Source organism: Tachysurus vachellii, chromosome 17 (assembly GCF_030014155.1).
Source record: "Tachysurus vachellii isolate PV-2020 chromosome 17, HZAU_Pvac_v1, whole genome shotgun sequence".
NCBI lineage: Eukaryota > Metazoa > Chordata > Actinopteri > Siluriformes > Bagridae > Tachysurus > Tachysurus vachellii.
In genome coordinates this window covers 9,638,203-9,782,381 of record NC_083476.1, presented here as the reverse complement: position 1 = coordinate 9,782,381, position 144,179 = coordinate 9,638,203, and the positions used below count along the sequence as shown (strand labels likewise).

Sequence of the window (144,179 nt, the reverse complement as noted above, 5' to 3'; positions counted from 1 at the left end):
TATTCTAAAAGGTAACTTTCACTTCTACCAAAGTCTTTTTCTAGTACGATACTTGTACTTTTACTCAAGTATTGCTTTCTAGTACTTTATACAACACTGTCTGCTTGTCTTCAGCAAACTGTTTGATGCAGTGTGCAATGTATGGTCACACCACTGACAGGTTGACCCCCCCACCTCTTCAACCTCTACAGCACTGCTGGCAGCATTCATACGTCTATTTCACAAACAGAATATATGATGCTGACCACATGCACACAACTTCTTTGGTCGATTAGGGCGAGGCCTGTCCTGAGTTGAACCTGTCCTGTTAAACCACTGTATGGTCTTGGTCACTGTGCTGCAGCTCAGTTTCAGGGTCTTGGCAAACATCTTATGCCATCTTTATGTAGAGTGACAATTGTTTTTTTCAGATCCTCAGGAAGTTTTTTCAATGAGATGCTATGTTGAACTTCCAGTGACCAGTATGAGAGAGTGAGAGCGATAACACCAAATTTAACTCACCTGCTCCCCATTCACACCTGAGACCTTGTGACACTAACGAGTCACATGACACCAGGGAGAGAAAATGGCTAAATGGGTCAAATTTGGACATTTTAATTTATACTCACTTTTGTAGCCAGCGGTTTAGACATTAATGGCTGTGTGTTGAGATATTTTGAGGGGACAGCAATTTTACACTTTTATATAAGCTGTACACTCACTACTTTAAATTGAAGCAAAGTGTCATTTCTTTTGTTTTGTCACCTCACTTCTTTGAGATACTGTGTGAGTGTATGTGTGTGTATATATATTATATATTATATATTATATATATATATATATATATATATATATATATATATATATATACATATATGTGTGTGTGTGTGTGTGTGTGTGTGTGTGTGTATATATAAAGTATATATACTTTATTTAAGAAATGTTTTTGATGCTTCAATTATATAATTTTGATGCTTCCATTATATAATGCCATTTCCCAATTACAGTGTAGAGGTTTCCCCTGTTCCAGTTGTCTATCACATCTCATAGATAATGAACTTTTTACAGGTTTACATGTCCTTTGTTTGTAAAAGCAATGCAAATGTGTAAGAAAAACAAAAGAAGACGAGATATTGAGAATAAATGTATTTACCATGAGACACAATTGCTCACTGAAGTGTTACATTAAAGCAAGTGAAATCACATATTGCATGATTACATGATTCCCATCTTTATTAATTATATCATTGATTTTACTCTACAGCATTAATATAGGTGCATTAAATTATACCCTAAATGATACTATATAATTAATATATTTATAAAGGGTTTGAATATCTACAGTCTCCTTCTTATCTCTGTTAATTTCTTGTGGTGTAGTTGTTTTTAAACTTTGCCAGAGGTTTCTCACCTGTACTGCCATTTAAAATACTAATTTTTCATTAAAAAAATTGTGATATCCGAACTTTAGTGTTTTAGTTCAGTTTTTTTATTTTTTATTTTAGTATCCAAACGAGTTCCTCAGTGTAGAAGAAACTATTAAGAATCTTGCCAAGCCATCATCTTCTGGGACCTTGCCATGCTACACAATGCAGTTAATTCTGCATTAATACATGTGTCTAAATATGGATAATCAAATCCAAATAATTAGAGAATAAAGAACAAATAATGTGCATTAGGAGTGTTTTGCATTTTTATGGTTTAATTGACTTACGAAATCTTTTTTCTCCCCTTGCCAGTGTTAACCAGTGTACTTGTATTTTAGTAACTTGCTGCATACAAATACATTATCTATCTATCTATCTGTCTATCTATCTATCTATCTATCTATCTATCTATACACACGCACATACACACACACACACACACACACACACACACACACACACACATATTATATATAAATATGTATGTATGAATCTGTACCAGTTACAGCATATATAGATAGGGGAGTATGAACAGTCCAATGCCCGGAAGCCGTGTGAGTATACTTGCTTCTTGCAGTCTGAATCCCAAATCGCTTCCTACTCCCTATATTTGCGCACTACATATATTATGAAACTCATGACTTCGAGTACGAATTTGGGACTGAGCCGCAGCGGCTACCATTATCGTTCAGCGTTGTATGGCTGCTGATGCTGAACGGCAATGCAGGGATAAAATTGTAAGACGAAACCTAATATGTAACGCTTCGTTCGTAGTCGAGATTTGTATTTGGTACGTACTTTACGATCTATTTACTGTTGTTTTAAATTAATATGTATTGTCAGTTTTTATTCGTTGTATAATTTAATTGGCTTGTGGCAGGAACACGGTTAGATGGAGGCTCGCAGGCTAACGGTGGTCGCTGCCATTACTGATGTAGGATACGGTTTTCAATTTGTATTTGTTGTCGCAGTATGATATGACACATTGCTTTAAGTTTTTATTTTTAAGGCTAATCGGTTACAAAAGCAAACAGTTTATCGATGCTCATCAAAGCCAACACACGTGATGGTCGTTAAAAAGCCTTTATTGTTAAGGCTAAACAGCCCAAGCCGCAGGATGCTGTAAATTTTGCCTTATGTCTAAATGAGAAAACACCTCAAGCTGTAAAATATGATCTCACGGTGTTCTGTAAATAGCAACATATTCCATTGTAGCACGCCTATGCGGACGTAGGCATTTATTTTGTAGTGTAATTGACGTAATCGATAACCATATTGTTATTATATCACTGGTGCGATATATATTACGATATATGTGTTTTTTTGTCTTAACCTTATAATTATATGTGCGCTTCGGCAAACCACAGACTTGGAAACCTCATATTTATAAACGTAGCTTTAATTAAGTAAAGATGGTATACAATGGAGGTTTTTTTCTGGATTTTGGACTCTGATTTGAATCAGCTTTATTTAAAATCAAACCTGCATACATTATATGGCCAAAAGTATGTGGAAACCGGGCCTACATGCAGAATAACATTAAAACCACGTCTAGGTGACGTGAATACATTGATTATCCCTTATAATGGCACTTGCTAAGGGGTGGGATATACTGTAGCACCCAAAGTGTACAATATTAATATTAATGAAAGGTCTCATTAAAGCATAAAAAAGAAAATACTAAACTTGGTTAAGGTATTTAATTGACAACCTTATTTGACAGAAAAGTTGCCAAAGTAGTTGATATGCAAAAATGTAATTTCTTACTTCAGATTTTCCCAAATGTTTTCAATAGGATTAAGGTAAGGTGCTTATGAAGGCCACATGAGGACTTCAAATCATTGGGCAGCAAGGAACACTTTCATAGTGCACACACTGTTTTTCACTTGTTTCTGTGTTGGAAAATACATGTTTGTTCTCCAGATACTCCATACACAGCAACACTGTCCTGCAAAATGTCTGTATTGGTCTAATTTAAGTGTCAGCAATTTTGTAGAGCCTTCAAATAACCATCTGTTGTCATGCATCCAGATATATTGCTATAAAATATCTAAAAACAGGATTTAAGACATTAAATCTTTAATGTGTTTAAATTAAGTATATAAGCTAAAAAAAGACAATTTGACTAGCTTATGGCAAGACAACTGGGTCAGGGGAGCCTTAAAAATGCAGATCTTGTGGGGTGTTCCTGGTATTCAGTGGTTACCAAAAGTGGCCCAAGGAAGGATAACCACTGATCTTGCAACTTCAACATGAAATACATACTTTATGAAGATTGTACTTGTGGATATTTCCCCCAGAATTGGTTCGAGTTGTGTGTACTTGTAAATTTCAAATATTTCAGCAGTTTCAAATATTTAGGAAGACTTATTGATAATCATCTCAGTTATGTTGATAATATAGATTATTTTTTAAAACAATGCAATGCAGATATTACACCTTATTCAGATATTACATTTTGCTACATGTGAACATATTTTAGAAATGGTTTACAGGAATTTTCTGGAGAGTATTATGTCTTTCAAGATGACTGGGAAATGCAAATATGAGTGTTATAAGAAGTGATTATGGTGCAAGTGTAATTTTAGGTAAGACACAGCGGCAGCTAAATGATATTTACACATTCAAAGCAAGACAAAAATCTTTGGTTATCACTGAGGATTCTTCCAATCCTCTACCTTCTCGTTAGGCTATTAACTTCATGAATTTGGGCCTAGTGTGTTTAAATTTGGGCCTAGTGTGTTTAAATGAATTTGGGCCTAGGTGTTTAAATATATATATATATTTGTGTACTTTGATATAGAATGTATATATTGGTTTATATTTAGATTATTATTTTTTGTTGTTATTTTAGGGTTGTTGTGGTGATATCATTTATTTGCTGCTAAGATTTTGTCTTGTGGATTCCATGTCTCAATGGGCCAAAGCAGGTTTTGTCACACAAGGGGGCCTACACATTTATTTACATGTATATAATAGTAATAAAATAATAAAGACAAAAGCTTTTATTGTCATTTTATCCATATATCACTGACAGTACAGTGAAGTAAATCAACTTTTCAACAGGACCATGGTGCTACATAAAATTATATAAAGCTACATAAAACAACACAGTGCTAAGAACCTAAGTCCTAGCCAAATAAAGTGTAGCCTAATGCAACAGTGTGAGACAAAAGATAATACAAAACACCACAGCACAAAATAGCTCTGACTAGTGTGCATACTGTATATTATAAAGTACATCGTTCAACTAGAGCAATTGTAAACTTACACAAACTTAAGTAGTAGCAGCAGTTTGATGAGGTATTGAAATGTGGTATGCAAAACAGTAATGTGAGACTTGTGAGGGATTTGTGAGTGATTTGCACAGTACATTGTACAGTAGTTCACACAGTTTTGTGTGTGTGTGTTAGTTCAGTTCTGTTTATTGTGGAGTCTGATGGCTTGAGGGGAAAAGAAATATTGCACAACCTGGTTGTGAGGGCCCAAAGGTGTGTGGGGTCATCCACAATGCCATTGGTTTTGTGGATACAGCGCTTGTTATGATTGATTGCGATGGAGGGCAGAAAGATGCCAATGGTGATCTCAGCTGACCTCGCTATTAGGGGTGGGCGATATGGCCTCAAAATTATATTGTGATATTTCAAGAATATTTGCGATAATATTATTTATGACAGTATAGACATCATTTTATTGCAAATTGCAGCTGACAGGCAGCAGCATTTATTTCTGCAAGCAAAATGACGGGAATTTTCCATCCAATGAGCTGTCATTGATGACAAACTACCTAATTTGAAATGTAAATCTACTTTCATAAAGTGGCAGCAGCATTATAATGCAATAGTAGTGGCAGTCACTCAGAATGAGTCAAATGTAAACACAGTACAAACGTATCCTTGGTACAAGTTGGTAGTGTTTTCCCTATATAACATAACTCCCTAACACTTTAGTTTAACTGTAACTAAAGTAATTTAACCCTGTAACTTATCAGGAACCTGCACAATATTGTCACCTAATAAAAGTTACCTAATATTTTAAGTACAAATGTAAACAAACAGCAAACCTTCATAATGTAAAACACTTACTTTCTATAAATATAAAATAAAAATGTCTACTGGTGGCAGGGATGCATAAGTATTTCTTGGCTAAACGGCTGATCCCCTCATGCGTCTTCCACCACACTCGCTGTCTGCTGGTGGGCAGGTCAAGTAGCTGTCTAATTCAGCTGTGATTTTCTCTATGTCAGACACGGCTGTCTTCTCAGTTGCTGCATCTGTGGTTGAGGCAAAAAAATCCATTGAGGATAGAGTAGCGGCTAATTTGTCGCTGCATACTTCATACATCACAGGCAGGGATGTCTGAAAAATATTTTCTACCTGGGATGTTGTACCTTGGGTTGAGCTTTTTACCAGTTGCCTAAATCCACCATTTGGATTGGCAACATATTCTTGGCCAAACAATATGTAACTGCATCAGTCATTTCCATCCTCCATTTACTCTTCCTGTCATATGGAGTGCAACTAGCAAGTGCTCCAGCGATGCTCGGTTGAGTCATTTGTTTACTTTTGGGCCACACACCACCAGTGCTAGTATCTCCTCCTCGCATACCTTCATAGCCTGGTTGTACTCGACGGTGTGTTTTTGCTTCAAGTGGTGAAAGAAGTTTGTTGTGTTTCCACCTTTAGCGGTAACAGTGTTCTTGCAATTTTTGCAAAATTTTTTGTAATTCTTGTAACAAACCACCTCCATACTATTGAAGTATCTCCCTTTTTCGGTACTTTCTGTGCGTGCAAGGGAACTTAAATGTGCCATACGTCATCACATCGCAGCCGTCGCTATATCATCGATATCGCGAGTATCAAGATGACACTTTTTTTATCATGTAAAAAATTACACCAGTGTTGTCATGGACGGAATGACTCTCGGTAGTCTCTCTATAAAACTGGTCAGTGTGGGGGAGTGGATGTGCTTTCTTCAGCCTTCTTAGAACGTAGAGGCTCTGCTGGGTTTTCTTACTGATGGAACTGCTGTTGAGTGACCTGGTGAGGTTCTCCTGGAGATGAACTCGAAGGAATTTGGTGCTCTTGGCGATCTCCACAGATGCTCAGTGATCCCCCAGTGCGATCCCCAATGCTCAGTGTGGTGGTGCTGGAAATGCTATTCCCAATCCAAACTGACTGAGGTTTCCCAATAAGGAAGTCCAGGCATGTAGGAACAAAGGCATTGCTCAGGGAAATATTGAGGATGTTAGTGAAGACATCTGCTAGCTGTTCTGAACATTCCCTGTGCACTTTACCAGGAATCTTGTCTTGTCCATCAGACTTCTGTGGGTTAACTCTAGTTCTCCTCACATAGGCCTTAGTTTCTAGACTTCAGCAGCACACACACCTTTGCAATCATCCACAGCTACTGGTTGGAGTGCCTAGTGATGGTCTTGGAGTCATGTTTTCAGTGCACTTGATGATGTTGCTGGTCACTGATGCCGTGTACTCCTCCAAGTTGATGGATTGCCATTGGTCACAACCTTTCTAAACATGTTACAGTCAGTGCACTTAAAACAGTCCTAAAGAGCAGAGACGGCTCCTGCTGGCCAGGTTTTCACCTGCTTCAGAACTGGTTTAGATTGTCTGACATGTGTTCTGTATGCTGGAATTAGCATAACAGTGATGTGGTCTGAGAGCCGAGGTGGGGGCGGGGTTCTGAACTGTTTGGCGGGGATGTTTGTGTAAACAAGCTTCAACATGTTTTCCCCTCTCATTGCAAATTCCACATGCTGATGGAAATTAGGGAGCACTGATTTGAGATTTGCATGATTGAAATCTCCAGCAGCAAGATAATAAATAGTCTGTCGGGGTGAGCATTCTGCAGACACCAGGCGATACTGAGGACTGGAAGCCTGATCTCCATAGCAAGCCGAAGTCGCAAAGTTTTTCAAGAACATCATGATGCAGGTTTACATGATTACTATGTTTTAACAGCGTTGTATATATGAACGCCACTGGTTTTGGTGTCCGTGTATTCTGAAAAGTATCGCTAAACAAAAAAAATCACCATTTTGGACATCGAGCAGTGGTATCTCAAGTGGTTAAGGTTCTGGGTTGTTGATCGGATGATCAGGATTCAAGCCCCAGCACTGCCAAACTGCCACTGTTTGACTCTAGTCCAAGGCTCTTAACCCTCCCTTCTAAAGGGGCACTGTATTATAGCTGCCCCTTCACTCCAACCCCAACCTCCAATGTATATGTGGAGATAATAAAGTCTTCCATGCCCCAATTCATTCATTTATTTTTATCCGTAGTGCTGCTGTGTGCTACTGCTGTACCACCATCTTGGAATCATTCTTTGAATATTGACATAGGAATCAAATGTTTATTTAACTTTGGGCCATGGTGCCTGGTAAAACTGGAAGTACTCTGACAAGTCACACTTGTGATTTCTTTCAACAACCAATGTAGCAGATGGTCCCCAAGGGAGAGAACTACATGTCAGAAAGAACCTACGATAGGCTTTTACACCTTACACAGGATTTACATTTACAGCATTTTGCAGACACCCTTATGCAAGGCGACTTACATTTATATACATCTGACTAATTCAGGGTTAAGGGTCTTACTTAAGGGGCATCGTGGTCAGGCTGTGAGACTCTGTGTGTCTGTGTGTGTGTTTGCACGCGTGTCTGCACATGTGTGTGAAAGGGTGAGACTGAACATGAATGACACTTAGGCTTTCACAAATCTTGGCTAATTTGCAGACATCATCTATAACTATCCATTATATTGATTTTTGGTCTTAAATAGTCACTACATATAGCCACAATCAACATACATTTTTACGGGCCTTCATTTTAACTAGAAATCATAATGATTTAGGCTAAATGCAATTGCTAAGGTTACCTTGTGTCGACTCCACTCATAGTGGTACGCCAGTTCAATCTTCTAGAAAACACACTGTATGGAGTTTTCTTTCTATTATTGTTTGAAATGATCACAAACTTTGGAAATCTTCTGTTGTTTCCTATCGCCTGAATCTTCTCCTGGCCCCTTGCCCTCCGTTTTTCATTTTGCAGCGTCTGTGTTTACATCACATGTCCAGAGTTTAGCATTTTGTTCATCAGTAATAATAGTGCACGGGGAAATGTAAAGTTCTGTGTGTAGTTACAGTTAATCGAATAAATGAGCCTCTGATTTTTTTTGTATTTGATTTATTCAAGTTATGATTCCTTGTTTACTACAGTGGAAGACCTCATTGTATCTGCCCACAAACTATACCATGCAATATCAAAAGCAATAAAACATACTACACCCATTTATATTCTTTAAGCAAACACTACAATTTACTATAAAGAATTCACAGTAGAATTCACAGTAACAACCATACAAACACCACATGCATAACCACATATGTTGCACTAACATTGCCATATTATTCATTCATTCATTTTCTACCGCTTATCCGAACTACTCGGGTCACGGGGAGCCTCTCAGGTGTCATCGGGCATCAAGGCAGGATACACCCTGGACCAAGTGCCAACCCATCGCAGGGCACACACACACACTCTCATTCACTCACACACTACGGGCAATTTTTCCAGAGATGCCAATCAATCTACCATGCATGTCTTTGGACCGGGGGAGGAAACCGGAGTTGCCGGAGGAATTACTCATATTCTCATGGCTACTTCCAGATAATTTTCCATGTCAAACTAGTATCATTAATGTCTGTGAGTTCAGTGTTCTTCAGTGGCCTTTCCAGTTATCTGATTTGAATTAAAAAACACCTGAAAAATCTCCAGGAATTATATCATGCTATTCTGTTAACATGGACCAGAATTTCAAAGGGATTTTTCCGTGATTTAGCAACCATGAGGCTGTTTCAAGAACAATGATACGTTCTTAGACGTCCGCTTAATGTGCCAAATGTTATAAATTTTGCGGGGTGGTCAGGGAGTGCCCTACTGAATATATACTGAAAAGTTGGAAGATACAGCTCTTTTAATTCATTTGTGAAATGGTCTAAATTACCATAAACTACATGAGATATTTTGCCACAAGGATAATATGCAAAGATGAGAGAGATCAAAGAGAGAAAAATTTAATTCATGGCTGTGCTCAATTTCATTTGTTTAAAAGAAAAGAAGTTTTTAGCTTAGAAAAACTAAAAAAGCTTAGAAACAAAATAATGTATATTATCCTTCACAGACTTACTTGGAGTTGTTTCAGTTTGTTGGGATCCATTGAATCAGGCTAGATCTTTTTAAGCAACTGTGTAAATCACTTCTGATGTGGAAGGCCTTCTGAAGTCATTGCATAGTGTTCACTGCTGATGATTGGCAGTGCAACATGTTTTTGTAGCTCAATTTTCCCTGGCTTGCTTCTGACTGATAGACAGCTTTCCTATCTAAATGTTAAATTAGGGATGTTTGATTTTGTTCCAATCAAGTGCACAGATTTAGTTTATATAATATATACAATGTCTAGTGTGTATAAAATGTCTTATAATGTCTAGTTACCTGCTACAAGTTTGAAAATGTCATATGTTAATCTTGGAGAGGTTATTCTCCACTTAAAAGATTACTTTAATCCTAGTTATGGAAAATACGTAACAGCTAATACTGTGATTCTTTATAAACCCCTGAACCATATAGGTAACTAACAACAGTAACAAAAAGAAAATTACAAAACAGTGGTTGGAAGAAATAATGTGAACATCCACAATGGTTAATATTATTTGTGTAGGCTACTGTGAAAAATGAAATGTGATAATCATTTATTTATTTTTTATTGCTATATATTGTCTAGGTTGCATGCCAGTATAAAACAAGTTGTGCTCAGCTGTGGTTAGTTTAAGACAATGTTGAAGTGGGTGACATGTCAGACCTATAAAGGCGACAGATCTTGGGAGCCCATTTAGCAGGAGCATCTGTAAGCTTTACAACCCAACTCTCTGGTGTTTTAAGTGCAACATTCTCCATCAATATGACTGCATATATAAAACATGGCAGGACTTTAACGAACTCATTGAAGCGGAGAAGAATAATGGATGAAAATCAAAACTTAATGATGAGCCTAGTGTTCAGTAGTCTCATCATTAAGTTCTGAATTAGTACCTGGCACTTTATAATTATAATTTCTTTAAGCTACAAAGATACAGTAAATGCATTTTTCATCTCTTGAATTCTAAATTGCTTAGAATTTCCAAATACTTCTTGGCAGTAACATGACCATGTTAGGCTAATGATAGGGCCAGCAAAATAGCAAGATATGGCCACCAAAATCCAAACCAGGTTTGAATCTGAGAGGATTTGGGTGGCCATATCTTGCATCTTTGAATATCTTGCATCTTTGCAACTTTTTGCATCTGTCCGGTATTCAAACTTAAGGAATGCAATTTGGGATAAAAAAATATAACCAAAAGGAGGTAGATAAATAAAAAAAGTATAAACTATATAAAAAGAAACTATATAAAATATGAAAATATGAAAATATAAGTGTCCAACATAGATGTGACTCCAACATAGTGTCCAACATAGATGGGTCCATTTACAGACGAGAGGTACAACTGTGTGAAGAAGCATAATCTATGTAATCTTTAAAAAAAAAAAACACACAAGCCAATGAAAAATTAATTCATTCATGCTTTTTAAAAGGCTTTTTTGTGTGTACAGTAGCACTTTCTGGTCTTCTCAGAACAAGTTTTTTAAACCTCCCGGAGTATATTTTGATAACACAAAAGTGTAAATACCCCATTGATAGGAAGCCTCTAAAATAGAATTCACCTAATTATGTGAATATTTCTTTGTATGCATTCCAGAGGTCTAGTGCAATTCAGTTATTTGTATACAGTTATACAGTGCAATACAGTTATATAATCAATTCATTAAAAAACCTTATCCGTAGTAAATGGCATTAAAGGCATTTCTATTTCGCAAAGTAAAAACTGCATGCAGGTCTGAAGTAACCAAGACTAGGAAAGTGGAAAAGAATTAGCTGGGCTGGTTTTTTATATTTCCTTGAACATAAATAATTAAATCATTACTCTCCCACAGGTATTCTGTCTGCCAGAATAATGAGGAAGAGGCGGCATTGGAAACCTCAGTTTCGTTTATTTAAGCAATGGAAAATTGAGAGCTGAGTTTGAGCACGTGTAGTAAGATCTGACCCAATGGCGAAAAAAGGACGCTCAAAAGGTGAAAAACCTGAAGCCATCATTTCTGCCTTACAAGCAGCCAATGAAGATCTCAGGTCCAAACTAACTGACATTCAAATTGAACTTCACCAAGAAAAATGCAAGGTGGGTGAATTTTCAAATTCTCTCTCTCTCTCTCTCTCTCTCTCTCACTCTCTCTCTCTCTTTTTGTCTGTCTGTCACTCTATTAAATCGTCGCTGTCGGGTGGAATCCTCGTATCTCCAAAACCATTATAATTTCAGGAAATGAAAAAAACGCCGTATTTTTTTGAGTTATTAAACATTGTATCGTTAAAGTTGTTATTATACCAATAGCATCGATATGTGAAAAAATATGAAATTGGCCAAATTTGGACATACAAGGTTTCCACCCGACAGCGATGATATAATACATATGTTGGGAATACTGTACAGTATATGGTATAAAGGCACATATGGGCTGACCATGCTGAGGAAGGACTCGGGAATGAGTCATTGACTGGAAGAATTATGTTTTATCGGACTTGTCCTAAGATACAAGAGTATGATTATGTAAAGCTGGTAAGTACAATAATATGAGGAATAATTGCATGTAAGTTAGTAAGTCAATAGCTAAAATAAAACTGGAAGAATTAAATATAAACCAGACATGGTCTTCCACCCAAATAGTTCTCTTACCCCAACAGGCCAGCAAGTTGGAACGTGATAAAACACAGGAGGCCAAGCGCATCCGTGAGCAGGAGCAGCACAGGCACACTGCAGCTCTTACTGAACAGCGGGCACGCTGGCATGAGGAGAAGCTGAAGGAACTGGCAGCACTGCGTGAATCACTGACACGACAGCATGAACAGGAGCTAGGAAGAACTGCCAAGATCAAGGACGGTGAAATCCAGAGGCTACGGTCTGCATTGGCTGCATTGCGTGATGGAACTGGCGAGAAGGTTCGCACAGTGCTGACGCTGGAGGCACGTGATGAGGCACGGCGTTTCTTTGAACAGGAACGTGCAAAGTTGTTAAATGAGATCACCGAACTGAAGGTTGCAAAGCGTCAAACAGATGAGGCGCTCAGTGCTGCTATACAGGCTGATAAGACTAAGGCGGTTGATCTGCGCTCTGAGCACCAGGCACATCAGGAACAAATCACCAAGATCAAGTGGGACTGTGAGCGTGACATTCGGCGTCTGGTGAGTGTCCGTTTTATTTGTTATATTTGTTTTTTTTAAAACTTGACAAAGGGCACAACAAAATGAAGGTTTTGTAATAGGCATGCAGACTGTTTCAGACTGATTCTACAAACATTTGTGAAAGAATGGGTAGCTTTCATGAGCTGTGATAAGTCCATTCGTGAAATTCTAAATATTTCACGGTCACTGTTAGTTGTATTATAAGTGGAAGCAATTGTGGACAACAGCAACTCAGCCATGTAAAATCACAAAGTGGGGTCAGTGCATGCTGAGGCTCACAGTTTGCAGAAGTCTGCAACTTTCTGCAGTGACAATAGCTATAGACCTCCAAACTTTGTGTGGCCCTCAGATTGAAGAACAGTGCATATGGAGAGTCATGGAATAAGGTTGCATGGCCAAGCTGCTGCATCCAAGCCTTACATCAGCAAGTGCAACGCAAAGCGGCAGATGCAGTGGCGTAAAGCGTCCCGCAACTGGACTATAGATTCGTAGTGATCTGTTCTCTGGAGTGACAAATTACGCTTCTCTGTCTAGCAATTCACCTTATAAAATTATAAAAGGCTCCAAATAATTTAAATGAACACATTATCAGAGATGGATTTTGTTTAAAACAATTCTGACTTTATGCTTAAACAAGCACTTTTGTGTTTGTGTCTCTGTGAGTACCTTGAAGATGAAGGAAAAACGGACCACCTAGAAATTAAAGTTTGACAAGCTTTAAGCTCATGATTTAAAGTAGTAGAGTATCTATTGTGACCTTTTCTATGTAGGCATTTATATTATTTGCACTAGGATGAGCACATAACAGTCACTCCTAGAGTAGCACATACAGTATTATGCATTGTAGATCTCAGCAACTGTATTTCTAGCATTCATTTTTGTCAAAATAAGTCTGTTATTCCACCACATTTTCTTGCACTTTGCTAATTCTATTCTATAATCTCGCCCTTTTCTGCCCTCTTTTTGCTGTTTATATTGATGAGGAGGTCTAAGAAGACTCTCTTGTCTAAAACACCAAAGCATGTGGTCTAAAAGACTTAACAAATGTTTGGTTCAAAATAATATAGTTTGGGTTGTTTTGACCGAGGCTGCACATCTTATTTGTAGTGATAATTATTTTGCGGGATTGCAACACTGCAATGTGTAGGTAATGTATTTCAAGCTGTGTATGAAGCCTTTGAAATGACCATATCAGTGTTTTCTGCATTTTCTTGTGAATTTATTACATTACTGCAGAGAGTGTGCCAATGATTCATATTATGTTATCTTCCTATGTTTAAACTATATATAGACAAAACATAGAAAGCGTATTTAGTATAGAAAACGTTTTAATTTTTGATGAGTAATACAAAACATCTTAATTTAATTTCTGTTGAATTTCTGTTCTGTTTTGCACACTCTTGCATTTTCTTCTGTAAAGTAAAGGTTATGTAAATAAAAAGGTTAATACAAGCCTTGTTTCTCCAAATAAATCCATAAATTTGCTGAAAACAATTTCTTTCTTAGGCAGTTCAAAAAGCTTACTTGCGTGCACCTCATTTAACTTAGAACACAGCTGAAATCAGCCTATGCTGCAGCAAGATTCAGTGTTATCATTAAATTTATTGTACCGCCAAACAATCAGTATCCCGTTAGTCATTTTCCTGGTTTTTCCTATTAGTGACTCAGGCATTGAGCTGTGGGTAAAAGGGCTTAAGACAACTCATGTCTGGTCAGAATACATATGCATTTGAGTATTTAACAAAATTAAAATTTTATTTGTCTGGTTTTACTCAAATTTTTGTTTGGTTGCTCAATTTGCTTTCAGTCTAAAATGAAAAGATACTAACTTTAATCTTCCCACACCTAACTAGATCATCTTTGATCATCATTTAGATGTTTGCTCTAACTGCAGCATAATGCCAGTAGTGATGCATGTATATAGCCATGAATGATGGTAAATGCACATGCTGGGCATGAGAGAAAACTTCAAAGAATATGCTAGAGGGCATCTTTACAATGTATATAAATATATTGTACATGTTGCTTAATATATCCCACCACTTGACAGGTGCCAATGATGTATATGTATATATTTATATGTACAGCTAATATAATCATCAAATTTACACGCCTGCAGTCATAACTATTTATAATTATCATGCCCCACAATATAGATTTATAATTATCATGCCCCACGATATATCTATATCGTGGGGCATGATCATTATAAATAGGTATGACTGCAGGCATGTAAATTTGATGATTATATTCCTATTTGTGTACATACATATGTAAGAAAATGTGTTTCAAAACTCTTATCATAGACGTTATTAGCTATGTAGCCAGTGAATTTGGCATTTTGAAAAATTTTGTGGGCTATGCAAATACCAAATGTAAATAATTTGTGCCATTCATGCACCCTGTAATGAACACCTTTTATCAATATAAAAGTACAAATACAAAGAAAATATTTGTAGATCCATCATACACGTTTTGTTCAGTTTGGTATACATATAAACATTTACATATAACTTTACTTTGATGATGATTGAAGTAATTTAGATGAAAAAAAAGAATGAAAATGGATGAAATAAGTTTGCAATGCTCAGCCTTCTGCCTACAAGAACTAGAATACATTATCAAGAAACTGGTGGTTTCTTTTGAAATTGTACAATTGGACTTGTAATACATTGTACTTGGTGGAGTATTGTACCTGGCTGGTGATTGTCTAGCCAGTTGCAGCCTCTCTGCTTCTTAAATGTAAAGGTATTCACTAGCAGGCTTAGAGACATGTTAGATCATTTGCGCAGATCTTTCAGTGCTGCATATTTCTCATTTTCTTCAATTATGTCTTTCTGTGGGCTTCTTGGACTTGCAGGTATTGATAAAGAAATTCAGTGCTTGATTTTCTCTTGATGAAGGTTTCCAGAATGATTAACTGAGATTACATTCAGAGAAGTTGAAAAACATTTTTTAGTCAAAAGGCCAATGATAAAAAAAAAAAACACTTTCTGTCAATATTTGCATTGAATTAATTTAGGATGGACCTTGTAAGGTAAATAAATCAACTTAATGCCTTGTTGCATCTCTGGGAATGGTGACTATTTTGTGGTCAAAATGGGATGGTTCTTCTTGATATGCAGTCTTTATTTTTAGTATTTTCCATACATAGGAAAATGTCAGAAATAAGTTGGTTGATTAAAAACGCAGCAGTTAAATGTTTAAATTACTTCAGTGAACAAGATAATTCAGTGTAAATTGTCTGCAAACTTTCAGGTAGATGAAATCAAAGCGAAAGACAGGACAATTTTCTCTTTGGAGAAAGAGTTGGAGACCACTACAGGTTTCCTGCAGAAGTTACAGCTTCAGAAAGATGCACTGGATGAGCAGCTTTTCCTTGTGAAGGAAGCAGAATGTAGCCTTGGAAGTCCAAAAAGAGAGATCCCTGGAAGGGCTGGTGATGGAGCAGAGCACTGTGGGAGCCCGGTAAGGTTTTGGTAAGGGTGTAGCTCACCCTCTTTTAATTTAAGATTTTTTTTAAATTAGTCGGATTCCATAATGCACACACTGGTAGGGAAAGAGAACAAATAGTCAAATTAAAATCTGTTTACACAATGATCCATTGGAGGCACCTGCACTTAAGGTCTGAAAAGTTTTTCCCTCGTGCATTTGTATTGAGGTAAAACAAAGAAAATGAGAGTCTGAACACATTTTCAGTGAGCTGTTGGTGGACAGGTTTATTTATGGACAATTTGTAGTCACTTAATTAATTGACATTTTTTAGGGCTGTGCTGCTTTTGCCAAGTGTAAAGACTATCATAGTTTTTATCTATACATTTTGATGATTTCATTATTACATTTATGTATCTTTGATTGAATTATACTGATTTATAGTCAGCATGACATCTCTATAGAGTAATATCTCTATCATAATGATGAAAGTTATTTTAGTTTTTATTCAGTTTTCATTATTGGTTTTAAATTTCAGTATGTGTATTTGTTTGTGAATATTTAATCTTAAACCTAATATAAACTCAATTTACATTTGGGGGATGCCCTTATCCAGAGTGAATTATTAACACCTCAAATTCCATTACATAATTTGTTTGCCTAAAGATAGAACTATGCCATATCGTATGCCATGCCATATCAGACAAGTGGCAATGGACTAGGGTTCAGTACTAAAAAAGCATTGCAGACAAGAAGATTCTATGAATAGTCACATTAGATCTCATTTTTGGCCAATCACCTGATATGTATAGTTAATTAAATTTTAATTTAAATAATCTTTATTAATGTAATTAACTTATATTTACTGTTTCATATGATAGGAAATGAGGAGGAATCAAAGACGTGTTGCTGAACTGAACTCCACTATCCGGAAGCTGGAGGACCGTAACACACTTCTAGTGGATGAAAGAAATGAGCTAGTATGTTAAATTCCCCATATTTTGTGATCATGGAAGCAAGACAATAACTGAAAAAAATGAGTAAATAATTTCTCAAGTTTCAAGCTGTTTAGCTGTACTTTGTTTTTTCTCCCTCTCTTTCAGCTAAAGCGAGTTAGGGAGACAGAAAAACAGTGTAAGCCGCTGCTGGAAAAGAACAAGCTATTGAGTAAGAAGAACGATGAGCTGACTCAGTCTCTCCAACGGACGGAAGAGAAGATTAAGTCCTTGACCAAAGAAAATCTGGAGATGGTAAGTTTCTTCACGCACTCTCAGTCTGAATACATACAGATGAACTCCTTCCCCATTCCATATTTGTGATGTGTGGAAGTAAATAATTTCAAGACCACAAGTCACTGAGTTGTCTGACTGACTAATCCAAGTTGTCTAATAGAAACTCTATAATGAGCATTTTAATTACTCTTGTCTAATGGTGCTGACAAACAAACAGGACAAAGCCCACTTCAATTCTGTATAGAGCACTGTATAGGGAGACATTGCATAAGGAGGGATATGGTAGCCTAGTGGTTAAGGTGTTGGGCTACCAATCGGAAGGTTGTGAGTTCGATTCCTACGTCCACCAAGCTGCCACTGCTGGGCCCCTGAGCAAGGCTCTTATTGCTCAGTTGTATAAATATGAGATAAAATGTAAGTCGCTCTGGATAAGGGAGTCTGCTAAATGCTGTAAATGTACATGAGATATCAGTCTGAAGACAGTTCATGTGTCTTAATATAGTGCACTGTTTACTCATTAAAATTTATCCACTGATTTCAGACGATGTTACAAAATGTCTCCAACCCAAAGAGAAACGGCAGCCATCTTCTGTTTTATGTTTGTTTGCAACCTCATCTTTAATTCAAAACAATTAGAAAGTTTATTCAGACAGCAATTTTGTATAGTTATGTCAGATACTGTGACATTTTTGTAATAGTTTATTTATTACTCTGGACATGTATTAAATGATCATGAATTAAATTCAATGTTCAAATGACAATGACACACTTTATTTTATCTTTTTATTCAGAAAGAGAAAATTACTTTGCACCCGCCATTAAAGAAACTGAAATCTATGAATGACTTGGACCAGGCTCAAGATGAACAAGAAATTGAGTTCCTCAAGTTGCAGGTTCTTGAGCAGCAAAGCATGATCGATGACCTAACAAGAGTGAGTGAAAAACTTTAGAGTCTATATCAGGTTATTGGTAATTTTATTTTACATGCATGTTAGTATGTGTGATGTTTGGTGAAAAATGCAAAGATCTCTCTTAAAAGATCTACCTTTATGTAGTTAAGAATACTGCAGCTCTTTTATATATACTTTTTTATACATCACAGTTTGTTAGTCCTTATTCAGCTTAAAATATTTTTTATTCTGTAGAAGATGGTAATGTGTAACAGTGTTTTTTAAATGCTTGCAAAAGTATATATAAACATACAAAGGTCTTTTCAATGGATGATACATTTCAGGTTTTGGAGTAATTTAATCATTGAATCACACAAAATCCAACACCTGACATTTTTACACTTGGGCCAGGCATGTAGCAGCCATAGCCACTATGACACTCGTCACCTTTGTTACATGTTTTTATGTGTTTGCTTAGTTTGCCACATGTATTTTGTTTCAGTTCATGTCTTGTCTCCATTTGTATTGTCACAGATTGTTGCCCTAATATGTCACAATTTGTCTCAGAGTGAAATTTAGTTAAAGCTAAGGCTAAAGCTCCGGACTGCTCTCAAATGTTGTAAATGCTGTTGGCAAGCATTACATTACAATTAATGTAAATGATAATGTCATCTAAAGTAGGTTTAGATACATTTTGCAGGTGATTATTCTGTCTAAGAGCCATTGAAACATAGCTGGGGTTCCAACAAACCAAAGTGAAGGGTGAAAATATTGGTGGAAAAGGAAAAGGCCATTTTTTTCTTGGAATACTGGAGTCAACAGAATCTGCTAATACACTTTTGGTTAAATATGGTTTTTGACCCCAAAACTACTGGACTGCTCCAGTCATGGCAGATCTGATTCAAGATGGCAGCACGGCTGCAGCCACTCTGGATTCTGCTGGAGAAGATACGCTTGGCTTGCTGTAAAGACCAGGCCTTCAGTACTCAACATTGTCTGTTTCCAGTAGCCGGGGGAGAGGTGTTGAAAGTGGTGCGTAATAAAATGGAAGCTTGGTAAGCAGGAGTCCTTGCAAGAGTCAAAGCAAACCCTAGCTTATAATGTTTCTTCCTGGACACTAAATTGGAATACTTTCAACTCTAGCCGACAAGGCAGCATGAGTTTAGAGACCACTGTGTCTTTGTTTTTTATTTAGATGGGCTCAACTCATTTGGTGCTGACAGAAATGCAGCTCTGTAAACTAAGGCTCGTGGTGGTGGCTTGTGTGTTTACATAAACACAGAATGGTGCAAGAACTTTCAAATTACTTCTCATTGCTGATGGAGTTTGTGACTGTTAATTGCGGACCTTTTTATTGTTTATTTTTTGCCTGTGGACATAATCACTGTGTTTATATTCTGAATGTACACTCCTCCAGCACTAATTCTAAGGAGGATTTTTGTAAACTCTAATGAATTATTAGCAAATTCAGAATGTTCATGCTGTTTATTATTACCAGAAATTTCAACCATCTTCTCCCTAAATTCCATCATTGTGTAAACTTTGCAAAAAGAAGGGTGAATGTGCTGGACCCTGATTACACAAATATCCCTGGTGCTTTCTCTGTAGAGCCCCACCCCCACCTCGGCTACTCAGACCACATCTCTGTTATGATGGCAACCGAAAAAAACCTGGCAACCTACGTTCCACTGGCAAGTGCCAGTGTCTCCACAGGGGGCCAGGGTGATTTGGGCAACACTGTTAGATTTATCTACAGTCCCAGCAACTGCCTCTGTTGGACTTATCATTGTCAGATTTCAATCTTTTGAAATGTCAAATCAAGAAGGTGCAGGAGTTTAAGTATTTGATACTCAATTTGATAATTCAAATACTTAAACTCCTGCAACTTTTTGACCACAGCCCTCTGTATCCTCACTGTTCTACTTCCCTATACTAGAATATTCAGTATGTACTCTGGTCGGCACTGCTTTTTTTTAAGCTAACCTCATCCTCTGAATGCTGTCCTGTACTTCCTTATTCCACCACCATGTTTCCTTATCTTTTTTCTCCTTCCAGATGACACACTTAGCACCTTCCTACCTGTCTCACTGATCATTTCTACTGTAGTTTCCCAGTCATCTGGAAGCTCTTAGTGACCACCCAAAGCCTGTCTCAGTTTCTGTCTGAATTCCTCACAACATTCTTCCTTTTTCAACTTCCACCACTTGTCTTTGTTACTATCTTTCCTCTCCTCTTCTTCGTGAGCACCGAATACATCTTACACATAACCATCCGAAGCTGTCTGGCTATACTCTCTCTGGCTATACTCTCTCTGGTAATTCTGGTAATAAGTGATAACTACAGCCATTTCTGTCTGCTTAGCAAAGTCCATCACCATCTGTCCTTCTGGGTTCCTTTCCTTAACACCAAACCTACCCATCACTAATATAACTCACTCCAGAATCTCTCCTTCTCTTATTCTCCATGGCATAACCACTGATGACATTCAACATCACCCCTTTAATTTCTAACTTCAAACTGATACCCGATACCCTGTCTGACACTCTTTTCACCTCTAAAACATTCATCACAAACTCACCTTTCAGGATCACTCCTACCCCGTTTCTCTTCCTATCCACACCATAATAAAACCATTTGTAACCCCCTCCAATACTATGTACTTTGCTTGCCTTCTATCTGGTCTCCTGCGCACACAGTACAGTATATCTACCTTAATTCTCTTCATCATGTCTGTCAGCTCTCTACGTTTCCCTGTCATTGTACCAACGTTAAGAGTCCCTATTCTCAGACCTATACACCTGCCTTTTCTATTCTCTCTCTGTCTACAAACCTTTTCCCCTCCTCTCCTTCCTTTTCCCAACTGTAGTCCAATTTCCTCTGGCACCCAGTAGGTCAAAAGTGCTGGTGGCGCTCGTTGTTAACCCAGTATGAAATTCCCACTGACAATTCACATTTTAAGTTTGGTACGTTTTACGCGGTATGCCTTTCCTGACGCAAACCTCTCTATTTATCTGTGTTTGGGACCATCACAGAAGTCACTGGCTTGCAACGCCTGTGGTTAGATTGTAGATATGCTAACTATTGTTATCATAAATAAAGATTATTTAGAGAGAAATATTATTAAAGATAGGATATTTAAAAGAATGGATATTTAAAAATATATGATAAAATAATGCAATATAGGATGTAGATGGGGCTATTACTATTTTCTAACTGTCTATTTTCCAAACATCTCTGCAAATGTTGTACAACATGGTGACTGCACATCATTGTCTGCTGGGATTCATTTGATTGAGGAATTCATAGACTTAAAGTGAAGGGTTAAAATCTTGAGTCACTCACTTCCTGAATACAAGCAGTGGAAGCCTCATGGCAGGATGTGGGCAAATGTTGATGTTTGTCTGGTGAAAAGGTAGCTCAAGTGGTTAAGGCCACTGAGCAAGGCCCTAAATCTTCTCTGCTCCAGGGTATCATTTCATCCACCTTTCTTCTTATCCTAAAATGCCCATTACTTTGGAACAGAGTACACCTGGACTTATCAGATCACATGACCTTTTATCATGGCTCCAGGGTCTATTATTTATGCTATTCCTTTTTATTAGCAAATTGAAGCCTTTGTTTCCTGATTAGCCTCACTTAACACTCTACACAGCTGTTTAGTCCCAAACCCCTGAGTTCTCTTCGCATTGTACATATGCTCTTACTGTCACTCTTAAACATAGCCTTCAGTTACAGGTTTTTTTTTTGGATTTCACCAAATATTTAAGTAATCTTCAATCATGATTATTCAAGATTTATTTCTGTTGATTTCCTCCTCAAAGATGATGGTAATAATGCATTGGACAATTCTTAACCCAATTATAGTAGTTTCAGCAATCTCCTTAGTTTGACCCTTTTGAAACAGAGTAATATATTTTCCCTAAGCACAGAACAATGTTGAGTAAAAGCTAGCCACACCTAACGGCTCAAGCAGTTTATCAACGTGGGGCATTTGGTATGCATGAAATTTTGAAGCACGTTTTCTTTCTAAAGTCAGAAGCACTTGGTGATGGGTTTAATGGAGGCTGGCAAGAGAATTTATGATGTCACGGAGTTGAGTCCCCCTTGATCTCTTGAGCACCATTAAAACTCAATCATAAAATGTAAACCTAAATATATGGAGTTAAATAATATATAATAGCTTTTCTGTTTATTTATTTATATATTTATTTATTTACTTATGTTTTTTGTTTGAATAACATCTCATCTAACACCGAGTTCTCTGGATTTAGATGTCAGCTCCGGCATCTCGCAGGAGAGCACGGCAGCCCAGGGCAGTCAGGTGTATGACATGACATGCAGTACTACGGTTTTAGAGTGCTAGTGTGGAGGAGTGTACCTGGCCTCTGGAGAGGTGATGGTGGCAAAAATGATCTCTATCAGGAGTAAGTCTGACCTGGTGAAGCATGTGGTGTAGTTTAGAAAGTTCATGTACATATGATCCTGAACAGTAACATCATCGAGCTGGAGCGCATGTTAATGTTCAAAATAGACTGTTTCGATTATGTGATTTTTGTGTCGAATGACTCCATGAAGTGCTGCGTTAGAACTGGACACCTAGTGTGCGCATATCCCCAGGCAGCAGGAAGACAGTACATTGGGCACAGGGCAGGGCTGGACCGGAAGAGAATCCTCAGGTATAAGGTGAGGCCGGGGCCTCCCGCCTCAGAAGGAGTGGAATAAGCTAGCGCGACGGCTACTCTAACTAACATAGAGCAAACTGTGAGAAACCACCTGAAGTGTTAAGCACTGAAACCGACCCAGTACTGAATGAGAGGGTGAGTAGCACTGGCTGTACTGAGATTACTTTACAGGCTGAGCACAGTTTACAGTAGAGTAATGCAGAGCTTAACACTGATGAAGTTGTTAATAACACACAGGAAAGCACTAGTGGTTATATTACATTGTTGGAAGAAAACTTAGACATGTGATGATGGAAACTGAAGAGGTGGTCTTTAAAACACCATCAAAAAGAAAAAAGAATTAAAAAAATGCAGCAATGAAACATACAAAAATATCAGACAGAGAATTTGTACAAATTGAAACGATACAGAAAGTAATGTCTGATACCAGTGTTCTGATCCCTGCTGTAAATAACTGTCAGTGCAAATGAAATTAAACACTTGCTAAAAGCAGTGTTGTAATGTAACGGAGTACAAATACTTCGTTACTGTACTTACAGTAAGTAGAAATTTCACGTATCTGTACTTTACTTCGCTATTTAAATTTATGTCAACTTTCACTTTTACTCCACTACATTTCCTAGATAAAATGTATACTTTTACTCCACTATATTTCCATCTTTGTTACTCATTACTACAAAATAAAATCAGAATAAATGTGTGCGACTGCAGTAAGGGAGGTTTGGCGAATCACTGCTCCTAGATTGCATTACGCTTTGCACGCTCTATTTAAGCGTAATGTTGCCAAAAGGAGGAGGAAGCACAACTGAAACCACCATGGAAGCACCTGCTGGAGGACCTCCCGTTATCGTAGACCAGGGTGGCCAACCAGTCAGAGACCAAGAGCCACATTTTTTACTGTGTTTCCGCAAAGAGCCACATTATACACATGGGCACACATGATCATCACCTTTTTTTCCCCTGCCATTTTGAGAGCGAACTTGACACAAATTGTTCACTCAAATGATCTTGCTCCTACTGGGAAACTTTGAGGTATTTTCATCCCACTCACATGGGCGTTTGACAAAAATACCGTATTGAACTCAAGCGAAGCGAACACGCACAATAAAAAGACACAAATACAAACTTCGATATGAACGTAAGAGCCGCATGAAACCGGGCAAAGAGCCGCATGCGGCTCAGGAGCCGCGGGTTGGCCACCCCTGTCATAGATGACCACCCCGACGATAGTGGTGAACAGGTTGAAGAAGATAGTGGCCGTGGCCGTATTTGCAATGTTGTCCAGTTAACAACATTCTAACTGGCACTATCATTCTCCTGAAGAAAGATAGTGCCAGTTAGAATGTTGTTAACTGGACACAGGAATGGGTCGACCTCTCCTGCCTGAGACACAACACCTCGACTAGTGGAGTGGTAGCAATTTAATTTTCAAAGATTTTCATGCTAGCCTCTTTTAATATAGAGGAGGTAGTGAAAGGCAGACTGTTAAAAACAACAAACTAATTGTCAAACTGGTCTCAAACTGGAATCTTGTTTATGCTCCAACCTCACCAATAGAAAGACTTGTTTTTTTAGATCAATTATGCAAAGGCATAGAGGTCTGTAACGGTGAAGAACTTTCATTTGTTGGTGGAGATTTTAATTGTACAACAGTGACTGTAACCATATAAAAACCCACATATCTTCTCATCAGTAGAAATTCCCTTCACACCTCTCATAAACAGTACACATGGGCTCATGTACGTACCAATTTTATGTCTCTATTTTATGAGGTTGGAAAGGATTTTATGTTTTCAAACATTATTTACACACAATTAAGGGTGTGTAATTGTTTTTAACAATTAAAATTTTTTTATCTCTCGACACCACAAGGATCAATAAAAAAGGTTGAACCTATAATCACAGAACTCCAATCCCTTATACAGTCAATAAATAAACAAGAGCACATTCAGACCCTCACAGTATCTGAAACTGATTTTTATCTATTTTATCTGAGCCTACTGAAAGCTGTCAGATTTTATAAAAAGCTGTATTCCTGTGAGCATAAAGACCAAACCACAGATCATCTTAAGAGGACTGCCAAAAGTCCCATAATATCTAGACACAGCACTCAGTGAGGTAAAATCTTAAGAAGAGCTTCAGAAAACTCTAGAGGTTATGGAGTGGAAAGGTACCTGGTATAGATGGACTTCCAGCAGAGTTATACAAGTCATTCTGGGCCATGGTGGGGGAGGACTTGCTGATGGTCCTAAATGATAGTTTAAGAGAGGGTTTCTGCCAGTAAGTTGCAGAAGGGCAGTCTTCACATTGCTATCAAAAAGGGAGTTTTAAATGACATCATGTCAGGCGGAAGAACGTGCCGGAAACCGAAGTGCAATTCACGGTGTTTTAATGAAGAAACAAAAGGGCAAATGCAGAAAACGGCAAACCAGAGCAAAGCTCCAGGTGTAGCATAACCTGGTGAATGCTATGACCGGAATAAAGTTAAGAGAACTAAACAGAGTCCTGTAAACTATGAAAACAATACTATGACATGTAGTGTACGCCGTGCCTTGCCGTGTTCCTTACACCCCCTACCTTGCTGTGTTCCTTGCTCCCCCACGTGGCTCGCCATGTTCCACGATGCACTCTCCATCCTTGAGCATTACTGTGGCCTTTGCTCATCCTTTGGACATTGCTGTGCTCCTCCAGGATCTTGCCGGGATCAATGTCCCCCTGGACTTTCGTGCATGGTCCTGGATTGCTTAAACAATTTCCTGCTAAAACATTAGGGGGCATTCCAGCAGTGTATCTTGTACCATGTGCTTTTGTTTATGTTTTGTGTTCCTTGTTGTCTGAATCCTTGTTGTTGTGTTGTCTTTGTATTCATGGTCTCTGTTCGGTTTCTTAGGTTTGTGTATTTCGGTTTGTAGTTTTTTGAGTTTTGGTTTGTTTTTTCACCAGTATTTTGTGTGTGTTCTCGCTCGCTCATTTTCCACCCGCTTATCCGAACTACCTCGGGTCACGGGGAGCCTGTGCCTATCTCAGGCGTCATCGGGCATCAAGGGCAGGATACACCCTGGACAGAGTTTTGTGTGTGTTATTTATGTAAATAAATTGTGTTTGCTACCACTGTGTTTGGGTCTGGTTTTATCTGTAAATCCTGTTTTCTGACAATATTTACTTTGAAACTTTGTAAAAATGGCACAAATTTGTACACATTGATTATAAATCCAAACATTTGGTTACAGCTAAATATCAGTTACTTAATAATTATCAGTTAATTTTTCACCTAAATATTAATTAATTTTTATTATTTAGCTATGTTGGTGCCTTTGCTTACATAAAAAAAATTGTGTGATTGTTCTTACCCTAACTGTTATTTTAGGATAGAGAAAAACTTCTTAGGAAGAAGCGGCATAAACGAAGCAGGCCTATTAAGGTATGATGTGTTTTTGGAACTGTTTTTCTGGTTGTGTCAATGATTTGAAGTGGCTTTTTTTTAAATAGGGCTAATAATAGTCAATTGTCAAAAAACCTAATGTCTGGCTTCATTTCTCTAATGAATATCAGAACTAATTTTAATGCCATTATATTCTGAAATCTATTTTCCATATGACAGGAACAAAATTAAAGTGTATAAAATGATGCATCTTTATAGATAGAACATTGATATATTCCCTTTCTAATTTACACCAAGGCATAGACCTACAGTCATGAGGATGTACAAGCATGGGAATTGTTGAAAGTGTTGTCTGTTTCCATATGTATAATATGCATAAATCAATGTTTACAAAAATCTGTGTCATGGTTTCAGAGGCATATTGTTGTGGACACATTCTATGGATACGATGAAGAGTCAGTGGACTCTGAGAGCTCCTCTGTGGCTTCTTTACGTATGGATCGTACTCCAGCCACACCAGATGAAGAAATGGATGAGGTGAGAAAAAAACTATGTATGCTTTAACATATGTTAGATAAGTAACAGTATGCTATCAGATGTTCCATACACATGCTCTCTCATAGACTCATCCAGGTTATTTTGAAATTTTGTGTAAGCCAAATTGATTGTAGGTGTAATAGATATCACCACTCATCTGCATTTGGTTTGAGGTTTTGAAGTTTGAGGGTCAGCCTGTGTGGCTAACTGTTTTAACCAGTCAGATAGATGGTAAAATGTCTTAGAGACCACAATTACCATTGTAGTTGCACTGACATGGTTCTACTATACATTTCCTATGTACATTGTACTACATTTTCTTTCTTCTCATTGCGCCTTATGACAACCTTTCAATTCTTAATATAATAGTAAACTTATCAGTTTCTTTTTCACTGTATTTGCTCTTATACTTTATATATATTTCTCATTGTTCATGTATGTTTTGTGTTATGCCTTTATTTTTTTCTTTCAAATGACACCATTCATTCTTCCTTTACACAAACCCCCAAGTGTCTTGCAGTGAATTAGTGTTTTTTGCAGTGTCTGGCCACTGAGGAGTCTGAACTGCGCTTCAGGCAGCTGACACGGGAGTACCAGGCCCTTCAGAGAGCTTACGCCCTGCTGCAGGAGCAGAAAGGTGGCATTTTTGATGCTGAGATGGAAACCAAGGTAATCTGTATCTTAGATTAATTGACATTTGGTCCCAAATTGTCTTTTTGGTAAAACCTCACTAACAGGCTCTTACAGATTGACATACAGTATCCACATTGGTGTAGACTTGGGGCAGAGCAGAGTGACCGTAAATAGGGTGAACATGGTACAATTGTACATAAACCTTGCAATTAATTTTTTGTTATTATATTTATTAAGCTGCACAACTAATGACTGACTAGTACTACGGGAGAAGTGAGTAAACTTTGTATTGTATAAATGGTAATGGTTAGTATTCCCCTATTATACTCTATAAAGCAGAAACATCGCTCACTGTAACCCACTGTACCTTTAATAGCAGAGTTGGGAGGGAAACACTGATAAGTAGACTGGCAGTAAATAAGAGAGGAGAGAATCATCACGTTACTTGCTGGTTCAACCTGCCTCTCCGTCAGCAGCTGACACTTGACTGATATGTATGTCCACCAAATAACTTCAGCTAGGGTGCTAAAACAGCTTACTCCCTAGTTCCATATCCCTAGCAAGAGAGATTATTTGCCACCAGGTTCCAAATTCGAGGCCTGTGGACTGCATTTGAATGGCTGAAGTGCCAACAACTGATCTGTGCTTTGGCATACTTTCTGCGGTGGAGCCATTGGAGCAGGCTGTGATTATATAAAAGGGTAAGGGCAGCAGAGTAGTTAGTATACGAGGGTGATTATGTCTACTGTATTTGGCAGACACTCGTTTAAAGACTTGCTACTGTATACTTGCTAAGAGCTTGCAGCTGATGCCCTCATTTTTGTTACTATGTCTTGGGAAGGCTGCAGTTATTGTTGTCATATTTATTTGGGGATGAACCTGCCCAAATGAAAGCCCACATACCGTAATTCCAAATGCAGCTACCAGTCATTATTGTAAATAATTGTGATCTAAATAAGCAGTGGCATATGCATTGTGTGGGCAGAGTATTTAGTCCATCAGAGGTTGAGATGCCACTGGTGCTCCAAACAAACCAACCATGACGGGTGACAAGATGATGTGTAGAAACCTGGAGGCTCCTTGTGAAGGGTGTCAGTGATTGTTTTCTGGACAACTGTCAGATCAGAAGTCTTCCCCGCTTGTTGGCAAAGCGATTGTGGGGAAGGCCAGGTTTTTGCAACACATAGTCCAGGTTTTCTGTCAGGCACAGTTGGCAACCCTAATGCAAACATCTGAAAATTCCCCCTGCATCCTGTGCGCTTTGGAATGGTTAGAGGTGATCTCAATAAGAGAGAAAGTCAATTAGGCCACACTCCCAATACATTTTTATGTGCCCTTTATATGATTTTTACTTTACATTTTATCTGTGTTTCCTGTCTGCACTTTGTTTTAGTCACCATAGTTAGCAATTACTCTAAGATGTTTACATTCAAAACCATTCTATGAGCATGGGTTGGCTGGCACTTTTAAAATATGTTCAAATATCTTTAATGAAGAATAATCTATGTATTTTTACAGGTTCATGAGCAGCTCCAAGCTGATGTGCAGAGGTATAAAGCAAAAATTGAAGACCTAGAGAAAGAGCTTGTGTCCAAAGGACAGGTGAGTAACGTTTAGACTATTGTTAACGTTAATAGTAAACATACATGGGCACACATGCTGCACAAATGTGGACACACAAACATTAAAAACTTTCATCTGGTTTTGGATAACTGGAGTACAAAATGTTTCTGTACATTTGCAGTGTACTTATACACAGTATTCATTGAAAGGTTAAATCGGTGATAAACAAATTACTGTGTTAAGTATTAATGGTTTTTTAAGTTGGCAAAAAATCCCGAAGTTAAATGATTTTATCATGTAAATTGTTTTGAAAATGTACCTTTTTTTTCTAATTCTTTTGTGAACTGAACTGTGGGTCAGTCTTAATTTTTTTACTCAAACATAACAAGCAAAATTGTTTACCTACAACAGAAAAAAAACCTGCAGTTCTGTCATCGAAGATCTTGCATAGCTAAGTGCATTTGGAAGTGCTTCTGACCGTTTTACGCTTGTTCACTGAATATCTTATTCAGATAATATAAAAAAGTAGATAGAAAAACTGATTTATGCACAATGGAATTACAGTCCTATTGAATCACATCAAGTCTCTCTTTCAGCTAGATCTTTAAAAGTCACACTATGGTGGAGTTACCATAGTTTGGTGACTATGGTAAAAATCACACAGGAAGTGTGTAGTGTCCGTTCTAGCTTTGGCAAGGAAAACTTAAAAGGCAATTCAATAATCATTCAACCAGATTAGTTTTCATATATCGATGTAAGATGACTTTGTCTGCTCAAGTGAGAAAAACCCTCACTTTAATATTTGACTGTATTGTTGTACTACACATTAAAAAACATTCAACTTGATCATATAAAAATAGCATAAAACAATCATACAGCAGTGAGTCATCACCAGAATAAGAAGAGATATGCAGGATTGCAGGAGAGGAAGTTTCACCTCATATCAAAATTGTCTCCGTCCAGACATATACTGTGTCTCTGTGCACTCCATATGTATTATACAATGTAAAGGGTAACCTCACAAAATCTCAGACAGATTTTAATATCTTTAATATCTTAAATGTAAGACAACAGCAATCACAGAGACAAGAGGACATACCCTGCATGGTGATTCTACAATTCAGAGAGTTGTAAATGATGTTTTTTCATGTGAGTGACATGGTTTTGTGCGAGCACCCCTGTGGCATAGGTTTAGTATTCATATATATATATGTGGCTGCTGCTTTCTGGACCAAGACTACAGCTTATAGAGGTTGAGTTTGGGTTTTTTAATTAGGATTTTGATAACTGCTAGTTTAAAGAATTTAGGTACTTTGTCATTGCTAAAGGAAAAATTTATTATTTTTATAAGGGTTTTGGTAGCTACCCTTAAATCATATTACCTCTTTAAAGGAACTTCACCCTATCGAAGGAGAGTAAGCTCTGATCAGGAGCAGTAATAATATTATCTGGAGACTGGTGTAGGTGAAAGCTACTTTTTTTTTGGTGCTTTTTTACACCACTCGGGGACTTTTCTCCCATTGCAGTTTACTACAGTCAGTTCATGTTAAGTTCATGGTTCAGTTTAAAGTCAAGCTAGTTTGCAGTAAATTAAAGTCTAGCACATTAATGGAATGGAGGTTTTTGTGTTGTTTTTTTTTAATGTCAGTATTCCCTTATTTCATGCTGTACACCTCTTGGGTCAACTACTTGGCTTGACCTCCTTGACTTTTAGCACTCTTATAAAATGGCAATGCTAGACCCGAACAATACAGAATTTATGCGCTCTCATCTAGATAGAACCAGTGTAACTCTGTTGTTAATTCTAATCTATATTTGTAAGTCTTGCTCAGACATGCTGTTTCAAGTCTAGTCAACAAATTTTCTGTGGGATTCAGGTGATGGCTTTCTAATGAACAATTCTCCTTAAAATATGGACTATTTGCGCAATACTCTGCCCTGGTATATGTACATATTTAATACATGATGCCACCAAATTCATCTATTTCTTTGTTGCTACAGTATACTAGAGTCCAATTTGACCCTTTTATTCGTACATTTGACTTGTAGAGGTTTATATTTTTTTTGATTTTGCATAATATCAAATGCACAGAAATGCACTGCCTCTGAGAGTAGGAATCTGAGGGTAGTATTGATTAATGCACTGACTCTGAGGGTAGTATTGATTATTTTAAAATGACCTCTGAAATGAGTAGATGCTTGAACATATCTAGCCTAGGTGTACTTAAACTTTTGCCTTATTTGTATGTAACGTGTTTTAGTCTGTTTTTATGTGAGGTTAGACAGTGGCCAATTAAAATGTTTGTTTTCAAACAAATCTCATTCTTTTATACAGAAATTGTATTTGCTTTCATAAATCAGTTATAATATTTGGTTGAGAAGCTTGACGAATGTGTTACAGCATCTAATTCATGCATTCATTGCTTTTAGGATTCCAAATGGGTAGATGAGAAACAGTTGTTCCTCAGGCGCAACCAAGAGATCCTGGAGAAGGTTTGACATGGACATTTTTTTCTAAGTGCTAGAGAGCCAGTTATATTGTATTATTTTAATTCTTGCTAGTATTCTAAATACACAAATGAATCAAACCATTATGACCACTCAGAATAAGCAAGTAACATTATTAGCTAATATTTATATACAGTATGTCGATGTTTGGGATATTTTAGATGGTATCACATGTTGGATGCAGTAGAAATGGACTGAAGACCTAAGGAACTTTGATATGGGCTAAATCTATCAGAAAATGACTGGTTCTCTGAAATGCCAAGAATTATTGTCTGAGTACTTCAGCAGCTTAGTTTCAGTGAATCTATGGCCAAGATAGCCTTGTATTCTTGTTTTTGGCTGACTGGGAAGGAACATGATCTAGTCTACTGCGAATGTATGCCATACACCTCAAGGTTTCATTTGTTGTACACTATATTGCCCAAAGTTAATTAAATGTAAGTGTTTCAATCACTTTCATGGCCACATGCCAGCACCTAGGAATGCATACTGATTCAACAAACATTTGTGAAAGAATGTGTCACTCACAGGAGCTCCGGTAATTAAAGCGTGGTACCGTGACAGGTTGCCACTTGTTCAATAAGTCTATTTGCTAAATTTCTTCACTATTAAATACTCCATGGTAAACTATTATAAGTGGTATTATGAATGTGAATGCTGAGGTGCACAGTGTGCATAATTCGGCAACTGTCAGCAGAGTTAATAGGTACAGCACGTCCCAAAACTTTTGCCAATTTAAGTGTGTATTCCGAGACTCTTTGCTACTGAACATTAAGTTAAATTACATTTTAATTGTATATAACTTTTAACATTGTCTCAAAGCAGCTTTACAGAAATATAAAAAGAAAAGCCATTAATTAATTAATGTCCTTTTAACAACTGAATATAGTCAAGGGAAGTTGTGTAACCAGGGGCTTTCGAGCAAAATAAAAGTATGATTGATAGCGTGATTTTTAAATTCATTATAGCTTTAACATTATTTATTACCTGCCAAACCCATGAAATGTTCAATGACACAAGTGTAATCACAACCTCGGCTGGAGCAATTCAGTGCCACCACCAAGTGGCATTATCTACAGCAGTCCCAAATGTCTCCAGGTAGTCTGTGTGAGCACCACTTAGCGATGAGACCCCAACTAGCAGTAGGGCATTAGGATGGATCAGGCAGGTCTGTAGAGAAGAAGCATTCAGGAGTCAACCAGAACAAGCAGTAATCATGCACCTGGGATTAATTGCTCAATTGCTCTCACTTGCAGTGAACTAGGGCATAGGTAAAAAGTGAAAGCAAAAAGCGGAGCAAAAGAGACAGAGAAAAATATGCTGCTGATATGCTGTTTGCATCCCACGTCCTCAATAACGTCCCTCAACCACTCAGGGAGTTTTCACCACTGGCTGAGGTCTTGAAATCCCTTGCCAGTCTCTATGCTACACAACACCAAGTGCTGTGCGTGTGGACCAGGAGAAGTGCTTTCAGGCTGTGTTGCAGATACAACTACTGGGTACTCCGGCAGCCATCTCTCTCTCACCCGGCCCAAACACTACCATTTGAGGATATCAGCTAGTACTTTCACCTTCGTGAAGCAGCCTGATGCCTGTCGGAAGTTGCTGTTGGAGGAACAACATGATGCGAGGGAGCCCCTCAACTTGGTGGTCCTTGAATAATTCATCACCCAGCTTTCAAACAAGGGGGGGGATTGTCTCTCACAATGGGCCGCCTTGCCCATCCACTAATCCTGAGCACTTATTGAGGTCCTGCTAATCGGGATTGTGATATTGATACCTTATTATTGAAATAATCTTATCATAATTTAAACAGAAAAATGTCAAATAAACAAACAAAACAGTTCCTGAAGTTAGTGCTACTGAACATTAGATGCCTTACACCCAAAACGCTTATTATAAATGAAATGATAATGGAAAATAGCCTTAATGCCCTCTGCCTTTCTGAAACTTGGCTTAAAATGAATTATTACATGGGTCTAAATGTGTCTACCCCATCAGGATATATCTATAAGCATGATGTCACAGTTCTCATGCGGAACATCACAGCCAGACCCAAACACAGGAAACAAATTTATTCACAAAAGACATAAAACTAACATAACAAAACTAAGCACATAAGCTTGACAAGAACATGTCATAAACAATGATGAACAAAGACAGACACACAAGCAGGGGTATAAATAAGTCAACACAATGCTTCTAAACATTGGAATAGCCTATCTGACCATGTTCGGGGCTCAGACACACTTCCCCAGTTTAAATGTAGATTAAAGACATATCTCTTTAGCCAGACATACACATAATACATCCTACAACCGTGTGACTCATGTGACGCATGTGACACCTGAGGGCTGTCCTGAGTTTGTTGCAACATGGGATTCATGGCAATTCCCAAGAAGTACACAATTAAATGGGTGAAAGTATGGTATTGGTATGGTATCTGGGCTTCCTCATGGCTCTTGGGCAGTTACAGCCCCAAATTGTTAACCTCAGCTATTGCAGCCTGCCTGAGACCTAAGAACAAAAATGGGGGTGAGACATTTCCTGGGGCTGATTGTCTATTATTGCTGGTTCATACCTAGCTATTTGGATGTCACTAACCTGCTGACTGATCTTACTAATGACCCACTTGGCCCAGTTCAGTGGACAAAGCAATGTCAACAAACTTTCACTAAGGTAGAGGCTGTACTTTGTGGTGGACTGCTTTTGCATTTTAGCTTGTCTACCCCGTCCTCATTTCCTTCCCTCACCACTCAGGCATTTTACAGAGGTCTTCTAGAGTTCATTTCTTTTTGAATCTTAGCTGTTTTGGTAGCATATGGAAGGCCAAAACATTTTAGGCAGGAGTGATGCATTGGCTCATTGGTTTAAATTAATTCACATCAGAGTGATGCTTATGATGATGATTTAAATATTTTAGTTCATTTTTTACCATTTAATGTTGCTCTTTTTTCAGATAGAAAAGATGGAAAATGAAAATGCCCGACTGCAGCAAGAGCTCCAGGACTCTAAAGACCAGAATGAGCTGCTTGAGTTTCGGATACTTGAACTAGAGGTTGTGTCCATTTGCACCTCCCTTTTTTAAAAAAATGTTGCTCTCTCTTAAACAGATTCTATGATTGTATTGAACACAAGTATAACAAGTTGTGGAGATGCTTATATTAATTTTCTTGTAAGACTATTCACATCACAGAAATCTACGGTGGCCGAGAAGTGCAAAACAAATTAACAAATCCCAAAACACATTAACAAATCTGAAAACAAATTAACAAATCCCAAAACACATTAACAAATCCCAAAACAAATTAACAAATCCCAAAACACATTAACAAATCCAAAAACAAATTAACAAATCCCAAAACAAATTAACAAATCCCAAAACACATTAACAAAACCGAAAACAAATTAACAAATCCGAAAACAAATTAACAAATCCGAAAACACATTAACAAATCCGAAAACACATTAACAAGTCAGACAACCCGAAAGAGGTTGGTATAGTTTGTGAATGGAAACTTACCATCATCGGACGAGACACCTTTTATTCACCTGTATATCTTTAATGACAGGTGTCTTGTCCAATGATCGGTAAGTTTCCATTCACAAACTATACCTACCTCTTCCGGGTTGTCTGAATCGGTGCACAAAACACATTAACAAATCAGAAAACACAACGACATTTCAGACAACCCGGAAGAGGTTGGTATAGTTTGTGATTGGACAAGACACCTGTCACTCAAGGTATACATGAAGTTCAACAGTCTGCCGCAGGGAAAAGTCGGAATGGATGGATGGAATGGATTACTGTGGATTAATTCTGTTATTTTCTTATATTTAAACGGAGAACTTTACACATTACACATAAGATTCCATACCTGTATATCTTGAGTGACAGGTGTCTTGTCCAATGATCGGTAAGTTTCCATTCAAAAACGAAAAAAGTAAATCCACCGTTTTTATAGTTCTGGTTCAACAACTACTGCTAGTATTTGTAATATAAAATGAGTTGATAAGGTATCTAGTACACAATTTAATCATTTTATAGAGTACACTAGTTTGATAATAGATCCAACTATTTCCCCTTCAGAATTATCCAATTACAGTGAAAGATTCTAATCACTCTCCGGTTATGTTGTTTTCGGTACATGTGGGTATCAAATTGTCAGATGTAAGTTTTATTTTTAATTTTTAAAGATTAGATTATAACATGCAGTTGCTGTGGTGATTGTACACTTACCATAGTTAAGTTATGATTAAGGAAGTGAGATAGTGTGGTAAGTCTGCAAATGTCCTGGTGAGCTTTAAATACTAATAAGTGTAAATGAAAGAGTAGACTTATTTTTTCAGCCATGATTGTCATTAGGTAAAACGTACTTGAGTAAAGTTAAAGATGAGTTAAATTCATATTTTGATTTATCTGTAGTACATGCACCTCATCCTTATGCATTTGGGGTTATCTATTTTTATAAGCAAAAATGTTTTTAAAAAAGCCACTGTTTTTAAAGGTGGTATGAATTATAACCCTAATGCCCTAAGCTTTACACTTATACAATGTAGAATTGTAAATATCACATAAATAAAATCTTTTGGTTGGTGTTATTGCTTTTCTCATTTAATAGGAGAGAGAGAGAAGATCCCCACCCTTCACTCTTTCAATTCACCCCTTCTCAGAGGGAGTAAGTGCCCTTCAGATCTACTGTATAAAGGAAGGAGTAAAGGTAAGTAGAATGACCAAAATATGGGATGTGGATTACTTGAATGCTTATGCATGGAAGTACTTTTAATTTCTCTCCCATAGGATGTGTGTATACCTGATCTCATCAAATTGCTAGATATTCTAGGAGATAATGGGGTGAGTTCGACTACCTATTTGCCCTCCTTTATTTGTGATAGTGTCTGAATGTGGAACATATTTAATCCAGTTGCGTTCCACACCTCCAACAGAATTTAAGGAATGAGGAACAAGTGGCTATTATCCAAGCAAGTACTGTCCTGTCTCTGGCTGAGAAGGTAAATAGAAACAGTATTGAATATATATCAATATTTTTACTTAGGGACAAACTACAGCCCAATCTTAAGGGTGCTTAAACCAGAATTATTAATCAAATTTAGACTGATTGTTTAAAAACTGAGATTAGGCTTTGTGTGTGTGCACTCCTTAGTGGATCCAACAGATAGAGGGGACGGAGGCAGCACTCCATCAGAAGATGATGGACTTAGAGCTGGAGATGGTATGGCCAACCTGACAATAAGTCTATAAAGAATGAATTTTATTTTTAGGTCTAAAAGTAGAAATTATGTTCAGATTACTTTTTGGGGTTTGTGCATACTTGTAAATCATTTGAGAAGGTTGTATTCTGTACTTTCATTTTTTAAAACCATTTTGTGTATAAAGCTGTAGATTGAAAGTGCTGTCATTTAATAGGATATGTTCTGCAAGCAAAAGGGCTATCTGGAGGAGGAGCTTGACTACAGAAAGCAGGCCCTTGATCAGGCTTATATGGTAGGTTATAAGAATCATTATTATTATCCTCTTTATCATTATCTTAATCATGATCCTCAAGCACTGAAATAGTAGACAGTGGTTCTTGCCAACATACAAAGAACAATAAGGAGACCACTTATTATTTTAATTATGGTTAAAAAAGACTGTTGGTTCCTGAGAAACAATTAAACTCAAACTCATTACCCTTTAAATGACCCACCTCCAATTTTGCAGTTGGCTTCATAACCTTGTCCCTAATGGCGTTCTCAGTATCTTCAGTATCTTCCTGAGATGTTACTTCTTGTACTGATTTTATGCGAAGCACTTACTGCAAAATGGCCATCACTTGTTGATTTCCATGTGTTCAGCAGTACATCTTGTGCATTTCTTTGTCAATCAGTTCATTTTATTATTTTGTCATTTTTGTTGTCTGTCAGGATCTGCCACATTTTCCTTGAGAGAATCAAGCCTGGGGTTTGTTGGGGCTAGATTATTTAAGCATGCTTAACTGACACATCCCTAACATGTCACTATTAGCAATTCAAGTAGCATATGTGATATAGAATGGCATGTGATATAAAACTAAAGTATTTTTTTTAAATCAAAATACCTTACACGTAAAAAGCTAAAGCATATGACAAATTGCACAAAATATATTTTCTAAACAAAAGAGCAGTCCAACATCAAGTGCATCTATTTTCATATTGTTCAGAAGAGAGATAAAGCATGACTTAAAGCAAGTATTTAAGATAAAATTTATATTAAATAAAGACAAATATTTAATATTTAAAATACTTAAGCTGTTATTACTGCTACTGACTAAAGGTATCTAGTCATTTTACCAAGAAATTGGTATAAAAATTATAGCTTTTACATTTTATGTCCCCTTATACAGAGGGACTTTTTATACAACTGAGCAATTAAGGGTTAAGGGCCTTGCTTAGGAGCCCAGCAGTGGTAGCCTGGTGGATAAGGATACATACTCACAACCTGCCAATTGGTAGTCCAGAACCTTAACCACTATGCTACCACATGCCCCACATAGCTCATATCCAGATTTTTTTTTTCTTAAATTCTGTTACAATTGCAAAAATGATAATCAATAACACAATCCAATATTAAGATGATGTAAAACCCAATATTAAAAAAATTGTGAGTGGCAAAAATATAAAAACCTCTAGGATTAGTTTATTTGAAGGTGAAATTAGTCATGTGTTTTCAAACAATAAGATGACAATCAGTATTGAGTGAGCATCCTGTTTTATTTAAAGAACAGGGATCTATCAATGCCTGATCTTCACAGTACGTTCTTGGAAGTGTGGCATGGCACAAACAAATAAGTTTTCTTTAAAAAATAAATTGTATATTGTTTAGTACAGAGATAATCAACTAAAATTTAAAGAGGTCCAATAAGAGAAAATTTCTTGAAGCAAAGGTCCGGAAGATCATAATGTCTAACTAGTTAGTGTAATATATATTTAAGTAGCCTAGTAGTTGTATGAACATCTGCAAGCAATCAATACCTGACTGTCAAATCAAATAAATTCAATACAATTCAAAAACTTTTTGACAATATTTATTGTCACGTAACATAGAACTGAACATATGTATGATTGTAGATATGTATAACGTTCTCTCATTAAATAAATAAAAGTAGGGCTACATTTCAAAATAATAGAAAATAAATAAAATGTGAAAATTGTGTATGTTTAAATAAAGTGCTTAACTTTCTCTTTTATATCTCAGTGAGAGAACTGATCTCTAGCTTGGCTTGGCAGGATGTTAAACCTGGGCTTGAATGGAGTCAGGGAATGGAGTCTCATACACATGTGGAGGTGCTCATTAGTGACCCTGGAACCATATTTAGTTTTGATTATGTTCATTGTAGAGAAAGCTGCCTTGCAGTTGTATGTAGAGCCAAACATGGTCAGGATGTATAGGGCTACTTTCTTCAGACCTGGGAAAGCTGTCTCAGGGACGCTGTCTTCAGATTTGAGTGGATATGTTCAAAACCTTTATGTTTGTCTCATAATGGCGTTTCACATTGCCACTTTTAACAGACTTGAATATGTAGGTGTGTGCTGTCTTATTCCGCTGTCCTTATTCTGTTGTCACAATTCTGTTGCTGCTTATTACACAAAATACAACTGCATGTTACAAATGAATGAAAAAAATATCTCATATACTGGTAATTTATCAATACTGTTATTTAAAGATATTAATAGATTACGCTTTTGCATAATGTGCCATGCTGAGATTTGACCAGTGGATGTCGTTAGCGTGTCACACCCTTCTGCTTCTGATTTACGCATGCGTAGAAGTTTCTCATTATTATAAGAAAATGTGTTACGAGAAACAAAGTCGTTATTACGAGAAACTTTTTTCGCAAGGCTGCCAACTTTTGAGTTCGGCTTAGTGATATTTTGGTGGTGGGGCTTTGGTTATGGGGAGGGGCTTATGGAGGGGCGTGGCTTGGTGTGGGAAAAAATACAAACACAAAATCCTTGCATTAGCAGAAGTGTATTAAGTATATATTGATTGTCAAAGTATTTGGTATATGTACAGAATTTCTTGGGAGATTTACATTACATTTAAATTTCACAAACATTTTACAGAAATAGGATTAACACATTGATACAAGCGTTCTTTTCTTGCCTGTCCCTGACAATTTAGATAACATCCTATAAAAGAAAATTCAAATTTATCCATACTGACACCACCACCAGTCAAATATCTGGTCATGATTGATGAGTTGTGATTGATATAAATAAAATCATTTTAATATGGGATGTCGTTGACTTGACGTTCTGTTCTTAGAAAACAATAATTAACATTAACTACTAGGCATGTCCAGATATTTGTCATCTGGAAATACTATTGTACTGTTTTTTATGATAAAGTTATGTAAAATAACTACTCAGTGCTGCAAAACAAACAATTCTGCTAATGCTAACTTAATTCTATATAAACTATAACAGCATAGGCCTATTAGTTACTAGTCTAAACTGGACGGAGACACGGAGCGCCCTGTAACTAACTGACCTGCCTGTGTTAACAATTCACACGGTGCAGATGGGAGGGAGAACGGCTGACTACACAGTTTATGGGAATAAATTGTGTATTTCCCTCACAATTGTCACAAAAATCTCACTACACTGTCTGTCTGGTCTCTCAGGGCATTGCTTTGCGAGATCATGCGGCGCTATTTTTTTTTCCTCACTGCTGCACGAGTCTGCGTGAGAATATGGGGGTGTGGCGTGAGAGCGTGAGAATTGGGTCAATTGCGTGAGTCTCACGCTGAATGCGTGAGAGTTGGCAGCCTTGTTTTTCGTTATTATGAGAAAATAGTACTGGTAATATGATCCACCCATGAGCGCTAATTAAATAAATGGGAAATCAGAATAATGTCCTTTTTGATTACATTTTGTTCAAAAATCAAGATTCAGACGCAACAAACCAAACTTGCAGAATCGAAAATTAACCTGATTGGCAATTATCTGTTTGTGAATTATTCTAAAAAATGAAATAATTAAAGTTTGAAGCCAAATTTTCATTTGGTTCATTTTGATGGTGGGAAAAGAACTGCATAGCGTTACACGGACCAAGGTGGGAACAGCTTCGTCTGAATTTGCCCTTATCTTAATGCAAACGTGCCAATGCGCTGCATGGTCATATACCTCTGAAATAAAAAGTTAACCACTAAAACATTCATTCGATGGAGGCACGCTGCTTTTAGGCCGACAATCGCGTGCACACTCGTTCCTCCTTTCATACAATAACTTACTTGTACAAACTGGACTTTCATAAGTATTCAAGTAACACGTTTCTAATTGTTGAAGCTAAATTCGTAGCAATTCAGAAATTCAATTTAAAAAAGTTTCTTTCTTGACCACAAACGCATTAACACAAATAAATGAATGTACGCTAAAACGACAAATCTTACCTCTTTTCAGCGTCTTCATCTCTTTGCATTTCAGAAAATATCTTCACCTAACACTACAAAAAAGTGTTTGTAGTCAAAACCTCAAAATCTAATATTTTGCTTAGTTTATAGAAAGTTAAGCTTACCTCTTTCCACCGTCTTCACATGTGCGTCACAAAATGGATCCAATTTTTTTCTGGAAATGATATTTTGGAAGTGATCTCCAACCTTGTGCTCATCAACACACTCACCTGTGTTAATGAGAGAATCACAGAAATTATGTCATCCTGTCCTTTTGTTACAGGGCTGAAATGCTGTGGAAATGTTTTTTGTTTTTTGTTTTAAGTTTATTTTTATGGCAAAGTGGGAGTCTGATCACTTTTTATAACATTCTGTAATATATGCAAAGTGTCATCATAAACACAGAGGCAGCAGACTCTGTGAAAATTAATATTTGTGTCATTCTCAAATTTTTGGCCACAGCTGTACTATCCTTTAGTGGCGGTAATCTGGTAGTAGTGGTGGGGTAGCTCCATGGGTAAGGCATTGTACTACTGATTAGAAGGTTGTGAGTTCAAATCCCAGGTCAAGCTGCCACTGCTGGGCCCTTGAGCAAGTCCCATAATTCTCAATTGCTCAGTTGTATATAAAAAAATGAATTCAAATGTATGTTGTGTCATAAATAGAACTGTCCTTTTGTCAGACCACAGCTGCCTTTGATGTAACATGAATGATGACTCCTGTCTGTTTTTCTGTGTGTCTGCTTTACATGAATAGGTTTATGACAAAGAGCATTTCTTAAAAAGCCTACATATAGCTTCATAATAGTAACGGCAAATTAATAATAATAACATTTTTAGCAAATCACAACTAGCTCTCACTGGACTCCATGCAAAGTTGGTGGTATGAACATGTGTGGGCTTTTCTTATCAGCAAATCCAGGAGCTGGAGGCAACCCTGTATAATGCACTGCAACAAGATAAGGTGATCAGATACGGTGAGCCACTGAGTGAACTGCAGAGGGATGAGCTGCGCATGGCTGTGGAGAAACTGCGACGCCAGATGCTGAGAAAGAGCCGCGAGTATGACTGCCAGGTGCTGCAGGAGAGAATGGAGCTTCTCCATCAAGCCCACCAGGTAATCTGACACTATATTAAAGAATTAAACTCCAGTAAATTTCATGAAAATGCAAATTTGGATTGAAAAATGAAAAAAAAAAAAAAAACAAGGGCTGGCCTTGTTACTGAAAAGTGCTTCTAAAGTAGAGTTTTTAGGTCAGGTGGTGAAGGAGACCAATGTATCAGCAGGCTATAAATGACAACAAATAAAACAACACACTTGATTTACATTTTATGTTAATTAAGAACAAAACAAATGCAATTTTCATTAAGTAAATATCCTTACATTTTTTAAATACTATTTCTTGTCTGCATTCACTGGCATAAAGATTCTATACTGACTATATGATGTAGGCTGACTTAACATACATTTCATGTTTTTATTTATTTATTTATTTATTTATTTATTTATTTATTTTTGAGGTATTTTGAATAATTGAATTAATAAAATAATTTAAAAGTTTTGGTTAACTTGATGTACTCTCCAGCAAAGAAAACATGTGTAGAATAAGCTGACCAAAATTAATTTATGGTTCACTTTAATTTAATTCATAATTTTCTTTTTCATACAAATGTATCCATCTTGTGGATAGGTTTACAGTCCTCTTTCCAGAAATGCTTTCATGGATTTAATGGGTTAATAATAATTATCACTATAATATAACAATTAGTAGTGTCATATTCATGACATACCTTTTATTTATATTTGTCATATTTTATACTGTTCTTTTCTTGAGAATATTATTGGGCAGGAAAAATGGCCTTAAGTCAAAAGAACAGTGGGCTTAAGCTCAAAAGTACACTTAACCAAGACAAAATCTGCCCCACATGTAGCTCTCCTATATCTGAAAGCACTTAAACTGTACTTAGATGTGTATACCACGTCACTACATTAAAATCTCAATATACACATTGTTGGTAGAAGTTTGTCATTATTGGTTTGGACCCTGTTTAAACACAAGTGTATCTTATTTTCAGCGTTCAGATAAGCAACAGAAAATAAACACACAAACACACACATGAGATTATTGTAATTTTATAAACATCATATTTGCAGATTAAATTGGTAAAATACGGACTAAAATCCGTAATGTACTCCTTGTCATTGACTAAAAGATAGTATAGTTGAACAGACAGAGCTTTTGCGAAATCTTAATTGGATGAATAATTGTATGAATTTATCTACATTGTTTAAAATCTGTATTTAAAAATGTTTTTATTAAATTACCATTACATAATAAATTAAATCTAACCACTGTCTGGTTGTTAAACACTTTTAAAAAACACAATTAAAAAAGTTGTTTTTAAGCTTGCAGAAGAAACACTGACATTAATCAGTCTTATTATATTCTTCTGATTAGATAAGGTTGGTAAGCAATATGTTTCTGGTTCTGTAGTTTCTGAATTGTTTCTCTCTAGTTGGAAAAAAGTGGGTGGGGGTGAAGGCGATACATTTGCTGAGATCACTTGGTGGATTGAGCAGCTGGCTGCCTCTGCACTCACTTTTTATTCACTCTTTATTTAAAATTCTTCTTCTAGTCAAGGTTGGTTGGTGAACCAAGTAGCTCTTTTTCTCTCCCTGATTGCCCCCGGTTTGTTTTTTCTTGTCTTTTAGAGCATTAAGTGCATTGTCTACCCAAGAGGATCCTTGCAGTCGAGCACTCTCCCTCATACATTTATTTTGTGTACTTTCTTTTCTCTTGGACTTTCCAGCATTACAGCCATGCTGTCTGCCAATGTCACTGTGCATGCCATGCATGCTTAGTGTTTTAGACCAGTTGACATTTTAACTCTAAGAACTGGGTTCAATCCTTCACTAAGCACAACTTTCATTCATTGATTTTTACTAGCCAAACTCCAACCATTCTGTGGGGACCATTCTGTGGCTGCTCTGCTCATTCTGATTATAGGCGTCAACCCAACAACCCATATAGTGTTACACATATTTTGCATATTTTAAAGTATGAAGCACCACAGACACCAAAATGCAAGTACGGACCTTTATTTTGTATTAATTTAAGAAATCTATTTCGTCTACTAGTAAAATGTGTTTTATTTCAATTTTTCCCTCATTACAGAGAATACGTGACTTGGAGGATAAGACAGATATACAGAGAAGGCAAATTAAGGATCTAGAGGAAAAGGTGAGATGACAAAGGTTCCAGGTGTCCATTACCACTAATTAAAGAATACTTCTAGCGGTTTTAACATGAAATCTAGAAGTTTTCTGTTATGTTTATGCTGGTGAAATCATATTATCATACATTGTTAACCATGGTGGTACTATTATAATCAAGCATTTCTTTTATCACTTTTGTATATTTGGGAACTATATATGTATACATACATAAATATATATATATATATATATATATATATATATATATATATATATATATATATATATATATATATATATATACACACACACACACACACACACACACACACACACACACACACACACACACATATATATATATATTGCTCAAAAAAAAAGGGAACACTTAAACAACACAATGTAACTCCGTCAATCACACTTCTGTGAAATCAAACTGCCCACTTAGGAAGCAACACTGATTGACAATCAATTTCACATGCTGTTGTGCAAATGGAATAGACAACAGGAAGTTATAGGCAATTAGCAAGACACCCCCAATAAAGGAGTGGTTCTGCAGGTGGTGACCACAGACCACTTCTCAGTTCCTATGCTTTCTGGCTGAAGTTCTGGTCACTTTTGAATGCTCACGGTGCTTTCACTCTAGTGGTAGCATGAGACGGAGTCTACAACCCACACACGAGGCTTAGGTAGTGCAGCTCATCCAGGATGGCACATCAATGTGAGCTGTGGCAAGAAGGTTTGCTGTGTCTGTCAGCGTAGTGTCCAGAGCATGGAGGCGCTACCAAGAGACAGGCCAGTACATCAGGAGATGTGGAGGAGGCCGTAGGAGGGCAACAACCCAGCAGTAGGACCGCTACCTCCGCCTTTGTGCAAGCACTGACAGAGCCCTGCAAAATTACCTCCAGCAGGCCACAAATGTGCATGTGTCTGCTCAACCGGTCAGAAACAGACTCCATGAGGGTGGTATGAGGGCCCGACGTCCACAGGTGGGGGTTGTGCTTAAAGCCCAACACCAGGCAAGACGTTTGGCATTTGCCAGAAAACACTAAGATTGGCAAATTCGCCACTGGTGCCCTGTGCTCTTCACAGATGAACGCAGGTTCACACTGAGCACGTGTGACAGACATGACCGAGTCTGGAGACGACGTGGAAAACGTTCTGCTGCCTGCAACATCCTCCAGCATGACCGGTTTGGCAGTGGGTCAGTAATGGTGTAGGGTGGCATTTCTTTGGAGGGCCACATAGCCCTTCACGTGCTTGCCAGAGGTAGTCTGACTGCCATTAGGTACAGAGATGAGGTCCTCAGACCCCTTGTGAGACCATATGCCGGTGCGGTTGGCCCTGGGTTCCTCCTAATGTGTGTTTTTCCACTTCAATTTTGAGTGTGACTCCTAAAAATCCTTTCTTTGTATTGGTCTTAAGTAATATTCAAATTTTCTGAGATACTGAATTTGGGATTTTCCTTAGTTGTCAGTTATAATCATCAACATTAAAAGACAAACATTTGAAATATATCAGTCTGTGTGTAATGAATGAATATAATATACAAGTTTCACTTTTTGAATGGAATTAGTGAAATAAATAAATTTTTGATGATATTCTAATTATTTGACCAGCACCTGTATATATGTGTAACATCTTGTACAGTGGTGTAAAAAGTGTTTGCCCCCATGTCAAAACAATTTAACAAAATTTTAATATTAGTCAAAGATAAGTAAACAACATGCACTTTTTAAATGAAGGTTTTTATTATTAAGGGAAAACAAAATCCAAACCCACATGGCCCTATGTGAAAAAGTGTTTGCCCTCTAAACCTAATAACTGGTTGCGCCACCCTTAGCAGCAAGTACTGCAATTAAGCATTTGCGATAACTTGCAATGAGTCTGTTACAGCGCTGTGGAGGAATTTTGGTCCACTCATCTTTGCAAAATTGTTGTAATTCAGCCACATTGGAGGGTTTTTGAGCATGAACCGCCTTTTTAAGGTCATGCCACAGCATCACAATAGGATTCAGGTCAGGACTTTGACTAGGCCACTCCAAAGTCTTCATTTTGTTTTCCTTCAGCCATTCAGAGGTGGACATGCTGGTGTGTTTTGGATCATCGTCCAGGTCACGAACAGATGGCCGCACATTGTCCTTCAGGATTTTTTGGTAGACAGCAGAATTCATGATTCCATTTATCACAGCAAGTCTTCCAGGTCCTGAAGCAGTAAAACAGCCCCAGACCATCACACTACCACCACCATATTTTACTGTTAGTATGATGTTCTTTTTCTGAAATGCGGTGTTACTTTTACACCAGATGTAATAGGACACACACCTTCCAAAAAGTTCAACTTTTGTCTCGTCAGTCCACAGAGTATTTTCCCAAAAGTCAGGATTGGGGATCATCAAGATGTTTTCTGGCGAAACCGAGACAAGCCTTTATGTTCTTTTTGCTCTGCATAGGTTTTCGTCTCAGAACTCTGCCATGCAGGCCATTTGTGCCCTTATGTAAGTGATTTATTGATTGCGAACAGGTGTGGCAGTAATCAGGCGTGATAAACCACAGTTATGTTTTAACAAGGGGGGCAAACATTTTTTCACACAGGGCCCTGTGGCTTTGGATTTTGTTTTCCCTTAATAATAAAAACCTTCATTTAAAAACTGCATGTCGTGTTTACTTACTTTGACTAATATTTAAATTTGTTTGCTGATCTGATACATTAAAGTGTGAAAAACGTGCAAAAAAAAATAAAAAATCAGGAAGGGGCCAACACTTTTTCACACCACTGTATGCATATTTAACATATTTAACAATTATTTAATAAGTTCATAAGAACAAGACCCAGTAATACTGTAATATATATACGTGTGTTATATTTTTATTTTAAACTGTAAGTAGAAGCCAATTTAGCAATTTGAAGTATGAATAGTATGGACTAATTTACAGGAATAGAGGAGTGAAAAACTTAAAAGTAGTGTGGCTGTGTGTGACCAGGCTTACATGTGTTTTCATGCAAACTATAATATAACAATACCAGTAGCAAAGGAGCTAGTGCTATATATATATATATATATATATATATATATATATATATATATACAGTTGAGGCCAAAATTATTAGCCCCCTTATGAAATTAGACAAAACTCTTGATTTCTCCATGGAAATGACCATTAACAACAAGTGTTTTATAGTGTATTTGTTTCCAAAATAACAAAGACAAAATCTCCACTAAGTTTGATTAGGATATTTAATTGAAATAGTGAGTTGAAACAAGAAAGGGCAAAAATGAAATGTCCAAAATTATTAGCCCCCGGTCATTAATAGTCAATAGTGAACCCTTTCTGAGCCACAACTGACAACAACCTCTTAGAGTAGTTCTTTACTAGGTTGGCACAGGTTTCCTGAGGGATTTTAGCCCATTCTTCCATTGCAAATTGCTCCAGCTGGTCCAAATTACATGGCTTCCGAGCATGGACATTGACTTTGAGCACTCACCACAAATTCTCAATAGGATTGAGGTCTGGGCTCTGTGCGGGCCACTCCAGGACCTTGGTTTTGGTATCCTTCAGGAACTGTTGGACCAATTTCGATGTATGCTTTGGGTCATTGTCTTGTTGGAAGACCCAGCGTTGACCTAAGGCTAGACTACGAGCAGATTTCTGCATATTATCCCTCAAAATGTCAACATAATTTTCTTTTTTCATGATGCCATGCACCCGAACAAGGCTCCCTGTGCCTGAAGCTGCAAAACAGCCCCACAGCATGATGCTGCCACCACCATGTTTAACAGTGGGAACTGTGTTCTTAGAGTTGAAGGCCTCACCCTTTCTTCACCAAACATAAGCAACATCCATGTGCCCAAACAGTTCCAGTTTAGTCTCATCAGACCAAAGCACAGACTCCCAAAACTCATCTTTACCTTTCAAATGTTCACGGGCAAACCTCAGTCTAGCTGTGATGTGCCGCTGTTTGAGTAAAGGGGTTCTTCTGGGACGATGGCCCTGAAGCCCACCACGATGAAGAGCCCTCACAACTGTGTTCCTTGAAACATCAACTCCAGAAGAGGCCAGGTCAGCAACAATCATCTTGGCAGATGTCCGGGGCATCTTGCTGATATCTCTGACTATTTTCCTCTCCAGGGTTCTTGAAATCTTGCGCTTACGACCACGCCCAGGTTTGTTTCTTACAGAATTTGTCTCCTTGTACTTGGCAATGATGCAACGTACGGCGGTTCTAGACACTGTGAAACGCTTGGAAATGGCAGTATAACCTTCCCCCTTATCATGAGCCTCCACTATCTTCTTTCTGAGCTCAAGACTGATTTCCTTTGTCTTTGGCATGGTGAGTAAAAATAGTCTCTCCCAATAATGTGTTCAAGTGCCCTGTTCCTTGGAGTCCTTTAATGCTGATTGAATGCCCAGGTATTGTTAGGAAGCCAATTGACTGCACAGGTGTGGTTTGAAAACTGATTGATTAATTTGGTGTGTTTTGAAAGCTGATTGATTAATTGGGTGTGTTTTGAAAGCAAATATTCACAAGGGGCTAATATTTTTGACCACCCCATTTTCACTATATTTGATTATAAAGCAAGCCTATAAATGTATTTTATATTTCAAAATGTACCAAAAGCTACTAAATAGCACTGGTGAATGTTTGGTTATATCAAGTTTTATCAATGCTACAAAAATTGGAAAGATCTTTAGGAAAATGTTCCAAAATTCCTGGGGGGCTAATAATTTTGGCCTCAACTGTATATATATATATATATATATATATATATATATATATATATATATATATATATATATATATATAACGCAAATATATTAAGCAAATAACTTGTTTTTTCTGAGTAAATAAAATTTTTCACCAGACAACTTGTGTTGGTCACTAGCCTAAGAGTATCATAGCAGTATTGTGGAAGAGGTTGATAAGGATTATTTGAGGTCTTAATACTTTCTACTGTCTAAAAGGAATGATCCTAGAAACCTTCTATAATTTGATTTCACACCTACTCTTTGAATTCAGTTTACTGCTTAGCTTTCCAATTGCTGCATTTGCTAAAAGTTTCAACCAGTGTGTCTAAGAATGTAGGATTTAAACCAGTGTGGTACTGTTTTGGATATTTATTAAAAACTGGACAGGTGAATGTCAGGTTTAATTGTTTGTACTTGGTAATGAAAAGAAAACTGAAATACAAATATTTAAAGAAAATATTGTAATTATTTAGAGAAAGAAAAACAAATTATGTTTTCCAGTAAGTGGGTTTAATTTTATGATTGTCATGTATTGGTTCTGAATTAATTGTTCCAATAAAGTTTATAGTTTAAGTAAAACCCATGAGATGAGAACTGTGGAAAGAACCACTATATTATATCCTATAAAATAAGTATTATTTTATATAAGCAAAATAAAAATAAGTATCTTCTATAGCATACATTTTCTTAATAACAGTTTGTTTGTAAGCCTGCAGTTATACCTTGCATGGATACTCAAATGTTGACTAACAGTATTGTTGTCTCTCTTGTTTCTCTCCCTGTTCCATTCTGTTCATCCTCTGCAGTTTTTATTTTTGTTTCTTTTTTTTTCTCTTGCATTTATTCTTTGGCCGTAATGACTATGACATCTGCTGAAGAGGTGAGTTAAAGCATACAACTTTACTTCTAAGGTCTTCACAGCATATGGTGCTCTTATGCAATTATTACACAGACTTTCTTAGTTCTTTTCAGCATTCTGGTGAAATTATGTTAACATTTGAAAGGATACTGTAGTTGTGTACAGTATGTACTGTGAAAGCATAAAAATGTAAAGTATATAATAGAATTTCATTTACTTGGTACATTAGTACACTACAGTACATATTATACAATCAACAGACGATCATCCGTTTAATGGTTTTGTCTCAGCTGTCATTTTAACATACAGATGCATTGTTGGTACACACCTCTTCATATGCTACAGCAATAAATTAAAGATTTTTACTACAAATATGCAGATAGTCTCAGTTTCCTTACTTTATTTTTGTTTTTGCAGGTGCTGCAGCAACCATGAAATCTTGTGAGCAGTTTACGACTTGTGAAGACTAGAACTGTACTACTGGCCATTTTCTCTTTACTGTTCTTGTGGGTGGGTTGGTTGTGTGGGTATTGGAAATGTAGTGCTTGTTTATATTAGCTGCAGTGGACATGCCCTCCAAATAAGGAAGCTTTGGGTTACCTGGCAAAATAACAAAACACTGTGTCAACAAATTGCAGGAAAACCAATATGAGGAGGGTTATACTGTTTATCTCTGCCATGCAGGGGATTTGCCATTCCACCTGCTTGTTGCATCTTTCACTCCAGAAACTTCATCATATTCTCAGTTATAATATGTCAGCCCACTCAAACTTCATTTTCTTCCCACCCACATATTTAACACAGCATTGGACACTGTTATTCACACTCATGAATGTCTAGGATGCCTGACTCAGGTCTTTGTCGTCTGGACTCCTAAAAACAGATGTGTCTCACACTGCCTGAAAAGGGAATGGCAAAAAAAGAGATCAAAAGTCTGTATTCACTGCAAGTATATTACTCAATCCAATCAGTTTGGTGCTTCAAAAATCATTTCACTTCAAAATATTGGTGAAACTGAGTAAAAATTCTAAGTTATTGTGCCCATGACCTCATATATACCACGATTTCCCTGTCAATAAAAAAAAAATATTAAAATTAATCATTATACTGTATATCACTTGGTATAATTTGTTGATATGTACATTTGTTAGAATAGCTCTCCTCCCTTCCACTGTAAATACACCTTTTTCTCTACAGCTTGAGCAGTAGCATCTCTCAGCAATTTATAATTTATTGATTTATTGTTGTAGTGACAGCTTTTCCTAGATGTGCTGCCTCAGTAGAGTTTTTTTCCTCCCCACAAGTAATGGGAAACCCATCTTTTTTTACTCTTTTAGACAGAAATAACAGTATGCTACAGGCAAAAGCTTCTCATCTAATTTGTATGGAATATACTGTTGCAGCTCCCCTTGAAGTTTGTTTTAATCTGCTTTAATATGTATATATTTTTGACCATTCAAAAATGTACTGGGATTAATTAAAGTCTTAATATCTCTTCAGCAGTGATGCAGCATCTCTTTTTCTTTTTCACTTCCCCTTTTAATTTAGTTGTACTTTTTCCCCCTTGACTTTTGCCTATCTGGGGATGCAAGTGTATTTTGTGTTTTTATTTTCAAATATAATATTTTACACTTTCTACAAAAGATGGGCTTACTTACCTTTTCAAGCATCAATCATGATAGATACGAATGTCAACATGTTTAATCAACGCAAAAAGCCAAATAAAATTGTAAAATGTTTGGCACCAAGTAATAATTTTTAAGTTCTTTTAATTTATTTTTTTTAACTAAATGTTTTATTAAAAATGAGTTATATTGCTGAAAGTTCAATCAACACTTAAGTCTGAACATCTTGGCAGATGCAGTCAGGTTTGTGCTAAAATATCTACACACTTTATGGAATACAGTGCATATCAAGTACTTTTTGCAGTCATATGTTTGCCAAAAATCCTGTTCTATTACTTTAAAATATGGTTGTTATGCAGGTGGCAAGCCTCATCATCATCAATAAAAATAATTAACAATACAAAAATCATGTATGATTAATACATTTTTAAATAAATAAATTATAACCTGTAAACATTTCATACTCTTGCAATATGACAGAGACCATAATTAAAACTGCAGGCAAGGTAACTTCACTACACTCTTCTGTCATACAACACTCCTGACACTTTTCCAATCCTACCTGCCTGTACTCGCCTCGTCACCTCTATTATACACTCCCACTCACACCTTCTTGACCTCATCCCCCTGTACCCTCACTGTTCTACTTCCTTCCCTCTCGTTCAAACACATGTATTCTGTCTTACTATGGCTGACTTTCATTTATTTTCTTTCTAAAGCAGATCGCCATGTTTCCAGGTGATCCTCCACCTGCTCCCTACTCTCACTACAGATCACAAAGTTATCCAAAACCACCATTGTCTATGGTGATTCCAGTCTGATTTCATCTGTCAACTTGTCGATCAACATAGCAAGAAAGAAGGGACTCAAAACCAAACCTTGATGTAGCCCCACCTTCACCTTGAACTCCTCTGTCTGAACTACAGTACATCTCACTGCTGTCATACTCCACTCATACATATCCTGAACTACTCTGCCACTCCTGACATCCTCATACAGTACTGTCTACCTTGTTCAGTCCTTTCTACATCCCACTTCTTTTTAGCTAGCCTCTTCCTCTGAATTCTGTCCTGTACCTGTCCTGCTTCCTCGTTCCATTACCATGTTTCCTTATCTGTTTTCTCCTTCCAGATGACACTAGCACCCTCTTTCTTGTCTTCCTGATAACTTCTGCTGTAGTTTCCCAGTCATCTGGAAGCTTTTCCTGCTATCCCCCCACCCCCACCCCAAAGCCTGTCTCAGTTTCTGTTTGAATTCTTCACGTTATTCTTCCTTTTTGAACTTCCACCACTTGGTCTTCTTTCCTCTCCTCTTCTTCCTGACCACCAGAGACATCCTACACATGACCATATAATGCTATTTGGCTACACTCTCTCCCATACCACCACTTTACAGTCACTAATAGTCTCTTTCAGATTGCCTCATCTTCATAGAATAAAGTTTACCTGCATACTCCTACCTCCACTATTACTTTCCACTCCTACCTCCACTCTTAAATCTGTTTCTCTCTTTTCTGGATATAAGTGTTAGCTACAGCCATTCACATCCGCTTAGCAAAGTCCACCACCATCTGTCCTTCTAGGTTCCTTTCCAGAACACCAAATCACCTCCTTTTCTCTACCTCCTCACTTGTTTCCCTCACCAACATGCCCGTTGAAGTCTGCTCCAATCACTACTCTCTCCCATCTGGGGATACTCTCCATCACCCCATATACCGCATTCCAGAATCTATTCTCACAGCCTTGTGGAGAATAACCACTGATGACATTCAACATAACCTCTAAAATTTTTATCTGATTACCCTGTCTGACACTCTTTTCACCTCTAAAACATTCCTCACAAACTCATCCTACCCCATTTCTCTTCCTATCCACACCATAATAAAACCATTTGTATCCCCTTCCAACTATATACTTTGCTCCCCTTCCACCTGGTCTCCTGCACACACACTATGTCTACCTTCCTTCTATCACTGGCTTGCAACCCCTGTGACTAAATTAGATTTATTTATTTGTATATATATATATATTTATATACAGTGAGGAAAATAAGTATTTGAACACCCTGCTATTTTGCAAGTTCTCCCACTTAGAAATCATGGAGGGGTCTGAAATTGTCATCATAGGTGCATGTCCACTGTGAGAGACATAATCTAAAAAAAAAATCCAGAAATCACAATGTATGATTTTTTAACTATTTATTTGTATGATACAGCTGCAAATAAGTATTTGAACAACTGAGAAAATCAATGTTAATATTTGGTACAGTAGCCTTTGTTTGCAATTACAGAGGTCAAACGTTTCCTGTAGTTTTTCACCAGGTTTGCACACACTGCAGGAGGGATTTTGGCCCACTCCTCCACACAGATCTTCTCTAGATCAGTCAGATTTCTGGCCTGTCGCTGAGAAACACGGAGTTTGAGCTCCCTCCAAAGATTCTCTATTGGGTTTAGGTCTGGAGACTGGCTAGGCCACGCCAGAACCTTGATATGCTTCTTACAGAGCCACTCCTTGGTTATCCTGGCTGTGTGCTTCGGGTCATTGTCATGTTGGAAGACCCAGCCTCGACCCATCTTCAATGCTCTAACAGTGAAGGAGGTTGTTCCCCAAAATCTCGCAATACATGGCCCCGGTCATCCTCTCCTTAATACAGTGCAGTCGCCCTGTCCCATGTGCAGAAAAACACCCCCAAAGCATGATGCTACCACCCCCATGCTTCACAGTAGGATGGTGTTCTTGGGATGGTACTCATCATTCTTCATCCTCCAAACATGTTTAGTGGAATTATGACCAAAAAGTTCTATTTTGGTCTCATCTGACCACATGACTTTCTCCCATGACTCCTCTGGATCATCCAAATGGTCATTGGCAAACTTAAGACGGGCCTGGACATGTGCTGGTTTAAGCAGGGGAACCTTCCGTGCCATGCATGATTTCAAACCATGACGTCTTAGTGTATTACCAACAGTAACCTTGGAAACGGTGGTCCCAGCTCTTTTCAGGTCATTGATCCGCTCCTCCCGTGTAGTTCTGGGCTGATTTCTCACCTTTCTTAGGATCATTGAGACCCCACAAGGTGAGATCTTGCATGGAGCCCCAGTCCGAGGGAGATTGACAGTCATGTTTAGCTTCTTCCATTTTCTAATGATTGCTCCAACAGTGGACCTTTTTTCACCAAGCTGCTTGGCAATTTCCCCGTAGCCCTTTCCAGCCTTGTGGAGGTGTACAATTTTGTCTCTAGTGTCTTTGGACAACTCTTTGGTCTTGGCCATGTTAGTAGTTGGATTCTTACTGATTGTATGGGGTGGACAGGTGTCTTTATGCAGCTAACGACCTCAATCAGGTGCATCTAATTTAGGATAATAAATGGAGCGGAGGTGGACATTTTAAAGGCAGAGTAACAGGTCTTTGAGGGTCAGAATTCTAGCTGATAGACAGGTGTTCAAATACTTATTTGCAGCTGTATCATACAAATAAATAGTTAAAAAATCATATATTGTGATTTCTGGATTTTTTTTTTTCTCTCACACTGGACATGCACCTACGATGACAATTTCAGACCCCTCCATGATTTCCAATATATATATATATATATATATATATATATATATATATATATATATATATATATATATATATATATATATATAAAATATATGCACATGTATAATGTCACAGGCGGGACTCTATCCAAGGATATTATGCTCCTATATAATGCTATATAATTATGATATATAATACACAAAGCAATACTGTCACACAATGTGAACTCGGAGGAAAAATGCGAGGAAATGCACAGATGCGGGTTGGGAAACCGCTCTGGCAGACTCTGGCTTTATAATCCAGCAAGGGAAACCACTCGCTAAATCTGTGAGTATTTTGGGTTAGAGGATTGAAGTCGAGAATCCCAAGACCTTGACCTGGACTTCAATAAAACTTCTCTAAGCCATAATGTTCAAGAATATTACCATACTCCAAATCATACTATTTAAAACAGCATTTGGTACAGTAGCTAGATGTTAGAAAATGAACTATTCTTAATATTATACATTTAAAAGTTTCAAATTGTTATAGTATATTTATTGGACAACAATGTCTCATTGCTTTGTATAAAATTGTAACATTCTATAACATTTCAAATTATTAATCCAAAAAGCTTAATTGCATAATTCTTGGCAGACAAAGCAAGTCCAAAAACTGCTGAGACATCAATGTTGGGTCCTTGAGCAAGGTCCTCAACCTCACCTGCTCCAGGGGCGCCATCCTATGGCTTGACCCTGTGTGCTGACCCCATAACCTGGGATATGCAAAAACGGCTTTCAAGATGGCGCCGCAGATGGCTGCCTCGGCACGACTCTCTCTAGTACTTTCTTTATTTTTGTTTACTTTCTGTGTGTTTGCTTACCCTACTGTAATAACTTACACTAGAGAAGAACTGCTTAACAGCGGGCAGTTCACTCCAGACAACTTTTCACCAGTTTTCAAGAACACGGATAGTTAAATCTTAGTTGGAGAAGCAGCTGCGCTCTATGGTGCGTGGAGACGCCGGCGAGGGAAGCGCGCCGGTGCGCTAGTGAAGCTGCAACAGAGGGGATTTAGAACTGCCCTCCCATCGATTCACCTGGCAAACCTCCGCTCGCTGCCGAACAGAATGGACAAACTGTTTCTTCTCAACGGAACAAACAAGGACTTTTCAGAGACAGAAGACAAGGAAAGCCCCCGGCCCAGACGGGGTCTCCCCCTCCTGTCTCAAAGCATGTGCTGATCAACTACCTCCTATTTTCACCCATATCTTCAACAGATCTCTGGAGCTGTGTGAAGTCCCCTCCTGCTTTAAACTCTCCACAATCGTCCCGGTCCCCAAGAAACCCTCCATCACTGGACTGAATGACTACAGGCCTGTCGCTCTGACATCTGTTGTCATGAAGACCTTTGAACAGCTGGTATTGGCCCACCTAAAGTCTGTCACAGAACAGATGCTGGATCCCCTACAGTTTGCCTACCGTGCAAACAGATCAGTGGACGACGCAGTCAACATTGGACTGCACTACATTCTGCAACACCTTTTTTATTTCAATCTTTTTATTGAGGAAATATCACAAACAGTCATGTACAAACAGTTTACAGGTATTCCTCTTAAATATTTGTTATTTTAAAACACAATAAAACAGTAAGTAAAGAAAGAAAGAAACAAAAAAGGTATATACAGGAGACAGAAAACAGAAAAAAAAACAGAATATATATATATATATATATATATATATATATATATATATATATATATATATATATATATATATATATATATATATATTGTACTTATATATATATAAGTACAAGGGGGGGAAAGAACCCCATTTATGGTAAAATTTTTCAGTGTTACCCCTGGATGTGAAAACTTTATCTTTTCCAGTTTAAGCAATGACATCACATTCTGGAGCCACACAGAAACTGAAGGTGTTTTAGAGGCTTTCCAGAGAAGTAAAATGCACCGTCTAGCCACAAGTGATGTAAATGCCAATATATCAGCCTGAGCAGGGTCAGTTAACACAGAGTTAACCGGGAGCCCAAATACAGATAAGAAAGGATCCATATGAACCTGAATTCTAAGAACTTTAGAGAGAATCATGGAATACTGGCTCCAGAAGTTGTGAAGTCTCGGGCAGGAGAAAAACATGTGACCAAGATTACACGGAGTACCGTGACACCGCTCACACTGATCGGTTATCTGTGGATAAATTTTGGATAAACGAGACCGTGAATAATGAACCCTGTATAATACCTTAAACTGAATTAGTTGCAACCTTGCACAGGATGTCCTGGAGCGAACACATGATATTACCTTTTCCCATCGCTGATCTGAAAAAGTTATTCCTAGCTCTTGTTCCCAAGACATCTGAATTTTAGCTGTTGAATAGGTATATAAATCCATTAACTCTTTATATATTATTGATATAATAGATTTCCTGTTGGGCTTAAGAGACAGCAGCTCTTCCCAAAGTTGAGTATTAGGAAGTGAAGGATGGGAAGGGAAGAGAGACGAAGCACAGTGCCGAACCTGAAAGTAGCGAAATAAATGAGCAGCCGGGAGATTCATTTCAGAGGACAGAGTGGAAAAGCTTGAGAAAAGGCGATCTTTATATAGGTCTTTAAAACTTTTAATGCCACAGTTTTCCCACTGTATATAGACAGCATCAGTCAGGCCAGAGGGAAATAAGTGATTTTTCATTATAGGCATTGTGGTTGAGGCTGAAACAAACTTGTAATTATTCCTGAATTGCGACCAGATTTTAATACTGGACTGAACCACACGATTCTTTGTGAAAAAAGATGGATTAATTGGGAGTGAAGATGTCAGTAAAGCATTTAATGAAGAGGAGATACAGGACGGGGGGGCACGGTGGCTTAGTGGTTAGCACGTTCGCCTCACACCTCCAGGGTCGGGGTTCGATTCCCGCCTCCACCTTGTGTGTGTGGAGTTTGCATGTTCTCCCCGTGCCTCGGGGGTTTCCTCCAGGTACTCCGGTTTCCTCCCCCGGTCCAAAGACATGCATGGTAGGTTGATTGGCATCTCTGGAAAATTGTCCGTAGTGTGTGATTGCGTGAGTGAATGAGAGTGAGTGTGTGTGCCCTGTGATGGGTTGGCACTCCGTCCAGGGTGTATCCTGCCTTGATGCCTGATGACGCCTGAGATAGGCACAGGCTCCCCGTGACCCGAGGTTGTTCGGATAAGCGGTAGAAGATGAATGAATGAATGAATGAATGAGATACAGGACTGGTCCTCAAGCCTACACCATAGCAGTTCTTGTGACTGAAGCCAGTAAGTCAGTTTGTGAATGTGAGCCGACCAATAATACAACAAAGAATTAGGTAAAGCCAGACCGCCACTAAACGTAAATCTCTGCAAAAGTGATTTCCTCACCCTGGGATTTTTACCTCCCCATAAAAAAGAGGTAATAAGTTGGTCCAGTGTTCTGAAAAAATTTTTGGGCAAAAATACAGGAATACACTGAAACAAAAAAGTAGCCGAGGCAAAATGTTCATTTTAATGGCGTTAATACGACCAATTAGAGACAAAGGGAGGGAACCCCACCTTTGAAAATCCGACTTGATCTGGCTAAGCAATGGGGAGAATTTAGCCGAATATAAGGAAGGCAGAGTCCGGGTCACGTTGACTCCTAAATATTTGAAACCTGAAGGACTGAACTTGAAAGGAATATCAGACTGTTTCAGTGTAAGAGCCAGAGAATTTATAGGATAGCATTCACTTTTAAGTAAGTTCACTTTATAACCTGAAAAAGAGCCAAATCTCTCCAACAAAGATAAAATTGGTGGAACACTTGCCAAAGGATCAGAAACATATAGAAGGAGATCATCTGCATACAGTGACAATTTCAGACCAATATTATAGCGGGATACTCCGTGAAATGTAGTGAGTGATTGCAAAGCTAACAACAAGGGTTCAATGGCCAAAGCAAAAAGTAAGGGAGAGAGGGGGCAGCCCTGTCTAGTGCCACGTGACAAAGTAAAATAGTCGGAAGAAATCTTATTTGTGTGGACACTAGCCTGAGGGGAATTGTATAACAATCGTATCCATGAAATAAATCGGTCCCCAAAGCCAAACTTATTTAGGACGTCAAAAAGATAGACCCATTCCACCCGATCGAAAGCTTTCTTGGCATCAAGCGAGATGACTACTTCTGGACTAGTTAAAGAGTGATTAGACAGAATGACATACAAAAGTGTGCGAATGTTAAAAAATAACTGCCGTCCTTTAATGAAGCCATTCTGTTCCTCTGAAATAATAGAAGGAAGGATTTTTTCAAGGCGTCTTGCTAATACCTTGGCCAAGATTTTTACATGTACATCCACGTTGAGAAGGGATATAGGTCTATATGAGGCACAAGATGTAGGATCCTTATCCTTCTTTAAGAGAAGCGTGATGACTGTGATGAAAAAGTGGGAGGCAAAGAGCCACGTTCTAAAGATTCATTGTATACTAAAAGAAGAAGTAGAGCTAAACAGTCTATAAATTTCTTGAAAAATTCAACAGGGAACCCGTCTGGGCCTGGTGCCTTACCATTATGCATAGCTTTAATAGCATGCCTAACCTCTTCCAATGTTAGGGGCGCATCTAATTGTTCAGCCATGGTGGGGTCAACGGTAGGCACTGCCAAAACTTTGAGAAAAGAAGCCAAATCAGATGTATCAGCTACAGATTCAGACTTATACAGAGATGAATAATAAGTTTTAAATACATTATTTATTTCCTTTGGCTCAGAAACCATTTTGCCAGCCTTGTCTTTAATTTGAGGTATCAAACGGGAAGCAGCCTGGTGCTTCAACTGGTGGGCCAAGAGCCTACTAGATTTATCACCATGCTCATAATAAATTGCACGGGAACGCAATAGGAGACGTTCTGCTTCAGTTGTTGAAAACAAGTCAAATTCAGTCTGTAGCTCAAGTCGTTTCTTTTGAATGCTGGCAGTTGGATTGGCAGCCATTTGTTTGTCTAAATCATAAATGTTTGTAGTCGGATCCTGAAGCTTAGCTTTGCGGTTTTTATTGGAATGGACAGAATACGAAATAATTTGACCGTGCATATACGCTTTAAGAGACTCCCACAGCAATGAAGATGAGACAGCATCACTCCTATTAAATACTATATATTCATCTATTGCAGACAAGGTAAAAACGTTAAATGCCTCGTCTGACAATAACAAAGAATTGAACCTCCAGGGTGCGGCTGGCCCCCAAATTTGATATTAACACTAAGTGGTGCATGGTCAGAAATAACAATTGCGTGATAGTCAGACTCTGTGACTTTAGGGATTAGGGAATTGTCAATAAAAAAATAATCAATACGTGAAAAAGACTGGTGCACCTGAGAGTAAAAGGAATATGTCCTGGCACTAGGGTTGTAAAATCTCCAAGGGTCTACAAACCCATTTTTACTCATAAAATCCGATGGGTCTCCTGCAGAAATATTACATCACTCTTCAGGCCCTTTAAGTGTGAAAAAATTTTGGACTGCTTAATGGGGCTATTCTAGCCTTTCACATTCCAACTCAAAAATCGAATACCAGTCGAATCACCACACTTTTGACCTTGAGTGCTGGCCATAGCTAACAGACTTTAGTTTGGAAGTAGGCTACACATTTAAACAAGTCATTCCTCCCACCCCCATGCGCTGACACACAGACAAAGTGAAACAGACATAAATGTGAACAAACATGAAAAGTGAAATGAACTTCACAAAACATTGGACCGCGTTCACTTCCCACCCTCCCCCCACCCGAACCGCAGATTTCCCCATCCCCAAACGACAGAGACAGCAGTGCAAGCTCCTGAGTGGAGCAAGAAAAAAAGAAACGCTTACGACTGTATAGCTAACCATAACCTATAAAGAAAGCTCCTACCGAGCCACTTCAAAATAAAAAAGAAAATTGTAAGACAGGGGTGTAATTTTAAGGTACGTATACAAAATGAAATAACCCCCGACACTCACTGGTAGCGCGGTAAAAACTGAGTTAAATAAAACAGAAAGTTATAATCACACTCACCAACAGAGTCCTGTTGAGCCAACCAAATTTGTAAATAAACAATATGCAACCCTCATATAATCAGTCTATTTTGTAATTTTGCTAATAAACGCCTTAGCTTCAGCTGGTGAAGTGAAATTGCACTGCACTCCCTCGTATGTGATGCGTAACTTGGCTGGATGGAGGATCCCGAACCAGACCTCTTCGATAGCCCGTAGCTGGCGTCGAACCTTATTAAAAGCTGCGCAGGCTCGTGCTGTTTTAGCGGTGTAATCAGGGAAGACGGAGATGGTCATGTTGTGTAGTTCAATCCACTGTAGCTCCTGGGCTTTCTTGAGGATATTCGCACAGTCTGTATAATAGTGGAGCCTTGCTACTATCGCGTGCGGACGTTCGCCCGGCTTGGGTTTGGGGGCCAGGGTCCGGTGAGCACGATCCACAAGTGGTTCCTTTTCAAGCGCAAATGGATCCATCAAGAGTTTTGACACATACTCTGTGGATAAATTATTTGGAGTATCCTCCGGTACCCCAACAATACGAATATTGTTACAGCATGACCTAGATTCCAAATCATCACATTTGCTCTCCAATTTAACCAGTTCTCCAGACATGTACTCCACTTTAGCACGGAGCGTGGCTATGTCATCAGTGCAAATGGAGAGGGACTGCTCCATCTCTGACACGGTGTCTTTGAGTCCGGTATAACTTTGCTGCATAGCGGAAATATTGGAGGAAAGATCTGTTTTCAGTGCCAGTAGCTCAGATTTAATCGAGGAGAGGTTGTCACCTAACGCTGCTTGAAGTTCAGCTTTAAATATTGCTGGAATTTCTTCACGAAGGGTGCAGAGAAGTTCGGTCCTGAGAGCAGTAACATTAGCATCGTCCGGCGTGGCCTCTAGCGACGAGGAGGTCTCACCACGACGTGGGGATGCAGCGCTGGCAACAGGCCGCAGATGAGGCTGAGAGGCATTTGTGCTTTTATTGACCTTAGGTGGCATTGTAGTCCCCGAAAATCAAAATAATTCTCGTTCAAGACAGGTTTAGAAAAACTTATAAGCTACCAAAAGTGAACAAATCGTGCCTAAAATAATGGAGAAACAAACTCTGTAGGAGCGAAGCTTGATGCGACCTACTCCATGCTTAGCTAAAGTTTAACTTTAAAGTTTAAAGTTTTAGCTTAGCCGGAAGTCCCCATTCTGCAACACCTGGACTGCCCAGGGACATATACGCCTGGATTCTGTTTGTTGACTTTAGTTCGGCTTTTAATACTATAATTCCGGAAATTCTCCACTCCAAACTCCGAAAGCTCACTATACCCCCTTCCAACTGTCAGTGAATCACCAGCTTCCTGACAGACAGAAAACAACAGCTGAGACTGGGAGGTGTCACCTCCTGCATTCGGACAATCAGCACTGGTGCTCCACAGGGATGTGTCCTCTCCCCACTGCTATTCTCCCTCTACACTAATGACTGCACTTCACGTGACCAAACTGTTAAACTCCTGAAATTTGCAGATGATACTACGCTCATTGGTCTCATCCAAGATGGCGATGAATGTGCATACCGACAGGAAGTAAAGCGGCTGGTGCTATGGTGCAGTCAGAACAGTCTGGAGCTAAATACCCTCAAAACTGTGGAGATGATAGTGGACTTTATTAAAGACCCCTCAACACTACTTCCCCTCACAATATCCAACAGCCGGTGTCATCTGTGGAGGCCTTCAAGTTTCTGAGCACTACCATTTCCCAAGACCTAAATGGGAGTGCAACATAAACTCTATCATCAAAAAGGCCCAGCAGAGGATGTACTTTCTACGTCAATTAAGGAAGTTTGGTCTGCCACAGGAGCTGTTGATGCAGTTCTACACTGCAGTCATAGAATCTGTCCTGTGCACATCCATCACCATCTGGTTTGGTTCAGCTACAAAACAGGAAAGAAACAGACTGCATGCACGGTTAGAACAGCAGAAAAAATAATTGGCGCCCCCCCGTCCACTCTCCAGGACTTGTACGGCACAAGAACCGGTTGGGAGGTTTGTATTGCTCTTCAGGCGACAACCTCCAGGGTAGTTATTATGAAATGCAATCCCGTATTGTCCAAATTACTCCTATTGTCAAGGAACAAATGGAAGCTGCTAAAGAGAACAGCAGAAAGAGGATGACCGACTTTGACACTGCTGTGGTCATGCACAAGAGATGCCAAAAGAAAGTCTCCCCACTATGCTGGCAAGTTGCTCTATCCCCAGATGCAAAAGAAAAGGCACACTATCGGGCACTGGCAGTACTGGGTTCTCCCATTCAGGCTGAATTTACTTTGACAACGTTATGATCCATAAGTGCCTTTTTAGGCTTGGTTGGGTATAAGAGGCTTTTGTTTTCAAGTGGGACATCGAGGACCTCAGGTACTATTTAGCTGGTCGGCACTTCACTCTAGTGCCCGACCATGCCCCCCTCTAGTGTTTGTCTAAAGCCAAAGGCACTAATGCCAGAGTGACTTGGTGGTTCTTTGGTTCTCTGGACTTTTCATTTCAGGTAAATGCTGTTGGACTAATTATCATGTCTATTTATTTCCTCCGTGTTGCGGTTAGCTTCACAGAGTCCTTGTCTTTTGTGTTTCGGTTCTTGTTTCATGTTTTGCCGGGTCTTGTTTCTAGTGATCGTGATCGAATTCATTTGTTATCCCTGTATCTGCTTTTCTCCCTGCCATTTCTGACAGTTAAAGCATAGTAATCATGCAATTACAAATCTGAATGATGTTTGTGAGAAACTTTGTGACCTGGCTTTCCTTGGCATTGCCTGATGCTGGTGAACATGAGAGGGGAAGCCACAAAGTAAAAGCGCGGCAAGTGGGCGGGTGTCCTTGCTAGGCTAAAAACAAACCCTAGCCAGCCAGCTCTCCTGTCCGTTCTACTTTCTAACGCTCGGGACTACATCCAACTTAAACAGACAACATGGCGAGAGTTTAGAGACTGCTGCATCTTTATTTTCAAAAAAATGTGGCTCAGTGAATGAGTTCAATATGCCGCCATTCAGCCTGACATGCTCACCTCGTTTTGTGCCACCAGAAATGCAACTCTGTGCTTGTTACTGCTCATCTTTAGTGGAGTTTAGTGGAGAGCATTCATGACGTGACCATCTCCAAGACCATCACAGGCTTCAACCAGAAGCTGAGGATGACTGCAAAGGTGACTTCTACACTCGGTTTGAGGCACAGAACAATGTAGTGGCCAGGAAGACCATCCCTTCTCCCAAAGACCAGGTACTATGTCTCACCACAGCTGATGTGAGGAGAACTCTAAGTAGAGTTAACCCATGGAAGCGTGCTGGACCATACAACATTCCTGGTAGAGAATGTGCATCTTCAAGATTTTCCCTGAGTAGCGCTGCTGTTCCTGCGTGCCTCAAGACACCCACCATCGTCCCCGTGCTAATGAAGTCTTCAGTATCCTGCCTCAATGACTATCGTCCCGTCGCACTCACAACCATCATAATGAAGTGCTAGAGAGAGAAAGAGACTAAAATGATAGACAGAAATACACAGAGAGACTGAGAATTATTGATATAAATAAAGATTTATTATATTTATACATATATAGGAATAGAGAAACAAAGAGAGGGAGGGAGAACAACAGATACAGGAATATAGATATAAGGATAATGGGGCCCTAACCCTGTAAAAGGAATCCAAAATCCATTCAAGAGACCCTTAAAGGATGCAGAAAAATTCGAACAAACATGATGGACAACAACATGGGGAAATTATTGGCAGATAATATTTACCTCAACTGTACTAGATGAAATAATGTTTTGATTGATGTTAGTTTAGTATGTATTTACATGTCAATATAACCAGTCAAATAGCAAAATTGAAATAGCAGATCATTAACAACCAGTGATCAAGGACTCTTAATTAGCAAATAGGGTTACAGATGATTCTACTTTATACTTCTATTTAAGAAGTAGATATTTGAAGAATACAATGAACAAAGAAGTATATATAATAGGTTATATACCTCTGTTTATTGTTGTATATACAGCAAACACACAATGAGTGTTACAAAATACATTGAAACTCTTACTCTGTGAATCCTTCAGCATGCTATGACAAATTACATAAAAAAAGAAAGAATATAATACAAATTACAAGTTGCAAATTACAAATTAATTTAATTATGAATATGAAACACATCTGTTAGCTCGTTACTGGAAATGTAAAAAACTGATTAAACAATAAAGATAAAAAAGGTTTATGTTTATTTATTAAAAATTATAAAATATATATAGCCATGTTTTTTTGGAAGTTCATTAGTATATTAGTATATACTAATGAACTTCCAAAAAACATGGCTATATATATTTTATAATTTTTTTTTTTTATCTTTATTGTTTAATTTAAGTAAGAGGAACGCCAATACAATCAATCAATATATATATATATATATATATATATATATATATATATATATATATATATATATATATATATATATATATATATACGTATATATAGTAACTGTCTTTTTTAACATTATGCTTTTTACAGTATGATGCATTTGAAAAGCACAATATAACCTTGGAATTCATGTTTCATAATGTGAAGTGTTACTTATGGAATCAATAAACCGTTAACACGTGTGGTGCAAGTCATGTAGTGGACGTGCACAAGGTGGCCACAAAAAATGTGCTGTAAAGGGTTGAAGTTACACACATGCACAGTACAGATCAAGTAAATGCAAAACTTGTGTGCATGGAAAGCATTGCGTGAACTATGAATGGGACGCCAGTAAATCATTCAATCATCTTCTACCGCTTATCCGAACTACATCATCGGGCATCAAGGCAGGATACACCCTGGACGGAGTGCCAACCCATCGCAGGGCAAACACACACTACGATTCACTCACGCAATCACACACTAGGGACAATTTTCCAGAGATGCCAATCAACCTACCATGCATGTCTTTGGACCGGGGGAGGAAACCGGAGTACCCGGAGGAAACCCCCGAGGCACGGGGAGAACATGCAAACTCCACACACACAAGGCGGAGGCGGGAATCGAACCCCCAACCCTAGAGGTGTGAGGCAAACGTGCTAACCACTAAGCCACCGTGCCCCCCACAAACACGTTTAAATATATCTAATATTAATCTTGAATTTTGTATTCTTTTAATCTTTATAATAACCTTTTGTTCTATGTTTATGTTCTGTAAACCTGCTTTGAGACAATGTCATTTGTAAAAAGCGCTATAGAAATAAACTTGAATTGAATTGGGCGTCATGGTACTCCATGATTTAGCGGCTTAACGATACGTTTAGCTATATAGGAACTATGCGCATTTGTGTGTATTCCTCGGATGATTCCTTTCAGCCGAGTGGAACACAATTTAGTGTCGGTCTGAAATGGATCAAAGGAGTCAAACGGACGCCGTTAATGTTTGGCACAGAGACATTGGTTATTTACCTAATTTAACCTGCATTTTTCGACATTTATTGGCGTCAACAGCCTTCGCACACAAATAACAACAACAAAACCCAATAAAACATCATTGTTGATCACGTGGTTTACAGCCAAAAATATCAGCCAATCAGAACAGGAAACTGCATACGACGGCGTTAAGCAGCTCGTGTGACTAATGCTCGTCATATGACTAGGCCACAAATGGAGTCATTTATAAGGAATTGAACGGGTTCAGGAATTAATCAGAAAACGAGAATTTTCTAGTGAAATTGCAGGCCGAATATGCCACCTACGCTGTTTCACAAGCTTTTCAATAAAAGAAATGGTTTTACGCCGCCGCCGAAGTGCGACAAGGACGAATCTGCGTTCAGGTGCGTATGGATAGTTACATGTACTGTAACATTTACGCCATTTCGCACACTCCCTTATTCAGAACAACTTACATATATGCTTTAAATTCTCTTTTATAAACACATGAAGGTACTGGTTTACTAGATTATGGACTGAGAGTATTACCAGTCTAAAAAAACAGTTTTTCATTTGCTAGCCGAACGGCTTTTCAGCACAGTAGCGAAGGAACTTGATGGCTGCTTCTCAAAACCAGTAGTAAATAAACTACCAGGCGCCTCTTTACTGTAGCAGAATATTTCCTGCTGTAGTGTGCGATTTACATTGCCATGTTCTGTTCAAGCATTTCATTTTGTTGTTTACCGAAATTATTAGTGCTATTTGACCAAAATGTACACCAGCAATAATAAACAGTGTTTGCTTTACACAAGCAGACAACAACTAGCATGTAAACTGTCTTTATTGTTTCAGTTTTACTGATGTGTGAAGATTCGGATACAAAATGTAGAAGTATTTAGGTTTATATGGTCTATTACAGGGATAAATCTTAGAAGTCTACTTACGAAATATCCACAGATCTGATTCTGATAAACAAATAAGTGAAACAAATCCCATACATTACACAGATCTTTTCAGGCCACTTTCACTTTTTCCTATTGTGTTATGTTGCAGCCTAAGAATACTGTCGTTCAGATTCTTTTTTTATTATTATTATTAATCTACATTCAGCACCCCATAATGAATCAGTACCCCAGAATTCTAGAAATGTCTGTACATTTATTAAAAAGAAAAAAAGCTGAAATATCACATGTACAAGTATTCAGACCCTTTGAAACAACACAAATTTAGCCCAGATGCCTCACATTTTTCTGATTATTGCTGAGATGTTTCTACACCTTGATTCAAGTTCATCTGTGGTAAATTATGTTGATTGGACATGACTTGGAAAGGCACACACCTTTGCAGGTGTATAACCTTTGCTGCAGTAGCTATCTTTTATTTCAGGGTAACAGTAAACTTTCTGCAAAGCCAAGCTTTTCTTTAAGCTAAATCAATTCTATGGAAAGGAGCAGTATTGGCCCATGGTCAAAAATGGGTTTTCAATGCACAGTAAGGATGAACTCTTAAGGAAATTCTGAAATTTATTGTTGCCCCTTGATTTGTTATAAATGTTTTGGGAAATGGTCTTTTTGTATATCACTTACAAAAATATGTAAAATATATTGGAAAATATGTATTGCTGATCCGAGGTCACATAGTGTTATTTTTGCCTTGGGTTCAACATATCATTAAGTTGGGATGTTATATCAGTCAACCTATACATATATAATGGAAAAATAATTCTCTCTTCATTTTTGCATGAAAATGTTTTGATGCTTTTTAGTCTTTTTAGAAAAAAATTGGGGGTGGATTGTCCCTTCTTTTTCATCTTTAGCTTAGCATATTCCTGAATGTCATTTTAAGTACAATTTTGCAGAAAGCTGTTTTTTAATTAAATTCAATAGACATTTAATCCACTATTAAAGTACTATGTGGTGTTCCACAAGTATCTGCTTTAGACCCTTGTTATTATTTCTTTACATGTTACCTTTTGGCAAACATATCTGAAAACGTGATTAATTTTTATAGGTATATAGATGATGCACAATGATATCAGTTTCACCAGGTGTCCAGATTCCAATAAATAAGATGTTGCTTTTAACATGACATATATAAATGGATCTTACAAAACTGCTTACAGTTAAACCAGGATAAATTGGAGACATTGGGCATATTACAAACAATATGGAGAACATAATGGACAATTTGGGTTTTCTTCCTCTCTATTACAGAAGTTAGAAATATTGGTGTAACAAATGCTTCAGATTCCAGCTGTGTTAAACATTTCAGGAACACTTCAATGTTGCAGTCTATAACTTTTCTTTATCCCTTCAGTCAGTTTACCTCCTAAATCAAACAATAAAAAGGAAAGATATTATATTTAACTCCCCATTCATAAACAATTACACTGATTAACTCTGACATATGGAGTCGATTTTATAGTGGTTTTATTTATTTTTAAATCTCTGACATTTATATCACCATAATGCCTATGTATGGATTGTATCACAAGTCAATTCCTAAGATCAACTAATTACATACTAATTGCATACTATACTAATAGCATAATATATTAAATCTAGTGATCAGTTTCTTATGCAATCATACTAAAACATAAAGAACATTAATTTTTTTAGGATATTCCATGTTTGTACTAAAGGATATTTATCTTAAGAATGCAAAGTCAGATTGCTATGCACTTCACAATACATGGTCAATAAGCCACACTAGCAAGAAATGTTTTTTTTTTCTAATTAATACATTTGGCTACAGAAATAGTCTATCACTAAATGCATGCTAAGAAAATGTCAGACATTTAGACACTTGGCTAAGTATGCAAGTGAGTGTTGCATGGATGCATCTGTGTTTGTGGCCCTATATCAACAAGACGCAAGAGATGGGTGTCTTTTGAAATAGTTGTGTGATTTCTATAATAGAAATCACACAATAGTTGTGAAATAGAAGTCTGTGGTCTCTTTAAATTTATTGGACTGGATTATCCGTTCAGAATGTGGCATTTTTGAGCATTAGTTAAACAACTGCGTGGTAAGTTTTAGTGGTAGTGTAGGTATATTTTTCATGCATATCAAGTACGTCAGTGTGATAATTTCAAAGCCATCTGCCTGATATTGTTGTTCCCCTTATGCAGGCAAATCATCTCTCACTTAGTGAGGAATGGATTCCATAAGACATCTGAAGGTGTGGTATGGTATCTGCCACCAATATGTTGTAGAAAATCCTTTGTCAAAGTGGGGCCTTTATGGACTGGACTTGTTTGTACAGCACATTCCACAGATGATTGCCTGGATTGATATCTGGGGGATTTTGAGGCCAATAATAATAATAATAATAATAATAATAATAATAATAATATTGTATTTGAATGGTGACCTTGAGTGGCTTGATAGGCACCTATAAATGAAAACCAGTAATACATAATAAGAGTAAACAACAATTCAGCTGCGTCCGAAACCGCTAACTTCCATCCAATAATTAGGCGAAGTAGTGCTTAGGCGGCGGTTTTGGACGCAGCGTAGTAAACCATCTATCAAGCTGATGCCTCGCGTCTCTACTTCTAATGACTTTTTATGGCGGATGGCAAAACCAACTTTTGGTGCATTCACCGCCACCAACTGGACTGGAGTGTGAAGCACTAGTAAGCAGATGACGACTCGCGTCTCAATCATCCTCGCATCTTATATATTTGTGTTCATCAATTTATTAAGGTTCCAAGCAGGGGCGGTTCTAGGATTTCATCTTTAGGGGGGCTTAGCCCTCAGTGAGAATTTAAAACAAGAAGAGTTTTGTATTATATATTATATGATAACTCTGGTAATAAGAATAGTGAAATTTCACTGCTTTTGGTTGCCGTCTTTGCGGCGATTAACATTATAGATAAACGCTGTTTTATAGATACCTGTGCTTCTCCGTTCAAATAACGCACTTTTGAAAGACTACAATATATACAGTATATTTCGAACCTTGTCACCTTTTTCACCTCTTGTGAGTTTGCAGGTATGTAAATGGCTGCCCACTGCTCCGGGTGTGTGTTCACTGCTGTGTGTGTGCACTTTCGATGGGTTAAATGCAGAGAACGAATTCTGAGTATGGGTTCACTTTTTTTTTTTTTTTTATTCACTTTTTCACTTTCACATTTAAAGGGATTTAAGAACAGCCTAAGGTCATGTGGAATAAGCACTTCTGAATAAATTAATTTTAAGTTGTGTTTTTAATGTGTTGAGAGAATCTGTGTTATGGATGGTTTATAGGAGAGAATTACAGAAATGTGGAGCAGTGCAACAAAAAGCTCTAGCGTCCATGGTGGATAAATGGGTAGGGGTGTAATAAGGAGCCTTGAAGAAAAAGAGCAGAGAGTAAGGGAGGGAGCGTCGAACTGTATAGAATCTGAGAGGTATGGTGAGAAGAAGAAGGGAGCCAGTGGAGTTGTCTCAAGTCAGCAGTTCATACTATTTGCCATGTTCCTCAAACCAACCATTTTTAAAGTGTGCCAGGGAACATTATCATGGTGAAAGATAGAGCGGTTTTCACTGTGTAATCCCAAGTTTTCCCAGCAAAACATAGCACATCACACTACCATTCCTCTATTGCTTGGTTTTACAATTATGATGCTCACATGTCCTAGTAGTTGCTTTCAGTAGAGGATGGGTGTCAGCATGGGCACTCTAACTGGTCTTTGACTATGCAGCTCCATTTGCAGCATATTGCCATATGCAGCAAGCTGTGATGCCCTTTAGTATCTTATTTGGGTGACACGGGCGAGCGTGATTTTTATAAATAATGTCCTTTCTGCAACTTTCAAGTGTAGTTGTGCAGCCTAAACCCTCTGTGTAACTTATAGGTCAGCATAATTTCTGAGATTGTGATCGATATAACACTTATTCCTTCCTGCTGAAGTCTTCAAATGTTCAGTAATGGAGACCAGAGCACAAATCTGACCACTGCAACAGCAGTTCAAAGTTGGTGCCACAGACTTCAAGTGGTTCTATACACAGCAGTCCCATGGGTCTCCGGGCTGTCCACACAGACTCGTCCCCAAAGCAGTGAGTACCAACAATGACAAGACTCCAACCAGTAGTAGGGCATCAGGATGGATCTGGCAGGTCTGGAGAGAAGAGGTGGTTGCACTAGGAACTCAGAAAACTGGGGGCTTGGGAGTAGCATCTGTAGCTCAAGAGGGAGAATATTAAGTATGCTTCTGATCATATAATGGCTAAAGACAAAGTACGCTATGTGCAAAGTGCAGGTGGATCATAAAAATACAAATGAAATCTGCAAATTCACAGCAGAATTCAGAATATGGTCCCCAGGGTTTGTAATTGACAGTTAGTTGAATTGTATCTGTAGACTTATTTTTGTAGGTACATAGGTATAAAGAATTTCAAAGGTGTTGAATTTATATCTAGATTTATGTGTGGCACCTATCTTAACATTTAAATATCTGTGACCCCACCTCCTCTGCCTGTTAGGTGCTGTTGGTGTATTGACTATATAGTATCATGGTAATCAGGTTACTAAAACAAGTTTGACTGTTTCTACAATTTTGTATAGTTCAGGGAACAGACAGACTCAATACTCTGAGCCTTGCGTTTACTTTATTTCACTACCCTTGGATTAACCTGCTTGTCTGGTCCCTGGCATCTTACTTCTGCAGCTATAAGATGGGAAGTTTTTAAATCCTTCCTTAGAAGTCAGATCGGTTTCATTTAGCACTAGAAAATATTTTGTGCAAAAACTTTACCTTAAAATAACCTTAAAATAATGTCTGGATACTTAAGACAGCGCATAAGATCAGCAACTACCAGTGTAGTTTTAAACAAGGAAAAGCAAAATAGAGAATAGAATTTCTGTCCTTGAAAAAGCTTTTGATACAACCTGGAAATATGCCCTAAAAGAATAATGAAATGTGATTTCTGTGATCCCTGCCCATTGTCATTGCCAACCTCTAATCCAATAGGGACTGTAACCATCAACTTGTTTTAGGAAAATTCTGATGCTTTTCAATTTTTAGTTAAAATCTTAACACAGTGCATACGTCTCTCCATGAAAGTACATGAGACATCCGATGAAGAAAATTGGTTCTGGAGCAAATTGGGAGTGGAACTCAGAAGGCTGTTGTCTTCTGTACCTGCTTAGTGACTTCAATGCTAGGATTGGTGTGGACTCGAGATTCTGCATTTATCACCCTGGACAAGCAGATGGGCAATTGCAACAGCTCCCAATGGATAACACTCCTTACCTTAGTGGGGTTAGCATTCATTCAAGGTGTCCTTCAAAGTCTGTATACATTGGCAGACCACGTCTATCCAGAATCTGGTACAGGTCAGATTGTGCTGCTGTCACTGCTGCTGTGCTGCCACTGTTTTTATAGCTTGTAAATACTATGTTTATATGTTATGGAAAACTTAATCTTCTCAGGAACAGGGTATGTGTTTAGAATTATTTACCATGTCAATGTACCTTGGTAATAAGAAATTCAATGTTCTGTGAACAGCTTAGCCTATAGCTTCCCAGGCTATGTTCTGCCCACAGTGAAATGCAGGAACAGGTCTTTGGTCCAGGTTTATTGATGGAATATTCCAGACCCTGGCAATTAATAGAGTCAAGTCAGGAATAGAGTCAAGAAGCTTTTATTGCCATTTCAGCTATATATAGCTGTTGTAGTACACAGTAATCAATATTGAGTGTGCAGAAATACTGGAATGAGCCCTAGTATTATAGCAGCAGCTACCTGAGGTATTGTGCAAAACAGCAATCAACTGAAATGTGAAAGACAGCATGTGCAAAGAGTGAAAACAGTGTGCAAAACAGCATGTAAACAGTTTTATATAATGGTGCTGTGTACATGGATGTATATTGGAAGTCATTGCAGTCCATACAGTTTGTGTGTGCGTACATGTGTGTATGTGTGTGGTGTTCTTGGTTCAGTTCCGTTATTGAGGAGTCTGATGGCTTGTGGAAAGAAACTGTTACACAGTCTGGTTGTGAGGGCCCGAATGTTTTGGTACCTTTTTCTAGATGGCAGGAGGGTGAAGAGTGTGTGTGAGGGGTGTGTGGGGTCATTCATATGTGGGCTTTGCAGATGCAGCGTGTGGTGTAAATATGATAGAGGGACTCCAATGATCTTCTCAGCTGTCCTCACATTCCGCTGCAGGCTCTTGCGACTGAGATGGTGCAATAGAACCCTAGGCCAGCTGTTAAGACAGTTCAGTTAAAATTTGGATTGTCTTTGAATTCCTATTGTTCACTAATGTTGTGATACTTGTGCAATTATAACTCAGGCTTCTGCAATATTGGACCGACTTAAGGGTTGTCCTTGGATACATCAACAATGATGCAAGGTAGTTCCATGTATTTGTGGCAAATAGAATGCAGAAAATCAAGTCCATTACAAATCCTGAGCAATGGCACTTTTACCTTCTGAGAGTAATCCTGCTGATCATGTATCAAGGGGCCTAACACAACAGCTCAGTGTTTCACGATGGTTTACTGTCCCCAACTGGAAAAAAGCTGTTAAAGCTATTGATTTTCTCAAGCACTATGCTAAGCAAATCAAGGTTCTCAGACCCAAACTAATTGAGCCCACAAGTGATTAAGAAAGGAAAGAAGTAGAACTTTTAATGATCAAATTGGTCTGAGAGAAAGCATTTAGCAACAAAGTCCATTTGTAGATTACTTTGGTGTGCTCAGCATTTGAGGACGTTTGACAAGGTCTAGCCTTCACCCATGCGTTAGGCACCTTGTTATTGTGCCTAAAGTAAATCATGTATCTTCATTACTTATCAAACACCATCAAGAGAAGGTGCATCATCAAGGTAGAGGTATGACCGTAAACGAAATGCGCGCCAATGGAATTTGGGTTGTGGGATGCAGAAGTGCAATTGCAATTCGTGGACAGCTTGTGTGTGATCAAGGTACTAACTTTGTGGTTGCGAACAGAGTGTTCATTGATGCAATGAAGGACTTGGATAATGAACAGCTGAAAGACCATGGATGTGATTACATAATGAACATCTCATCATCAAGTCACATGGGAGGCATATGGGAAAAACAAATTGGGACAATTAGAAGTGTTCTTATGGCAACCTTTTGATCAATCTGGAAAGACACTTGAAATTTCCTCACATGGGACCTTTTTGTATGAAGTGACCTCTGACAGCAGAACACTTCAATGACCCAACAATTTTCAAACCTCTCACTCCAAATCACATTCTCCTGATGAAGTCGCAGATAATATACTGTTCAGTCTCCTGAATGGTTTGTGAGTCAAGACATATACCTGTGTAAATGATGGTACCAGGTGCACCTCTCTGCAAAAAGTAATATCTTAACCTTCAATCTGGAAAAGGATAAGAAAAACATGAAGGTTAATAATGTCATCCTTCAAGAGGATTGTTCACCTCAAAATTGTTGGAGACTGGCTAGAGGAACTGAAGTGTATCCCAGGTATAATGGAAGGGTCAGAATGAAGAAACTCTTAATTAGTGACTTGAATTTAGAAGTGCATTTGCCCTGGTTCTATTGCTTAAAGCAGAATAAATGGTTGCTATTTCATAATGTTGAGCTCACAGTGTTAAGCTGAGATGAAAGGGTAAAAGAAGGTTAATACTCAAGTGAAATCACAAAGCTGATTTGATGGCCATAAATGTGATTCATGTCATTTCTTTTATTTATTACCTGTACATTATTTATATAATTTATTAATTTATAAGTGTTGATTTTTCCCGCCTCTGCCTTGTGTGTGTGGAGTTTGCATGTTCTCCCCGTGCCTCGGGTTTCCTCCGGGTACTCCGGTTTCCTCCCCCGGTCCAAAGACATGCATGGTAGGTTGATTGGCATCTCTGGAAAATTGTCCGTAGTGTGTGATTGCGTGAGTGAATGAGAGTGTGTGCCCTGCGATGGGTTGGCACTGCCAGGGTGTATCCTGCCTTGATGCCCGATGACGCCTGAGATAGGCACAGGCCCCCCGTGACCCGAGGTAGTTCGGATAAGCGGTAGAAGATGAGTGAGTGAGTGAGAAGTGTTGATTTTACTTTAACATTGGGTAGGAAATATGTTGTATCTGTGACGAACAGACACATTTTTGTGTCGCAGTTTGCTAAGAGCACATGAAGCGAAATGTTTGCAGTTTGTCAAGAAGTTAAAGGCAGGGTCTCCGATTTTTGAAAGCCAATGTTGACACACAAAATCACCAAAACAAACATGTCCCTAACCCAAATGGGTCCCACCCCTGTATTGATAGCTCCGCCCACACATACATACGTAACCCAGGCAACTAATGGAAAGAAATGTGTCTTTATCTTAGCTGAAGAGAAGAACAATACGATTGCAGATAAACAAACAAGCAAAAATGTCTTCTATACTTCTATAAAATATTTTGTTTTCTATAAAGGTGTGTATTTTGCATATTGTCTTGTAATGTAAAAAGTTCAACAGTGGATACGATGACAGGGATGCAGTTAGAAAACAAGAAGAATAAATCCATCTGTAGCTGAAGAGCTATGGTTTCAAGTATTTCCTGGAGAGAGTAAAATTCTGTACATTCTGGGCAACCTTATAATAAAATCTACACATTTGCTAATTTTAAGTTCATATAATTTCTTAATTGTAATGAAAAGAAGCAGGCTTGTCTTTGCCATGATGTATGTTATTCAAACTTTTGGATGAATTACAAATTGGTTATATCATACCTGCAAACTAGTCGCTTTTCGGCGAAATTCGCCGTTTTTAATCAAAATGTCATTTGTGTGAATCGTGTAGATCCGAAGAGTTTTTAGTTGGGGGGGCTTCTTTCAGCTGCGTCCGAAACCGCTTACTTCCATTAATAATTATAGTAAGTGGTAATTACTATAATTAGGCGAAGTAGTTCTTAGGCGGCGGTTTTATTTCGAACCTTGTCACCTTTTTCACCTCTTGTGAGTTTGCAGGTATGTTGTATGAATCACATAAATGACATTTAAATGGAGTGTGTGAGCTAAAGGTCACCTCTTAATACTATGCAATAACCCTATTTCCACTACATAAACTGTAGTGTTTGCTGAACAAACCTCTTACTTATTTACTTATGTTAATTTTAGTAATTGCTAGAATGTTAAAATTGGTTTCCAGTGGGAGCCAATTACGCCATCTAATGATTTATGCAAGGTTATTAGTCAGTACGCCAGTGTTTTTCCCAGTGTGTGTTTACGAGTAAGCATTGGCTGAAGAGTATTTAAAACAAAGCTGCTGTGTGTTGGATCTATTTAGTGTTCTTTCTCACTATTATCTTCTTTACAGCACCTGGCCATCCCCAGAGTTGGAGCCCAGCCAGATCCGCCTTATCGTCTACCAAGACTGCGAAAGACGAGGACGGAATATCCTCTTTGACTCTGATGCTAAGAAGAGAGGCACGGAGGAAGGCGCAATGGTGAGCACCCGTACCTCCATTTCCCAATCCCAAGCATTTGTCAGCATTTACAAGCATTACCTACTAAATACTAGTAACATTTAAACACAAGCTAAAGAAAATAAATAATAATATACAAATGATTTACTTTTAATTTTATTAAAAAGCTATTACATTTTACAAAGTGGCACATTTTGTATGTGCATTGTTGATTGGGTTGTATAGTATACAGTCGTGGCCAAAGGTTTTGAAAGTGACAAAATAATTTTTACAAAGTCTGCTGCTTCAGTGTTTTTAGACCTTTTTGTCAGAAGGTCTAAAAACACTGCTATGGTGTTATGGCTATTTGCTATAGTATACTAAAGTAATTACATGCATTTCATGAGTGTCAATGACTTTTATTGACTGTTACATTAAGTTTATTCAAAAAGTCAATTTGCAGTGCTGGATTGTTGGAATTTGTGGGTTTTCGGTGATCGTTCTGAGTGGGATTATAGTCTGCGAAGTTTCCTGGCCATGGAACTCAAAAATCGAGCCACTTATTTATCACTTTTGCCTTATAGAAATGGTTGGGAGAAGGTGCTCTTGGAGGATTTTTTTACCATTCTTTATTTATGGCTGTTTTCTTAGGCAAAATGGTGAGTGAGCCCCACTCCCTTGAATGAAAAGCAACCCCGCACATGAATGCTCTCAGTATGCTTTACTATTGGCATGACATATGATGGTAGTCCTCACCTTTTCTTCTCCAGGCACTTTTTTTCTGGATGACCAAATCAATCGGTAAGGGGATTTATCAGAGAAAACGACTTTACCACAGTCCTCAGCAGTCTAATCCCTGTACCTTTTGCAATATATCAGTCTGTCCCTGATGATTTTCCTGGAGAGAAGTGGCTTCTTTGCTGCCCTTTTTGACACCAAGCCATCTTCCAAAGTCTTTGCCTTACTGTGCATGCAGATGCACTCACACCTGCCTGCTGCCATTCCTGAGCATGCCCTGCACTAGTGATGCCCTGAGCTGAATCAACTTTAGGAGGCAGTTTTGGCACTTGTTGGACTTTCTCGGGTGCTTTGAAGCCTTTTTCACAATTGAAACTCTCCTTTAAGTTCTTGATGATCCAATAAATGGTGGACTCTGGTGCAGTTTTACTAGCAGCAATCCTTTCAATTCAATTCAATTTAATTTATTTGTATAGAGCTTCTTCACATAGTCTCAAAGAAGCATTACACAATTATAGAAAAAGAACAGAATATTATTATTATTATTAAGAAGAAGAAGAATAAAATAAAATAAGTGAATATACCGTATTTTCCGCACTATAAAGCGCACCAAATTATAAGGTGCAGTCTCAATTACGGGGTCTATTTCTGTACTTAACTCATACATAAGGCGCACCGTATAATAACTGAGTTTAGTTGAATTTTATTCTACTATTGAACAATACACACACACTATTTTTTAATCAATCTTCTCCCACAAATCCATCAAAGTCCTCATCTACTGTGTCTTCTTAACTTGGCACAGTTCATTTTCTTGCTTCCTCCACTTCGAACCATAGATTCATTGATGTTGAATTCTTTTGCAGCTGCTCTATTCCCATTTACAACCGTGTAACTGATAGCCTGTAGTTTGAATTGTGCCTCGTAAGCATCTCTCTTCACTGGTGCCATTTTCGGGGGTCCTTAGACAAACAAATGTTGTCTTCTTCTTCTGTTTTTTTTATTGGTGGATGGTAAACCAACTTATTTACCGCATTTACCGCCACCTACTGGACTGGAGTGTGGAGCGCATAATGGTTAGGAAGAAACAAATGTTTTGCAATATACCGGTAGTATACCTTCCGGAGGCGTGGCGGAGGTAAGCGTACGTACTGTACGTATTACGTAATGTTCTCTGATTGGTTTATCGCTGCCAGCATACATATGTATTACGTCCCTGTGTCAGCGGGAAATGGTCCGACAGTCAATCAAGTGGAGCGCTTACCAAAGTCGCACAACATTTTTACAGATTTTTGGAACTCCGTGCACACACAAGGCACACTGGATTATTAGGCGCACGGCCGATTTTTGAGAAAATTTAAGGCTCTTAGGTGCGCCTTATAGTGCGGAAAATATGGTATACATTTAAAATTTTAAATACTATACATCTCTACCATCAATTCCTAATGAGCAAGTGGGAGGCGATGATGGCAAGGAAAAACTTTGTGAGATGATCTGACTCCCTGAGATGATATCTTTGCCTATGAATCAATTTTTGTGGAAAGCAACGAAGACTGCACATGTTTCCTTGCAGGCAACCATAGTTACCAGAGGAAGAACAATGATTTAAATCACCACCATAATTTCATAGCTTCCAGTCATTTATTCTAACTTAATCGTGACAGAGTAATCTCCAGACTTGCCCTCAAGACTTTCACCTGTGTTAACTAGAGAATCACTGACATGATGTCAGCTGATCCTTTTGTGGCAGGGCTGAAATGCAGTGAAAATGTTTTTGTTAAATGTTTTAGAAATCTTTGGGGGATTAAGTTCATTTTTATAGCAAAGAGGGATTTTGCAATTAATTCATCAGATCACTCTTCATAACATTCTGTGGCCACAGTTGTATAGCTTGATTATAAAGGCTTTAAGTAAACTGTCTGATGCATGTGATTGAAGGGGAGTGTGAGAGAGTCTGAGAGCAACTGTGACTGCATTCCCATGATATTCTTTGTCAGAGGATCTTGTATCTTCTGTGTGAGAAAGTGATGGAGTTGACAGCTAAGCAGTTTACTGTGTGGAATTCATGATTGTGGATCACATGTTCAACTGCTTTTGTATGCTTTGTCAGTGGGTGTATAGACATTTGTTTTACGTGTAAATAGTAAAGTGGAAGATGCCATGTGTATCAAATGACCTTGTTTTAAGTGACTACTACAAAGTATTTTTATGTGTTTATTATGAGCTTATAATTTTTAATTTAGCTGTATTTATTTATTTGAATTTCTTTATAAACATTTATTTTAATCTGAGCAGGCAAATTTAAATCTATTCCAAATTAAAACTTCTTATTATTAGTGAGTTGTCAGTTTTTAAGGCTAGAATACATAGTTAATTGTAATCATACATAATATGAAATCAATCTTATGAGTTTATTTATTCTTTATCATTGTATTTTTTTTTCTTAGTATATAGTCTGTTTTATTGTGTATATTTTTGATAGAGGATGGTATTCAGATGTTCTCTTATAAATCAAAAATATATGATAGCAAACCACAGATATGTATATTTATTCTAGCTTTTCTGCACTTATGTTTTTAGAAGACATGTGGTGAGTCTCAAGACAAAATTTTCAGAAAATGTTGTCCATTGAGGCCAGCTGGGGGCAGCTCCAGCTCTCTGGACAGCAGTTCTTCCTGTGCCTCGGAGCCCATGGAGCACAATCGTTTCCAGGTTAGCAGGTCACGGTGCTTCCCCCAGACCTTCTTTTTGGTTTTCTTTATGCTCTTTCTTTGGGTCAGTAGAGCTGATGAGACATGCATACTGTGACGTTTTCTTTATTTAATGATGAATGTTGAGTATGTTTGTGGCAAAAAGTGACAGTACCTTCTTTCTGTCCTCAGGGTACTTCACACTGCTCTTCAGACCCCAATATGTTGGGCGAAATGATGTTTGGGTCAGTGGCAATGAGCTACAAAGGGTCTACACTGAAAATCCATCAGATTCGGTTAGGAAGAAAGCCATTTCATTGAAGAATTTATTAGAAGAATACATGTTTGTGTGGTATTATTTGGCTGAAAAAGCAGACACATTCTAAACTATACAGTAATCTATGCCTCTCTCTTACTTACACACATTCACACATACTTTCTCTTTCTTACTCTTGCTGTCTTTGTTTTCATGTACAGATCTCCCCCACAGCTGATGCTTAGCAAAGTGTTTACAGCACGGACAGGTGGCAGTGTGTATGGTAGCCTAAACACGTAAGCTCTGCTCATATATTGTTCCTCATTAATGCTTTTTTTAGAACATCTAACATTTTTCTAATGTTGTTTAAGGCTGCAAGATAGTTTGGAGTTCATCAATCAAGACTCAAGAGCTCTCAGGCCAGATCAGCATACTGTGGTCAATGGCTTCCTGGGGAATATAGGTAATTACACAATGGATCTTAATCAGCTGGGTACAAAACGTAAATTTATACATTGCTACAGGGATATTTGTGCAAGAAACATGAAAATCTAGGTACATCATAATGACTGTGAACACTTGAGTTTGTATAAATTTATATATGTCACTAAATTGCCTTGATTGATGGGATTTGTATTGTATAATTGGCACAAGTTAATGAATGTTATGTGAAATATGTTGTCAAGTTTAAATAGCTTAGTTATTTTAATTGTGTGTACACATGTTATTGAAAGTTTTCAGAAACTTGTTTATTTTATATTAATGACTTTTAAAAGCAATCCAAAGCAAATCCTTAAAGGCTGACAAACAATAATTGCTGTTTAATTAGGACATGCTGAGAAATGACACAAAATAAGTAAGCATGTGCCAGTGGTAGCTGTCCCCACAGCTTGCATCTAAATGAAGTTTATGTGAGAATATTGTACAAAGTAGGTTAAATAAGCTAGGTGTAAGCTGTACACCATTAGCATTGCCAGTGCAAAGTCTTTCTACATCTTGCAAAACTAGAACGATATACTACCTATCAAGCCTGGCAAATTTGCAGACACACTGGATAAAGTCCAGGACCATAGGTACACATTATAACTATGTCCAACCATTGATATAGCATGGGCTTCTACTACAGTTTTATGTGATTAGAATTTATTATTATTATTATTAGCTTAATTTATTTTAATTGTATTTGAAATCATGCAAATATTAACATGTATTTGGTTTAGCTCTATTTCTGTTACATGCTGTTATGCTTCCGTTGCCTTGGATGTACAGTGTTGCTTTAAAGTTTGTGAACACTTTAGAAATTCATATATTTCTGCATAAATATCAGTAATTATCATCAGATATTTTAGTCCTAAAAGTAAACAAAGTGAACACAATCAAACAAATGAGCTAAAATATTATACTACTTTAAACTATTATATTTACGGCTTGGAATAGTTTTATCTCACTCCTCAGTACAGAAGAGCTTCAACAGTGTAATTTTGGTGGGTGTCCTCACATGAACTGTTTTTACCTCAGGTCCTTCAATTTTATTTTTTTTTTTGTATTAATGCCAGGACTTTTACCTGGCTATAAAAAACTTTATCTTTGTTCATCTTTAATCATTCTTTGTTAGACAGAATTGGGTGCTTGTGATTGTTGTCTTGGTGCCTGACCTGTTTCAATTCATGTCCCGATTTTACTTTAGAATTTACTAGCATAAATCTGAATTCATTGTTCCATCAATGATGGAAAGCTGTCATGGCCAGGATGCAGCAATACAGGCTCAAAGCATGATACTACCATTTCACAGAAGGTTTTTATGCTGAAATTCAATATTTTCCTTTCTCCAAAAATAACACTTCTCACTTTAAACCAAAAAGCTTTATTTTGGCCTCACTTCTTCCACAAATTATTTTTCCAATAGTACTGTGGCTTGTCCACTTGATTTTTTAGCAAACTTCATGGGCAGCAATGTTCTTTTTGGAGAGTAGTGGCTTTCTCCTTGCAACTCTACCTTGCACACCAAGGTTGTTCAGTGTTCACTGGATTGTAGACTCATGAACATTAACATAAGCCAAAGTAAAAGAGGCCTTTAGTTGCTTAGATGTTACCATGTATTCCTTTCTGACCCAACAGACTATTGCATGTCCTGCTTTTGACGTGGTTTGTTGGTTGATCACTTCTGGGGATGGAACCAATGGTCTTAATTTTTTTCCAATTTGTACAGAATCTATCTGACTAAAGATTGTTGTCCAAACTCTTTAGAGATGGTTTTGTAACCTTTTCCAGCCTGATGAGCAACAATAACTGACGTCATCAGAAATCTCCCTTGTTTTTGCCATGATCCACTTTCACAAACATGCATCATGAACATCAGACTTTGATATATCTCTGTTTTGTAAATAAAATGAGGCACACAGTAATCCCATTGACTGAAATCAAATGGACTCTAATTTGACCTTAAAATAAATACTAATCCTAGAGGTTCACATAACTTTGCCTTTCACAGATATATGATATAATATTGGAGCATTTACTGAATAAAAAATACCAAGTATAATATATTTGTCTGATTTGTTTAATTGGGTTCACTTTGTCTGCTTTTGGGTCAGATGTATTCATCTATTTATGAAGAAATATAGAAATATCTAAAGGGTTTACAAACTTGCAAGGAGCACTGTGTTCTCATGTCTTAGGTCTTTTTGCTTGACTAATCTGGTTCTGTGTCTTTCTCTCTCCCTTTCTCTCCGTCATATTCTTTCTGTTTACCCCCAACCTATTACCCATTTCTGTTATCTGTGGACATGATCCTGCACAGGATTTTCTCAGCTATGCAGCCCTCGTCGGGCCTTCTCTGAGCAGGGCCCTCTCCGTCTGATCAAGAGCGCCTCTTTCTTTTCAGGTTGGCGCTGTGTGTTTGGGTGTGTGAAGCAAGGAATATTGTATGTGGAATCAGCATGTAGCTATTTGTGGCTAGCGCATACCCACCATAAAATGTTTTGGACCGTACTTTCTCCTTCATTCACCTCCTTAAAAGCTCATCACTTTTTTTGCTTTTTTTTTACTACTTCACTTTAGCTATAACCATCATGTCAATTATGTCATAATTACTTTTTGATTCTTTACTTCCTTGCTCACTCCCCTTATCTTACTTGTAGCATCCTACACAAGTTGATGGCAGGAGTGAGGAAATAAACTAGCTTATGAATTGCTCATCTGCCTACATCTTTAAAAATTATTTAGGGTTAGTGACATGTTGTCTTGCTTATTGCGCATAACTGGTCTAAAAGCTAAAGTCAACTTTGACACCCCACCCACAAACATCTACATTGTTATAAAAAAACACAGTTTATTGTAAAAGATAATAGGACAAAGTACAAAGCAAAAACAAAACAAGTCAGAACAGTCAGAACTAGAGACCGATCCAGGAGCATAAAAAAAATCAATACTATATATGATTGTGGATTCTAGCTATTATATCCAGATTGCTTAAGTGAGTTTACCTCTCAAATATCAGGTTGTTGAATAGCACTCAGGCAAAAAAAAAAACTGGAGTTTCTTCCTTTAGTTAACAAACTGAAATTAATGAATTATTGTTGCTATAGAGCATTACAGTTTGAGATGTTTGCCCTACAAATATATGCACATCATAAAGCCTGTTAGCACTGAATGTTCAGGGAATAAATTGCACACATGACCTGTATTTGACCCACTAGTGTAGAGGTGTAATGGTGGTGGGTAGCAATGCCCTTTGCTGTAGAATATTGAAGCATTTCTACCTTTTGTCAAACTATATTTCTTTGCGGAATTCCTTTCTAGGTCACAGTAACCCTATGGACATGCCTACCCGAGGACCATACGATGAGAGAGAGAGCGGTATTGCAAGATCAGGTGTGTATCTGTCTGAGAGACATCCAAATGTAGTTAGTTGTAAAATGCACATTTATTTTTTTAAAATTAATAATCTATGCTGAATTATGAAGGTTTCTTAGATATTTGGAGACTGGTATGAGAAATTAGCATCTGTTGACTCCGAAGGGCATAATGTAATGACTCCCTCACACTCAACAAGTCATATCAATTCTTCCACCACCTCATCTTAACCATGTGCAGAGAAAGGCCCATCCTTTTATTCTGTTGCATTTCATTTTAATTCATCATCTAGGCTTATTTGTCATTAAATGTATTTGGGACCCTTGAATATTTTGAAGCTGATAATAAATAAATGGTCTTGAAATTGGCTAACGCAGCTATATCTTAAATCTATTACTAAATGTTATTCATGTGGTTTCAGTTAATTTCAAATAAATGTTATTTTTTAGTGCTTTTAAAAATGAATCCGCTTAAAATAAAATGTATAAACCTTCATTTCATTTTATTTTTTTATAGCTGTAGTTGACTATTTGGAGTAGAGACAAAATAATTTGTAATTTACAATTTTAGATAAAATACAATATTAGAACCAATTTGAGTGATTTGAGGTAGTATGGTGTATGCTATAGTAAACTTGACCTCATACAATCAAATTACGTCCTTCTGCAGCATCTCTGAGTAGTCTGCTGATCACACCATTCTCGTCACCCGGCTCTTCTCTCACCAGTAGCTGTGCCGGTAGCTATCAACGCCGCTGGTTACGTAGTCAGACCACCAGCTTGGAAAATGGAGTCTTCCCACGATGGTGAGAATGCTGCAAGCAGTGTTCAAAGACAGAATATCCCTTTGATTTTTGGTTGTGAGAACAACCAAATCATTCGATCTCATATGATGTTAATGTGTACATGCTGATTAAAAATAGCTGGCTATACTATTTTTGTTTTGTATATTTGGGAACAGGTCTGTAGAGGAGAGCTTTAACATGTTAGATGATGGTGGTGTCACAAGCCTAGGCACAGCACGGAAGAAGAAGATAGCCATCGGAGTTATCTTCCTCTTGTCACCCAATGAAGATGAGAACAGCAAGTTCCAGGAATTTTTCTTCTCCCACTTTCCCCTCTTTGAGAGCCACATGAACAAATTGAAAAGCTCAGTTGAACAGGTATGGCACATTCGTCTTACAAATTTGCCCCACATGATTTAATACATAGCATAATGCTACAGTATACAATATTTCATTCTGACTATAGAGGACTGAGATATTTGTGGCATCAGGGTATATTAACAAATACATTCTTTATATGATCACTGCTGCTTTTTTTATATAAATAATAAAAAAAATTCTCTGGTATGGATAGTATACAGATATATTGAAAAACTAAATACAAGTTCTTATACACTTGGACCGCTGCTGCAATAAAAATTGGGGATGTGAAATAATTGTGAAATAATGGACAGTAACAGTAATCAGTCTCATCAGAGATATTCGAATTCCTACAAAAACTATTCCACCATTGGCATATAATGCATAATAGAAGAATGTGGAAATGCTTTCAGACTAAATTTGGACAAACTAACACTATTTTCATGTAAAAGTGTCACGCTCTCTGATGAACTGAAGTACATGCCTGTCTAAATTACAAGTCCTTTTTGCAATTTCCGGATTATCTAGTCTGCCATTACCAAATAATAAAACCACCAACATAACCTGACTAGATGTTCCAAGAATTTTGTAAAGTATTTTTGTTTCCTTAAAACAAAAAAAAATGTTTTTTGTAAGGAAAGAAGTTGAACACATGATTTCCTAGATGGTATTTTCCATCCACTGTGTATTAATTGGATTTACTGACCAACTTAGATTTTGGTCGGTAGTCACCAACAATCAACATCCGACCAACACTCAAAATTGAGCTCAGGTTCATTCTGTTTCCACTGATAATTCGTAAGATGTTTCTACAACTTGATTGGAGCCCAACAACTTGATTGGTAAATTCAGTTGATTGGAGATGATTTAGAAAGGCACACACCTATCTACAAAGGTGTGATAGTGTTTGCACCTTCCTGGCGTTTTTATCTTTTTGCACGTTTGTCACACTGACTAATATTTAAATTTGATGTATGATCTGACAAAGATAACACAATATCATGCATAGCAAATGTCCATAGTCTCAGCAGAGTCTCGAGTCTGCCAAGGTGACCACTCAAAGAGTTGTTGTGTGTGTTACTACTTGAAGTTTGGCTTCCTTTTGTTTTTGTGGCATACTATGGAAAATAAATCCTATCCATCCTTTAAAATTTAAAAAAAAAAAAAAAAAAAAAAGCCCTGACCACCACCATTCTTCAGTACTAGGACCACTGTTGCAGAAGGAGAAAATTATGGTCTAATGATTTTGTTATCCAGCATAGTCTTGACTTCTTGGTTGACAAACATTTTACAAATAGGTACCTTATTGGTGGTTATAATGCAATTATGTGTCTATGTCCTATTTCATGTCTCCAAACTGTGGACCATCTTGGTGGTTATGTCAGGTAAGGTATACTGAGCTTTACAAAAATTCTGATTGATTCCAGTCAATACAATAAAATCCATACCCAGGATGATGGGTACAGTGAGGTCTTCATCCTTCATGACATGCAAACTTAAAGAATATTTCTTTCCTTGCAATTCCCATTCACAATTCCACCAACCTAAAGCAGATAACTCTTGTTCTTTAGCTTGCTTGAAGGTTTGCCCATGACTGGAACCTAACTGTTCATTGCTTTTCAACGGTCTCCAACGGTCTCTTCTTATCTTTGAACTCCCTGTGTCAACCATGGCTTGAAAATATCTTCCACAAATCAACATAGGTAGCATCTGAATCTTCAGGTTGTCCAGTCTGACATTTGGGAAAGACTAAAATACATGTGTGAGGGTTTTGTCTTAAGATGAGCTCAAATACTTGTTTGGTTTTTCAAGGTCTTTCAATTTGTATTTTAATTCTCACTGACTCACCTCTTTCAGTTCCCCAGTTGCAAGGCAAGGGTTACAAATGATCTAAATGACCTGTATAATTTCCTTTTTAGACATTGCCTTCTTTCATCTTAAGTAATAATGGTAAGCAAAGTATTGAATACATACCTTGGGACTTGACGTTCTATTTCTGGTTGGAGTCTTGTCACCCAGGGGTCACCCTGCCAGGGATTGATCTGCATGGTCAGCCAGTGTCTCATGGGATTGTTGTGGATGGAGCCGCCCAGAGACTGTCATGCCTTCTTTGAACGAGTGTTGTCTGTCAGCTGTATGGTCTAGTGTCTATCAGCAATCAGGTCTGTGCTGAACTCAGAGTTTACGATGACCCATTGGTACCTCAGGAGCTCTCGGTTGCACTATTATAAACTGTTGTAGAAAGGACATTATTTACATTTACATTATTTTCTGTAGTGTCACCCAAATGAGGATGGGTTCCCTTCTGGACCTGGTTCCTCTCAAGGTTTCTTCCTCATATCATCTCAGGATTTTTCTTCCCTCTTCTTCTTCCCTCTTCTTCTTCTTCTTCTGTAAAAATGCTTTGAGTCCATGGGAAAAGCGCTATACAAATAAATTGAATTGAATTTTCTTTCCAGCAGACGTTTTGTGGCTTTGGCTTCATAGTCGACGTTTAGGAAACCATGCAAAAAGACCGGTTCCAAGTGAATATTTCTTCTTTCTGCCAACCACCAACTGTTAGCTGTACCATTTTACACTGAAGTAAGAGATACTAATAATTTTGAAATCAGTAAGTGACCTGAAGGGGTCTGAAGTTTTATATCGTTTTACAAAAGAGATAGGACCATTGTCTTCAACAGAACCAAACTGTGGAAATTCAACTTTTACCAGCAGGTGATCTAGAGCAGCAAAAACATGAGGGTGTATGATATGAGCATTGTGCTATATGAGATCTGTTTGGGTTTGATGGGTAGTGAATAGTGATGCTCCGATTGATCGGCCACCGATCATGATCGGCCGATATTGGCTAAAAATAGCTTGATCGGCGAACCCCAAAAGCGCCGAGAAAAAAAGCCGATCACGTGACGTAAATTACTGGCGCGACTTTTTCACACGTGCATGCACGGCGCACAGGTAAACAACAGCAGAGCAGAGCTTACCAGTGGCAACATGAGTTCTCCCGTCTGGAAGTTTTTCCAAAGTGTCCGATAAAGACGTAAAGTTAGCCTTTTGCAATGTATGTTGTGATGAAATCCCTCGAGGTGGAAGCAAGCAACGGCATTTTAATACCACTAAGATGATTAGGCATCTTAGAACAAGCAGTACAACTGAATATGCCGAGTATGAGAAACTAAACCAGCCGAAGCCAACAACATCCCCATCCCTCAACCAGCCGACTGTGAGTGATGTATTTAAACTAGTAGTGATGTGTGAGTGATGCCTTTTATGATTGAGACCTGAAGGATTTTGTACTCTGTGTTAGTAGGCCGAGGCCCAGCATGTTTTGGTTTGAAACATTTTGTGGCCAATTGTTTAATTTTAATATATTAAAAATTTTATTTACATTTTATTTACATTTTTCAAGTAGCCTGGGCCTATGTAACCTCATACCATTCCAAGTTCATCTGGTTGGTAACTATCTGCTTGGCCTCCTTGTTTGCCTTGTTATTTAGAAAGGATGGCATTGGCTTACAGTAGCTTTCATTTTATTTTTTGGATCTGATGTAGTTGGTTCCTCAACTACATCAGACATTCATAATAATAACAGAAAAAAACCACTTGCCATAGTTTTGTCCTTTGTGGCAGTAGCCAGTTTTGGTGTAACAAGTTTTACATTTTTCTGCCAATTATAAAATGTAATCAGTGTATTAAGAGGCTACATCCCATTAAGCTGATCTGATGTGTGTTTGCCTGACCCCTCTTTGTTTGGAATAATTTAAGTTACTCTGCCTTATTTGGGAAAGATGGCCTACAGTAGCCTCAAGTTCTCATTTTCTAAAATAAACACTTGGTGGTTCTTCAAGATCTTGACTGTAGCCTATTTCTACAGTTTTTTTTTTTTTCTCAATACAGTAATTTAGAGTTAATTTCATTTCTAAAAATGGTGCAAACTCTGCTAGATTATAGATAAAAGATTCCCATTCCCCTGCCATTCTGTGATCGGCAGTGATCGGCAATCGGCAGCTCATGATCTTGGTGATCGGTGATCGGCCCCAAAAATGCTGATCGGCGCATCTCTAGTAGTGAACGAAGGATGAGAAAATGGGGTAGACAGTACATAAGCATATGTTTTAAGTTTGGCATCAATTTGCATGTCACTTCTCTTCAGACAATGAACTTTCCCAAAATCTGAAAACTACACTTGATTTGTTTTTCCTCACACTCCCTTTCCATCTTTTAGTTCAGTCTTTTTCCTCCAATAAGCTGCACTGGTCTTTGAACTCATACAACAAACAGTAAACAACATTTACTTCTCTTCTGAATGCAGGTTTGAACATTACCTTCCAAGTTGTGATGACTTTTCATTTTCATTTACAGAATTTGACAAATGCACTTTTTTATACAACTGAGCAATTGAGGGTTAAGGGCCTTGTTAAAGGCCCAACAGTGGCAGCTTGGTGGACCTGGGATCAAACTAGCAACCATAGCCCAAATCCTTAACCACTAGGCTACCACATGCCCATTTAATGCAGTGGGTTATGGAATGTAGATGCACTACATCAATGTAGCCTCAGTGTCTTTTGGGTTTTAGTTCTGGGCTACACCCTAGCACAGTTCAAGGATATACACTACCTAGGCCATCATAACCGTATGAGCACAGTATACAAGCATAAGCTAAAAATAATCCTCTAGAGAGGAAAACAACTAATTAACTTCTATTCACAAACCAAACATAATACACAAAATATGAAGCATGTAAATGAGCAAAAAGTGCTATTTAAAAAAAAACCTCATACATACATGCAATAAATGAAACAAAGCATCAAACGTATGGTTGAGCAAAAACACAACACACACACAGTTTCACCAAAGGAGGGGAACAATGGGGAGCTCCAACTGAACCTACTTATCACTCTCTTATTTATTTTTTTTTTATAGGGAAGTGGGTCATGTTCCAGGTATCCCTCTAGCAATTGGGATGAGCATAGCACACAATATCTAACACAAACACTGTGATAGGCAGTGACTGTTAGTGTACAGAGAATAGTACATTTGACTTTTACATTCTATTATCTGTTGCCCCTATAAGCAACATCATAATATCTGTGTTTTGGCAGCATCATGTAATGTGTTTCCATGGATGAGCATCTTCACACAAACCCTCACACTTCTGTCTGGCAGTTTGGTGGATGAATGCTAGGATGCTACGTACCAGAATGCGTGATACCAGCAGCAATGTAGTGGAGGAGAGATAATGTCAGTCTGGAGCTGTTTCTCAGGGTTTGGGTTAGGCCTTGTATTTCCAGTGAACAGTAATGTTAATGCTACAGATTGCAGAGATATTTTAGACAATTATTTTCTTTCCACTTAGCTGAGCATCAGGGTATTGTGTTTCATACTCCACCAGGACCAGAACAATGTGCTTGTGCAGTCTCTTCCAGTGTTCTGATGAATTTCATACTAACTATCTTTAAAGGAAACCAACTATTAGAAGGGATGCAATGAGGTTTTTGGGGTGTGTGGCGGATTCATCAGAATTTGTTCTGCTATTTTGGCCAGGTCTTTCTTGAAAAAGAGATTCTATATCTCAATGAGACTAATCTGGTTAAATAAAGGTTAAATAAATAAAAATTTGTGACCTGCCGGACATCACCCACAAACACTGTGAATGCCTGACTTATAGAAGCAGGCTATGAGAGAGTTCATTGTTTTGTCCAGACTTAAATGCCGCACTATAAGTTTATAATGAGCCACTTGCAATAACATTTATGAACACTGTTTTGGAGACCAATAACTGGGTTGTTCTTTTCTGTTGTGTATTATTTGGTGTGAATTATCTTTAATAATTGCAAAATACAGGAAGGGGCACACGACATGGGTCTGAACCTGATGAGTCAGTTACTTTCACTTGGTCAAAGGCATGCCTGAGGGTTTCATATCCTGGCTCTAAAAGGAAATCTCCAAGTTAATTCCAAGGACAATCATTGGGCCCTTCCCATGCTTCATGTCTTCCTGAAACATAGCCATTGTCTATGGCTTAGGCGACGCCTTCCCAGTCAGTGGTGCACACATCTTACATTGGTAATTTGTCCCCAACACCAGCAGTTGGGTAAGGAGGACTAAACAAGTGCCTCTATTCTATGCATTTGTCCCCAGAACAGGAAAATTGTGATTACCACTAGGGGATCTTAGTGTACATGGGGATGTGCACAGCTCATTGACCCTTAATGATGTACCCAGTTACTGTACTCTGCTTGAACCTGCCATTTGTGAACCGAAGTTTCTGATTATACTGATTATAGCCGGAATCTAACAATATGGGTGGTATGGATTATCTTGAATACTCACCAGTATTTGTGAACTTGGGAGTGTTACAACTGCTGGTGTTGGGGACAAATTACCAATTAAATATTAAGATAAATGTGTATGGATGGGTATCCAGCCTGTGCGGACATTTTTATCCACACAGGCTGCTCAGGTGCTTGTTCAGTCTCCTGCTAACTGGGTCATTCAGCTGTATCTTCAAATGATGGATGAGGACCTACCTCTTCCTGAAACTTTTCTACCATTTTTTTTCTTTGTTTGTGTGTATATTTTTTAAAAAATTCTAGAGTTTCAGTTTGATGGAATCCTAATTCTGTAATTCACTGATAGAGACTTCAAAGCACTTTTGTACACCGCTCTGGATAAGACCAAATGCGGTTATCTGTACTTTGATATGCTGACTAGTGGTCTCAATCTGCTGTCCTCTTTGGTACAAATTGCTCTATCATCACTAGGTTGAAATACATATTTGTCCTGTTAAAGGTGGCTGCTGGAAGAGGAGCACTATACCAGTTTCAGAGCTGTGGGGCAAATGCAAACAAGTAGCCAAGCTAACTGATTGTCAGAAAATGTGTACATGCTGATGGTGCTGTTTGGGGGTCCCATTATAAAATGGCCCACTTATCTAGTTACTTCAGGAGGGTTGTGATTGTAAAAGGTTGGGCTGCAAACTGGGCTTCACCTGACAGTGGCCAAGCAGACACCATGCTTTGAGTTCATCCGATCATTTCCTCTAGATCAGTAGTTTTTGAAATTCTCAAACTAGCCCATCTGGCACCATAACCTATGCCACAGTTAAAGAGATCACATTTCCCAGTTTGATGTTTTGATGTTATAAATTTATTCATTATGCTACTGCCATATGATTGTGATTTGAAAACAGCACAAATAATCAGGTATACAGTTGTTCCTATTAAAGTGGGTGATTAAGGTAAATAAACCCTCTTTTAGTCTGTTTGCAGTAGTCTTAGGTGTGAGATTAGGATATAAGCTTAAAACATTTTAGATCTCAGTTGAATTGACGTCTATCAATGCTGATCTAGTGTCATCTTTTTGTATTCCAGGCATTGAAGATGAGTCGACGGTCAACTGATGTTGGTCAGAGAATCCTGGCTCATAACCGCATGGTGGACAGCCTTAATGAGTTCAGGTATGTATAGATCATTTTTTGCTTAGCCCCACACACAACTAAATTAAATTCAATTTGCTCCGGTAGGACTAGAGTGTTACATGCAGTGGGTGTGACCTGTTATTAAAGATACTGAGAGCATTCAGCATTCTCCATTCAGACACCTCAACCAGATACTCTATCTCCACTCCCATGACAAAGCCTGCTTTCCTTATATGCGTAAACATTTAGTTTCCAAAATAACTGTTTATGGAAACAGAACACTGGTTTATTTTTTAACGTTTAAAAAATGCAGTACTTTACATTCATACAATATAATAGTTGCAATAATAGCCATCCATAGCCAGGAACCAAAAGATCAAAATGATGGCCATGCAGTGTGGGTGGAAGGGATGGCATACATTCTTTTTCCATGTCAATCACAGTGACACTAGCCAATGTTAGCTTTTTGTGAACATGAGTGTGTTGAAAATTGTGTTGTATTTCTTTTGGGATGCAGCATTTTGAAAGCTGTTTGAAGCTCCTAGGCTGCATGTTTTGCCTTTAGGAAGCATAACTTAACCCTCCCTAGTTGGAAGCTGTGCTTAAATCTCTAACATTGAATACATTAATGCTGGCTCACTAAGTTACATACTTAAGATACCAGGAGTTTAAAACATTTGTTCAAAGTTACAATGAAAAAGTGTCAAAGGTGTTTTTTTTTTTTTTTTTGTTTTTTTTTTTTTGTTTTTTTTTTTTGTTTGTTTTTTTAAATGCAAAAGATAAGGAAAGAAGTGCTAGTTGATGGTGCTATTTATATTTTTAGCCTAGTCCATGGACACCAGAGACAGCGGTGTTCATGTATACAACTGCCAGAAATGAATACAATACAGAAATCGTGCCACAACCAACCTGCACAATATTGTATTGGAAAGGCTTCGCAACCTCAGCTTGCAAACCCTAGCCGGCAGCTCTACCATTCAATCTACTTTCTAAAGTTTGCTCCCTGGACAATAAACTGGATTGACTACTGGATTGACTGACTACTGTCCCGTTGCACTCACACCTATTGTAATGAAGTGCTTCGAGAAGCTTGACATGAGGCACATCAAGACCCATTTACCACCCTCGCTGGACCCCCTACACTTCGCAGATCATCCAAACCGCTCCACGGGCGATGCCATTTCCGCGGCCCTTCATTTTAGCCGTCACCCACCTGGACAATAAAGACACTTGCGTACGAATGCTGTTCATAAGCTTTAGTTTAGCATTTAACACAATCATCCCTCAGCACCTGATTGAGAAGCTGAGCCTGCTGGGACTGAACACCTCCCTTTTTAACTGGATCCTGGACTTCCTGACTGGGAGACCTCAGTCAGTCCGGATCGGGAACAGCATCTCCAGCACTACCACACTGAGTACTGGAGCCCCTCACTACTGTTCACCTTGCTGACTCACGACTGTGCAGCAATGCACAGATCAAACCATATCAAGTTTTCTGATGACACAACCATAGTGGGTCTCGTCAACAAGAACGACGTGTCAGCATGCAGAGAGGAGGTGCAACTTCTAACTGGCTGGTGTGGATGACCACACGCACTCCTCACACACACACACTCTTCTCCCTCCTGCCATCTGGAAAAAGATACCAAAGCATTTGGGCCCTCATGACCAGACTGTGTAACAGTTCCTTTCCACAAGCCTCAACAACTTAACCAAACTGTACCAAGCAAAATTAAATACAAAATATTTTTAATTAAAATTTCTTTTTTTTTATATTTCTTTAATTAGCTTGGTGTCTGATTCTTGGCGTTATTATAAAATGCATGCCTAAACAATTGCATGCTTGTTACAAGCCACATTATTTTAAATAATCTCAAAAAGAGTTGACAAAAGTATATTGCATAGTTGCGGGAAGGACAGAAAGGACAAAGTAGTGAGGAGTGATTTTGAAGGATTTTTCAATGGCTGAGAAGGTATGTTTAGAAAAATGGGGAAATGACCTAGGCCAAAAAGCAGCTGAGCAAAAAGTTTCAAACTACAGTAATTTCTAATTACATTTATATATATATATATATATATATATATATATATATATATATATATATATATATATATATATATATATATATATATATATATATATATTCACTTGGTGGACACTTTTTTATAAAAGCGATGTATCAAAAGGGTACAATATAAGTAGTGCTACAATACATATTTATTTATATTTTTTGAGTGCCAGAGGACCACAGTGCACAGAGTAGAGGGGTAAGAGCTAGTATATGTGCAATATTTTTATTTATTTGTTTATATTAGTGGAAACAGCCTAGGGGAAACTTAAGTGTTAGGCCTTCAAGGAAAAGGTGGGCTTTTTTTAAGCCAGTGACTGATTCTGTTGTCTATAGTGAAGTTCATTAAATGCGTCAGTCAGTCAGTTTGAATATTCTGAAAATGGACCTCATGCTTTGCTGAGTAGGCAGGACCAGGCATTGGTCATTAATTGTGCATGTTGCAGGAAGGAACATAAACCTCAAGGAGTGTTGAGGTGGGTGGTTGCTGCTATGTTGTATGTGAACAACAAGGCCTTAAATTTGATGCTAACAGATACAGGAAGATAGCGGAGGGAGAAAAAGTTGGGCTTGACATAGGTCCTTTTGGGCAGGTTGAAAACAAGGTTTGCCACACTTTAATGTTTCAGATCATCAAACAAATTTATATGTATAAATTTATTTAAATATTGGTCAAAGATAACACAAGTAAACACAACATGCAGTTTTTAAACGAAGGTTTTTATTATTAAGGGAAAATAAAATCCAAAGCCACAGGGCCCTGTGTGAAAAAATGTTTGCCCCCCTTGTTAAAACATAACTGTGGTTTATCACACCTGAGTTCAATTTCTCTAGCCACACCCAGGCCTGATTACTGCCACACCTGTTCGCAATCAATAAATCATCCAAGTCGACTCATCCAAGATGTCACTAAAGACCCCACAACAACATCCAAAGAACTGCAGGCCTCACTTGCCTCAGTTAAGGTCAATGTTCATGACTCCACCATAATAAAGAGACTGGGCAAAAATGGCCTGCATGGCAGAGTTCCCAGACGAAAACCGCAGCTGAGCTGCGGACGAGACAAAAGTTGAACTTTTTGGAAGGTGTGAAAAAGAACATCATACCAAAAGTAAAATATGGTGGAGGTAGTGTGATGGTCTGGGGCTGTTTTGCTGCTTCAGGACCTGGAAGATTTGTTATGATAAATGGAACCATGAATTCTGCTGTCTACCAAAAAATCCTGAAGGACAATGTGCGGCCATCTGTTCGTGACCTCAAGCCGAATGAAGACTTTGGAGTGAATGAAGACAAAATGAAGACTTCGGAGTGGCCTAGTCAAAGTCCTGACCTGAATATTGAGATGCTGTGGCATGACCTTAAAAAAGATGAAAGTCGTGGCCTAATGGTTAGAGAGTCTGACTCCTAACCCTAAGGGTGTGGGTTCGAGTCTTGGGTCGGCCACGACTGAGGTGCCCTTGAGCAAGGCACTGATCCCCCCAACTGCTCCCCATAAATGGCATGGCTCCCCATAAATGGCATGGCATAAATGGCTGCCCACTGCTCCTGGTGTGTGTTCACGGTGTGTGTGAGACTTTGGATGGGTTAAATGTGGAGAACAAATTCTGAGTATGGGTCACCATACTTATGTATGTCACGTCACTTTCAGGTGGTTCATGCTCGAAAACCCTCCAATGTGGCTGAATTACAACAATTCTGCAAAGATGAGTGAACCAAAATTTGCTGTAATGGACTCATTGCAAGTTATCGCAAACGCTTGATTGCAGTTCTTGCTGCTAAGGGTGGCCCAACCAGTTATTAGGTTTAGGAGGCAAACACTTTTTCTCACATAGGGCCATGTAGGTTTGGATTTTGTTTAAAACTGCATGTTGTGTTTACTTGTGTTGAGTTTGACTAATATATAAATTTGTTTGATGATCTAAAACATTAAAGTGTGACAAACATGCAAAAAAAAAAACTTTTGCAAAACACTTTTTCACACGTGTGTGTTTTATATTTCCAGACAATTAAGTATTTCTCACAGGAAAGTATTGCAATTACACGCTTTGCTATGCACATGTTTATTTTCTCTTTTGTGTATTGAAACAACACAAAAATAAACAGTGGAGAAAAAAAGCAAATTTGACAATTTTACAAAAAACTCCAAAAATGGGCCAGGCAAAATTATTGGCATCCTTTCAATAGTTTCAAGCATGTGATGCTCCTTTTAAACTCACCTGGGTCAAGTAACAGGTGTGGGCAATATAAAAAATTACACCTGAAAGTAGATAAGGAGAGAAGTTCATGCAGTCTTTGCATTGTGTGTCTGTGTGTGCCACACTAAGCATGGAGAGCAGAAAGAGGAGAAGAGAACTGTCTGAGGACTTGAGAACCATAAATTGTGGAAAAATATCAACAATCTCAAGGTTACAAGTCCATCTCCAGAGATGTAGATGTTCCTTCGTCCACAGTGCGCAACATGATCAAGAAATTTGCAACCCATGGCACTGTAGCTAATCTCCCTGGATGTGGATGGACGAGAAAAATTGATGAAAGGTTGCAACGCAGGATAGTCTGGATGGTGGATAAGCAGCCCCAAACATATTCCAAAGACATTCAAGTTGTCCTGCAGGCTCAGGGTTAATCAGTGGCAGCGCGAAATATATGTCAACATTTGAATGATGAAACTCTATGGTAGGAGACCCAGGAGGACCCCATTGCTGTGACAGAGACATAAAGCAAGACTTCAGTTTGCCAAAATGTACGTGAGTAAGCCAAAATCCTTCTTGGAAAACATCTTGTGGACAGATGAGACCAAGATAGAGCTTTTTGGTAAAGCACATCATTCTACTATTTACCGAAAATGGAATGAGGCGTACAAAGAAAAAAAACACAGTACCTACAGTCAAATATGGTGGAGGTTCAAAGATTTTTGTGGTTGTTTTGGTGCCTCTGGCACAGGGTGCCTTGACTGTGTGCAAGCCATCATGACATCTGAGGAAAAATGTTTGAGAAAATGGAAAGAAATTACAATACCTTGTTACACACTATTTTATAGTGGTGTATGTGATTCATGCATGTGCTAATAAACAGGCATGCATCACATTTACACTCATGTTCAAAAGTAATTATACACATCAAAAATTATGTATTTAATGACCCTGCAAATAAAGATCACTTGTGTCTATAGGATTTTCTTGACATTTTCTGGTTTTATTCAATCAAAGAGGACCACAAAGTGCTTAGAAAGCATGTACAAGATGATATTGATGAATGGTATCAATTAGGAGATGGGTACAAAAACAATTTCTTAAACATTAGATAAATGGAGATAATGGTGGATCACAGTGACATTACCAAGAACAAGATGTGCATCCATAATTCCATAAGTAGGTTTTTCTCTAACATAAGTGCTTAAATCTCTAACATTGAATACATTAATGCTGGATCACTAAGTTACATACTTAAGATGCCATGAGTTTAAAACATTTGTTCAGAGTTACAATGAAAAAGTGTCAAAGGTGTTTTTTTTGTTTTTTTTTTTGTTGTTTTTTTTAATGCAAAAGATAAGGAAAAAAGTGCTAGTTGAAGTGTTTCCTGAATAAGTAGGTCTTCAACCGGCGCTTGAAATTAGCCAGTGACTCAGCTGTCCGGACCTCTAGGGGAAGTTCATTCCACCACCTTGGTGCCAGTACAGAGAAGAGTCTTGTAGTATACTTGCCTCTTACCCTGAGAGATGGTGGAACCAGTCAAGCAGTGCTGGTAGATCGGAGGGTGCGGGGTGCAGTGCGAGGAGTGATGAGGGCTTTGAGGTAAGAGGGAGCTGGGCCATTTTTGGCTTTGTAGGCCAGCATCAGTGTTTTGAATCTGATGCGTGCAGCTACCGGAAGCCAGTGGAGGGATCGCAGCAGCGGGGTGGTATGCGAGAACTTTGGCAGGTTGAAAACAAGCCGTGCAGCTGCATTTTGGATCATTTGCAGAGGGCGGATGGCGTTCATAGGTAGACCTGCCAGCAGTGCATTGCTGTAATCCAGTCTAGAAATGACAAGAGACTGAACAAGTACCTGAGCAGCCTGTGTGGACAGAAATGGCCGAATCCTTCTAATGTTGTAGAGCAGAAACCGACATGAGCGGGTCACATTAGCAACATGAGAGGAAAAAGACAGTTGATTGTCCATGGTTACCCCAAGGTTGCGAGCTGTGGCTGAATGGGAGATCAGGTCGTTGTGTAAGGATATAGCAAGATCATGACCTGGGGATGAATCACCTGGGATGAACAGCAGTTCAGTTTTGCTAGGATTGAGCTTTAACTGATGAGCAGTCATCCATGATGAAATTTCTACCAGACATGCTGAGATCCGGTCAGAAACTGTGGCATCTGAGGGTGGGAAAGAGAGGATAAGTTGTGTAAGTTGTCATCAGCATAGCAGTGGTAAGAGAACCCATGTGAGGAAATAACTTCACCAAGAGAGTGAGTATACAGGGAGAAAAGAAGAGGACCAAGTACTGAGCCCTGTGGGATGCCAGTGGAGAGTCTGCGTGGAGCAGATGTCACTCCCCTCCATGTTACCTGATATGAGCGTCCTTCCAGGTAGGAAGCAAACTATTCCCAAGCTGATCCGCAAATCCCAAGACTCCTGAGGGTGGACAAGAGAATCTTGTGGTTGACCATATCAAACGCTGCTGAAAGGTCAAGGAGGATAAGGACGGATAAGGACATTGGAAGGAAATGTTTTTCCAGGACCATGATACAATAGATAACATACCTGTAGTATGCAAAACCAAATAGAGTGCAACAGTGTAAGACAAGTGCAAATTTACAAAACATGGTTTGGTTTTTAAATATTTTGTTTGCTCTTATTTTATTATTTATTACTTGCATGGATTTGTACTGTATGGTGACATTGAGTGACTTGAAAGGCATCTATAAATAAAATGTAGTATTCTAAATACAATAGCGGTGAAATATATGGCATTTCTGCACTTTGAGATCTCTAATGTGATTGGTCACAAAAATAATCCCTACTTAATCTTATCTGTAGCATCTTATTTACTCACTATCATTATTAAATATTGTATGCAATACAGTAATACCTCGAGATACGAGTTTAATTCGTTCCGTGACCTTGCTCGTATCTCAAATTGCTCGTATCTCAAAGCAATTTTCCCCATTTAATTTAATTGAAATCCCATTAATCCATTCCAGCTCGCAAAATTCCACTACAGTTGTTTAGTTTGTGTTTTGAACATGAAAAATGTACAGTACCTGTATTTATAAACTAGATCTGTAAAGTTCGTCGCGACAAACTTTGATGTTGGCTTTGATGAAGCAAGTATTTGCAAAGGCTGGTGCTTTATGGAGGCGAGTGGACATAAGGGACAGTTTTACTTTTAGAAGCAAGTGGACAGAAAGCTAGGGTGCCAAAACATTTGGAGGCAAATGGAGACAAGCATGTGACATCATCTGAATACTCTTGAGGAAGTTTCCCTCATTGGGCTGAGTGTTTTGATATGTCACATATCCATGTTGTGCTAATTTTTGATTTTGCATATTTTGGGGCGGGGCTGCAGCACAACTGAAAGGCCAGTCAGTACACCAATTTAAAAGTTTGTTCAGAGTATCACCCTAAAGGAGCTGGCCGAGTTTGGTGTAGATAATTCGAAAGCTTGCTGAGTTATAAACCTCCAAAGTTTATAATGGAAGTGGATACGAAAAAAGGCCAATTTGAGCTTCCGTACCGGGAATGCCGGAATTCCGATCACTTAGAAAAGTAATAGCAACAAACTTCAGACCAGGGTCTACAACATATCCGAATTTGGTGCATGTGGCTCAAAAGCCCTAGGAGGAGTTACTCTTGATAAATTTTTGGCTAAGAATAATAATAATAACTAGATTTGTAAAGTTCGTCGAGACAAACTTTGATGTTGGCTTTGACGGTGCAAGTATTCGCAAAGGCCGGTGCTTTTTGGAGGCGAGTGGACATGAGCATGTGACATGATCCGAATACCCATGAGGCAGTTCCCCTCATTGTGCTGAGTGTTTTGATATGTCACATGTCCATGTTGTGCAAATTTTTTATTTTCACGTGATGACACGTGACGACACGTGACGTGACCATAACACACGTGAGGCACTTCCCTTCATTGGGCTGAGTGTTTTGATATATGACATGTCCATGTTGTGCTAATTTTTGATTTCGCTTATTTTGGGGGCGGGGCTACACGTGACGTCACGTGACGTGACCAAAATACACGTGGGGCAGTTCCCCTCATTGTGCTGAGTGTTTTGATATGTCACATGTCCATGTTGTGCAAATTTTTGATTTCGCTTATTCTGGGGGCGGGGCTACACGTGACGTCACCAGTATACCCGGTGGGGTGCCAATACTTTTGGCAAAAAGTGGCTACTGAGGGTTTGGACATTTCATGTCAATACTACAGTCATTATGGGATTCTACTTATTATTATACTGCATAGAACACAGGAGAGAAGCCGTGCCTGAGCTCTGCGCACGCTGCATGTGTGAAAGCTTAGAGGAATTTTAGGAATTCCCCATTCAAGTCTATGGGACGTTCCATCGTCGACTACGGGAAAACCGAAAGTTCCGTCAGAACGCCGAGTCCGGAACTTTGTCCGGAGTAACGTCCTAAAGAACCTGTCCGAGTTTGGTGTAAATCGCTCGAAAACTTGCCGAGTTATAAACCTCCAAAATTTATAATGGAAGTGGATACGAAAAAAGGCCACTTTGAGCTTCCGTACCGGGAATGCCGGAATTCCGATCGCTTAGAAAAGTAGTAGCAACAAACTTCAGACCAGCGTCTACGACATATCCGAATTTGGTGCATGTGGCTCGAAAGCCCTAGGACAAGTTACTCTTGATAAATTTGTGGCTAAGAAGAATAATAATAACTAGATTTGTAAAGTTCGTCGGGACAAACTTTGATGTTGGCTTTGACGATGCAAGTATTTGCAAAGGCCGGTCCTTTTTGGAGGCGAGTGGACAGAAAGCTAGGGTGCCAAAACATTTGGAGGTAAGTGGAGATGAGCATGTGACGTCATCCGAATACTCTTGAGGTAGTTCCACACATTGGGCTGAGTGTTTTGATATGTCACATGTCCATGTTGTGCTAATTATTGATTTTCACGTGATATCACGTGACGTCATGTGACGTGATCAGAATACACGTGAGGCAGTTTCCCTCATTGTGCTGAGTGTTTTGATATATCGCATGCCTATGTTGTGCAAAATTTTTATTTTCACGTGACATCATGCGACGTTTCATGACGTCATCAGAATACACGTGAGGACGTTCCCCTCATTGTTCTGAGTGTTTTGATATGTCACATGTCAATGTTGTAAAAAGTTTTTTGATTTTGCATATTTTAGGGGCGGGGCTGCGGGACAACCAGAAGGCCAGTCTGTACACCAGTTTAAACCTTTGTGCAGAGTATCACCCTATAGGAGCTGGCCGAGTTTGGTGTAGATAGTTCGAAAGCTTGCCAAGTTATAAACCTCCAAAGTTTATAATGGGAGTCTAGGGGAAAAAAGGCCACTTTGAGACCCGGTACCGGAAGTACCGGTACTCAGATCGCTTACAAAAGTAATAGCAACAAACTTCAGACCAGGGTCTACAACATATCCGAATTTGGTGCATGTGGCTCGAAAGCCCTAGGCCGCATTAAATTTTATAAATTTTTGTCTAAGCTTAAATAGGAAAACAGAATGTTGGCTTCTACAAAGCCAACACAATAATAATAATAATAATAATAAGCTTATAAAGGAAATCAGAATGTTGGCTTCTACAAAGCCAACATAACTAGATTTTTAAAGTTCGTCGAGACAAACTTTGATGTTGACTTTGACGGTGCAAGTATTCACAAAGGCCGGTTCTTTTTGGAGGCGGGTGGACATAAGGGTCAGTGTTACTTTTGGAGGCAAGTGGACAGAAAGATTATGAAAGCTACTGGACCGCTAGGGTGCCAATACTTTTGGAGGCAAGCGGACATGAGCATGTGACGTGATCTGAATACCCATGAGGCAGTTCCCCTCATTGGGCTGAGTGTTTTGATATATGACATGTCCATGTTGTGCTAATTTTTGATTTCGCTTATTTTGGGGACGGGGCTACACCTGACGTCACATGACGTGACCAAAATACACGTGGGGCAGTTCCCCTCCTTGTGCTGAGTGTTTTGATATGTCACATGTCCATGTTGTGCTCATTTTTGATTTCGCTTATTCTGGGGGCGGGGCTACACGTGATGTCACCAGAATACCCGGTGGGGTGCCAATACTTTTGGCAAAAAGTGGCTACTGAGGGTTTGGACATTTCATGTCAATACTGCAGTCATTATGGGATTCTACTTATTATTATACTGCATAGAACACAGGAGAGAAGCCGTGCCTGAGCTCTGCGCACGCTGCGTGTGTGAGAGCTTAGAGGAATTTTAGGAATTCCCCATTCAAGTCTATGGGACGTTCCATCGTCGACTACGGGAAAACCGAAAGTTCCGTCAGAACGCCGAGACAAAAACTTCGTCCGGCGTAACGTCCTAAAGAACCTGTCCGAGTTTGGTGTAAATCGCTCGAAAACTTGCCAAGTTATAAACCTCCAAAGTTTATAATGGAAGTGGATACGAAAAAAGGCCACTTTGAGCTTCCGTACCGGGAATGCCGGAATTCCGATCGCTTAGAAAAGTAATAGCAACAAACTTCAGACCAGGGTCTACGACATATCCGAATTTGGTGCATGTGGCTCGAAAGCCCTAGGAGTTACTCTTGATAAATTTTTGTCTAAGAAGAAAATATTATTAGAATAATGATAATAATAATAATAATAATAATAATAATAATAATAATAATAATAATAATAATAAATATAGCTGCAAGCAGCGATACCGGGGTCAAGCCGATCAGATGCGCTCGGAACATGTTGCTGATGAACCATACCAAGTTTCATAGCGATATGGCATTTTATTGGTAAAATACTGAACTTAACGTGAAAATTCAAAATGTGTGTGTAGGTGTGAGTGTGTGTGTGTGAGTATGTGAGTGTGTGAGTGTGAGTAAGTGTGTGTGTAAATGTGTGTAAGTGAGTGTGTGTGTCTGTGTGAGTGTGTGTGTGTGTGTGAGAGTGTGTGTGTGTAAATGTGTATGTGAGTGTGTGTGAGTATGTGAGTGTGCGAGTGTGTGTGTAAATGTGTGTGTAAGTGTGTGTGTTCCTCGTCTGTGTGTGTAAGTGTGTGTGTTCCTCGTCTGTGTGAGTGTGTGTGTGTGTGAGAGAGAGTGTGTGTGTGTGTGTGTAAATGCGTGTGTATGTGAGTGTGTGTGAGTATGTGAGTGTGCGAGTGTGTGTGTAAATGTGTGTGTAAGTGTGTGTTCCTCGTCTGTGTGAGTGTGTGTGTCTGTGTGTGTGTGTGTGTCTGTGAGTGTGTGTGTGTGTGTGTGTGTCTGAGTGTGTGTGAGAGAGGGTGTGTGAGTGTCTGTGTGTGAGTGTGAGTGCGTGTGTGAGAGGGTGGGTGTGTGTGTGTGAGTGTCTGTGTGTGTGTGTGAGTGTCTGTGTGTGTGTGTGAGTGTCTGTGTGTGTGTGTGAGTGTCTGTGTGTGTGTGTGAGTGTCTGTGTGTGAGTGTCTGTGTGTGTGTGTGAGAGGGTGTGTGTGAGAGGGTGTGTGTGAGAGGGTGTGAGTGAGTGTGTGAGTGAGTGTGTGTGTGAGTGTGTGTGTGAGTGAGTGTGTGAGTGAGTGTGTGAGTGAGTGTGTGTGTGTGTGAGAGAGTGTGTGTGTGTGAGTGTGTGTGTAAATGTGTGTGTAAGTGTGTGTTCCTCGTCTGTGTGAGTGTCTGTGTGTGTGTGTGTCTGTGTGTAAGTGTGTGTGTAAGTGTGTGTGTTCCTCGTCTGTGTGAGTGTGAGTGTCTGTGTGTGTGTGTGTGTCTGTGTGTGTGTGAGTGTGTCTGTGAGTGTCTGTGTGAGTGTGTGTGTGCGAGTGTGTGTAAGTGTGTGTGTTCCTCATCTGTGTGTGTGTGTGTGTGTCTGTGTGTGTGTGTCTGTGTGTGGGTGTGAGTGCGTGTGTGGGTGTGAGTGCGTGTGTGTGTGTGTGAGAGGGTGTGTGTGTGTATGTGTGTGAGTGTGTGTGTGTGTGTGTGTGTGAGTGTCTGTGTGTGTGTGTGTGTGTGAGTATGTGAGAGTGTGTGTGTGAGTATGTGAGTGTGCGAGTGTGAGTAATTGAGTGTGTGTAAATGTGTGTGTAAGTGTGTGTGTTTCCCTCATAAAGACCTTTCTGATTCTGGTTCTGATTCTGATTTTGCAAGAATTTTGCCTGAACATACTTGGTAATAGAGACTTCGCCTTACGATTCAGCACAAAATTGGGTTTTTGGACTGTTGGTGGCGCTAGACGGTTTGAGCTAGACACACCAAAGTTGCTACAGTAACTTCTAAGACTGGCCTCTACATGTGTGCCAAATTTCATAACTTTCCTACGTACGGTTCTATGGGCTGCCATTGACTTCAATGGCGGACGGAAGAATAATAATAATAATAATAATAATAAGAAGAAGAAGAAAACAACTAACGATAACAATAGGTGTCTACGCCCCTTTGGGGCTTGACCCCTAATAATAATAATAAGAAGAAGAAAACTAACGATAACAATAAGTGTCTACGCCCCTTCGGGGCTTGACCCCTAATAATAAGCTTATAACGGATTTCAGAATGTTGGCTTCTATAAAGCCAACATAATAATAATCTTATAACGGATTTCAGAATGTTGGCTTCTACAAAGCCAGCATAATAATAATAATAATAATACGCTTATAACGGATTTCAGAATGTTGGCTTCTACAAAGCCAACATAATAATAATAATAATAATAATAATAAGCTTATAAAGGAAAACAGAATGTTGGCTTCTACAAAGCCAACATAACTAGATTTGTAAAGTTCATCGAGACAAACTTTGATGTTGGCTTTGACGGTGCAAGTATTCGCAAAGGCCGGTGCGTTTTGGAGGCGAGTGGACATAACTGTCAGTGTTACTTTTGGAGGCAAGTGGACAGAAAGATTGTGAAAGCTACTGGACCGCTAGGGTGCCAATACTTTTGGAGCGGACATGAGCATGTGACGTGATCCGAATACCCATGAGGCAGTTCCCTTCATTGTGCTGAGTGTTTTGATATGTCACATGTCCATGTTGTGCTAATTTTTTATTTCGCTTATTTTGGGGGCGGGGCTACACGTGACGTCATGTGACGTGACCAAAATACACGTGAGGCAGTTCCCCTCATTGTGCCGAGTGTTTTGATATATGACATGTCCATATTGTGCTCATTTTTGATTTCGCTTATTCTGGGGGCGGGGCTACACGTGACGTCACGTGATGTCACCAGTATACCCGGTGGGGTGCCAATACTTTTGGCAAAAAGTGGCTACTGAGGATTTGGAAATTTCATGTCAATACTGCAGTCATTATGGGATTCTACTTATTATTATACTGCATAGAACACAGGAGAGAAGCCATGCCTATGACATGTCCATGTTGTGCTAACTTTTTGATTTCGCTTATTTTGGGGGGCACTGCGTGAGGCAGTTCCCCTCATCGGGCTGAGTGTTTTGATATATGACATGTCCATGTTGTGCTAACTTTTTGATTTCGCTTATTTTGGGGGCGGGGCTACACGTGACGTCACGTGACGTCACCAAAACACGCGTGAGGCAGTAAACATCGGGCTGAGTGTTTTGATATATGACACATCCATGTTGTGCAAAATTTATGATTTCACCGAATACCCGGTGGGGTGCCAATACTTTTGGACAAAAGTGACTACTAAGTGTTTTGACATTTCATGTAAAAACTGCAGTCATTATGGAATTCTACTTATTATTATACAGCATAGAACAGTATTTTGGGGGCGGGGCTACACGTGACGTCACGTGAATACCCGGTGGGTGCCAATAGTTGTGGACAAAAGTGACTACTAAGTGTTTTGACATTTCATATAAAAACTGCAGTCATTATGGAATTAGGGGTCAAGCCTCGAAGGGGTGTAGACACCTATTGTTATCGTTAGTTTTCTTCTTCTTATTATTATTCTTCCGTCTGTCATTGAAGTCAATGGCAGCCCATAGAACCGTACGTAGGAAAGTTATGAAATTTGGCACACATGTAGAGGCCAGTCTTAGAAGTTACTGTAGCAACTTTGGTGTGTCTAGCTCAAACCGTCTAGCGCCACCAACAGTCCAAAAACCCAATTTTGTGCTGAATCGTAAGGCCTAGAGGCAAAATTCTTGCAACATCAGAATCAGAATCAGAATCACAAAGGTCTTTATTGCCAAGTATATTTAGGCAAAATTCTTGCAAAATCAGAACCAGAATCAGAAAGGTCTTTATGAGGAACACACACACACACTTACACACACACTTACACACACATTTACACACACATTTACACACACACACTTACTCACACTCGCACACTCACATACTCACACACACACACTCTCTCACACACACACACACACACACACACACAGAAACACAGACAGACACACACTCACACACACGCACTCACACACCCTCTCACACACACACACAGACACACACAGACACTCACACACACACACAGACACACACAGACACTCACACAGCCACACACACTCACTCAGACGAGGAACACACACACTTACACACACATTTACACACACACTCACATACTCACACACACACTTACTTACACACACATTTACACACACACACTCTCACACACTCTCTCTCACACACACACACACACACTCACACAGACACACTCACACACACACACACTCTCTCACACACACACACACACACACACACACTTTATTGTCAAGTATGTTTTCACATACGAGGAACACACACACACACTGACACACACATTGACACACACAGACACTCACACACACAGACACACAGACATGCACACACACACACACACAGATGCACAGAGACACATACACACACACGCACACACACACACTCACACACACTTGGTCAACCCGATCAGATGCGCTCAGAACATGTCGCTGATGAACCATACCAAGTTTCCACACTTGCACATTCACATACTCACTCGCACACTCACATACTCGCACACATACATACACACACATTTACACACACACAGACACACACACACACACACACACACTTTATTGCCAAGTATGTTTTCACATACGAGGAACACACACACATTTACACACACGCACATTTACACACACACACACAGACACACACACACACAGACACTCACACACACAGACACTCACACACACAGACACTCACACACACAGACACTCACTCACACTCACACACACTCACACATAGACTCACACAGACACGCAGACATGCACACACACACGCACTCACACACACACACAGACGCACAGAGACACACACACACACTCACACACAGACACACACACATTTTACGAATGCAATGCCATATCGCTACGAAACTTGGTATGGTTCATCAGCGACATGTTCTGAGCGCATCTGATCAGCTTGACCCCGGTATCGCTGCTTGCAGCTATATTTCTACTTATTATTATACTGCATAGAACAGTATTTTGGGGGCGGGGCTACACGTGACGTCACGTGAATACCCGGTGGGGTGCCAATACATTTGGACAAAAGCGTATTGACTGGGGGCCAATACTTGTGGAAACATTGGATTGATAGTGTGGAGTTTATAGTTACATGTATTGAGAGTGTGTTTTACATCTACAGAGAGAACAACAGAATTTTAAGAATTCCCCATTCAAGTCTATGGGGAAAAAAAAAAACCCTTTGAGCTTCCGTACCGGGAATTCCGGAATTCCGATCGCTTATAAAAGTCATAGCACACCTGTCCTCAAGGAGCCGGTCGATTTGACACCTCATTCATGGGTCTAGGACAAAAGCTGCGGGACAAGTTACGCGCCGAAAAAGTGTCCGGAAGAATAATAATAAGTATGCAGAATAACAATAATGATGCTTTTCAAGCACCATTAATAATAATAATAATAATAATAATAAGTATGCAGAATAACAATAATGATGCTTTTCAAGCACCATTAATAAGTATGCAGAATAACAATAATGATGCTTTGCAAGCACCATTAATAATAATAATAATAATAATAATAAGTATGCAGAATAACAATAATGATGCTTTGCAAGCACCATTAATAATAAGTATGCAGAATAACAATAATGATGCTTTGCAAGCACCATTAATAAGTATGCAAGAGAACAAGAATGTGCTTTAGCAAGCACATTAATAATAATAATAATAATAATAATAATAATAATAAGCTTATAAAGGAAAACAGAATGTTGGCTTCTACAAAGCCAACATAATAATAATAATAATAATAAGCTTATAAAGGAAAACAGAATGTTGGCTTCTACAAAGCCAACATAATAATAATAATAATAATAATAATAATAATAATAAGCTTATTAAGGAAAACAGAATGTTGGCTTCTACAAAGCCAACATAATAATAAGCTTATAAAGCAAATCAGAATGTTGGCTTCTACAAAGCCAACATAATTACACTTTCACTTTCGTTCACTTACTCACAACTGTACACTCTTAATGCTACTTTACACTTAAATGGAACTTAACTAAAGTTCACTAAAATTAACAAACTTAAATCATGCATTGTGTTAGTTCTGGCAGGCCACGTTGTCAAGCGTGCATCAGCTGTTAATCAGCTGTCCACGACGCGCACCAATCCGGTTACGTCATCCATATTACCCGACAATTTGAATTCCCATTCATAGAGCCGCTCTAGCGGCACGGACGGTCGCATGGATTCTTACCCAGAACAGATACCGCCAACACTAACTGTATACATATCATCTAATAAATTCTCATTTGACAAAGTGGTCCTGACAGAACTGAAATTCTCTTAACTGAACTTAATTGCTACAATTTCTGTTTTCTTTACATTAATTTTGCTTAATTTTCTTCATCGCTTTTCTCTTCACTTGTTTTTGCCTTTTTTGTCAGTCTTTCTTCACTAACATCTGCCGGTCGTTTTAATAAAAACCTGTCCGGTCGGCATATCAGATGCGGTGTAGTCGCACAAGTTCAAATTTTTTATCGGATCCAACGCTCAAAACGAATCCGAAAATTACGGATCCGCAGATGGTCGGCACCTCACGCAGCACCTTTGCGACTCTCCATAGGAAATGAATGACTGCCCGTTTATCGACCGTTGTTTATCGTGTGCAGTGGAAAGGCGGCTTTAACTGAGTGAGACGTGGGAAGCTGAGGCGGGGGAAACAGAGCACACGTGGTTGTTGGGGATCTTTGTTTTGGCGGCTGCAGCAGCTCGTATCTCAAGGCAAACATTCGGTCGATTCACAGCTCGTATCTCAAAAAATTCATATGTCAAAGCACTCGTATCTTGAGGTATCACTGTACATTTTTCAATCTTTACCTTTCGGTTATTTTCTCCTCTGCTAAGAAACTCTCTACTACTAAGACTTTTTAAACTTTATGAGCTTTTTTAAGGGTGAGATGCTTTATAAATAACTTTTATCTTTACTAGGATCTTCTGAATATTTTAATATCTTAAGAATTTTCTTAGAGTTGTCAAGAGGATTTGGAACCATTAAAACCTTTTACCCATAGCATGCAAATAAATTTGACAGTAAAAGTGTGTTGCCTTATTTTGTTTGTAGAATTTTTTGTTTGTTTGTTTGTTTATTATTGTTGAATTATTGAAATTCTGTTTTTCTTCCATTAGTTTATTTTTTACTAATTTGTGTATTAATACTATTAGACGTAAACAGTTTTCACACATCAAATTGCTTAAACAAAGCTAAATAAATAGTGAAATCTAGGTATAACATTTATTGTCACAATAAGCATGTAAAATAATGAACAATGTACCACAGGTTGATATAATCTAGAGAGCTTTTTGTACAAACATTTGTGCAAAATTATGGTCTGAAATTGCAGTACACCAGATAATAGCAACAGCCTTGAAATTCTTACTGCAGATGAGTGGTTTGCATTGTTTGTGGTATGACCTCTGTTATTTCTGCTCATGTCTTTACACAGATGATTACAGTGCCTTGCAAAAGTATTCATACCCACGAACCTTTCCACATTTTGACATGTTACAAGATTGTATTTTATTGGGATTTTATGAAATAGACCGAAAGAAAGTGGCACATAATTGTGAAGTGGAATGAAAATTATAAATGTTGTCCAAATATTTTTTCAAATAAATATCTGAAAAGTGTGGCGTGCATTTGTATTCAGGCCCCTTTACTCTGATACTCCTAACTAAAATCCAGTGAAACTAACTGCCTTCAGAAGTCACCTAATTAGTAAATAGAGTGCACCTGTGTGTAATTTAATCTCATCATAAATACAGCTGTTCTGTGAAGCCCTCAGAAGTGTGTTAGAGAACATTAGTGAACAAACAGCATCATGAAGACCAAAGAACACACCAGACAGGTCAGGGATAAAGTTGTGGAGAAGTTTAAAGCAGGTTTAAGTTATAAATTAATATCCCAAGCCTTGAACATCTCATGGAGCACTGTACAATCCATCATCCGGAAATGGAAAGAGTATGGCACAACTGCAAGCCTAATAAGACATGGCCATCCACCTTAACTGGTAGGCCATGCAAGGAGAGCATTAATCAGAAAAGCAGCCAAGAGGCCCATTGTAACTCTGGAGGAGCTGCAGAGATCCACAGCTCAGGTGGGAGAATCTGTCCACAGGACAACTATTAGTCGTGCACTCCACAAATCTGGTCTTTATGGAAGAGTGGCAAGAAGAAAGCCATTGTTGAAAGAAAACTTTTTGGCCAAAATTCAAAACATTGTTACATTATTATCTTCAGCAGGGACAGGGAAGCTGGTCAGAGTTGATGGGAAGATGGATGGAGCCAAATACAGGGCAATCTTAGATGAAAACCTGTTAGAGTCTGCAAAAGATTTGAGACTCGGGCAGAGGTTCACCTTCCAGCAAGACAATGACCCTAAACATACAGCCAGTGCTACAATGGAGTGGTTTAAATCAAAGCATATTCATGTGTTAGAATGGCCCAGTCAAAGTCCAGACCTAAATCCAATTGAGAATCTGTGGCGAGACTTAAAAATTGCTGTTCACAGACGCTCAACATCCAATCTGACTGAGCTTGAGCTATTTTGCAAAGAAGAATCAGCAAAAATTTCACTCTCTAGATGTGCAAAGCTGGTAGAGACATACCCCAAAAGACTTGCAGCTATAATTGCAGCGAAAGTATTGACTCAGTGGGGCTAAATACAAATGCATGCCACACTTTTCAGATATTTATTTGTTAAAAAATTTTGGACACCATTTATCATTTTCCTTCCACTTCACAATTATGTGCAACTTTGTGTTGGTCTATCACATAAATTCCTAATAAAATACATTTTTGTTTGTTGTTATAACGTGTCAATGTGAAAACGTTCAGTGGGTATGAATTCTTTTGCAAGGCATTATATGTGTTAAGTGATTAGTTTTATAATTGAATGCTTTCATTGATTTTTTTTTTTTCCCTACATTGCTTCGATCATCAATTTCTTCCAATTGTGGATTAAGCATCCAGTTAGAGCCAATATCTGACACTTTTGCAGCTATCAGACTATTTTCAGGCCATTTTTAAAGGACATTTGTGTCCATGTATGTTTTATGCGCATCCACACAGGATGACAATCTGCAATCTGTATACCATGCCAAGAATGCCTGAGCCTGTCTGGCTCACCATGATGTCTGGTGCACTCGAGAAGAGCCAGCTTTGTGGCAACTTCATGCGTGAGTTTTCTTTGCTCATGGAACAAGCCTCAAAGAACCAGTTGAGTACATTTTATAAAACTTTTTACTTGTTAAACAAAGCTAGAACTGTTAAGTTGAAAACCACTTGAAAAGTTACAGTAAATATGTACATAATGTAACTTTTCAAGTGGTTTTACTTTACAGTACTGTGAAAAAGTATTAGGTATATGCAAACAAATACTTTAAAAATTAAACTAAACAAAGTGAATGTTCTGAGTGAAAATCCTATGCAATTTTTATGTAAGTCCAATGCATAATGTATAAATGACCTCAGCTTTTATGAGGAAATTGGTTGGTAGTTTTTAGTAATTATTTTGGAGAACCAGACATTGACAGTCACATTTGCTTCAATCACATTTGACAATATTTTTTAGTGACTTGGTTATGAGTCATAAAATAAACACATGAAACAACATAAATTGGTAAGGGTGATAAAAGGGTGCTTCTTAAATATATGAAAAATGTCTGTTTAACAGGCATTCAACAAAAAAAAAACAAGGTAACAAATATCTTGATTTGATAAAAGTTAAAGTGTTTAAGGAAACATTGCGCTAACGACACTGTATTTGATTGTTATATTGTGCCATTGTTTTTTTCTCTAGGTTTATTCCAGCTCTTCTTACTGCTGTGCTCACTAACCACCTGGCTTGGGTGCCTACTGTCATGCCTAATGGCCAACCTCCCATCAAGATATTTTTGGAAAAACATTCCTCTAAGAGTGTGGACATGCTGGCCAAGACACATCCCTACAACCCTCTATGGGCTCAGCTTGGTAAATAAATATAAGTGATCTATACATAAGGCAAAATTCATGGATGTCTAGGCATGACCATGCTCCAATAACCACAATATATGAAGAGAGAGCCTTTCTCATTTATGCATAACTGGCACTAGCTAATGATTTCATAAGTGAGTGACACACTTTTGTATAGCCTTAAAATGCTCTATTCTTAGTGTATAAAATTACAAATAATACACCTCAAAGAACCACAATCCCTGCATTGTATTTAGTTCCAGCTCAATCTTTCAGACCCGTCTGAATTTTTAGGAATTACTATGTGTCATCCCGTCTTATCATCAATATCAGTAGTCCTGATGATAAAAATCGAAGACCTCTCATTAGAAGATATCTCACAAAAAACCCACAGACTAATCTCCATGCTTTAAGTAATAACAATATTTGGATTGTTATATATATTTTATTTTAAATAGTATTTATTTTAATTAGTATAATTTTATACTTATAAGGCTACTAAAACAAATTTTCTGAGTGTTTATAGTTTTTTGTTTAGCTTGGGAAACAGTCACAGTCTCTATATTGTGAACCCTGGGTGAGGAATCAATGCAGCTAGCAGACGGTCGGATTAGCCTGCTTGTCTGCTTCTTGGCCCTGGCTCCGGATTGTCACTGATTAGCTAGGCCTGTAATTTAACTATGTGCTATGCTGCTAGAAATGAGAGCAGCACCTTCCCGTGTGGGATGGACACCGTCCTGTCCTAACAGGCCAGCCTTGCCCTCAAAAGTGCTCCGATTATCTACGAAGCCCACATTGTTTTTGGAGCACCACCTTTACATCCAGCAGTTCAGCGACCATAACCTGCAGTAAGCTACATCGCCAAGCTGCATTGGGATGGGGCCAGAGCATACTACAGCATATGACATCGCTGTCGCTAATTTACACACCTCTACAATATTACTCTTATACCAGTTACAATATTACCAGTGTGCTTTAACTCTCTTCATTTGAATATATTGTCTTCTGGTAAAGTAGGTTCCTGACATTTGTATACTATCTGCTTAACTCACTTTGTTCTAGAGTAGTGTGATTTGAATTGTTATATTCTATACCATTGTTGATTTTTATAGTGTTGGTCCTTGTTGTTCTCTCAGCTGATTAATCAGGAGTAGTTTCAGTCTACCTTAAGGTGTGAATTGGGGGCAGGGCTTACCTATTTAAATTGAAGGTTCTCTCGCTAGCGTCTGTAGCGGTTTGTAAGTATCTCTCTCTCTCTCTCTCTCTCATTGTAAACTTTGTGTCTAATACTGTTTTGCTATATTCTACCATACCTTAATTCTCACTCTTGACTGCAAATATGTGCCTTAAACCCATCTCTGTACTCAATTCCTACACTCGCAGACACTCTCGTCCACAGAGCAGAGGTCACAATCCCAGTAACCTCATCTACCCTCCTCTGTTGTGTAAGTCTCAAACAGTGGTGGTAGGTGGGCTCTGGAATTGCCAGTCTGCTGTGAAAAAAGCTGATTTTATCTCTGCTTTAACTTCCCATTACTCCTTTGATTTTCTTGCGCTAACAGAGACCTGGATATCCCCACAGAACACTGCTACACCAGCTGCTTTATCCTCTGCCTATGCTTTCTCTCACTCACCACGAGAAACAGGCAGGGGTGGTGGTACAGGTTTATTGCTGTCAAAGAAATGGTGCTTTACACCTCTCCTCTTGTCTCATTTAACCATCTCCTCTTTTGAATTCCATGCCATTTCAGTTACCTCTCCAATTAACCTTGTTATCATTGTTGTTTACCGCCCTCCTGGTCCCCTAGGTGACTTCTTGGAAGAAATGAACACACTGCTTAGTGCTTTCCCTTCTGATAGCTCCCCCCTGACAGTGCTTGGTGACTTCAACCTCCCCTCTGACAAGCTACATTCTTCTTCCCTCCTGTCTCTTCTTGACTCATTCACACTCACACTCAACAGCTACATCCCCACACACAAAGGAGGCAATGTGCTGGACCTGGTTTTCACCCGTCCTTCTCCAGCTACAGATGTGACTGCTACCCCACTACACGTCTCTGATCATCACCTGGTATCCTTTACCATCACTCTCCCTACCCTACCTAAAACTACCTCTCACCCCCTCGCTCTTACCCGCCGCATCCTTTACTCTGTCTCCCCTTCTTCTGTAGCTTCTGGCACTCTTTCTACCCTTCCTGATCCTGAGTCTTTTTCCTCACTGCCCTTGGACTCGGCCACAGATACTTTCCTCTCATCTCTTTCCTCAACTATGGACTTCCTCTGCCCTATGTCCACTAAACCCAAGAAAACTTCTTGTTCTGCTCCTTGGCTTTCAGATGTGCTGCGCAACAATCGAAGAGAGCTAAGATCATCAGAGAGAAAGTGGAAGAAATCACAACTTGATGCAGATCTTGATTCTTACCGAACACTCATGGCCAAGTTCTCCTCAGATGTGACTTCTGCCAAGACTTCCTTCTACAAGGAAAAGCTTGAAGCTTCCTCACATGACCCTCGGAAATTCCACAACATCATCTCTTCTCTGCTCAACCCCCCGGCTCCACCTTCTTCATCCTCCCTGACTGCAGAAGACTTTGCTTCTTTCTACCAGGAGAAGATTGAGGAAATCTGCCGGACCTTCACTTCAGCCCCGACTGCACTTACATCTCAGAGTATGGACTCCCCTACACCTTTGTTGTCACATTTCTCAACTGTAACAGCAGAAGAGATTCTAAAACTCATCCAGTCTTGCAATCCTACCACCTGCCCATTGGATCCACTCCCTTCCACTTTGCTCCAGACCATCTCGCAAGACCTTCTGCCCTTCATTACAACCATCACCAATAGATCCATAGCATCTGGTCAGGTACCAACTACCTTCAAGAGAGCAAGGGTTATTCCCATCCTGAAGAAACCTGCTCTGGATCCATCAGACATCAGTAACTACAGACCGGTATCACTTCTCTCGTTTCTTTCAAAAATTCTTGAACGCATTGTCTTTAATCAACTGTCTGTCTATCTCTCACAGAACAACCTCCAAGACCCCAACCAGTCTGGCTTTAAAGCAGCTCATTCCACAGAGACAGCCCTTTTAGATGTCTCTGAGAAACTACATGCTGCTAGATCAGCCAATCTCTCATCCGTCCTTATCCTCCTTGACCTTTCAGCAGCGTTTGATACGGTCAACCATAAGACTCTCTTAGCCACCCTCAGGAGTCTTGGGATTTGCGGATCAGCTTGGGAATGGTTCGCTTCCTACCTGGAAGGACGCTCATATCAGGTAACATGGAGGGGAGTGACATCTGCTCCACGCAGACTCTCCACTGGCGTCCCACAAGGCTCAGTACTTGGTCCTCTTCTTTTCTCCCTGTATACTCACTCTCTTGGTGAAGTTATTTCCTCACATGGGTTCTCTTACCACTGCTATGCTGATGATACACAACTTATCTTCTCTTTCCCACCCGCAGATGCCACAGCTTCTGACCGGATCTCTGCATGTCTGGCAGAAATTTCATCATGGATGACTGCTCATCAGTTAAAGCTTAATCCTAGCAAAACTGAGCTGCTCTTCATCCCCAGGTCATGATCTTGCTATATCCTTGCACAACGATCTGATCTCCCCTTCAGCCACAGCTCGCAACCTTGGGGTAACCATGGACAATCAACTGTCCTTTTCCTCTCATGTTGCTAATGTGACTCGCTCATGTCGGTTTCTTCTCTACAACATTAGAAGGATTCGACCATTTCTGTCCACACAGGCTGCTCAGGTACTTGTTCAGTCTCTTGTCATTTCTAGACTGGATTACTGCAATGCACTGCTGGCAGGTCTACCTATGAACGCAATCCGTCCTCTGCAAATGATCCAAAATGCAGCTGCCCGGCTTGTTTTCAACCTGCCAAAGTTCTCTCATACCACCCCGCTGCTGCGATCCCTCCACTGGCTTCCGGTAGCTGCACGCATCAGATTCAAAACACTGATGCTGGCCTACAAAGCCAAAAATGGACCAGCTCCCTCTTACCTCAAAGCCCTCATCACTCCTCGCACTGCACCCCGCACCCTCCGATCTACCAGCACTGCTCGACTGGTTCCACCATCTCTCAGGGTAAGAGGCAAGTATACTACAAGACTCTTCTCTGTACTGGCACCAAGGTGGTGGAACGAACTTCCCCTAGAGGTCCGGAAAGCTAAGTCACTGGCTATTTTCAAGCGCCGGTTGAAGACCTACTTATTCAGGAAACACTTCAAAAAAAAAAAAAAAAAACACACCTTTGACACTTTCATTGTAACTTTGAACAAATGTTTTAAACTCATGGTATCTTAAGTATGTAACTTAGTAAGCCAACATTAATGTATTCAATGTTAGAGATTTAAGCACTTATGTACGTCGCTCTGGATAAGGGCGTCTGCCAAATGCTGTAAATGTAAATGTACTCTTAGTCATCTCTGACTGACGAAAGCGTACTGTATATTGTTAGCTCCTACATGGAAAACTACCTTCAAGTACCTATGCTTACCTAAGACCCTAAGATTAACTGCTATGTCCGGCACTCTGGCCCCGGAATACACCTAACCACTGATGCTGGATCCCCTAAAGGCCTAGCTAATTTCACATGCCTTAAGATGGAGTCTCCTATAACCAGAGCTCTTTCAGGTTTCTCAGCAGGTGCTTCACTGAGGAGAGCAAACCTGTTAGACATGTGAAGCAGAGAGGAGTAATGCTCCCGTGGGCAAGCCTTACGGTTAGCTTTGGCTTTGCGACATTGTGAGTGCTCTAATGCCGGAGTTGGAGGGTTACTAACCCCACCTAAGGCATCCAGATTTTTCCCTACAGAAACTACACTACTATTGCTATCCTTCTCTAGTGTCTGGATGCGCACCTCTAAAGCTGAGATCTTCTCCGTCAGAGAGCTAACTAACATATACGTATCACAAGTAACATTAAGGCTAATGACGGAGGAAGAATTAATAAACATGCTAAGTTTGCCATACTGAATGATTACGTACCTTTGACTTGAATCATATCAGAATATTAAAAAGATCAGAAGAGATTTTCCTCTGCTATCTGTTTGAAAACAGAAAACAAACAAGCATAAAAATAAAGAATTTGTAAACTAAAGAGTTTTTAAATTTAGAGGAAAAAGTGCCTACTAGTGTATTTCTAAATTGAAGCTTCATAGTGACACTGGCATATAATCTCAAAAGAATGTGTATTTCTTATCGGCAGGGTGAAGAATTCTCCAGACATGTACAAAACCAAATTCTTTACAGATATTCTGAAGAGATTTCATCTGAGCAGTTAGAGATGCAGAGCTATGTGTGTGTCTGTCTACAAGAGGGTTCATTACAAAATTGAAAACTACTGACCTGGCAATCAAGTCCAAAAACACATTTAGTAACAAAGTAGTATATGATATACCTTTCCACATGCCTTCAATGATAAAATTTAAAATTCTGAATGGTAAGTTAGGTTTAATGAGAATAGCAGCACCTCTGCTTGTTCATGTAAAAGACTAAAAAAAATATCTGTCCAAAAACACCCTGTTTGTAATTTTAGATGTTCTACATCACTTAAGTGAGTCTCCTGTAAAAGAACAACTTGCACTTCATTGCCTCATTGATGGTCAGCTTCAGAGTTGCCAGATACAGTGGGGCATATTCAATCTTCATCTTCTGCAATGGCTTTCTTTATCAGCATTGCAGAATAATCGTTGAAGAGTGAACTTCTGCATCAGTGCAACTTTCAGGATCTGTGCCAACGCAACAAGCTGCATTCGGTACTCGCTGCTTGTCCGTAAAGTTATGGTATTTTATGATGATGGGTCTGAGTCGTTGCTCAGGTCCTGGAAATGGCACCAAGGAGTGATGAGCATGGTCAAGCTTAATCCAACCTGCTATTGTTGCAATCTTTAAATGATCAGGCAGCCATCTTTCAAAAAAGTGCATTGAATCACTGCTTTCCATTCCTTCTGGCAACCAAACTAGATGCAAATTACATTGCGCCTGACATGGTGTTCTGACATTTCATACACCTTATTTAGAAGATCACCCACCATAGCATGCAGAGATTTCGTTGAATTTTCCACACCATTGATCTGTTCCGTCGACTGGCATACACCAATCCCTGGAACTGGGCTGTTTGGTCATTTATCATGACTGACAGTATTTAATTTCTCATCTATTAAGAGTGTAAGAGTGCCTAGCATATTTTCAACATATGGATATCGTATCATTCTGTCCCACTGCTGTATTGCATGCAAAGTTGCTGCTTTGCGATCCTAAGCTGCTTGCTGCTTAAAGCTCCTTTCACAAGCACCACTGTGCATGAAACATGTTGGAACACCATACATTAATTCAAATCATTAATTTGAATGCACCAACAAAGTTTCTAGTGGAATAGAATCTGTTTTGTAAACAAAGAAAAAAAATCCAATAAACTGTGAGACATTATTATACAGGTCTTGGATAGAATTTAGATTTGGGTTCTAGCTGTGCCATTTTAAAATGTTGATCTTCTTTTGAAGCTATTTTTTTTGTTTAGTTGTTATTGTGCTTTGTGTGGTGGTTATTGCTGGAAGGTCTAACAGAAGGTCTTTAGCATCTAACATGGAGCTTCACTGTGGGTATAATGTTATTTGTGTAATGTACTGAATTGTAATGTACAGAATTATTTTCAGAATGTTCTATCTTGTTCACATCTGACCATAAATATAACCACAAGGTGTGGGTGATTTGTGTGGGTTTGGATTTTCCCAGCATGGTTAGAATGGGACAAAAATTTACCTTATAGCCCAGAAATGTGAAGAATATGATGGATTGTTGTCACATACAGTCAATAATTAAATACTTGTTGCATACACTCAGTGACTAAAATCTTTCATCTCTTTTTTTTTCTGGAGGGACATCCTGTTCTTCATTATTATGCTGTACCCCATTTTCTCCACTTCTTGACGATGGCCTTCATGGGGTTCCCTAGAATATCGAAGTATTTCCGGTTTGATTCCATTAGACACTGAGCTCAAGTACACACTTTGTGAGCTTTTTTGTTGACTATGGCGATAGCAGTCAGATGAAACCAAGATGATGATAAGAAAATCCTAAAGAAAAAGCTGATCTCTATATGGGGTTATTCAGAATAGCTATGCTGATGAAAAGTACTTTTGCATAAAAGGGTGTGGACAATTGTACAACATTTGGTTTAAAAACACAATTGGTTTAAAAAAAACACACACACACACAATGACAATTCAAAAACAAAATAAAAAATACATACTCTTTCTGAAAGCACGGTTAAACTAGTCACATGTATTTTGCAGGAGAGTGGATTTGAATGAATGCGTAACAAAATCAACAATACACTAAAAGAATATTTTTAGAATGAGGAAAATAGGATTTAAGAGACACAAACTTATATTAAACCAGAACAAAGATGAATTCATTTTACTGTAGAATTATGAAGATATTGAAAGTCACCATGTAATATAATTTATCTAGAAAGCAGTTTTTTTACTGTATTTTTTTTTATAATTCCTCTTCAGCATAGCTGGCAATGTAATTGTGCAAGGAGGCACTTTTTAATTCATTATAAAAATGGATATTTCAAAATGTTAATCAAATCATTTCCAATCATTTCATAGATAAATACTCAATGCTCACAATAAAAACTGATGAATTTTACTCCAATAAAATTACTCCCAGTTTACAGATGTAAGAACTAATCAGATTTCACTTGGCACCAACTCAGAATACGCAAATTCAGCATGCTTTGTTCTGCCTGACAGGTCCAGTGTTAATTGCATTGCATCATTTGAACCTTTTTTTGTTTGTTTTCTTCTTGTTGGTCTGCAATAACAGCAGGAATATTCTTAGTTGATGTAGAAACAAACCACAGAATTTGTCTTTCAAAACCGTCAATGCATCCTCATATAGCAAAACCAGATTGCTTTAGTTTATTGTAACTACTAATTTTTTCTACTGCCTATATATTTTGAGTGACAGATGTATTGTCCAATCAGCAGTAAGAACTGCATTGCAAACTATACCTAAGTTTTACGGTTTGTCTGAATTGTCATCGTGTTTTCAAATTTAAACAGTGGTGCATTGAAGTTTTATGTCCAATATATGCATGAACATGCAGTTGTCTCCATTGTGAAATTTTCTTATTTCCCAGCCCATCACCATTTATTTGCCCATTGCGGTGAAGGAGTCAGACAGAAATGGAGATGGATAGAAATTACTTTTTAATTTTTTTGGACAGCAAGTATATCCCTTATTGTGCTTCCATGCACCCTTTGTCACAATGGTTAGCTTCCATCTGTCTTTTTATTAGATATTAGTAATCTCTGCTTCTCAAAACAACCAGAAAAGAACAGTTTCTTTCCAGTGGTAAAAATTATGTATGCACATGGGCCTGCGATTTGCTTTCACATTAGTTATCCACTAGAATGGCTATACCAAATAAATGCCTTTATTTGCTGCTAACTCTTTATTAGTGCATTATTAATTTATATGCTGTGTATTGTATGCATTAATCAGAAAATTTGTGTATTCAGGCATACTTGGCTGAAAACTGATTCTGATACTTTCCTGAAAACGGCCTTTTGATTTATATAGATAGATAGATAGATAGATAGATAGATAGATAGATAGATAGATAGATAGATAAATTGTATTGGTGATTATCTTTGACAGATATCATTTAACTTGCAGATTTATTCTTGAGTGCTTTGCAAGAATATATAGAATGCAGTCATGCCTATAAAACATCTTAGAAATACAGGAATACTACACATTGGGTAACGTGCTAATTAATTAAATTATTAAAGTACATGTATACTGATAATGTGTACTTCATTCTGTTATCTGTGTAGAAGCTATCTGTATATATAGTGCTATCTTTATTTTCCCAGTTAGTAGAACTATTTGAATCATGTTAGCCATCATTAACTGTTTTCATTTTCTGCAAAGAAGGAGTGCACCTTGTATTAGATTTAAGGCATTAAAATTCCAATTCAATAAAATACTGTTGTATTATTATATGTAATACATGTTATACATACATATAAATACAGTCACATACATACAAATTATCATTTAGTTTTAATCTGATTGCCACCTTGGTAAGCATTGTTTTAAATAAAATAGGTGGAATTGGCCAATACTGATTAAAAATGAATATAGGTACACTTCTACAAAAAATAGTAATATAGCTAGTATTATTTTTTCTTAATTTCAAATGACTTTTGCTTCTCCACAGGTGATCTGTATGGTGCAATTGGCTCACCTGTGCGTCTCTCGCGCACAGTGCTGGTTGGGCGGCAAAAGGAACTGATTCAGCGGCTTCTCTATGTGCTCACCTATTTCATCCGATGCTCAGAGCTATTAGAGGCATATGCTACTGAGACTGGAAATGAGGATCAAGATGAGGAGGCTTTTGCTGTGCCTGGATCAGTTATTACAACATCGCTACGTCGTGGAGAGGTTGAGGAATCAGAATATGTGCTAGTCACTGTGCATAAACCTAGCCCAGAGGAAACAGGCACGAAAGAAGAGCAGAAAACAGAGCACATTATGCCTGTCATCATGGCTCAGGATCAGAGTGAAAGTCAGATTTGCCAGGAGGTTGGAAGTTCATTATTTAGTCCCTTAACAGAGACTGTGATAAAGATGGGCACTGCCTCACAGATTAGCAGTACCTCTCGGCTTGATTTACAAGGACAGACGGCTATTTGTGACTCTGATTTAGCCCCCAGTTTATTACCTGTTAAGATTGTTAGGTCTTCAGGGATCCCACTGGAAAAGAAGCCACCTGATAAAAGTACAACTATGACCTCTTTCCTCCTGGATGAGGAACAGGAGGAGCCTGGGACTAGAGTGACTTTCCTTATTGGAGAGTCCATGTCTCCCGAGTCTGACACAGAGAGCCAGAGGCACAGTGTTGAAGACAAGCTCAAGAAATGCAAAATGCCTTTCACTGAAAAACCAAAGCAGCAGTGTTGCCATCTAAAGCAGCAGTGTAGCACTTTGCTGACTAAGCCACTTATAACGGACCAAATCAAGAGCAAGCATGCTGAAACCTTGTCCTACGTTACTAGGAGTCTTCCTTGTATTAACTCAGGAGTCCAGGAGGAGTGCATGGATCTGTTTGATGAGTATTTTAGTGATGGTATCTCCACAGAAATAAGAAGTATTGGTGATGTCTCTAAAGCATCACAGGAGGTTGCAGATGCTGAAAACAATCTGCAACAGACTTGGATGGACTCCCTAGTTAGGACATATGAACAGGTTTGTGAGCACAGGGAGCAGGCAATGTGTAAAAGTAGCACACAACCCATCAACACAGGTTGCTGTATAAAATGTTCTGATGAGCAGGACAAAAGCACCAGAGTTTCACTGAGTGTTCCAGGCTTAGAGAAGGAGAGGGTGCAGAAGAAGACATCCACACTGAATGAGTGGGAGATTCCAAGAAATGAGAGTTCAGACAGCGCACTGGGAGACAGTGAAAGTGAGGACACAGCACAGGAAATACGCAAACAAGAACAAGTTGCACAAATATTCAGTGAAACCCAGACTGACTGGCAAGAAGAGATAGAAGTACCATTCCCTAGGTATGTGAAGTTTTGTATGTCTTGGCACACAAAAATTTTGTGTGCGTCAGTCATTTGGATAAACCTTATCCTTCAGTGATACTTTTTTCTTTTTTTTATTATTTTCAACATTGTACATTGATTCTGAAGATGTCCAATATCCAAACTATAAAATACATTACAAGATATATACATAAAATAGTGCAGACATGTCTGGATACTAACCCAGATATGTCTGCACTATTTTATGTATATATCTTGTAATGTATTTTATTGTCTGTGCACTGTCCTTGGTCTTGCACTGTTTGCACTAGGTTGCACACTATTCACTTTGTGGCTAAGTTAGCTGTAGCTCTGTGTTGTAGCACCATGGTCCTGCAGAAATGGTTCATCTCACTATGTACTGTGTCAGCTGTCTATGGTTAAAAGCTTCTTGACTTGACATTCAATTCAAGTTTATTTGTATAGCGCTTTTTACAATTTTACAATAGACATTGTCTCAAAGCAGCTTTACAGAACATAAACATAGAACAGAAGGTAAACATAAGGAATAATATAAATAATTAATATAATAAAAAATTGAAGATTATCATTATATGTGTGTATATATATATATATATATATATATATATATATATATATATATATATATATATATATATATATATATATATATATAGTTCACAATGTGTATGTATTTATCCCCAATGAGCAAGTCTGAGGTGACAAGGAAAAACTCCCTTAAATTGGTAAAGGAAGAAACCTTGAGAGGAACCAGACTCAAAGGGGAACCCATTCTCATATGGGTGACACTGGAGGGTGTGATTATAAATATACAGTCAAACAAATGTTGTATTGGTGTAAGGATCACATGGAGTTCAGATCTCCTCTTAGTATCCCAGAGTCCAACTGGAGCTGGTAGATCTGTAGATGTCTCAGGATTCTCACAGAGTCGGCCTCATCTCAGTGGAGGTCCAAAACATTCCTTTCAGACAGCTTCCTCTATTGATACAACCACATAAACTTGCTGCCAGGGTCACGGATGTGCCAGCGAGATGCACACCAACAGTTTGTCCTATTGTGAAGTCTGATATGCCTCCCTTTATTTTGTGTCGATTATGATATTTTATGTTTTGATGTCCAACCCCTGTGTGTGTATGTGTGTTTTTTACACCCTGTGTTTTTATATTTATATATGTATATATATATATATATATATATATATATATGTATATGTATGTATGTGTATATATATATACAGTATATATATATATATATATATATATATATATATATATATATATATATATATATATATATATATATATATATACGTATATATATATATATATATATGTGTATATATATATATATATATATATATACGTATATATATATATATATATATGTGTATATATATATACGTATATATATATATATATATATATATATATATATATATATATAAATTAGGACAGGGGTGTGTATATGTGTGTATTCTGTGCATTACTTTATTTTGTGCATGTTTGGAATTTGCATTTGGCAGGGCAAAGCTGGCAGAAAACTTCTCCAAATCAAGCATTGCTAACTTTGGGAGATCACTTTTTGGCAGTTACTGTCCTGCTTATGTACCTGACTTTGTCCTACATGGAATTCCCAATGATGACAAACTGAGGCAAAGCCTTATGTCTGACTTGGCCAATGCAGTCCAGGTGAATATAAATAAAATCATAATAACTATTTATAACTCTTAATAACTGTTTTTGGTTTTTGTCATTATAAGTCCATCACAAATAAGATATGGACTACATATTGTCATATGTCTACAGCCAACATATGTAGTCATCTCAGTAATACTAAACTTTATTCTATAGCACTTCAAAATGTATGATAATGGACATAAAAATGCAATCTTTGTAATAGTCAAGTAAAGTTTATGTTAATAAGATTGATGTAATGTTGATTGACTAGTTGATGTAATGACCAGGATAATGTTATATTATGTAGTAAATTTCATTTTTTAATTTAAATTGTCCAAGCTACAGCTCTTAACCTAGCCACATAAAACAGCACATTGTTTCTTGCTTATGATGCTGATAACACAGGTCTTAAGTCTCTTTTTTTCTACTTACTATGAAGCAACCTGTATTGGATGAGCCTGTAGCTGAGGCTTTCTGCATTATTGCAGATACAGACAGGTGGACAGTGCAGGTGGCTAGTAGCCAGAGACCTAGCACAGAGAATAAGCTTGGAAAAGATGTTCTGGTATCAAACCTTGTGTCCAACCTGCTACAATCTACTTACCAGCTCTACCGTCTCAACCTGTCTCCCAACTTTGTGAGTTCACCTCCCTAATGTTGTGTTTCTTTAATGCTGTTTCTTTTAGTTTTCATAGGTAAGTAGGTGGTGTAATTTAAAGTTGAACTAAATAAAACCCTAAATCTATAGAAGAACTCAGTGCAAAAGTGTTTTTTTTGTTCATAATTTTCTTGTGAATTATTCTCACCCTTTCTTCACTTTTTAGTGCATAATGCATCTAGAGGACCGACTCCAGGAGCTATATTTCAAAAGCACAATGCTTGCTGAATACCTGAAAGGACAGACGCGGGTGCATGTCAAAGAGCTAGGCATGGTTCTAGGGTAATAAATCTTTTTTGTAATCTGAATGTAGTCATTTTAGAGTCAGATTAAATAATTTACTCTGTTTGAAACTAATTGTTCCTTTTCCTTTTTTTTTTAATTTGGTGGCAAAATTGTGGTGATTTATTGCAATGCTTGATGCCAGAAATATTGAGGTCTTTAGGCCGCAATCAAGCTGTAACTACAATCATGAGTCACTATTCTCTTTCCCCTCCAGAATCGAGTCCAGTGACCTGCCCTTGTTGACAGCTATTGCAAGCACACACTCACCATATGTTGCTCAGATCTTGCTGTAGAGGACATTGAAATGTATAGACACATCCCCATTCCCCCACAGGTTCTTTTGTGGGGGCTATTAATCTGTTTGTCAATCTAATCAGAGTGAAATTGATACTTTCGGTTTGTTTGCTGTATGGTTTGGTTTCACAATGCACATAAACAAAATATTGGCTGAGGGATGAAAATGTGCTTGTAAAAATCAGAATTGTCAGAATATAAAAAAGATTAACAAACCCATTGGCAGGTGCATGGATAGTTTCACAAATAGCACAGAGAATTTTAAAGTCAGCATTAAATAAATGGTTAGATAATTGTATTAATATCTATAGTTTAAAAGATTTTGTTTATCGCATAAAAAAACCTTCGTTTTTGATAACTTCGTTGTTTTTTTTTTTTGCATCTTCTTTGTAGTCCAAATATCCAAAATATAGCATTTATACAGTGCTACACCTTTGTCTTTTGGCTTAGTTTGCATCTCTTGGATTATGTCATACAGTCTCAGACTGTTTCTTGCATTTTTCTAACCTGCCTAAAGAACACCACTGAGGAGGAAAACACCAGGGTTTGATGAAAGCTGAATAAGTGAAAGCACCCCTAAATGCCTTAAAGTTTTGTAGAATTAGAGATCAGCCAGTAAATGACCGGAAGGATTTCATTTTCATGTCTCATGTCTTGTTTCAGTCTTTAAGATTATATTTTTATATATGATTATACATATTTTAGGCCTTTCCCCTAGAATAGCAGTTAAAACCAAAATGAAATAGAAAAGGCAACATGGTGTTTTTCAAAAAGGCGTGAATACCTAAGACTTTGGCATGTGGATATTGAAATCAGTTTATTTAGATCTATTTCAATTTTTAATTACAATTCTCAATGATCTGAAAATATTCCAATTGTTTACCATCACAGTCTCTCTGTTAGTCAGCAAAAGAGGTGAAGAAACTCCCTGGTACAGCACTACCTCAAATAATTGCAGGTGATTTGCACAAAGCATTTTACTGACTAAGGGATATCGTTTTCTGTTCCATTCAGGTAGAAAGTATAAATATGCTGTGATGTGTTACTTTATTTGTATAAAAAAATTGCATTTGAAAGTGCTGGAATGTCATACAATGAATTTTATTCTGCTTTGCAGCCACTGTACTATGTTTACTTCTGAAGAAATTAAATAGCAATACACTATATGGCCATACCTTTGCGGAAACCTTACCATCACAGTCATATGTACCTTTCAAACATTTAATTCCAGATTTAGTCACCCTTTGCTGTTAAACTTCAAAAACCACAGTATACCAAAGTGCTGTACAATTGCAAGAAAATATAGCATACAGAAAAATAAAGAATAAATAAATACACCACAAATAGCCTGCATCCTTTCAACACCTAATTATAGGTATAAAGCTGAAGATACATCTTAAGACAGGTTTTACACATTTTGAGGCTCTAATAAACATTAGTACTCCATTCTTCAACAGAGACAGCAGAGCACTAAAGTGTGATCTTGATATTCTACCCTAAAGGAATATCAAGAAGCAGCTGGATGTTTGAACTAAGAGAATTCTTGGTTTGTGAAAACACATCTCATAAATATAATCTGGTGTTAGTTCATGTAGACCTTTTGCATCTTGAATAAGAAGATATATGGTCCCCATTTTGTTAGTCAGCAACCTTGCTGCAGCATTCCTTACCCTTTGCAGGCATGACCTCAAATTCTGACTTTAAACCCAAACACAAAGTATTCATTAGCTAAGGCAATAGTGTAATATAAAAGCGATTTTTCTTCCAGGTCATGAATGAAAAGTTTAGCAGTGTTTTGCAGCTGAAAGAAATCTTCACAACAGAACTAATTTGCCTGTCAAAAATCTGCTTTTTTATCATTTAGGTAGATAAAGTTGTCTTTCCAGCAATTTACATCTTTCAAGCATTCAAAGAAAATTAACAGATATATCACCTGCCTTCAAAGGGAGGTACATCTGTTTATCATCAGCATAAAAATTATATGGAAATATTATATTTCATAAAAATGGGACAAGGGGATACATGCATAATGAAAATAATAGCGGTCCCAGAATGGAATATTGAGGAACCCCATAGTTGATCGAAGCTAAGGTTGCAGAGAAGTTTTAAATTTTGACAGAATATATTTTTTGTGCAGACGATAACCTTCACTCTTCCGGGATGGTTTTCCCACTAGATCTTGGAACAATGTGGGGTTTTCCACATTTAACGCTAAAAGCATTAATAAGATCAGTTACTGATGTTGGGCAATGTATCCTGGAATGCAGTCTGCAAAACAGGTCTTCATGGACCTTGCTTTATGTACAGGGGCATTGACATGCTGCAGCAAGTTTTGGTTCAACCCTTTAGTTCAGATGCAGTGAATCTTTAATGCTAGAAAAACATCTTTTACAATTGTGTGCTTCGAACTTTGTGGCAACAGTTTGGGAAAGGCCCACTAATGCTGTGATGGACAGGTGTCCTTAAACTTTTGATCATATAGTGTTATTGTCTGTTGATCATGCTGTGTTTATATAGCCCAAATAGACCCACAAAAGGGTGATTATAAATAACCTTATAAAAACAATTTTATAAACTGTGTTGAACATATTAGATTTATACTCATTTTAACAGATTTTCTTCTTCTGAAATAAGGCCATACATAAGAGTCTTAACTTGGAAATAAAAACATGAAGAGAACGCTTTGCCTAGGACATTTAAATTAACAAATAGCGAGGTGCATCTATCATGTGTCCTTTTGAATTTGTTTTTATATTTAATTATTTCTACATGATCACATTTAAATTATTTAGCAAGGCATGTCTTAGTTCACGTAAATTGTATATATATTGGTTTGGTTTCCGTCATGCGTCTGTACATATTTTTTGTTACTGTATTTCTTTGTTTTATTCTTTCCCAATTTTATGGGAATTTTGTGCAATAAAAGTCAAGGTTAAACATATACTTGTGGTTTGATTTATTCCCCTTCATGTTGCCATCTTTCAAATCCCGGTGTAATGTATAGTTTTATGTGGTGTGGACCACAAGTTGTCATATTACATATTTCAAGTATGATTCAACTTTCAAGTAAGGTTCCTAGAGTGAAGTGTTTGAGTGTGGAAAATAAGAATAGGCCTGAGAGCTTCTAATGCAGATGAATTTGTCACAATATAACTGGTGACCCCAAAATGAATGTAAAGAGTGGAGTGGGATATTGCAGGGGGCTACTGATGACACAGTATAGCACCAAGAAGCGGCCAAGCTTTAATAGCCTGGTGTAGGGCATGTGGCACCAGGACTTGTGTGTGCACTGACCTTTATGCCAGTAATCAAAAGTATTTTAGAGATATAGTCACTTTACCTATGTAACACCTTCACAGTAGTGCTCCTAAAACGGACAACTACGGCCCACAGCTGATACCACCTGACTAGCTATTTACTTAGCGATAACATGTAATATGTATTCAGTGGTGCAACAGGATCCTGGAATCTCAACGGTGGGATGGTGAATTGGCTGATCTCCCTGTACCTAAGTAGATTTACAACACAAAACGGGAAATAGTATTTAAGGTGACTAAAAAAAATCTATTCATATTCAGTAGTGTGGTGCCTCCACTGGTTATTACTACACTTACAGTGCTCAGCGTAAATGAGTACACGCCCTTTAAAAACTAACATTTTAAATCTCAATGAACACAAAACAATTGTCCAAAATTTTGACAAGACTAAGTTTAATATAACATCTTTTTAACTTATAACATGAAAGTAAAGTTAATAATTTAATTTAAAATATACATTTTTCAGTTTAACTCAAATTAGAGTGATGCAAAAATGAGTATACCCCACAACAAGTAGACTACATCTAATACTTTGTATGGCCTCCATGATTGTTAATGACAGCACCAAGTCTTATAGGCATGGGATGGACAAGCTGGCGACATTTTGCAACATCCATCTTTTTCCATTCTTCAAGAATGACCTCTTTTAGAGATTGGATGCTGGATGGAGAGTGATGCTCATCTTTTCTCTTCAGAATTCCCCATAGGTGTTCAATTGGGTTCAGATCAGGAGACATACTTGGCCACTGAATCACTTTTACCCTGTTCTTCTTCAGAAATCCAACAGTGGCCTTAGATGTGTGTTTAGGATCATTGTCATGCTGGAAAAGTGTATGATGATGTATGAAGGGCAAGGGGTGATGGTACAGTAGCAACTTCTCTTTCAGTTTAGAGCAGTACATCTGTAAATTCATGATGCCATCAATGAAATGCAGCTCCCTGACACCAGCAGCACTCATGCAGCCCCACATAAGGATACTGCCACCACCATGTTTCACTGTAGGCACTATGCATTTTTCTTTGTATTCCTCACCTTTGTGACGCCATACAGTTTTCAATCCATCAGTTCCAAAAACATTTATCTTGGTATCATCACTCCAGAGTATAGGGTCCCAGTAGTCTTCATCTTTGTCAGGATGGGCCTTGGCAAACTTTAGGTGGGCTATTTTGTGCCTGGCCTTTAGGAGATGTTTCTTTCGTGGATGGTACCCATAAATACAGTAGTCTTCCCAGTTTGGCTTTCTACTTCTTTAGATAACTGCAGTGAAATTACATGCCAATTTTCTTCAACAATTCTCATCAGAAGATGCTCCTCTCGAACTGTTAACTTCCGTGGGCGACCTGGACATCTCTGTGAGATGGTTGCAGTTCCATCTTTTTAAAATTTTTTTACAACTTTTGCTACAGTATTCTGACTGATAAGTAAAGCTTTGCTGATCTTCTTGTAGCCTTCACCTTTCTGGTGTAGAGTAATTATTTTCTTTCTCAGGTCTTGTGAGATTTCTCTTCCATATGGTGCCATTGATGACAGCATGTAATAGGATGTAGCCTAACACCCTTTTATAGTCAGCTGTCTGCTGGACACCTGTGTAATAAATAATTAGACTCACCTCTGGTTGTATTCTTGTTAAATTAGACATTTTTAGTCTAAAATTTTGCTTTGCTCCAGACACACACAGTGGGTTATATTCATTTTTGCATCACCCTAATTTGAGTTAAACTGAAAAATGTGTATTTTAAATTAAATTATTATCTTTATCCATCCATCCATCCATTTTCTACCGCTTATCCGGGTCCGGGTCACGGGGGCAGCAGTCTAAGCAGGGGTGCCCAGACTTCCCTCTCCCCAGACACTTCCTCCAGCTCTTCCGGGGGAATACCGAGGCGTTCCCAGGCCAGCCGAGAGACATAGTCCCTCCAGCGTGTCCTAGGTCTTCCCCGGGGCCTCCTCCCTGTATCTGGGATCTTGTCCTTTCGGTCATGACCCAAAGCTCATGACCATAGGTGAGGGTAGGAACGTAGATCGACTGGTAAATAGAGAGCTTTGCCTTGCGGCTCAGCTCTTTCTTCACCACAACAGACCGGTATATCGACCACATCACTGCAGAAGATACACCGTTCCGCCTGTCGATCTCCCGCTCCATCCTTCCCTCACTCGTGAACAAGACCCCAAGATACTTAAACTCCTCCACTTGAGGCAGGAGCACTCCACCAACCTGAAGGGGGCAGATCAGTTGACAGCTCCGCCCCTCTCTTTACCCGAGTGTCCAAGACATACGGCCGGAGGTCAGATGAAACAACCACAAAGTCGATCATCGACCTCCGACCTAGGGTGTCCTGATGTGTACTGATGGACACCCTTATGCTTGAACATGGTGTTCGTTATGGACAAACTGTGGCTAGCACAGAAGTCCAATAACAGAACACCACTCGGGTTCAGGTCAGGGGGGCCGTTCCTCCCAATCATGCCCCTCCAGGTGTAGTAGAGAGTCCAGCCTCTCTCAAGGAGTTGGGTTCCAGAGGCAAGCCCAACTATCTCTAGTCGGTATCTCTCAACCTCCCGCACCAGCTCAGGCTCCTTCCCCCCCAGCGAGGTGACATTCCATGTCCCTAGAGCCAGATTCCGTGCCCGGGGATTGGGTCGCCGAGGCCCCCGCCTTCCAATCCACATTGCACCAGCCCCTTACGGTTCCTCCTGCAGGTGGTGGGCCCACAGGAGATCGGCCCCACGTCGCTCCTTCGGGCTGAGCCCGGCCGGGCCCCATGGGGTAAGACCCGGCCACTAGGTGCTCGCATGCGAGCCCCAACCCCGGGCCTGGCTCCAGGGTGGGGCCCCAGTTGCGCGACGTCACGGACCTTGATATTAAATTTCTCATAAGGGGGTATTTGAACCGCTCTTTGTCTGGCCCATCACCCAGGACCTGTTTGCCTTGGGAGACCCTACCAGGGGCAGAAAGCCCCAGACAACATAGCTCCTAGGATCATTCAGGCACGCAAACCCCTCCACCACAATAAGGTGGCGGTTCGAGGAGGGGTTATTAACTTTATTTTCATGTTATAAGTTAAACAGATGTTGTATTAAACTTAGTCTTGTCAACATTTTGGACAATTGTTTTGTGTTTATTGAGATATTGTTTAAAATGTTACCTTTTAAAGAGGGTGTACTCATTTACGCTGAGCACTGTACTTGTAGTAAGCCGTGCATAATGTATATCACCAGAACATACAATAACAGTATGATGTCCTAAACCATGTGTGTGTGTGAATGAGTTGCCACTACACCTGGGGTTATAATAAAATAGAAAATACGAATTTATTTCCTGCAATTGTTAAGCTGCAGCTTCAACAACAAATTCTCAGAAATATAACCCCTGAACATCCAACATGGCATTCATAAGGCCTGTAAGAAATTACAGAAATTGCACCCAAATTCCACTCCAAGGTACACATCTAAAAGAGCTCATTCCTAAAAAGGTTTAAGTATCATAAGGTAATACATTTAGGACTCTAAACGCATAAACTTGATTCAATTATAAATATGGGAACGGCAGCAGGACATTAAGCATCACCACGCACAAAGGGTCTACGTGACTGCGATTACCATTTAAGTGACCACTTGGTTGATAACAATTGTAACAATACCAAGACAAGGTGAACGTGACCATGATTAACATTCAAAGACAATTAGCTAGACAACAAGGTGTAGCCCAGCCATTTGGGAGACATTCAGTTCTTACACTCAATACACATTCAAAGCAGAACTTCATTTAAATTACCAAAAGGGAAAACTGTATATAATGTTTGAGCAGGATTTGCTCGGGGTTCTTACGGACTCCGATGAACCCAAAGTACGTCATGTATTTTGTCACTGCTAAGCTGGAATAAACTTCTTGTTCTTCATTAAGATCTTCAACATCATCGTCTTATTTTTACACTACACATTTTTTATTTCTTACATTGGCGAGCCACCCAGCGAGGGATTCCAAAAAAAAGTGTGGAAAGGTAAAAAACGCTGTATTTTCTTTTACGCTGTTTTTGATTCAAGGAACCCCTCGTTCAAAAAAAAACCTAGAAAAGAAATGTTTTAGTGTAGAATAGAACATAGAGTAGAGTTTATTGATCATAAGCAGGAGGAGTTATTATTGTTAAACCTATTCTGTACATTTCTGTTTAAAATTCTAACAGAACTGAATTAACCCGACGCAGTGTGGTGACAGAGTTGTATGTGAATCGTTGTTTCTAAAGTAACTGAAGCAACGTGCTTAAGCTGATAGGTTTCTAAAGTAACTGAAACTTGTTGTGTGTTTGTTATAATTCTGTTAAGATTCTAAAGTAACTGAATCAGCCCGACGCAGTGTGGCAGTTGAATTATAGCTAAAAGTGTTTCTAAAGTAAGTGAAACAGTGATAGTGTAAAGAGCCCGACGCACCGCGGCTCTGTAGAGTTTAAAGCAATAACCCGAGGTAGTGTGGTGTTGTCTGACAGACTGTAACAGTGTTTTAACCCTTGTGTTGTCCTCCTATACAAATTAGGAGCGCTGAGTCAACTTGAATTTGTCTGTTTTGACTGCTTATAAAAAATGAATTATATATGATAGCCTTTTTTTTTTTTTTACCTTTTTAGTCTAACTTGTTTCCAACATATTAACATATATTTTGCAAAAATCTTTGTCATATTTGGTATAATAAACCTCATTAATATGCAAAAATGCCTAATTTTTTTTAGTAAAAAAAAAACAGAAATTTTTAATTATTTTCACTATAGAGGCACAAAAGTTGATGCACAATTACAGGCTGGTATATTTCAAGGGCAGGAGATTGTTTTGAAACCATTTTGACCATTTTTAAAGTCAGCAAATAATAAAATCTGTTTTTTTTTTCAGGCCAAATTGACTTGAATGCTTATAAATCAAAAATTGTACAATTATCACCATTCTGTGTGTAATATCTATTTTACACTTGTAATATGTATTTTACCCACCTGATGTCATCTGATCAAACAACAACAGGCTACACACACACACACACTCAAAAACATGGCATAATTTCATGTGAATAAAACTTCTTTTACACTCCTTATGTTTTTTTATTACACTTAATTTATGAACGATAAACCTTATAAAATTATGCCATGTTTTGAGTAAAATAAGCAGAAATTATTAAATATTATTTTGGATAACCAGTGACTGATGAATGTCAAACATTACTCAGCATATCTCTAGGCCAAAGCTTACTGATGCAACTAAATGTATAAATAAGAGGGAGGAAACAAATATGATTTACAAAACACATGTATTTTATTTTTGAACTTCTTTATAGAAATATGAATGTGTGTGCGTGCATGCGTGTGTGTGAAATGTTTAAAAATACGTAGCCTTTGTTTTGTCTAGAGGCCAACTGAAATGCAATGTCCAATGCTTTGAACAGTGTTTGACTGTGTGTGTGTGTGTGTGTGTGTGTGTGTGTGTGTGAAGCTTCTTGGTAGATCAGATTTTGCCCCCAGCTGGACAAATGCATCTGACAAGTGTGAAATATTTACAAATGAGTAGCTTTTGTTTTTTCCGGAGGCCTAATGAATTGCAATGCCCAATGCTTGTGTGTGTGTGTGCGTGCATGCGTGTGTGTAGAATCATTTCGGTAGATCATATTTTGCCCTCTGCTAGGCGAAGGCATATCAAAAGTGTGAAATATTTACAAATGTTTGGCCTTTTTTTTTTCTGGAGGCCTAATGAAATGCAATGCCCAATTTGTGTGTGTGTTTGTGTGTGTGCATGTGTGTGTGTGTGGGGTGTGAGTGTGTGTTTTGAGTGTGTGTTAGTGGACATTTTACGTGTGCATTTTTGTTTCTGTATGTATGTTCACTGTGCTGAAAAGGGCAAAAGTGTGACCTATTGCCCCACTAAATGTGGCCGAGTTAAAATGACCCAAGAGGATAACGAAAGTGTATATACTGTTCTGAACACATAGTTCAACGAAAATAGACAAAATTAATTTTGCTTGCAAAGTTCATAATTTGGAACAATCCTGGTAAATTTCAGGCAAATATGTGGAAGAAAACCAAAGTTATGACACATTAAATTCTTCCAGCGGGGTCAAAAAGACCCAGGGACAACATGAAGGTTAAACTTGCCTTTTAAGTCCATGTACTGTGGTTAAGTAAACGGTTAGGTTTTAACGCAAAGAAACCCGACGTACTGTGGTTTTGTCCGACGTACTGTGACACTTTAAACTTACGTTTTAAGTCCAAAAGTGCTGTGGCTAAAAAAACTGTTTTAAAATATAACAAAAAACCTGACGTACTGTGGTTTTGTCCGATGTACTGTGACTGTGTTACATTTTAAATGGTCTGTTTGTGAGTGTTTGTGAGTTGTGATGTTAAGTGTTACTGTAGTTGACCTCGAGGCCAGACAGAGTTTGTCTGTGTCCGAAGCAGTGAGACTTTTGAGTTTAAAAGCCCGACGTATTGTGGCTGTTTTGTTCATTTGTGTCCGAAGTACTGGAGCTGTGAATAAATAGACGATTAACTATATAGCTGGAGTCACCGAAACTGTGTAAAGTTTAAAGACTGAGATTTACGGAAAGTTGTGAATTTGTAAAAATGGAACAGCTGATTGTTAAGTACATCGCTTAGCATGGTTCTCAGGAAATGTTTGATGGAATAGAGAACATTGTTCATAAACCGTATGAGTGGGCTATTTCTGTTTGGAAATGACCCTAAAATGCCCAAGAACAAAAAAGGACAGATTGCCAATCCACTGCAAGCAGTTCTTGCATCGTACAAAGTTACTAGAAAGACTTTAAATGAATTAAGGGCTGAAAACGAGCAACTGCAATCTAGACTAGATGATGGGATCATCTCTAAAAGAGATTACCAGATTAGTGAAATAATCTGGAAAGAAGAAAAGGTTAGGATGCAGAATGAGATTGCACGCCTTAAAACTAACAACAGCATGCTTAGTTCATCTTTGGAAACCTTGTTCAAAGATTTAGAGGAAGCAAAGTCTGCCTGTCAATTCCTGATAAAAAATGGCACAACTGAAACATCTGTTTCAAGACATCTGTATGTGGCATGTGGAGTAATCGGGTTCCAGAAATGATAGACAGTGATGAGAACTCAGAAAGAGATTCTCAGTCAGTCAGGAGACAATACTCTGACTGTACAGTTAAGTTCCCCATGGCTCCAGTTCACTTGACTACAACTATGTGTGCTAATGAAGGAGCGAAGGAACCAGTGACCTCTACTATGGTCAGAGGGTTTAAACCCAATGAGCTAGAAGCCGTGATTAAAAGTATTGGCAAATTTGATCCTGTCAAACAAGATCCATTAGACTTTCTAAAGGTTTTCGAGCTATATACTGACATTTACAAATTCACAGATGATGATGCATGTGTGTTGTTAACTGTGTGTTTGCTGACACTTTGTCTGGAGCGTTAAATCAGAAAGTCAAAACTAGAACTGCCAATAAGTTAGAGAGGAAACAGGCATTGCTTGAAGTCCTAGGTGTAATGCCTGTTGACTGGGATAAAATATGTGATGTGCACATGAGGAAAGGGGAGCACCCTATGGCATTTTCAGAGCCATTATTGGAGAAACTTTGAGTGGCAATCCTGACATCACACCGAATTATGTCAGTTTTAAATCTGCTTTGATTAACAAATGTGATTCACTCACCCGTTCTGCTGTGATCCCATCCTGTTTCAACAGTAGGCCTTAAAAACCTCAGTAAGAATAGTGCCAGCCAGGTTTCCTGGAAAAAAGAGACCTACACTACTGAAGATAGAAAGGAAAGACTACCCTCTTGTAACCCTGATAACCTCCGGGTGTGTTATTCATGTGGCAAAGAGGGACATATTTCAAGGGAATGCAAATTTTCCCTTAAGAGAACAGGCCCCAAAACAGAATTAAACCAGTTACAGGCTACGGTAAACAGACTGAGAAAGGAGCTCAAAAATCTGTGTAACTCGTTGCCTGTTTTTCACGAAGCCACTCAGCAAGTTTGGCAAAGTCAGAAAAACAAAATACATTATGGTCAGAATGTGCACCATCACAAATTGGAAAGCAGCGATGATGTTGTGGTAAAGAATTACCAAAATAAGGGCCCATGGTCTGCTCACTGGGAGAGACTAGGCAGAGATTCACGTCACAAAACTAAAAACCGACAACCTGGTAAGAGATCATTCCACATAGATCCATTAATATCATAAAAAGCTGATGGCAGTCATAAGGGCCATGTAAATAGGCAAGTTTATGTTGTATGTGTTTGTAATGTTTTTTGTGTGCTGTGTTTAAAAAAAAGGGGGGGGTATAAATTCATTATGTTTTCAAGTGTTTTTCAGGTCAAAAAGAAATAAAGATGTGGGGATGGACTAGGATGGCAGCTCTCATGACAGCATTAAAGATACAAGAGTGCCCAACGCTGTCCTGAAGTCCTTATCTACAATGGATCCATGTTCCAGTCTTGGTGAACCTTATAGCATGGTCTCCAGACCCAGATGAACAGTGTAACAGATAGTGTAACAAAAATGTATAAGGTCTTCTTGACGACAGCGTTCCTGGGGTATCATAGTGCTGTTGCAACCAGTTCATCACCACCTCAGGGAACATCTTAAAGGATTCTAAGCATGGACAATTTGGGAATATTACAAAAGAATGTATTAAATAAAGGACTTTAAGGACTTTTAGGTTTATCACACAGTTACCATCAGGAGAATAGCGAGCATTGGTTTGAACGCTGTGACAAAACTACATTGGTTTTATTTGCGAGTGTGATGCCTTGGAAAAACAACCATTATGTGGGGCACCCCAAACTAATTATGAGGCTTGTGAAATTAATCTAACACATGTCCACAATAATTTTACAAGAGTAATAGTTTCAAATAGGAAAACATGTCACCACAACTCTTGATCACTTTTCTATCTTTGTTAATGATAACCAAATGTTAACACTTTGTCTGATTAATGATTCTTTACTTTGTATTCAGTTTGTTTCATTTCAATTTGGTTCATAGGAAAATTACTTTCCATATGCAAATTTCACCCTACAGGCAATGTAATTGATCCAGAGGACAACTAGTCTTTGAGTTATCAAAATATATAATAATGTTATTATATAATATGTTAATGTCATTATGTCATAATGCAAAGAAAGGATGACCATATTGTCAACGCTCAACAAGGCTCTTGTAGGAAAAGATAATGTTTTGACTAAACAAATGCATGATGGTAATTTGGTTATTGCATATTATGATCTGATTTGGGATGTAACTTTCAAAACTGCTGTTTGTGTATGCATCTTTCTCATTCTTTGTCAATGCATTATGTTATGTTGTATGTGTACCATACTGAAACTGCAGATTGCAGATAATTCAATGATCAATGTTGGACGTTCTCGTTGGCTGTGATGGTTCTGAATGTCTCTGCTCCAAACCCAAGTAATATTTTACATAGAACCAAATTTTAAGAAGAAAACCTGTGACAAGTTTGCCTTATGGAATGGAACTAAAACCAGTGTGCGTGAGGTGAAGTTTCGATGACGGGTAAGATTCTCTGAGGGCTAAAGGGGAACAACCTAAGGCAGGGCTTCACCGACACTGGGCACCTGCCCAAAAATGGGAGGTGTGATCTGTATTAAGGAAGTAATGTGATGCTTCAGGGCCAAAAGCATCAAAGGGGGGACTGTAAGCAATTAGAGAAATTGCACCCAAATTCCACTCCAAGGTACACATCTAAAAGAGCTCATACCTAAAAAGGTTTAAGTATCATAAGGTAATACATTTAGGACTCTAAACGTATAAACTTGATTCAATTATAAATATGGGAACGGCAGCAGGACATTAAGCATCACCACAAACAAAGGGTCTACGTGACTGCGATTACCATTTAAGTGACCACTTGGTTGATAACAATGGTAACAATACCAAGACAAGGTGTACGTGACCATGATTAACATTTAAAGACAATCAGCTAGACAACAAGGTGTAGCCCAGCCATTTGGGAGACATTCAGTTCTTACACTCAATACACATTCAAAGCAGAACTTCATTTAAATTACCAAAAGGGAAAACTGTATATAATGCTTGAGCAGGATTTGCTCGGGGTACTTCCAGACTCAGATGAACCCAAAGTACGCCATGTATTTTGTGACTGCTAAGCTGGAATAAACTTCTTGTTCTTCATTAAGATCTTCAACAACATCGTCTTATTTTTACACTACACATTTTTTTATTTCTTACAGGCCTTTGAATCAAATAAAAAAGTGTAAACAGTGTTCTTTATGTCAATAAAACAACAAACTCAACAGTAGATGGAGCCCCAACTCCAACTTGAACTTTGCTGTCTGAACTACAGCACATCTTACTGCTGTCATACTCCTCTCATTCATATCCTGAACTACTCTGATGTACTGTACTTCCCTGCCGCTCCCGACATCCTCATTCTCTTTCTGCACCCTGTAATATGCTTTCTCTAAATCCACAAAGACAAAGTGCAGCTCCTTCTGACCATCTCGGTACATCTTCATTAACAGTCTCAGAGCAAAAATTGCACCAGTAGTGCTCCTTCTGGTCATGAAGCCATACTTCTGCTCACAAATATCAACTTCCTTTCTCAGCCTAGCTTCCATTACTCTTTCCCATAGCTTCAATGTGTGGATCAAATTTATGCCTCTGTAGTTGCTACAATTCTGCATATCACCCTTCTTCAGCACTAAAACACTTCTCCTTCATTCCTCAGGCATCTTACTCTCTAAAATTCTGTTGAACAATCTGGATAGAAACTCCACTGCTGTTTCTCCTAGACACTTACACACCACCAGTATGTCATCTGGGCCAACAACCTTTCCACTCTTGATTCGTTGATTTGATGTTGCACAACAGATTTCACAACTGTAGGACAAATGGTTCAAAGGTTATAAGTAAAAAATGTCCTCTAAAATTTGTCTGTTGGCTTAGCTACAGGGATTGATGTATTGACTCAAATCCACAGCTTTTTTTTATCTGTCCTAGACAACCATGTAAAGAATTTAAATTATACCAAAATGGCTGTTAAATATGTTTCTTACTTTCCTTTTTCTTTCACGATGCATAGGAAATTTGGTTGAATCATTGGCTTTAGTTCCAAAATTATAGGTATTAAAATTTTTTATAGGTACTTAATTTTTCAAAAATAGTGTAGCATCCCATGTTGCCAAATTTCATGCAACTTGCTGTGTACACAATATTCCACATAGTAAATAACTAAACCATATTTGCTATGACTCTAACTAAGCATTGCTGACATATGGCTTACTTCCTGTTTTCATTTATTTGCCATGGAATTTCATTACAGCACCAATATAATTTTCCCCAGAAAAATTGTTTGAATAACTTTTGGTCAGAGAATAAATATGGTGGTGATTGGAGCAACAGTTTAGGGATAGTTTGCATTGTAATGTAGTTTTGTTGAAAAATTTAAAATGGCAGAAAATCAAATATTACAGCCTTTAATGCCAATAGGTGCATTTAAATCACAATGACCCAAGGATTTCACAAAGATCACAAAATGAACCCTGACGTCTGGCCTGTTGGTGGGGCTACAGAGATGGAGGCATGCTTGATTACTTTGGACCAAATTTTATAAAAATCCACTAAGGGGGTTCTATCTCCTGCCATAGACTCCTAGAGAAGAAGGTATAATACTGAAGAATTCTGACAATAACAGTAGGTGCCTAGAATACTACTACTACTACTACTACTACTACTAATAAAATAATAATAATAATAATAATAATAACAAACTCTGTATCTAGTGGGAATGGACCAACACCAAATGGTTTGCAGCTGGTACAACTTGGAGAGGAGTGAATCAATAAATTATCTTCATGACATATTAGCAGGGAAAAAAGTATGTGTAATTTGTGTGTAATTATTCATGAGGGAGAGGAAGGACTGTTATTTATATATATATATATATATATATATATATATATATATATATATATATATATATATATATATATATATATATATATATATAGTAGTGGAATATTTTAAGTATCATGTAATTGTTATGTGCCTTTACTGTATTCTGTGTCAGACTAGGGAGAAAGAGTCTGAGAACAAGAGGCCCTTGTTCCAGCCGTTAACATTGTACATGTCAGAAAGATGGGAATTTTATGGAAGCACATATTCTGTAACCAGGGAGGGTGCATGAACACACGCATATACACATACACACACAACAACACACACACACCATGAGTACAAAAGAGAGAGCCGTAACACTAGAACTTGCCTCTTCACTGTGTAGACTTTGCACTGTATGAAGATGACTTTTGCTGCAGCAAAATAAAATAATTTCTTTACTTCTTTGCTTTTATTATCACCTCTGTGTCTGAGTGTGTTTTATAAATCTAAATCAAAACTGCCACAACTATATATAAACTGTATACACACAAACACACACACTCTCTATTATAGGTGTTACAGATATTTGGAACACTTTACTGCCAGACTATTGTGCTGTCATGTTCTCTGTTTGCTGAACTGTATTAGAACTGTCTTTTTGTCTTGCTTCTGTTGATGTCACAGTGTGTTTGCTGTTCTATAGTCTTACCCTAGTCTATGTGTTTTGCAACCTTGATACTAGTTCATTGGAATTTTGCTCAGCTGAGAATGTTGCTTTTGCCTTTCTTGTCTGTTTTCCTCATTCCCCTCATGAGCCTCACTGTGCTCTTTGCTCACACCTTAGAGAGGTGCTTTGTCTCAGATATTTGAGTCACTTTACTGCCAGACCACTAGAGGGCAAACCTACACATTTGAATTAATGTCTTCTTTAGTTGTAGGTTTCATTGTCTTCTGTTTTTTTGTGCTGTCCTGTTTCGTGTGGTTAGTCACCTTATTAAAATGACTGCTTTTCAAAATTGCCTTTGTTTTGTTTTTGTTGATGTCACTGTGTTTGCCGTTCTATTTTATTGCCCTAGTCTGTGTTTTGCAACCTTGATCCTAGTTATATTAAAGAAATTCTGCACTTGCATCTGTCTTTACCTTTGACAATAGGGGAACTGTGGCAGAAAATGTAGAATATATAGACATTTGCTAAATAGTTGCCATTTGACCCAAATGAAGAAACTTTAGCATTGCTTATAAGTTTATAGTTTTATGATGATTCTTCCCTTGCACCAGTGCTGTCAAGTCCTGATAGAAAGCAAAAATTTGATTCATGTCATGTCTGCCCTTGTATTGTCAGTTGTTCTTGCTGTAATGTGAAATGAATAGTCTCTCATGTTTTCAGTTTTATCTCTGATTTAATATGTCTATGTAGACTTTCAGATGACTTGTATTTGATGTCACATATTTGTTTCATTTACATATCTATCAATACCACAACTTTGATCCTTGTTTCATTTTCCTGGTATTGACTGTAAATCGTGTTTTGGTTTACATTAACATTTATGGCATTTGACAGATGCCCCTAACCAGAGTGATGTACGAAAGATCATTTTTCTCAGGTTTCTGTGATTTTATGCTGTCTGTGATATTCTGTTTGTTGACTGCTACCTGTTTTTAGAGTATGCATAGTATTGTGTTATTAATACGGTGTTAATACAGAACACTGTTTTGATTTGTGCTGTGTATTGTCTGATATTGTGATACTATTAAAGATATGGAACTTATTTATAGTTATATATAAGATATGTCATTATCATCCTCAATAACCACTTATGCCAGTGACACTGAACAGGCCCAAGGTGACAGAGGACAGGAATAGTTGAACTCAAGATGAACCTCAAGGCCCAGTAAACCCATGGAG

General features: G+C 38.4%; 2 protein-coding genes across 4 annotated transcripts; both read left to right on the top strand.

Moving 5' to 3' along the window:
* Positions 1 to 2,068: 2,068 nt before the first annotated feature.
* jakmip2 (janus kinase and microtubule interacting protein 2) lies at positions 2,069 to 51,430 on the top strand. The gene is made up of 22 exons (XM_060891282.1): positions 2,069 to 2,196; positions 11,452 to 11,696; positions 12,257 to 12,754; positions 16,013 to 16,222; positions 17,068 to 17,166; positions 17,290 to 17,436; positions 18,210 to 18,350; positions 26,358 to 26,411; positions 26,787 to 26,909; positions 27,450 to 27,578; positions 29,061 to 29,144; positions 31,536 to 31,598; positions 34,573 to 34,671; positions 36,236 to 36,334; positions 36,415 to 36,468; positions 36,561 to 36,626; positions 36,779 to 36,847; positions 37,042 to 37,119; positions 41,957 to 42,160; positions 44,220 to 44,285; positions 49,816 to 49,889; positions 50,286 to 51,430. The coding sequence occupies exons 2-21, from the start codon at positions 11,568 to 11,570 to the stop codon at positions 49,864 to 49,866; spliced, it is 2,463 nt and encodes an 820-aa protein (XP_060747265.1). The 5' UTR covers positions 2,069 to 2,196; positions 11,452 to 11,567; the 3' UTR covers positions 49,867 to 49,889; positions 50,286 to 51,430.
* A 15,198-nt stretch (positions 51,431 to 66,628) lies between these two features.
* fnip1 (folliculin interacting protein 1) lies at positions 66,629 to 130,015 on the top strand. 3 transcript variants are annotated; one of them, XR_009649742.1, is made up of 18 exons: positions 66,629 to 66,862; positions 76,734 to 76,863; positions 80,140 to 80,271; positions 80,442 to 80,545; positions 80,727 to 80,801; positions 80,877 to 80,968; positions 83,306 to 83,389; positions 84,307 to 84,378; positions 85,030 to 85,165; positions 85,321 to 85,522; positions 92,875 to 92,960; positions 112,675 to 112,821; positions 113,405 to 113,574; positions 122,808 to 124,158; positions 125,684 to 125,849; positions 126,326 to 126,474; positions 126,662 to 126,777; positions 126,995 to 127,019. XR_009649742.1 is itself a non-coding variant. In XM_060890241.1 (18 exons), the coding sequence occupies exons 1-18, from the start codon at positions 66,774 to 66,776 to the stop codon at positions 127,071 to 127,073; spliced, it is 3,429 nt and encodes a 1,142-aa protein (XP_060746224.1). In that variant the 5' UTR covers positions 66,629 to 66,773; the 3' UTR covers positions 127,074 to 130,015. The 3 variants fall into 3 exon arrangements, 2 of the variants coding, with proteins under 2 accessions (XP_060746224.1, XP_060746225.1); XM_060890241.1 differs by having other exon boundaries at positions 126,277 to 126,474; positions 126,995 to 130,015; XM_060890242.1 differs by lacking the exon at positions 83,306 to 83,389 and having other exon boundaries at positions 126,277 to 126,474; positions 126,995 to 130,015.
* The last annotated feature ends 14,164 nt before the right edge of the window (positions 130,016 to 144,179 follow it).

What these genes read in the sequence shown, in the direction of transcription:
- jakmip2 (XM_060891282.1), top strand. Translation starts at nt 11,568, where the DNA reads ATGGCGAAAAAAGGACGCTCAAAAGGTGAAAAACCTGAAGCCATCATT. An exon ending in CCAAAGAAAATCTGGAGATG is followed by an intron (nt 17,437 to 18,209) that starts GTAAGTTTCTTC and finishes CTTTTTATTCAG; the next exon opens with AAAGAGAAAATTACTTTGCA. An exon ending in GTATAAAGGAAGGAGTAAAG is followed by an intron (nt 36,335 to 36,414) that starts GTAAGTAGAATG and finishes TCTCTCCCATAG; the next exon opens with GATGTGTGTATACCTGATCT.
- fnip1 (XM_060890241.1), top strand. Translation starts at nt 66,774, where the DNA reads ATGCCACCTACGCTGTTTCACAAGCTTTTCAATAAAAGAAATGGTTTT. An exon ending in CTGAAAATCCATCAGATTCG is followed by an intron (nt 80,546 to 80,726) that starts GTTAGGAAGAAA and finishes TTTCATGTACAG; the next exon opens with ATCTCCCCCACAGCTGATGC. An exon ending in GAGCTAGGCATGGTTCTAGG is followed by an intron (nt 126,778 to 126,994) that starts GTAATAAATCTT and finishes TTTCCCCTCCAG; the next exon opens with AATCGAGTCCAGTGACCTGC.